We start from the raw sequence: 135,718 nt of genomic DNA, 5'->3' as shown, positions 1-135,718 counted from the left end.
ACAATTCATTTACTTAATTAAATTTATTCTAAACTTAGCCAATCCTGACCTTGCACAAAACTCTTTTCTCGGGGTCCCTTTCCACGAACTTTCCATAACTTTCTGTATGAGTATTAGTTTGTCTCTTATTTTTTCCCATGCAGAAACAACCATTTCTAGGACAAAATTACTTTCTTTTCCCTTAACAAAATGCAATTCTATTCTTCATACCTTCTTTTACTGAAAACCCACATCCTATTTCGCTACTGTATACTGAAATATTTCCCTAATTATTTCTGGTAGCTTTAATTACATATTTAAACTAGAATACTCAACTCTTCAAAACCTTAATTTCTAGTGAAAACTAAGGATCAAGCAAATATGAACTGTCTTTTATGTTAGTATTCTGTAGATTGGCAAACATAAATACCAATAATAATTTCTAAAAATACGTGCTTTCTTATAGAAAATCTCATTGTGGCACCAAACATATTTATCAATAGTCTTAAATATCTTTAGTTTCCCTGTAAATAGAAGCCAATGTTTAGTAATTAGTGTTTCAGTACCTCATTTTATTTGGGAATGACCTAGCTATTCAATAAACTTTCCTCATTTAAATTAGCACAACTCTAAAATTTCAAGCGACCAAATATCTGGAGAGATTATTTTTAAGTAGACATTCCTAAAACATAATTACTCCCAAGACATTTACCCAAAATCTCTTACTTCATTTACATTTTTTTAATAAAAATCATACCAAGTTTTTTCTTGCTGACAAATCTGCAACATATATAAGATCTTATTTGACTTCTATTAAACCTAGATACAGTAAAAGTATTATACTTAATATTGATGATTCTAAAGACATGTCTATACTAATTAAATTGACAAACTTTAACTTTAATACCAGGTATTAACAATGAATATTTCCCAGTTCATGTGAACCTGAAATTCATTCTGGCAGTTTCCTTTTATATTTCAGAAAATTCATAAAAGCACTTAATTTCCTTTAAGCCAATTAAGTAGAGCTCATTTACAAATTTTGATAATACCATCCAAGGGTAAAGACATGTTTATAATGCACGCATAGACATATAGAAAGACATGAACAGAGGTCTCAACTTCACTTTAAAATTTAGTCATGAATTAGGCATTACAATATGAAACTCATTAGTTTATAAATAACATTTGGAATAAGTTAAATTTGAAAAGGCCTCTTCTCCCCCACCCTGTTGTTTCCCTCAGTCTCAGGAATTATAGTAGTCTAAGTGAGTATTCCTGCGAACCCTGGTAGAACATTTACATCTCAAGGCACTGGGAGAGAAAAGCAAGTTTTCCTAGAAGGACTTGTTCCCTCAGGGTCAGAATTCTGGAAAGGTGTTTTATCATGCCAGCTTTCACTAACAACTGTGTCTACTATAAAGAGTCCACTTTGGCCATTTTCCGGGCAAGACTCTCCTTTAATGCCCAATTAGGTAGGTGCTTGTAAGAGGAAGTTTTGCTTATAAACTTGACTTGGGTGTTGGTCAGAGGCTGGTTTTCTGACACCCCTTGTTCCTCTGTTTGAGAGCTCTATTTCCCATCTTAAAGTTGAATTTGTTGGGGATAAAATCTACTAATGAGATTCTATGTGGGCCAGTGTGCTGCTTGCAAACTTAACTCCTCTAGGCGTCGCTCTAGCGTCATCGCAGCCCTCTTAGGTGTCTCAGTTTCTCCCTCTGGTCGTCTAGACCACCGTTGGTACTTGGATCATTGAATGGCCAATTCTTATACATGATCCCTGGATGAACACGTCTTTTAATTAATAGACAGGTTGCCCTGTGGGACCACTGCACAGTGTGAGGATTCTGCCTCCACCACTCCCATAAATTTCTCAGTTTCCTGAGAAAGTCTTAACCGACTGGAAGCAGTCTTATCCTCCTTCTTCAGAGCAAAGATCTCATGTAACATCTTCACTTTTATCCCAACAAATTCAGTAAGGCAGCCAAATTGAGGAGAGGTGTCAGATCAGCCTTCTACCTAACCACTCAGCCCAGACAGCTCAGTGTCTTTCAACGGGGTGGGCATCTTCCCTAGTATCTTTCAGCTGAGTGGGCACACCCCTCAACAGTGTCTTTCACCTGAGGGGCCAAGTACTGTTAAAACTCAGGACATCAACCAATATGGGAGAGCCAAGAGCCAGGGAAGAGAGACTCACCCAAATTCATCTAGACTCTCTGAGGGAGGTGAATGGGCACAAGAGGCCTCTGCTGGTTCCAAAGTCTGGTTCCTTGTAGAGTTCAGGCAAAGGAGAGAAGACTGCTCTGGGTCCCTTCATTAGTTGCCAAAGTGTTGACTGAAAAAAAAAAAAAGCACAACATGAGTTTAAGTTTTATTTGGACAAAATGAGGACTACAGCCCAGGAGACAACCCCTCAGAAGAGATGGGAGCATGGTCAGTATATAATTTTAGTGCGGGGGGATACGTGCAATCAAGCACACATTTTGGTAGAATGTTGCTAGTCACAAGAAGCTTGCTGCTAGTCACAAGGGGCAGAAGTCTGTTAATGATTTTAGCGTTCTTCTAGACATGAGAAGATGCAAGAATTTGGGCTCATCAAATCTTCTGCTGAAAGTATTTAACTATCAAAAGCCCTGTTCTGCCAGTATTTCTCAGAGCACAGAGTGCCTCATTCCTTATTTCCCTGAACTCCTTTCAGGGTGTGCCGAAAGTCAGCAACTGCAGTGGCTAGTGACTTGATTCTAACAGAACCAGAGTGCAGGTGGAAATGTTTAGCTGTCAGCATCTTTAAGGTAGACTAGGCTAAGCTATGATGTTTAGTAGGTGTGTGAAATGCATTTTCAACTCGGGAAATTTTTGATTTACAATGAGTTCATTGGGATATAACCCCACCATAAGTCAAGGAAAATCCGTATTTTCTTTTAGACCAGTATCAGAAATATAACTCACTGACTTGTAGATAACTCCTTACAAACAAGGAATTTCAGTTTTGATAAACATAGTACCCTTGCTAGAGTCAGAAAATCCATTTTTAGCCTGTTAATATTGTTGGGAAGGGAAACTTTTCCATTCTACCCTTCTAGGTTCTGTGGCTGGCTTAAGAACTAAATTGGCATAACAGATAAACAGGAGAAAAACATTATTTTAATTATGTACTTACACACAGGAGCATTCCAAAGATGTGAGGCTCAAAAGGCAGCCAGAGAATTGAGGCTTATATAACATCCTGACCTAATGAAAGTGATAAAGGTCTGCGTTTCAAAGGGAGAGAAGGCAATTCACGGGAAGGTGAAAAGAGGAAATGAAATATTTGTCAAACAAATGTTGCCTTGCCTTGTAGGTAAGCACCTCAGGTGACTGTTATCTCTGGTAATAACTCTGTTCCTAAGTACAGGCCCCCTTTCTAATGTAAATTACTCTTACAAAAGCGTAACTTCTACTGGTTTTAGAGCTTCTCCTGTGTCTGCAGTTTCTCAAAATAATCAGCTCAAAATAATCCTTATGCCAAAGAAGCATAATTTGTGGTGGCATATTCTGCTACACTTCAATGTTTTACTTCCTTTAATAGAGCTGCAGGGAGAAACTAGTTTTTCTAAAATAGAGCAAGCGGAACAAAAAGAATAGAATGTATTTTCCTAAAAACAATTCTTTCAATGGTGTGACAAAATTAGGTGGTCTTCTCATTGGCATGCTGTAGCATTTTGAGATTGAGCATTCAAGTAATTTAACATAATTGCATAAAATTAGGTTTTAAAATTCAGTTGAAAAATAGCATGAAGTCTCCGGTTGGGTTCTGCAGGATGCAAAGTTTAGCATGCAGAGTATTTATTAGGGAGTGCCCTAGGGACCAACATCTGTGGCAGGGAGGAGAAGGAAGCAGGAGTAGGCAGAACAAGAAGTGAAGATTCAATGCAGGCCAAGAAAGCCTCGTCCCCCCACCCCCATCCCCAGAGAGTTACAGAATATTCAAGATCATCCTGAACTGTCCTAAGATGTCCAGGCCTTCGTACCCCTGATCAGTTAGGTGAGAGTATAAACTACCATAGCCATCCTAGAGATCAATTCAGCAGTATTTAGTGGAACTGGGTAGGCACACGCCCTGCGACTTGCCAGTATTACTTGTGTGTTCTTCAGAGAAACTCTTGTATAGGTTTATAAGGGAGAAATGGTATAACAGAGAATTGGAGTCTGTTGTCCATCATCAAGGAACTACATAAACCAAATGGGGTGAAGGCATATGACAATCCTTATTCAGTGGTCAGAAACAATGAACGAGATGATGATAGCAAATATTTAGTTAACTACTAGGGAATGATAATACTAGCTAATATTGACTGATAACACTAGCTAACATCACTTACTGCTTGCCATGCCCTTTGTTTATCTGCACCACCTTTTTTCAACCCAATGCTCCATTATCATATTCCTAAATGTAAACACTGAGGTATGGAGAGGTGAAGTAATTTGTTCAAGATCACATAGCTAAAAAGTGGCAGAATCAGGGTTTAAATGGAGAAATCCTAGTTTTGAGAGGTCATGCTTTTAACCACTACCTCAAGTGTAGATTTTGGGGATAAAATGTTGAATGGGAATAAGAGAAACAAAACAAGAACTAGCACATAATACTCTATGTAAATGTAAGGCACACCTAACACATAAATTACACCATATCTTTGAATGATACATACTTTGCCAAGGATTTATGTTAATCACTTTAGAGTAGCAGCCTTTGATGGAAGAAGGGAAATAGAAGCAGGAAGATGAAGGGGAAAAGATATAAAAAGAGGAAAAGGGCCTAGCATGCATCACTGATGCTGTGCTATAAACTGATTATGACTAAGACAACTCCCTTCACTTGGGGCCCAAAGCAAGCAAAAAAGTTACAGTAAAACTTCAGATCTGATCAGGTCTCAACTTACCTGATAAAAACATTTGTCATTTCTTCTGTGATAACTTACAAAATCCTGTAAAAAGGATACAAGACGTGGGTCACTTCCAACTTACTCTCAATGTTCAGCCATATAGCATTTCTCTGTTCCTTGAACACCTTGTGCCTTCCCGGGGCCACCTTCCTTCAGCCTGAATGTCTGATCCTCCCCTCTGCAGCTTGGCTACATTCTGCTCATTCTTCAGATCTCAGCTGAAACATGCTTTTTACAGGAAGTTCTTTCCTTGAGCCCCAGACAAGGTTAGCTCTTCACAGCACTTACTTTTATTGTGTAGTTATTTGTGCCATTCTGTTTTTATGTCTTTCTCCCACCTAATGAGGGTATGTGTTTTATTTCCTATGTTCACTATCCCTAAGCCCAGCAGGGTATTCAGCATGTATTACACACTCAATATTAAATGAAAAAATTCAAGTTGTAGTTTATAAAAATGTCCACAAATTTTTTGATGCTTACCCCTTTAAGAGGTAGAAATCTATTTCCATGCTTTGAATCTGGTGGGTTTGTGACTGCTTCAACCAATAGTATGTGCTAGAAGTGATACTGTATGGTTTTGAACACTAAGTCACAAAAGGTGATACAGCTCTTCTGGGACACTCCTTTTGGAAAAGCCCACTACCACATAAGAGCTCTGACAACACTGAGACCACCATGCAGGAGACATCATGTGTAGGCACTCTAGACAATAGTACCAGCTAAGGCCAGCCTCCCAGCCACCACTGTCAGGAAGCCAGAAGAGCAGGGACATCATCTTTTGCCCTGCACACCAGCCTATCCAACAGTTGGGTACCATGGAATGACTTCAAATGAAGATACAAGAAGCAAAAGAATTGCTCGGCCAATCCCTGTCCAAATTTCTGATCTACTGATTATGTGAGCTATACTAAAAGGGTTGGTGTGAGTATCACTAAGTTTGGGGGTAGTTTGTTTTGCAGCAATAGCAACTGGACCATCCAGAAACTGGAGAAGAGAGATATAAAGAAACCCTGAATATTGAGTTAGCATGTATACGCCAGGGGAACAGTACAACAGGGTTATACATACACAGTACAGCTGCACACATTCTGGTAATATTTTTTAAAAACAAAGAATCCTACAGTTATCCAGGATTTCAGGTATACATCTGTCCCCTGCATTATAGGATGTACCTTTGGTTTCCAGGTCTTCAGTCATTGTGAAAACCCAAAAACATCCTTACACATTTGAACAATGCACAAATAAGACTGATTTCTCACAGACTCATCACGAATTAAAGTACATTCCTTCTATAACCACAAACATTTGAAAAAGAAATTACAAGAGCATCACAGGATAGAGTTTTTAGGCCACATTAATCAAAAGCTTTATTCTAGTTTTTGAAACTTTTAAACTTTGTTTTAAAAACTTAGAATTTAAAAATTGTACCAGTGAAGTTGGGTTTAATCAGTGTATGGGTTCAGAATTACAGGCTCGGGGGCTCCCTCTGGAAGATGAAGAGGGAGGGAAAAAAAAAGTCTCCACCATCATTAAGGATTTTTTATGTTTCTGGAGGTCTCAAATCCTGGTAATTTTCCTCTCAACTCAAACTTAGGAAAATATTGTTACTACATAGCTTGGTATTCTAAACTTGTGAGATTACAGAGCCATCAGAAGGTTCTGTAAAGAAAATCTCATTGCCATCACAATGAGTATGGGATTACAGAATTCAAACTTTATACCCCAAATTGAGGAAGTCAGCAATTCTGATAGAGTTCTCTACATAGTATTATGCATAGCATAATACTTTACATTACCACAGCTTTTATCAGGACTCTTTGGAAGATAATCTGTCTCTGCTATATTCTAGTTATCTACCTATAAAATATAGCTATATCTAGCTATATTTTAGTTATTTGAGCCTTATTTAAGGATATTTTCTAATTAACTTTTAATTTTGCTTGATAATTTCAAAAGTTATAATGGATTAGATCTCTAAAGATGTGACTGAAAATGGTGGAAGTCAAAAGGATAAGTATCGGGCTTCCGTGGTGGCGCAGTGGTTGAGAATCCACCTGCCGATGCAGGGGACACGGGTTCGTGCCCCAATCCGGGAGGGTCCCACATGCCGCGGAGCGGCTGGGCCTGTGAGCCATGGCCGCTGAGCCTGCGCGTCCGGAGCCTGTGTTCCGCAACGGGAGAGGCTGCGGCAGTGAGAGGCCCGCGTATCGCATAAAAAAAAAAAAAAAAGGATAAGTATCTTGGTTTATTACTGTCTTACTACGCAGAATGGAGGCCCCCCAAATCCACCCCCATCAGAGAATTTTAATGGCTGATTTGCTGATGTTCCCTATATCAAATAATGGCATCAGCAAATATGATCATCTAAGTTACAAAATATCTAAGCCCCAAATGTCCACTCTGACTTCCAGATACCCATTCCATCACCAAATTCCACCACCAAAATTCAACTTCTACAAAAGGGAACACTCCTACACTCTTACTGGAAATGTAGATTGGTACAGCCACTATTGAAAACAGTATGAAGATTCCTCAAAAAGCTAAAAAATAGGAATACCATATGATCCAGCAATTCTACTCCTGGGTATATATCTGAAGATGAAAACACTAACTCAAAAAGATACATACACCCCAGTGTTCATAGCAGCATTTACTATAGCCAAGACAGGGAAGCAACCTAAGTATCCATCAACAGATGAATAAAGATGTGATATATATACACAATGGAGTATTACTCAGCCATAAAGAACAAAGTTTTGCCATTTACAATATGTCTAGTCATAGAGGGTATTATGCTTAGTGAAATAAGTCAGAGAAAGACAAAAATACTACATGTTATCACTTGTACGTGAACTCAGAATGAGCGTATATAATGAAACAGAAACGGACTCACAGATCTAGCAAACAAACTAGTGGTTGCCAGTAGGGAGAGGGGAGAGGCAAGATAGGGGTAGGGGATTAAGAGGTACAAACTACTATACATAAAATAGGCTACAAAGATACACTGCAGCACAGGGAATATGGCCAACATTTTATAATAACTTTAACTAGAACATAACCTAAGAATTTGAGTCACTGTGTTGTATAACTAATATTGTAAGTCAACTATACTTCAAGTAAAAAAATGAAAAATAATTCAACTTCTACATATCCCTTATTTTTTTTTTTTTTGAAGAGTTCAGACTTTTATTGTCTGATTTCCCAACTTCAACTTCTTCCATAAGTTTTGGCCTCACCAGAATTATCTTTCTAGAACATAGGTATGATCATGCCAATCCTTTGGGATCCACATGTCTTAACCAAAATAACTGTTATGTTCCTTAGCCTGATATTCAAAGCTCATCACAAACTTGTCCCGGACTCTAGACTGTTGCAGAGTTTCAGGTTAGGCATTTCTAATTCTTATCTCAATCTAGAGCCAACCCTTAATCAAAACTGAGTTTTAACTTCGGAAGACTGATGGCCCATGTGGATTTTATTTTTAATGAATTGACTCGGTGGTCTCACCCGCCTTGTGTGCCAACTCTCCCTGACTCCATCAAATCTAACCAACAGAAAGCATCAGGGGAGGAGGCTTGGCTCTAAACAAAGAAATTTGGACTAACTAAATTCACTGGTATCCTTCTGAATAGCTCGCTGACAGACACAGTATTTTCTGAGCTCGTTTTAAAGTATTGTTTGCACTGTTCTATGGCTATAAAACTGATTGTGACAAAGCCCAAGAGGGAAACTGGAAGATGCTTGCGTTCCTCCCAGGAGATTGTGCAATGCTTGGAGACGTCACCAGGGGGCGCTGCGCCTCCCTCCCTCCCTCCACCTCTGCATCTGAAGCATTCCCAGCACACAGCTACAGACCCTAAACTTTCAAGACAAAAGAAGAGGAGCTAGATGGGCTTCCCTGGTGGCGCAGAAGTTAAGAGTCTGCCTGCCAATGCAGGGGACACGGGTTTGTGCCCCGGTCCGGGAGGATCCTACATGCCGCGGAGCGGGTGGGCCCGTGAGCCATGGCCGCTGAGTCTTCGCGTCTGCAACGGGAAAAGCCACAACAGTGAGAGGCCCGTGTACAGCAAAAAAAAAAAAAAAAAAAAAAAAAAGGTAAAAATCCAGGGGGCAAGAATGCGGGAGTGGAAGGCAAGCCAGCTGCATGGGTGTGTGACCTGTGTACAAGCACAGGGCTCCACATACAGAAAGGTCTGTCCTTGGTTTAATGCTCTTTTCTGCCTTGAAATTTAGTTTTTGTGCAAAGGCTCCACAATTTATGTAGGCAGTTCTGATCTGAGTGTTTGGAGACTGGCACTTCAAGCCATATCTAACCTTCCCTAAGGAAGGATTTGATGTTGGATTTTCTTCAACTTTTTACAACCCAGGTCCAGTCATAAAAATCTTTCAATGCCATTTCCCCCTAAAATTGGTTATATGGTATTGTTGGGCTGCACCCCACAGGCCTATCAAGCCTTGTTGCCCAGCCTCAAGACCAAGGAAAGAGCCTGGAAACAGCAACAGAGACTATCAACAGTTTATTGGATAGAGAATCTTACCAAGTCTGAAGCAGAAGCTCCTGGAGTATGGCAGACACCAGGAAGGACACAGCAGCAATCTTCGCTAATCGGGGAGAAGGAGGCTACCATTTACAGGTGAAATTGAAGTCAGTTTGGCTCATCAATTACCAAGGAAACCAGCGGCTAGGACAGTGGGCAAGCACCTGGGCAGTTACTGAATAAGCCCTATAATTAAGAGGATTGGATAGTCTTGTGAGGAATTTATAGAGAGCAAGAGAACAGTCATCTTGAGTGCCTGAGGATACACTCCACCCCTACGTTCCCTGCACAACCCTTACAATTTGGCCTGCCCCTCTTCCACGATATCCCTGGGGTCAGGTATGTAGAGTTACACAGCAACAACATACCACAAATGCAATACAAACAACAGCAGCTACAGAGTATCAAGGGTAAGATACCTAGTATGCTAAAACAGTGATTCTCCGAGAGGTGGGAAAATTCTGGAGCCAGGCGCCTGGCATGCAGGACAGGAAAGAGGTGAGTCTTCAGTCGTCCCCACGTAGTCACGTTAGCCGGGTCGATTTTTCATGGCGTCTCACTGCTCATCCAGCAATCAGACTCACTTTGCAGTGAGACCACCGTTGTCACCTAGTCCTCAGACAGACTAGGGATGAAATGTGAGTTGCTGGACAGGCACAATACAGGGGAGATCATGACCATTAAGCCAATTACAAGCAGTAACAGCATTCTGAGAAAATACCACCCCTGCCTGTGGTTTTGTCCTGGCCTGCAGTGCCACACCGCCTGTCCACCCTCAGTCTCCACAGCCGGTGCCGAGGACCAGAGACCACATATGTAAACAGACCACAGTGTTAATGTGACGGTACCTCTCTCCAGTAAATGGCTCAGATTACTATAGTAGTTTTGGGTGTGGCCAGGTAGAAGACAAGTGAGATCTGTAAGTCCCTTTCTAGTCCTATTCAGCAAACCCAAACCACCGGGGCTTTACCTGCCAGTCCCAGGGCCATTGTATAGTGTGTTCCTCTGGTGGGGGGCTGTGGGAGGGATGGGGAGTGGTGTAGATCCTGCAGCAAGGGTGAAAGTGAGTTATTATCCTGACCGATAGTTGACCATTGCCTTGTTGCCTCTGGGTTAACATGGCGTAGCCACTGTCTTCTTCAGTTATAGCTCACAGGGCTTGAATTAACTTCCCTGTCCACACATGGAGACAGCAGGTTTCCATCTCAATGGTTGTTTAAGTAGCCCACTCACCCTTTCTGCTAGCCCGGCAGCAGTGGGGTTTTAGGGCAGGTGGAAAGGCCAGTGTGTCATTTCTATCGTTCCATGCCTGAACTTCATGGCTGGTAAAGTGTGTTCCTTGGTGGCTATTGAAGTCCATGGGGATCCCATACATCACGCACAGCTGCTATAGATCCCCAACTAGTGGTTTAATTGAGTTGCTGGATGACTTGGGTGGGCCTTTTGTAATGTCTTCCACCTGTTGTAACACTGTAGCCCACATGCAGCTGCTGCTCCATCACACAATCCTTACTCTTCCCCCTTCCACAGCTCAGAGCAGAAGCCCAAGGATACTCTTTCATCACTTTGCCATTGCCACAGCCCCAAACCAAACCTTTCTGGTTAACTGGCCACATCCAATTCACAAGCCTGTCCCTGGGTTAATATCCCTAATGCCTGTGTCTGTAATTGTTTACGCTTGTCTTACCCGACCAGATAACACCCAAGTATTTGATAGATAATCCAGGTCCTTGCATTTTGTCTGTATTCACCAGCCAGCCTCGTGCAGTCAGACGAGCCACAAGTGCAGGGCTGCTTTTTTTTTTTTTTTTTTTTTCTTTTTCTTTGTGATACACGGGCCTCTCACTGCAGTGGCCTCTCCCACCACGGAGCACAGGCTCTGGACGCCCAGGCTCAGCGGCCATGGCTCACAGGCCCAGCCGTTCCGAGGCATGTGGGATTTTCCCGGACCGGGGCACGAACCTGTGTCCCCTGCATCGGCAGGCAGACTCTCAACCACTGCGCCACCAGGGAAGCCCGAGGGCTGCTACTTTTAAAACTAGAAAGAAACTCTAAGGTTAAGAGGATATCATCAATATGGTGGAAGAGAAAGACATCTCTCACGGTAGTCAGCTGCCTCTGCTCTGAAGGGAGCTGTTCATCTCTATCCTGTGATATAAGGACCTTTATGACCTCATCCCAATCTTCCTCTTCTTCAGAGCTCTCAGTAGGTCCCACACCTTGGGAGACCAATTTGGATGGGCCAGGACCATCTGGACTCTCTTGTCAACACCCCTTCCTCCAGGACAGCCACCACAGGGCCCTACTTACTAGTGAACAGCCATACCGGGTTTCCCCCTGCAACTTTCCATTCCCTGTTCTTATTTCCTGACATCTTGGTGCTCATGGGGGTCTCTTTGGCCTCCTGGCTGGCTTATCAATTGTTGGGCTGCACCTCACAGAACTACAAGCCTTGTAATTGCCAAACTTGAGACCTAAGAGCGAGCCTGGAAATAACAACAAAAACATCAACAGTTTACTGGATAGGGAATCTTACCAGTTTGAAGCAAAAGGTCAGGGAACTACACTGTGAAGTACCGATGACTGCAAGAACCTTTACTACTGCAGGGGGGAGGAGGAGGCTACCATTTATAGGGGCAAGTGACGTCAGGTTGGCTCATCAGTTACCAGGGAAACCAGCAGCTGGTGCGGGGGCAAGCACGTAGGCAGTTACCGATTAAGCCCTATAATTAAGAAGACTGGATAGTCATGTGAGGGAAGGAGGGTCTGGTCGAGCAGGGGATGCATGGAGAGTAAGAAAAGAGTCATCTTAAATGGCCTGACCATACAGCTATTTTGCCAGTGTTCATTTTATTGTACCACTTGCTAACCCTGGGCAGCTGGTTTTCTGTGATTCCTTCAGTGAGCAAAAGGATCCAGGTGGAATTTACCTCCTTTTGTTTCCCATGTGGTTATTTTCCCATTCTTTTCTTTTTTTGGCAATATTACTTTTTAATATTTCTCAGCAGTGATGATGGAATAGGCTTTATTGTTGGGAGCTGGTTTTGAGTGTTTTGGCCTAAAGATTCAGATGAAGAGGTTGGTGCCTTCAGCCCAGAAGCTTAGAGGTGCTTAACCCTTCAGCTGAGTCTGTGAGCCCATTCTAACTTAGGTTTCTGAGTATTTCTGGTTCCTAAAGCTGAAATGAGTCTTTTTGGTTCTCAGTGGTATTTTATTTCCCACTGTTGTCTTATTTGGGACAAATAAGACAACTTTCTCAAAGCACAAGGCTTTGAGAAAGTTCAACATATTTTGGCAAATAAACAATGCAGCTCCTGATGGAGACCTGATTGCAAAGTGAAATCACACCGTGGAATCCAGAGCAGCCGATAAAGGGGTCAAGGCACAGGTTGTCACTTCTTCCTGTTTGACCTAGATTCTCTCTTTAAAATCCTAATATAAACTCTGTAGGGATTACGATATCAGCTTAAATGGAACTGGAAATCACCCTTCTGCAGCAATGTCATTAAGAAGTGGACACGAAGTGTTCTTAATTCATGCCATGTAGCTGAGGAGACAGTGACACGAAGCAAACTGAGGATCATGCAGTGTCATAGGAAGCCAATAGATAAATTATTTTGTAGGAGTTATAATGATATTAAACTACTATACCCCTTAAATCATTTCAAACTATATGCACAATTGCTTTACAATCAAATTGTTATTGATGCTTCTTGGTAAAGATGGGAGATAATAAATAGATCACAGAAACTCACCATATTATAAGCTAGTAAGATGAACAAAAAAAAAAAATAGATGAAAGCAGTCAAAAAGTTCACAACAAGAATGAGACAAGAGAAAAGCCATGACCTTATGTCATAAATTTAGAAGATGACAACCAAGAAAAGAAACAGAGGAGGGTTAGTGAGGGCTCTTCTCCCGCCCTCCCCTCCTGCAAGCATCACTGTTGAGTCGGAAAAGTCCTGAGACTTCTGCTTCTACCTTCTAACTATGGAGAGAAATAGACTAATTAAATATTGTTACTGTCTTGTGACTAGGGAAGGGTGGGGGAGTAGGAAAAGCTACTGGGTAGATGGAGGAAATGGGAAAACCTGGACTGACTCTCTGGTAGAACACAGGTTCCCAGAGCTCCAGGCCAAGCTTGAGAAAGAATCTATGTCATAAAAATATCTACCATGAAGTAGAAGAAGCTCTTATTAAAGGGGTAAATGCCATTTGTGAAGATTTAACACAATCTCAGAGGAGATAGCAGAGTATTTTTCCAGGAACAGCTGCAAACAGATTTATCTGAGTTGTTCTCACATTCAAGATACAAGAAAGTGGCTAGATCTCAATTTCCAGTCTTCAAATAGAATTCAGAGGCAGGGTAGATTAATGAACTAATTTAAGGTACAATATGAAACTTATATTTGAATTTAGATATAATAGAAATTACATCTCTTCAGCCTCCATAGAGCCAAAAGCCTCTCTCTTAACCTAGCCATGAAATTCAAAGAGTGAAAAGAGCCCTAAAACCCAGGAAGATGAGAACCAACTCCCTTCTCAGTGGTGAGTGCCATGAGGCATTCTGATGGGAGATCCAGAGATCACTAAGAGAGATTAGTGGGAAAAAAAAAAAATGTAAGAACACGACAGTGGATCAGGGAGAGCGAGCATTAAGAAGAAAGTGGGCAGAGAAGGAAGGAAGGGAGTGAAATCTCCAAGGAGCCCCATCAAAGGTACGGCAGGGTCTGCCTGGACCACCACAGCACAGCCAAGTTAAGGGGCACCACCTGGGGCAGAGTTTGAGTGCCAATCTATCAGGAACTATAACAAGATGAAGAAAACCACCCAGAACTCCTCTTCCAGACAAACATGTATGGTTGGAAGAAACGTTTTGATAACTTGTGTTAAAAGATAAACTGAGGCATATTTAAAAGTTTAAGGGTTTATTTGCGCAGAAATAGATTCCAATCAAGCATCACCAAACCACAGTGATTAGGAGCGCTCCACCGATAGGAGCCAGGAGAAAGACTTATATAGACAAAGCGTGGAAGCAAGAGAAACTAATTATTTGATTGCCTGTAGCTTAAAGCCTAGTCAGCTGTTTGTGATTGATTGTCCTAAGCGTTTTGATTTTGTAACCTTGAGGCATTTACAAGCTTAAATTTTGGTTTGCTTACATAAGCCCCCAGTACATTAGTGCCACATCAGTCTAAGAGCTTCCTCGTTTAATTATTTTAACGCTTGTTTGGGGTGGGGATTGAGAACTCCTAAAAGATGGTCCCAAAGGAGAGGAGGTCAGGTTAAGAGAGTGACTGAATATTTGGGTCCAGGCTGGGAGTGCTCAGGACATGGAGGAAAGACAGTGAACTTTTAAGCTAAGAAGTGGCTTTTCACTTTCTCAGCTTAAAAATGAGATTCAAAAGCTTCAGCTGAAATTGCAAATACTTCCTGAACTTCACCAAGAACCTGAAATGCAACTTTGCAGAAAATTAGTAGAGGAGGGTATTTACCACTTGCAAATAAAGAAAAAAATAACTTCCCAAACTGTATGAAAACATCAGCTGAATACTTATCCAGGGGGATGGCTGAAGACCTGGAAAAAGAATGAGAAAGAGTGACTTCCTTCTATCAAGGGCAGATTATCTCCAGTGAGAAAAACCTCAAGAAAGATGGTTGGCAGCTCTGTCAACTGAGAGAAAGCTCAAAGAGCTAAGTGGGGGAGGGGTGAGGTGAGGGAGATCATAATAGACAAAATTGGTGGAAATAGAGTTTAAATTCCAGCTTTTTCCAAGTGGCCCTTTTGCCCCTGCAGTTCACGTATAGTCCTGGGCAGAGGCCTGAGAGGATCAGGGGAACCACTGGATAATCAAATCGTCGAGAAAAAGGGTAACAGTGTGAGGACCCAAGGAGGCAGGGGACATCCAGGGTTTTTGTTTGTTTTGTTCTGTTTTGTTTTGTTTATCACCTAGTCTTTATTCTTTTTTTAAACATCTTTATTGGAGTATAATTGCTTTACAATGGTGTGTTAGTTTCTGCTGTATAACAAAGTGAATCAGCTATATGTATACATATATCCCCATATCTCCTCCCTCTTGCGTCTCCCTCCCACCCTCCCTATCCCACCCCTCGAGGTGGACACAAAGCACCGAGCTGATCTCCCTGTGCTATGCGGCTGCTTCCCACTAGCTATCTATCTGACATTTGGTAGTGTATGTAGGACATGCAGGTTTGATTCAGCTTTCACAGCAGGGACTCCTGAACATCCACAGCCACAGCAGGGCATCTAACTGTTTTCTCTTTTTAAAAATAATTTTATTTCTTCTTAGTTTAACTGCAGTTATTTAACTGATGCTAGTTTTGCTCTTATCGAGGTTTGATAGAATTATATTTCCCCCCCACAAAATGTTTTGTGAGTAACTAATGCTTATGAACATCTTATTTCAACTACCCTGAACACTCTAGAATTTGTTAAATATAAGTATAGGGACTTCCCTGGTGGTCCAGTGGTAAAGAATCTGCCTTCCAATGTAGGGGACGCAGGTTTGATCCCTGGTCGGGGAACTAGGATCCCACATGTCGCAGGGCAACTAAGCCTGAGCACCACAACTACTGAGCTCAGGCGGCTTAACTAGAGCCTGCATGCCACAAACTACAGAGCCCACGTGCCCTGGAGCCTGCACGCCACAACTAGAGAAGAGAAAACCCCACGCCACAACTAGAGAGAAGCCCGTGCACCACAACAAAAGATCCCGCATACCTCAACGAAGATCCCGCATGCCACAACTAAGACCCGACACAGCCAAAAATAAATAAATAATAAATAAATTTTTTTAAAAAAATTGTAAGTATAATTATGGCATTTTGATTGAATAATCCAAAATTGAAGTTTTATGTGACCAGGTGGAGTCATTTTAAATAATAAAGACCATTTTTATAGGTTATGAGGATGTTATTTAAAATACATAAAAGTCATTTAATTTACCTCAATAAGTTTCATTGGTTTTAAAAGCAATATGCACAACCATCACAATACTGGAGCTAAACTTTTTATGTTGTTTTTGGATGGAATGCCCTATAAATATCAGTTATGTCTACCTTGTTTAATGTGTCATTTAAAGCTTGTGTTTTGTATTTATTTTCATTTTGGATGATCTGTCCATTGGTGAAAGTGGGGTGTTAAAGTCCCCTACTATGATTGTGTTACTGTCAATTTCCCCTTTTATGGCTGTTAGCATTTGCCTTATGTATTGAGTTGCTCCTAGGTTGGGTGCATAAATATTTACAATTGTTATATCTTCTTCTTGGATTGATCCCTTGATCATTATGTAGTGTCCTTTGTCTCTTCTAATAGTCATTATTTTAAAGTCTATTTTGTCTGATATGAGAATTGCTACTTCAGCTTTCTTTTGATTTCCCTTTGCATGGAATATCTTTTTCCATTCCCTCACTTTCAGTCTGTATGTGTCGCTAGGTCTGAAGTGGGTCTCCTGTAGACAGCATATATATGGGTCTTGTTTCTGTATGCATTCAGCCAGTCTACGTCTTTTGGTTGGAGCATTTAATCCATTTACATTTAAGGTAATTATCGATATGTATGTTCCTATTACCATTTTCTTAATTGTTTTAGGTTTGTTTTTGTAGATCTTTTCCTTCTCTTGCACTTCCTGCTTAGAGAAGTTCCTTTAGCATTCGTTGTAAATCTGGTTTGGTGGTGCTGAATTCTCTTAACTTTTGCTTATCTGTAAAGGTTTTAATTTCTCCATTAAATCTGAATGAGATCCTTGCTGGGTAGAGTAATCTTGATTGTAGGTTTTTCCCTTTCATCACTTTAAATATGTCCTGCCACTCCCTTCTGGCTTGCAGAGTTTCTGCTGAAAAATCATCTCTTAACTTTGTGGGGATTCCCTTTTATGTTATTTGTTGCTTTTCCCTTGCTGCTTTTAACATTTTTTCTTTGTATTTAATTTTTGATAGCTTGATTAATATGTGTCTTGGCATGTTTCTCCTTGGATTTATCCTGTATGGGACTCTCTGCCCTTCCTGGACTTGATTGACTATTTCCTTTCCCATGTTAGGGAAGTTTTCAACTATAATCTCTTTGAATATTTTCTCGGACCCTTTCTTTTTCTCTTCTTCTGGGACCTGTATAATTTGAATGTTGGTGCATTTATTGTTGTCCCAGAAGTCTCTGAGACTGTCCTCAATTCTTTTCATTCTTTTCTTATTCTGCTCTGTGGTAGTTATTTCCACTATCTTATCTTCCAGGTCACTTAGCCCTTCTTCTGCCTCAGTTATTCTGCTATTGATTCCTTCTAGAGAATTTTTAATTTCATTTATTGTGTTGTTCATCATTGTTTGTTTGCTCTTTAATTCTTCTAGGTCCTTGTTCAATGTTTCTTGTATTTTCTCCATTCTATTTCCAAGATTTTGGATCATCTTTACTATCATTACTCTGAATTCTTTTTCAGGTATACTCCATTTTTTCTCCTCATTTGTTTGGTCTGGTGTGTTTTTACCTTGCTCCTTTATTGGCTGCATATTTCTGTCTTCTCATTTTGTTTAACTTACTGTGTTTAGGGTCTCCTCTTCGCAGCCTGCAGGTTCGTAGTTCACGTTGTTTTTGGTGTCTGCCCCTAGTGGGTGAGTTTGGTTCAGTGGCTTGTGTAGGCTTCCTGGTGGAGGGGACTGATGCCTGTGTTCTGGTGAGTGGGGCTGGAAATTATCTTTCTGATGGGTAGGGCCACATCCAGTAGTGTGTTTTGGGGTGTCTGTGGACTTAGCATGATTTTAGGCAGTCTCTCTGCTAATGGGTGTGGTTGTGTTCCTGTCTTGCTAGTTGTTTGGCATGGGGCATCCAGCACTGGAGTTTGTTGGCTGTTGGGTGGAGCTGGGTCTTAACACTGAGAGGGAGATCCCTGGGAAAGCTCTCACTGATTGATATTATGTGGGGCCGGGAGGTCTCTGGTGGTCCAATGACCTGAACTCGGCTCTCCCACCTGAGGCTCAGGCCTGACACCAGGCCGGAGCACAATGACCCTGTCAGCCACACGGGTGTATCCACATCAGAAGAGCAAGGAATAGAAAGGGATTCCTCAGAGCTAAAAGCCTCACTGTTGGCCTCCTGGCTGGGTCTCTGCAACACTTAATCCCTTACATCATAAGCTGATGGCAAGTCCAAAGCATTGCTCTCCTCTGACTGGCTATGCCCCTTTACATGGATGATTTAAACTAGGAGTTGCCTCAAAAGACATTTCATTCTGCTATCTAACCACTATTAGAACTAATGACCAAATTTCAATTTTTCTTACACAAAAATCATTTGGCAGATATCTTCCAAGTTTAGATTTAAACTTGGACTTAAACTTAACTACTATGTGCATCAGGCCATGTATCCCCTTTACTTAAGTATGCATTCTACAAATATTTTATTTGGACAGGTATACCTAAAGATAGTTATTGGTAATTTTTTTTTTTTTGCAAAATGGCTGCAATTATTGCCTTTCCTGTATCCACCCTGTTTGCAATTCCTTCCATCAAGAGGTGGAGCCTGCCCCTTCACCTCTTGAATCTGGGTGGTCTTGTAATGCACTTTTCCCAACAAAACAGTGAGGAAGTGGTTGGGGGCAGTGTTGAGCCTCTCCCACTAGAGAGCCTTGCATGCCTCTGCCTCCTCTCTTGAAATCCTGACACTCCCTGAGAACAAGCCTGGTCAAGCCTGCTTGAGGATGAGAGACCAAGTGACAGAGTGAAAAGCCATCCCAACTCACATCCCAAGATGTGAGAGCTCAATCAAGACCAGCAAAGCCACTTTCACCACTTACTGGATCCACAGTTGAACACAGGTACATAAGGGAACCCAGGCAAGACTAGAAAAATTACTCACTGAGCCCAGTCTAAATTTCTGACCAGAAATAGCATTAGCTAAATAAATGGTTGTTTCAAACCACTAAGTTTTAGAGTAGTTTATTACACTACAATAACTTATTGATTCAGGAACTAACACTGTTCATTGGTTCATTCATCCATTCAACAAATACTTCTGGCATACTCTAAGCCTGCCCTGATAAGATATAATATCTCATTTTAGCTCTTCCACAATCTTCAGAAGTTTGTTCCCATTTGAAAATTATGCAACTAAGGGGAAGAGAGATAAACTGAGTTGCCTAGGATCACACAGCTCATAGGTGTGGAGCCAGGATTGAAGCTAGGTATGCCTAAAAGTCTATTTATTCCCTCTACCCGCAACCGAGTTATCGCTAAGAAGGTATGTTATGAACAAGTTGATTTCTCTGGAAGCAAAGGAATATTTTAGACCCAAATCATTAAACTCATGCTACATTATGACATCAGAGTAATCATGGATCTTTTGTTTATGTACTTGTACAGACTTAAAACTGTATTTTGAGAAAAAATCTGACTTCTCCTGAGAGTACCCCACAGTCACCTCCAAGTAACTATGGAAGACCAAGCCACTAAGAGGTGGCTAGATTCCTTAATTTTCACAAAAATATGTCACCCTTACCATAAGCTCACTGTCTAAAGTATATTGATTTCTTCTTAATAAATTAAATAGAATACTTGTACTTTCTGTCCTCAACCAAAAATAGAAATTCTGCTCAGTTAGCTATATGATTCTACTTTTAACAGAAGCCTGTTTAGAGATGGAATATTTACATATATAAGGCTGATTGTTTCAAGAAAAGTAGTCCAAGTATTCCATGGTTTAGGATTTATCCTGGGATTGTGTCCAAATTCCTCTCTCTACACGAGGATGGATGGAGGTGAGTCCAACCAACATAGTTTCATAGGGTCATAGACCTGGTGCCCAGGGTGTCTTTTACCCAATTACTGCAGGCAATGCTGAGAACCAGGAAGCCACAGAACTGGGACCTGAAGTTGCAACTGAAGCCAGGACAATGTGGTTCAATAGCAGATACTGAAATAAGGGAACCAGATAAACACAGAGATAAGAGCAGGGAGAAGTGTGCCAAGAGAGTAAGCAGGAGGTTTAAAAAAAGAAGAAGAAGAAAAAAAGAAACCCTAGTATTTATCTGTTGCCCACAGCTAACTTTTTTTTCTTTTTGCGGTACGTGGGCCGTGGGCCTCACACTGTTGTGGCCTCTCCCGTTGCGGAGCACAGGCTCCAGACACGCTGGCTCAGCGACCATGGCTCATGGGCCCAGCCTCTCCTTGGCATGTGGGATCTTCCCGGACCGGGGCACGAACCTGTGTCCTCTGCATCGGCCGGCGGACTCTCAACCACTGTACCACCAGGAAAGCCAAGCCCCTCACACCTAACATTTTGATGTACCACTGAGGTCTCGCTTTCACCTTATCTGCTCTGAGACACTTCCTGACCACTATACCTAAAGCAACTCCTGTTCACTTTTTTTTGCGGTACGCGGGCCTCTCACTGTTGTGGCCTCTCCCGTTGCGGAGCACAGGCTCCGGACGTGCAGGCTCAGCGGCCAAGGCTCACGGGCCTAGCCGTTCCGCTGCATGTGGGATCTTCCCGGACCGGGGCACGAACTCGTGTCCCCTGAATCGGCAGGCGGACTCTCAACCACTGCGCCACCAGGGAAGCCCCCTGTTCACTTTTTAAATCAACATCATGGATTTTTGTTTCTTTCCTTGCACTTATTATAATTTTTATTTATCCTTTATTTATTTGTTGATTATCTATCTCCGTCTCTACACTGTATGTCCTCTGGGGTCAGGGACCATGTCTGTTTTATTCATTTCTAGTGTTCTCACAGATCCCCAAACATGGTTGGTGCTCAACATGTATTTTTTTAATAAATAGATGGGTAAGTGCTGATGGTCTTAAAAAAGCAGTCCTGTGAGACTATAAGCTCCAAATCAGAAGGAGAATGTCTTATTTGTCTTGCTCGCCTTAGCACCTAGACCCTCAGTAGCTGGTACCTTGCAAGTACTTAAATATTTAGGAACGAATTAATAAATGCTGTTGTTTGTAACCTGGAAACACATCAATGTATCATTCATCTTAAGATACTTACATACATAAATCAGTGGCTTCTAATTTTTTTCAGTTGTGTGGGTGCATATGCATCTACTTTTCCAAATCAAGGTACTTTTTAATGGATTCTAACATTACTTTCTTTACACTCCCTTTGTTAGTACGGCATAGTAACATAAGTTATTTCTCTCTTATGGTTTTCCAGGCAGTTTCTGAGCAAATGTTCAATGAGTCTATTCTGTTTCTCAATCAGATGGTATTTGATGAATAAAACTGTGAATACAACTGTGAAGACATTCCCTTTTTAAAGACGAAATCATGGGAAGCTCATATAGTTTCTCATTGACAGATATATCTCGAATTCACTAGGATTCTTTCCAAAAAATGCTAACACCTATAAATTGGAAGAGACGCTTATGACTCATTTCAAACTAGAAAAATCAAGCTAAATTTTCATGATTTATTTCTGGTATGTTGATTCATTTATTTATTCTGACTATGCTGGCACTATGGAGAAATACACACATGCACACACACACGCGCGCACACACACACACACACACACACACACACTAGATTTCTTTCTCCAAGAAGCAGATAATGCAACAGGAGAGAAGGGGAGATAAGATATCAATTCAAACAGCCCTAAGAAATGCCAAAGAAGTCCAGCATGGTCCAAAGTGTAATAAAAGCATAGAGCAAGGAAAAGTAGGTCATGTTGATTGATATGATCAGTGAATGCACCATGGAGAAGGCAGCATTTTAGGTGGATCTTAAAATGAGCTTGTTTAAATAACCTATTATGATACAAGTGACACAGAACATGATTAGATATAGACGTAGGTATAGCTATAGATATAGATATAGATACACTAATTGGATAAAACCAGCAATTTGAAAGGCCATTTTCAATATCCCTATGTGTTGTTACTAATGTCAAGGAAAGCATCCTTGGGTAGCCAGAAGTTTCATCTCTTGAAAGATCTTTAAAAATTAAATTATGTGTGTGTGTACATGTGAATTTTGTGAAATTAATGAGGAATAAACATGAGAAAATGACATTTTCAAAATGTTTTGATGAGCAATATCTTATCATAAGGCTAGTTTAAAAATCTTAAAATTTTATCTCTGTTATTTAGTCTACCTCTCTTATTTTTAAATGAAAAACAAAAAAAGACTTGGGAAGTCCAACCTTCCCAAATTACTAATAGGTTAGCAACATAAAGAGGATTTCCCCCCTTCCCCCTGCCACATTTCCCACTTTCATCTAGTTATCTTGCCACCATGCTATAATACCTTTCAAATAATAAAGTACGAATTATTCTATTACAGTTTACATTTTTCTGCATGCCAAACTTTGGGTTTCATAGAAAAACCAAATTAAGAAAAATAAATCTCCCATCTCCTACTCAAAAAAAAAAAACAGAAGTAGATAAGGCAAAGTTGGCAGTGGATATACTTTCAAACAGTCTTTGAAAAATATTTTTTAATTATAATAATTAATATTTTTAACACTTACCTTATGCCAGGAGGTACATTATGCACTTTTAAAATGCATCATTTCATTTAAACATTGCAACAGCCCTATGAGGTAGACATTAATAAATTAATGTCTATTTTACAGGCATAGAAGCTGAAGCAGGTATAATTTACAACTTGCCCATGATCACCCAGTAGGTAAATAAAAGAGTTGCGGGTTGGATCCACGCAGAACCCATGCCCTTAACCACTAAGCTACCAAGACAAAACTCTGTAGAAGAGAGATAATATCCATTAACTGACTCTGGACTGCACAGAATGCGTTGTATCCACGTTTTCATCTCCGTCACCAAGCATAGTGTCTGGTTCTTTATAAGCCTACTTTATGTTGTTAGAATAAATATGGATTATTATTTATTCAATAGTGCTGACTCATAAATCAAAACTTAACCCAATGTGATTTATTCTTTGCTCAGGAAATAATTATTTATCTGACAGTCATTAAGTGTTGAATCATATTCTAGAAACTACATGAAAATACCTAAGAAGACCAAGGAAGTAAGGCTGAAGGAGGTAAGGCTGGAGGAGAGGCCCTAGGGCAGAGCACAGGTGGGACCAGGAGAAGGGCGGGACCAGGAGAAGGGCGGGCCCATTGTTGGGGGAACCCGCTTCCTGGGGAAGGGACCGCAGTCAGGGGCGGACCAGCACCAGGAGGAAGCCGCGGGGGGGCGGAGCCTGAGGGAACTGTGGGAGACAGCAGGTACGCTCCAGACCTTTCGTGGGCGGGTTCGGAATTCCCTTTTCCGTGGATATTCTCTATTTAACACCTCCTCACAGCCTCCTGAGTCAGAACAGAGTTCCGACCCAGCCATTTCTCCCACGCCTGAGGCTGCTGGTCCTGCTATAGAGTTGGACTGCTAAAAACAGCAGGATGCGAGTGGAGGAAACTGGAATCCCCGGGCCTCACGACTGAGGGTGAATTCATGCAGGGTGGCAAGGAGCGGAGGTGGGGAGATAACGCAAGCCTGTCGTTGGGCTGCCGCGGGCCGGCCTGAGCAGGGTAGGGGCGAGGGCAAGGCGGCGACACAGGAGAAGGGCACGGAAGGAAATGGGGCTGCCACCCACTGTGCGGATGGTTGAATCTGGGGCTGTGGAGGTCACAAGTCAGTCCCTTGCTTCTCACCAAGAATTTGACGATCCCTGAATCACCAGCTTGTCACCTAGTTCACTGGGCAAGAAGACCATACAGGCCGAAAAGATCTTGACCTTGTCCTTCGTACATCGGAGGAGGGGCAATGAAGACACTTAGAAACAATCAGATGGCTTGGCCAGTGTGACAAAAGGAATAGCATGTGATAACAGCCAGCGGAATGTTAATGATGATTTTATAAGGATGGTTTTATAATATTAGTGATGGTTTAAAAACACCTCAAGGGTCTCATTAGCGGGGAGGAGTTGGGAGAAAATCAAGCTCAAATTAAAATGAGTTTAGTTCAGGAGCCGCGTTCTGAGACAAAACCCTAGTAAAACCTTTTTCATTTAAAATGTTAGGAACTACAGGACTTCCCTGGTGGCGCAGTGGTTAAGAATCCGCCTGCTAATGCAGGGGACACTGATTCGAGCCCTGTTCCGGGAAGATCCCACATGCAGCGGAGCAATTAAGCCCGTGCGTCACAACTACTGAAGCCTGTGTGCCTAGAGCCCCAGCTGCGCAAGGGAAGCCCCCGCTCGCCGCAAGTGTGCAACAAAGACCCAACACAGCCAAAAATAAATAATTTAAATAAATTAAAAAATAATAATAATAGTACAATGTTAGGAACTACACAGAGAGCGGCTAGGCCCGTGAGCCATGGCCGCTGAGCCTGCGCGTCCGGAGCCTATGCTCCGCAACGGGAGAGGCCACAGCAGTGAGAGGCCCATGTACCGCAAAAAAAAAAAAAAAAAAAAAAGTCTACAAGTAACAAATACTGAAGAGGATGTGGAGAAAAGGGAACCCTCCTACACTGTTGGAGGGAATGTAAGTTGGTGCAGCCACTATGGAAAACAGTGTGGAGGTTCCTCAGAAAACTAAAAACAGAATTACCATATGATCCAGCAATCCCACTCCTGGGCATATACCCAGACAAAACTATAATTCAAAAACACACAGGCACCCCTATGTTCATTGCAGCACTATTTACAATAGCCAAAACATGGAAACAAACTAAATGTCCATCAACAGATGAATGGATAAAGAAGATGTGGAACATATATGCAATGGAATACTACTCAGCCATACAAAAGAACCAAATAATGCCATTTGCAGCAACATGGATGCAACTAGAGATTATCATACTAAGTGAAGGAAGTCAGAAAGAGAAAGATAAATACCATATGATATCACTTGTATGTGGAATCTAAAATATAGCATAAATGAACCTATCTAGAAAACAAAAACAGACTCACAGACATAGAGAACAGATTTGTGGTTGCCAAGGGCAGTGTCGACGGGGGGTAAAATAAAATAAAATAAAATGTTAAGAACTAAAAAAAAAAGTTGAGAGGGAGGATTTTGCATCATTAACTACCTCAGATTATCCTATAGATCAAAACAGTATACAGTTCAAAAACAGTATATCAAATCATAATGATTTCTAAACTTTACCCCAAAAGGAATTTTACTGCATTTATCATGGGTTACTATTACAGTTACTCTCCTGTCTTTAAGGATCAAGTTTTAACTATTGAAGAGTTTTACTAGTATATGTGATACAGAGGATAATAATTCAATAAACTGAAAATACACGGCTAAAATTCAGATTGAAAACCACTAATAGTTGTTAATGCAATATAAAAAGAGGAAGGAAATTGGATTTCTTTATGAAGTAACAAATTGTCAAGCAATATCTAGGTTTTGGTGTACCTCATTTTAAACACTATATCCCCAAAATTACTTTGAGTAATTACTTTAGGAATTTTACTTACCTTTACTTTGGACTACTTGTCACTGCCACTTTCACACACCAGGCATTGGCACATGCCCTTTCCTTAGTCTAGATTACCTAAATTTCAAATTTGTATTTTCTCCTTCCTCTTTGCTAGAGAAAAGTCTAAAGACAAGTATTTCATACTTTTACATTATATTAATCCTGATTCTTCTAGACACTCTCCCACCCTCAAATGTAAATGCTTACTGTTTTTCAAAAGTCAATTTCTCCATCCTAACTAAATGAGTTTACCTCTGGAATTCTGCAGAATTTCTTGTGATTGGTTCCATAGAACTAAAACTGAAACTCATTCTTCACTTCAACAGTTAGTTGGCTATATCCCAAAGTATTCTTATACAAAATAAGAGAATAGAAATACTTAGCAATTCCTTTGAGCATATTAATTTCCTTATGTCCTTTATTTACCAAACAGCTTACCATACAAAATATGAAAAATATTCAATAATTGTATTGTCTACCCAGGCTGCTATAACAAAATACTATAGGCTGAGTGGCTTAAACAAGAGAAATTTATTTTCTCATAGTTCTGGAAGCTGGGAAGTCCAAAATTAAGGTGCCAGCAGGCTTGATATCTCACGAGGGCTCTCTCCTTGGGTTTCAGACAACCACCATCTCACTGTGTGCTCACAAGACCTATCCTCAGTGTGAACATGTGGAGAAAGAACAAGAGCACTCTCTCTCTTCCTCTTCTTATAAGGCCACTGTCCTATTAGATTAGGGCCCCACCTTTATGACTTCATTCCTTAATTATCCTTAATTAATCTTAATTATCTCCTGAAGATTCTATCTCCAAATACAGTCACACTGGAGTTTAGAGCGTCAACATAAGAATTTGGAGGCGCCACAGTTCAATTCCTAGCAACAGGCAGACTACCAAGAAATGCAGCAAAAAATATTTGTGGCATGATAATTAAATATTATAAACATCTTAAATTGAGAATACCTATATTTAAAAGTCATGCATCAGATTTAGTAATGCATCAGATTTTAAGTACAGCCGTACTGATGGCAAAGAGATGAGTGTTGAACAGTGGCATAATTTGATTTTTGTGTAATAGGGACAAATAATTTCTACATATGCACATATCATTGCACTAATTTTAGATTGGTTTAGAGAAAACTTGGCTGGTGTGGGTGTGGAGAGGAGTGAAGAAGCCTTAATTCATTTGACCATGGTCAATACTGGGGGTATAATAAAAATTCTCTGAGTGCAATGGAGCTCAAGTAAGTACTCCATGAGTGGAGTACAGAAACTTTAGTATTTGAGCTATTACCACTATTATATGCTTTGTATATTGTTTGTTTGTTTTAACACTATCTACTCTTCATTAGTTTAGATATGAATCAAAGCAGTGAAGGATGTATGAAAAAGATTAGCAATGTGAATATTGACAAACTTATAAATGACTTCTCACAGATAGAAAAGGTACGTAATGATATCAAACAGTTGTAGAATATAAGGAAAAGTGGAACAGATTTTGCCAATGGAGGGAGTTGGGAAGAAAAAAATGTACAAAAAATAAGCAAGGTAAAAATAATGGAAATGCATTTTGCTAAGCCCCTCTCTCTCATTTTTAAAATCTGTATTTAAAACATGTGGTTTTGGCTCGTTTATACTAATACATCAAAATGTTTTGGGGGCAAGGGAATAAATAATTGATACACTTTTGCTAAACTTAAAGGGGAAATACATGTGTAAGTACCCAGGATGTCCATAAATTCAAGAATGGTTTAGTAAGAATTGAAGTAGACTCAATCTTCAATCTCTTGCCATTATGACTAACTCTTAATTTTTTAGTCTTTCCTATTTTATTTGTTCCGTTTTCTTCTTTTTTGCCTAAAAGCAGACTTGTTTAAAGTCCCCCTCCCCAACTCTGGACAAATTACATGGTAGACCACCCCCACAAGTATATATTAGGGTTTTTCTCTCCTTCTCTGTCTGGGAGAAGAGTAGGAATAGCTGTTGAGAAATGTAGATGGATAAATTAAAGACTTGGGAGGTGGATTTGTGAAACAGGAATAGGAGCGGGAATAATACCTACTTCTATTTTCTCTCCTTTTCTTATCATCCTTCTCTATTCCTTCTTTTCCTCTGTACAATGTAGTATTGCCATAATGAAAGAATTTTCGTGACGATGGGTATTTTGAGATAACATGAGCTTTTTTTTTCAACGATGAACTTTGGTTTTCTTAACCAAGTGATTCTGACCAAAGTAAGAGAGAAAGAGAAGGAAATAAGCACTTTGGTGGGAGAGGAATTTGTACAAAGTATTTGAAGATTAATTTGGAATTAGCTCTTATATTCTTAGACATTTTAAATAAGAAATATTGTTCATTTTTTGATGTTATAATGGTATTGTGATTGTATTTTTGAGTCATCTCTTAGAGATGCATATAAATGATAATATTTATGGATGGAATAATATAATGTCAAGGAGTTGCTTTGAGATAAATTCAAAAGTGATGAGACTAGGGATTGGGTAGAGGTATAGATGATACAGAACAGGTCATGAATTGATGATTTTTGAAGGTGTTTGAAGGATACGTGGCAGCTATTACACTATTCACAAAGATATCAAAGAGATATGTTCAAGAATATTTATTCATTGTCTATAATAGCAAAATAGTGGGAACAGCACAAAGTTTCCTCAATAGGGAACTATTTAAATAAATTATATTCATAAATGAAACAATGCAGCTGTTAAAAAGAATGAGGTAGACCTTTATGTGCTTATGTGACATCATCTCCAAGAAAATAGTACTAAGTGGAACATCCAAGGTACAGAACAGAGTAAATATGACCCTTTCCTACAGTTGTATAGTCATAAAACATTTTGGAAATATTTATAAGGAATTGTTAATCGAAGGACTGGAGGTTGAATAGTTGGAAAGAAGGAGGTTCAAATTATATCATATTTTTACTTTTTATAACTTTTCATAAGTGTTCATCTGTTTTAACTTTTTACCATGTTACTCTTTAAACTAAAGATAAATTAGAAAGTTGGCTTATTTAAAAATATATGCCAGGCTTAATTATTAGACTCTCAGGTATTAAATGGTTTGTATTTTCATTAGTCTTCATATCCTTAGGTAAAAAAAAAAAATCAAAATAGCAGCATTGATTTAGTGATAATATGTATTCTGTTTCTTCTATAGAGGATGATAGAAAACAGTGGAAAGAACAATATACTGGATATGCAGTTGGAAAAAGCTAACTCTTTATTGAAAGTAATGCAAACAAAGGAGGTTGCAATTAAAGAAGGTTAGTTCTTTGCTGCCTACAGAAATAGTAATTCTAATGAGTGTGCTTTTTGCTGTAACAGTGATTTTACACTTGTAAAATATTTTAAATTCACATAGAACTTTCCAGACTATCATTTCATTTTATCCTTAATATAAACCTGAAAGACAGCTAGGACTGTTATTACTATTCCACCTCGGTAATGAAGAAACATGAACAAAAGAAGGTAATCTGTCTGAGTCCAGTCAGCTAAGAAATGTCGAATCCAGCAACTTCCCTGGATTTGGCAGTCCAGTGGTTAAGACTTCGCCTTCCAACACAGGGGATTCAGGTTCAGTCCCCGGTCGGGGAGCTAAGATCCCACATGCCTCGCAGCCAAAAAACCAAAAATATAAAACAGAAGCAATATTGTAACAAATTCAATAGACTTAAAAAAAAAAATGGTCTACATCAAAAAAATCTTAAAAAAAAAAAAAAAGAAATGGCAAATCCAAGGCTCAGTCCAGGTCTTCAAACACATGGAAAAAGTACAGTTGAATCCCTGCCTCATAATTACACCAGAAGAAATGTCAGATGGGTCAAAAATTTTAGTGTTAAAAATGGGCTGTCCTAGTCTGAAGCTCTCCCCTCGCTTCTTGGACATCCACGCTATGCGCTCGGCTCAGCTCCCAGCAGCCGCCATCCCCACTGCCTCTCCTGCTCTACACCCTCTCTGTGCACCCGTTAGCCCTCAGGGAGCCTGGGAGCCTGGGCACCCAGCCTGGCACGGTGCTACTCATTGAGAAAGCGGCATTGCTCTGTGGCACAAAGGTCTGAGACTGCACTCAGATGAACCAGCTGCAGTGGCAACTTTGCCCCAGGCCTGGTAGTGCTGGGCTTTCCATGCAACCAGTTCCAGGCATCAGGAGAACACCAAGTACCAAGATAGCCTGAATTCCCTCAAGCCCATCAGAGATGGTCACGCTTTTCCAGAAGTGTGTGATGAATGGCATGCAGATGCACCTGCTCTGTGCCTTCCTGTGGAAGGCCTTGCCCTAGCCCACGACAACCGCTATTTTCAACAGATTCCAAGCTCATCACCTGGGCTCTGTGTGCTGCAATGATGTTGCCTGAAAGTTAGAGAAGTTCCCCAAAGGTGCGTCTGTGCCCAGCATGGAAGCCCTGCTGTCCCAGGCTGTCCCCTCCTACCTCTGCTGCTTGCCAGTCACAGTGCTGCCCTCTGTGGGGGTCTCATCCATAACGTATTTCCTCTACACCTGAGTGCAGAAGCCACCTGATAACCAGCAAGATCCCCCTAGACAGATGCTAGTCCTGTCCATCCCAGCCTTCCCTTTGCCAGACCGAGGGTCCTTACTAATAAAGAGTTGGGCATCAGAAAAAGAAAAAAAGAAGAAGAAGAAGCTGTATACATATAATTCCTCACTACGTCAACTGAGAGGGCATAAAATCAGTAGAAACAAACGAACCTAGCACCAAGATCTTGGTTTCTAATACCGTCTTATAATAAAAGGAACCAGGGCTCCTTGAAGAAATGGTTGATTCTAAGACTGGCACAAGAAATATATAAGATGAGCCCAAAGCATCTTGTAGTACCAAAAAATAAGAAAATGCTCAAAAAGAAAAAAAACTCCACAATGATAGGGGTATGTTAAAGGGATAAAGGACCCAAGCGAAAAAGTTCTCAATGACCAAAGCTGGAACAATTTGAGCAACAAAATAGATAAAGTAGTATTGGATTATAACCCAAAGTATATAATAAATATCCATGAGTACATACTGATAAAAATAAATGATTAAATAAATAAATAAATGGGGGTGAAGAGATAAATCTCTGCAGAATTCCAAATAACTTATGTAAGTGACTTGGCCTCAAGGAAGTATATCATAACACCCCACTCATCAGGTGTGGGCTGTGTATAGTGACTTTCTTCACTATAGGGAAACATACAGAATGGAAAAGGAGGTGGTGGAGAGTAACTATATAGTGGAAAAATCTGACATACACGACCTAAGGCAAGTAATCAAGGTCAACTTGGTGTAATGTTGATAGTATGTACCTTTGCTATGATGTGATGAAACTGGCACTTTACCTCTATGTTCTTCCCCCCCATAACCTCATCTAATCATGAGATAAGCATCAGACAGATTCACATAGAGGGACATGCTACAAAATACCTGGCCAGTACTCTGCAAAACTGTTAAGGTCATCAAAAACAAGAAAACTCTGAGAAACTATCACAGCAAAGAGGACCCAAGGAAGACATGACATCTAAATGTAATGTAGTATTGTGGATGGAATCGTAGAACAGAAAAAGGACATTAGGTAAAAATTAAGAAAATCAGAATAAAGCACAGATTTTAGTTAATAATAGTATATCAACATTGGTTCATTAATTATAGCAAACATACTGTACTAAAGTAAGATGTTAATAATAGGGGAAACCAGGTATAGAATATTTGGCAACTCTCTGTAATATATTCCCAATTTTTCTGTACATCTAAAACTGTTCTAAAAAATAAAGTTAATTAAAGGTCAAAAAAGGAAGCCACACACACAAAAATAAAACTGGAAGAGAATATAGGGGGGTTTGGTTTTATGTTTTTAAGAACTGAGAAAGCCTTTCCAAGAGTGACATCTATCAGTGGATATCTGGTTAAATAAATTATGGTATGTTTATTTAATGAAATACTATGTAACTGATAAAAAAATGAAGTACCTTTATATGATATAACATAAACTCCCACATATAGTAAATGAAAACAATGTACACAACAGTATATTATAATTTTTATAAAAATATATCTTAATGCACACACAAACACCCTCTCCCCTACATATTTGTATATCTCTGGAAAGATAAACAATGTCCCAGTAAGAGTGCTTGCTTTGAGGGGAGGGAAACTGGTTAGTTTTGGGGCAGAGATTGGCGAGATAGTCACTTTTCACTAAACTTGTGTTTCATGTGTATGTATTACTTGAAAAACATAATCAAATACTTCTTTAAAATCCAGTTATACTTATTCTAAATCTAATGGCCTTTTTGCTGAATAATACGCAGTAGAAGTGAAAGAACAAGTGAGAATGATATCTTAGAAAGCAAAATGTGTACTAATTCACTTAGAGAGGAAGAACAAACTACATATAATGATTGGACTTGTTCAACAATAAAGAATGATATCTTGATATTTTATTTTCTTCACTTGATACCAGATAAACAATGTCTTTGCCAGCTCAAGATGGTATAATATTGATATTGAGGATCATATACTATTAAAAAAAAACCTTTTCATACATAATTGTATTTAATATTTACAACTGCTTTATGAAATAGATATTAATGCCCAAATTGCTTGTTAATGATAGAGCCTAAATGTGACCTCAAATTAATTACTGATTTACTAAATTATACAGTATGAGCAGTAGCTTAATATTCTGAGCTCTAGTTTTAAAGAATTGGATAGGATAGTATACTTCAAATTACACTGTAAAGTCCAACAGAAATGATAATGCAGGTAAAGATTTGCAAAGAGAATTAAAAGCTATTATTCTAAAATAATGAATGGTATTCTATTGATACCTTTTGAAGAATTCCTTATTGAGCCAGTTTCCTTTGTTTTTTGTTTTTTTTTTAAAAAGTGTGTTGAGAGAGCCACCTTGTGTTCTAAATTTGAAAATACACATTTTGGGAACATTAAGTGTACTTTCAGTTTCAGGGCTCTGTTTTCAATTTGCTGATTACTGAGATACCATATTTCATAAATGCTGGATTCATGCTTTTTTTTTTTTTGCTGTACGCGGGCCTCTCACTGTTGTGGCCTCTCCCGTTGCGGAGCACAGGCTCCGGATGCGCAGGCTCAGCGGCCATAGCTCACGGGCCCAGCCGCTCCGCGGCATATGGGATCCTCCCGGACCGGGGCACGAACCCGCGTCCCCTGCATCGGCAGGCGGACTCTCAATCACTGCGCCACCAGGGAGACCCTGGATTCATGCTTTTAAAGGCACAAAGACAAGTGATGGCAGGATCTATGCCTCCATTTTTAATTGTAGCAGCTAATACAGTACGATACATGAAGCAGGTAATGTCAGTTGTCACTTAACCATCATTCTATTACTGGGAAACTGCAAGAGAAAAAAAAATGGATGATGGTGGGAACTTTGTCTGAGTTGGTTGTGGGGAAATTAGAGGGGGAATGGGGAGGAGTAGAACCTTATACTTGCATAAAGATTTTAACTTCTACAAAATACTTTCATTTCTATTAGTGTAGTTGAAAAAAGTACATGGAGACTGAGTGCAGGACCTCTAACTGAAAGGTGAAGTTTTGAATTCTCCCCTCACAGTACTGGTTCTTTCACTTAGTTAATAAATACAAAAACTATTGAACACCTATGAAATAGTTACCACTTTAGAAGCAAGGAATATCAAAATAAATATCCTTACCTGAAAGAGTTCACTATTTAGTGGGAGAAACCACAAATAACTAAAATGTAATGTGAACAATGGAGAAAAGCAATATATACAAATTGTTATGGGACACAGAGGAGAGAAATAGTAACAACAACAACAATGTTGGATATTTGTGAGTGAATTTAGAAAGTATATTTTTTCATTTGTTTGTTGGAACAGTCTAATATATGAGAATAGTAGCTTACCCAGAGTGTCATAGCTACAAAGTAAAGAAAACTCTAATCTGGTTCCTCTGATTCCAAATTTCATGGTTTCATCAGCATATCCTACAATTCCTGAGGAAGTACTGAATTAAGAGCACAGGATTTGAAATGCGAAAAACCTATGTTCAAAACTAGACCTTCCATATACTGTGGAATCTTTGTTAAGTAACCAGACCTCTATGGGTGACTTCCTCCCTTTGCAAAATCACAATAATTATACCAACTTCTCAGTATCAGATGGAATACTGATTATGATGTTTATAATGTACTTAGTGTAATGCCTGACAGGGTAAACATTCAATAATAGTACTTTATTATACCTAGACAATTTTTATTGTTAGACACAAATGTGGTATTTAATATTTAACCATCAAAACAGATACCCAACTAAAATGGAAACTAGTCAGTGTATCACACTAATGCATAGTGCCTGAATATTGGCCGTGGGCCTCTAAAACAAAAAGAAAGAGCTTAAGGTTCAATATTTATTAGCTGTTAAGCCAAACACATAAGAATGAAATTGCCCTAATCTTTCTCTTTAAAAATATTGTTATTCTTGGGCTTCCCTGGTGGCGCAGTGGTTGAGAGTCCGCCTGCCGATGCAGGGGACGCGGGTTCGTGCCCCGGTCCAGGAAGATCCCACATGCCACGGAGCGGCTGGGCCCGTGAGCCATGGCCACTGAGCCTGCGCGTCCGGAGCCTGTGCTCCGCAACGGGAGAGGCCACAACGGTGAGAGGCCCGCGTACCGCAAAAAAATAAATAAATAAATAAATAAAATAAAAATATTGTTATTCTTTATGAAGTTTTCATCATTATATATTTAGCTAGTATAATTATAAACTTAAACTAGTACAACCTGGGTTTCTCAAATTTATAGTAAAAATGTGATAGCAATAACTATCACAGAGTCTGTCTCTGGCTCTGTTCTTGGCCTCTTTCCAGGGCCTCCCACCTACTCAAATTACTCTGAAGAAGTGGTCTTGCGCTGGTCTTCTTGGTGGTAGTAAAGTAGTTAGAATCATTGACTTTGGTGCTGGACTGCTGGAGTTCATGTTGTAGTTCTACCATCTACTATTTATAACTTTAGATAATTTGCTAAACTTCTGCATATCAATTTCCTCATATGTAAAATGAGGCAAATACTAGGACCAATGTCATAGGGTTAAGAGGGTTAAATGATTTAATATTTGCAAAGCACTTTGAATATCAATACAATATTATTTTCACACCACAGTTTCTCCACTTATTCCTTTCTTACTATGATATTGCCTGTCAATCAATCAATCACTTAACAAATATTTATGGAAAGGCTATTATGGACCACAACTGTTCTAAGTACTAGGGAGAAATAGTAAACAAAAAAGAAAATAGTCCCTGCTATCCTGGAACTTACAGCCAAGTGGACTGATTTAAGTTACAGAAGTTTCCACCACTGTTGCTATCATCAGCTGTTGCTGGTGATAACCAAGGGTATACTGAAAGCTTATATGCACATGTCAGGGCACTAATGCTTGCAAAGGAGGTTCCATCTCCCATTATGCAAGAAGACATTGGCACCAAAGTTGCTGATGCCTTATAACTCAGCACATTAAGTTTTTACTCCTTTTATTGCTACTCCCTTGCTCTAGGACTCAGGCAAAGAGGACAGGTTAGAGGACAGTGAGGAAGAAAAGCATTATCTTCTCCCAAATGACACCTTCTCATCGGCTCTATTTTTGAACAGAACTTAATGTTCCTTGACTCTCTTTCCTTAGAATGTTCTTTTATGGAAAATTCACTTGGATACACAGCTCATAGTTCTCCAGACATGTCCAAATGTGCCTTACTTCTAGGGCAGATGTTGCTAAGTCACATGGTGGGGAATCCCTACATACTGGGTTTATCGTGCCTTAGAAAACTCATTACTAAATCCTGGAGTGCATTTGACTTAAAGAGTTCTTAAAGAGTGATTAAAAAGTATTTATTATATAATTTATTTTGAGATATCTGGTTGCTTTATTAGGTCTTATAATTATCAATTAAATATTATTTTAAGTATCTCAACTTTGAGATAATAATTCCAAAATGAAAGCAAATAATATTCAAATAAATTTATCTTTTATGTTTTAGAATGTGCTACTCTTCATAATATGATAAAAGGGCTACAACAGACCATTGCATATCAACATAATTTGAAAGGTAAGTTAGAAAAAAAAGTAAAATCTAAAAAAATATGATATATTTAGGCATCTTTAAGAATAGAGAGTTTTCATAAACAAAATGAAAAGACAACCCTCAGAATGGGAGGAAATATTTGCAAATGAAGCAACTGACAAAGGATTAATCTCCAAAATTTACAAGCAGCTCGTGCAGCTCAATATCAAAAAAACAAACAAACCAATCCAAAAATGGGCAGAAGACCTAAATAGACATTTCTCCAAAGAAGATATACAGATTGCCAACAAACACATGACAGAATGCTCAACATCGTTAATCATTAGAGAAATGCAAATCAAAACTACAATGAGATATCACCTCACACCAGTCAGAATGGCCATCATTAAAAAATCTAGAAACAATAAATGCTGGAGAGGGTGTGGAGAAAAGGGAACACTCTTGCACTGCTGGTGGGAATGTAAATTGATACAGCCACTATGGAGAACAGTATAGAGCTTCCTCAAAAAACTAAAAACAGAACTACCATACGACCCAGCAATCCCACTATTGGGCATGTACCCTGAGAAAATCATAATTCCCAAAGAGTCATGTACCACAGTGTTCATTGCAGCTCTATTTACAATTGCCAGGACATGGAAGCAATCTAAGTGTCCATCATCAGATGAATGGATAAAGAAGATGTGGCACATATATACAATGGAATATTACTCAGACATAAAAAGAAACAAAATTGAGTTATTTGTAGTGGGGTGATGGACCTAGAGTCTGTCATACAGAGTGAAGTAAGTCAGAAAGAGAAAAACAAATACCATATGCTAACACATACATGTGGAATCTAAGAAAAAATAATGTCATGAAGAACCTAGGGGTAAGACAGGAATAAAGACACAGACCTACTAGAGAATGGACTTGAGGATATGGGGAGGGGGAAAGGTAAGCTGTGACAAAGTGAGAGAGTGGCATGGACATATATACACTACCAAACGTAAAATAGATAGCTAGTGGGAAGCAGCCGCATGGCACAGGGGGATGAGCTCGGTGCTTTGTGACCACCTAGAGGGGTGGGATAGGGAGGGTGGGAGGGAGACACAAGAGGGAGGAGATATGGGGATATATGTATATGTATAGCTGATTCACTTTGTTATGAAGCAGAAACTAACACACCATTGTGAAGCAATTATACTCCAATAAAGATGTTTAAAAAAAAAAGAAAATAGAGAGTTATTACATCTCTGACCATAAATTTCTCTTAATCTGGTCTAGTTAAGTTCATCATCTAAGGGCAGCACTCCTTACTACTTAATAATACTTCCTAAATTATTGTGAAATAAGAAATATCATGCTGAACAGAACAATTCAGTCATATCGTGACAAGGACATCAGGGTTTTATAATTGATTATAGTAATTCTATTACTTTTGAAAGGTTAGATGTATATTTATTCTCAGTAGTATTCTTGGTCTAATAACCCTGTGTTCAGTTTTGAAGGATGGGTATTACTAGTAATCACATGATGAGTATTCTATTCAAACTTCAGTGATAGTTTAGTTTACATTTTAATTTTTGTCATAAACTAAGGTTATGTTTGTGTAAATGAAGCCAACACATTCAGCTTATCTTATTTTTGTTAGTCATGCTAACCCAATCAATAGGCCTACCATTTACAAAATGAAGCAACCTAGTGTTTTGTCCTGTTCTGATTTAGCTACAATGCAGTGTTAGTGGGATTTTCCTCTTCTATATTGGAGTTTAGACTAAATTGCCTCCAACGTCCCTTCCAACATAAAACTCACATCAAACAGGAGTTTTTCATCTTAGTCCTCTGCTTTTATCACAAAGAAACAACTTTACATATGCAGGTGAGATACAGTGGTGATCTTATATGCTATTTATTTGATTTGATGTGTTATTCCTTATAGTCTTTATAATATTCTAATTGAGATGTATCTTTTCTTAAGAATTATTATTAGTTCTTACTTTTTCCCCATTGCTTTCCCTTAAAATATTTCCTCAAGTGTTGATGAAACAAATATAGAAATTGTATAAGAAAACTTCCCACTTACATTGTCAAACAGCATCTGCAGTACATAAAGGACTCATTTCCATATTAATACATCACTAAAGCTGTTCTGGAGATCAAGAAGGGTGATAGATAGGGGACCATACCATCTCCACTATCTTTTCTTTTGGTTAATTCCTGCAGACGTCTGATCGCCATTTGTCCATTAGATTTTCACTTCACTTGGTTCTAGCATTCGGCTCATTTTTTCCCAGCATTCATTCGATCCCCATCCCACACCTGGTTTGGGCTTTCATTTGCCCATCTCAATGCTGATGGCTCAGAACAACTTCTCCCTTCTCTGACTAAATACAATGCCTACCTGCACTTTTTAAAAACTGTGTACGTTCAAAATCCTTTACAGGATTCAAATGGTATTTAACGCTTTCCAGTATTTTGTTCAAATAAAACATCTACCAGAAATTAATGTTAAATACTTTGAAGTCCCAGAAAGTCAATTATAATTCAATAATGAATATGTTAAATGTTATTTCTTTGTAAGAGGAAATCAAATATCAACCAACGGTCAAGAGCACCATCTTTTCACAGATATGGTAGTACAAATTTTTTAATAACCCATTTCTGAAAATAGATATCCTATGGTGTCTCTCAGGAAGAAACAGCAATTCATTGATTTCATTTTTCCAGTGTTTCTACAGGCCTTGGTTTGGGCAAAGTGATAGATGTGAACTACCTGTCTTTCTTCTCTTTCATCCATTTGATTGTCAAGATTGTATGGTTAATTTGCTTATCTAGGCTACAGTGGTTACAAATGTCTGCCTCCCCCGAAAGTATTTCCTCTTCTTAATAAAAACGTGATTTTTTTTTTCTGACATCCATTCTTCATCCACACAATCATATGCCTCAGTGGAAGCTAATTACACCCCAACTCCAACAGAGGGCTTCTGGAGTAATTTTCCTCTCTTCCAAAAAAATGTTTTCTTCTAGTTGTTGATAAGTCTGCATATAATGCCTGAAATTGTTGCAGACTCTTTGCTTTCAGCTTGAAAATTATGACAGCTTGAGGATAGCAGGAAGACAAGACTAAAAAGACATGGTTTCTTGACAGCATTATTGAACTAGTGAATCAATTACCCTCTAGGCTTAAGAGTTTCTTCTACCACTGTAAGAGAAATGATACCTCCCTTTACTCTCATCCATCAATCTTTTCAGTAGGGGCTTATGGGCTGTGTAAAAGATGATCCATTGAGATGCAGAAAGAAAACAATGAAATTCCTATTTACATTTATTTTTATCTAAAAATCAAGGCAAATAATTTGATGAAAATTTAATAGTGGAATGTTATTCCTTACTCTTTCTGTATGTCAGTTATGCATCATTTATAATGCACAAGATTCCTCTTCTCCCAAGGAGAGTGGGAGTTCTAAAACTAAACAGTTGCATCTTTATTTTTTCTCCAGTCTCAGTGTATTGACATGTAGTACGGTTTACATGTACCTGGTTAAGAGGGTTTATATATTATATTAGCTACTTATGATCAAACTAATCCTTTCAAAATAGACAGTAGCTTTAAGAAATAAAACACATTTGACAATAATACTAATAACACAAACACAAGTCAAGAATAAGAAAGTAGCAGAGCTGTTACTTGCTACCCTTGTACAAGTTCATCAGACATATTAAAAAGTTAAAAATTATGAAAATCTATCATACCTGATGAAATGTCAGGCAATGGTGGCCAAGTAACTGCCTTTGGGAGAAAATTAATCTATAGCAAGACTGTTTTCAAATGAATATTTGGAAATGGTTCTATCATTAAGTGATTTGGGAGCTGAAAGTGTGTCAACTTTAAGTATTCTCACCTGCATATTAAATTTGGCATAGAAATGCTAAATTCAATAAAAATTTTTCAATGATTCTCAGTGATTTTGAACCCTTTCGTTAAATGTTTGTTTGTTTGTTTTTAAAAATCTTCAGAGAGGCTTATAAAAACAACACCAAAGAAGATGGATTTTGACAAAATTTCAAAAACAATCACTTTTGCATAATTGGTGTTTGGGATTGAAAAATGAATACAGTAGGTCCTCCGTATCTGCAGGCCCTGCATCCATACGTTCAACAAACCCAGGTAGAAAATACTTGAAAAAAAAATTAAGAAAGTTCCAAAAAAGCAAAACTTGAACTTGCCAAGGGCTAGTAGCTATTTACATAGCATTTACATTGTATTTATAATTATTTACGTAGCATTTACATTGTATTAGGCATTATAAGTAATCTAGAGATAAAAAATATACAGAAGGATATGCATAGGTTATATGCAAATATTATGCCATTTTATATAAGAGATTTGAGTATCCATGAATTTTGGTACCCACAGGGAGTCCTGGAACCAACCCCCCAAGGATACTCAGGGATGACTGTATTGTGATTTAGTAAGTGCAGCCAGTGATGAGTTTGTTCCATTAAAACCAAGTATCAAAACAATCTGCATATGGCTTCCCTGTTGGCGCAGTGGTTGAGAGTCCGCCTGCCGATGCAGGGGACACGGGTTCGTGCCCTGGTCCAGGAAGATCCCACATGCCGCGGAGCGGCTAGGCCCGTGAGCCATGGCCGCTGAGCCTGCACATCCGGAGCCTGTGCTCCGCAATGGGAGAGGCCACAACAGTGAGAGGCCCGCGTACCACAAAAAAAAAAAAAAAAAAAATCTGAATAAGAAAACCAGACTTTGAAGAGTTAAATCAACATTGTAAAAACTATTGATGCATTTTCACTTCCATTGTTTCACTAAAATGTAAACAATAATAATGATTCAATAATTTTAAAGTTTTATAACAGTACTTTAAATAATATTAGAACAAATTAACATTTTTCCTCTTTAGTTCACCTTTTTTACTATTTTATCTGTTTTAAGAATTATATACAATTAGAAAATAGTATATATATATATACACATATATATAAGTTATAAATAACTAAACATGAATTGGGATGTACACGCTCATCTTTTTTTTTATAAATTTATTTATTTGTTTTTGGCTGCATTGGGTCTTCGTTGCTGCACGTGGGCTTTCTCTAGTTGTGGCAAGCGGGGCTACTCTTTGTTGCAGTGCATGAGCTTTTCATTGTGGTGGCTTCTCTTGCTACAGAGCACAGGCTCTAGGTGAGCGGGCTTCGGTAGTTGTGGCACACGGGCTCAGTAGTTGTGGCTTGCGGGCTCTAGAGCACAGGCTCAGTAGTTGTGGTGCACGGGCTTAGTTGCTCCATGGTATGTGGGATCTTCCTGGACCAGGGCTCGAACCTGTGTCCCCTGCATTGGCAGGCGGATTCTTAACCACTGCACCACCAGGGAAGCCCATGCTTGTTATTTTTATTAAAAGGGCATACAATTATAAGAGTTTGGAGACTATTAGTTTAGAACATTTCATCTGTTTGTCACTACTTTTTAGATTTTGTTATTTATGTTGGTCGGTCTATTCCCTCCTAACATCCTACCAGTTATATATGACATAGTGGCTGGTCCCTCTTATCAAGGTATTAAACCTTTATGGCAATACCATTGGAATTTCATAGCTTAAGGGAAAACGTGAGCCTCTCATTCTCATGAGTGATTGGATGATCATGTTAAATATATTGTCTGAGATGTTCTCATTGTCAAGGACCAAAGAAGCTCTTCCTTTTATTACTGCTAACCTGACATCAAGAAGGAAAGTCATGAAACAATATTTAGTGAAGTGCATCTGATATGCTGTCTATCAGAGTGGAGAGAGGCAAGAGCCCATCATGCAGTTTATGCACGTGTGTTGGCAGCCCTTTATACTATGGACTTTTTTTTCTTGTTACTTGATTACCCTATCCTCTACTCTTCAACTTTAGTCTTTACCTCAAAGAATAAATTCATCCTATCTTTGAAGTAATACGTGTTTGGAGTTCAGGATATTAACATAGAAATAGAGTATGATTCATCACAATATATCAAATGATAGGAATATTTCTTGTATTATTGTATATTATTCTATATACTGGTTTAGGAAAGAAACTTCAGTAACTCATTATATGAAAGATGGTGACATTATGCCTTTTGATTTATGACCAGTGACTACTAATACCAGGGCAAAAAAAAAAAAGACTTGGAGTTTTTTCTCCATTAGAGGAGAATTATCACCATATAACTAGTCCCAGATCAATTGAATTTCAAGAATTTAAACACATAGGCAGTAAAAAAAAAAGAGAAAAGAGAGAGACACATGAAATCAACTGCAAATATGGAGCACCTCCAAATTCAGTAGAATTTAAACTTATTTTTGCCAGTTATCTCTAGATAATTTCTTATAACGTAATATTGCTTTTTTCCTATCTAAACTGAGTCTGAATAACTTGAATTTATTTAGGACCTTATACTCTAACAGGGTAAGTTTTAAGGAACACATTGTTATGTACAGTGCAACTTTACTATACAAAATTGTACTAAACAAAATGATTTAGTCAAAACTGATCATTGATCAGAATGTTTAAAAAGGGGCAATAACACATATTTAGTGCTATTCTATAAGAGAATTATCTGAGAAAGTAGGCTAATCCATGATCAGCTACTTCTTAAGAAAAAAGTATTGCTTAAATTAAAAGTAGTTTGAAAAGTGTAGAAATACTTCTTTCAACATAATTGTGAAAAATACATCCTTGGAAAGAATGAAATAGATTCTAGAAATAGACTCCAATATTTGCTAGTGTAATGTATGACACAAGGAATATTTCAATTTATTGGGAAAAGAATGGCATTTTAAAGTACAGTATGGGCCTAACTAGCTTACCATCTGGAAAGCTTTCCCACCACATCAAAAATAAATTCCAGATGGATTAAAAAAAAAACTTTAGTGTAAAAACAACAATAAAAACTTAAAAGAAAATCCAGGAAAAATGTACAACCTGGAGCTGAGGTATATCATCTTAACCAATCTGGGAACCTCAGATACTATATAAAGAAAAAAAAGACCTAACAGACTTTCTTAACATCAATGCAACAAAAGCACAGACAACAATGTAAAAAGAACTTTGCATGTTATTTGTCACACAAAAGTCAAAAAGCCAATAATTTATTTGAAAAAGTGTTTTCAAATACCAATGTAGTTTCTATCTGCAATACAGAGAGCTCTACAGATTGATCAGCAGAGATAAAGAGAATTTTTAAATGGGCAAAAGATATGAATAAAAATATGGAAATGTGTATGTGTGTGCATATGTATGATCCAGAAGTTAAGAACATGGAGAAAAACACAGAAGGTTACACAATTACAGCAGGGGTGTGGAGGCAATGGGAAAAAAAGAGGGAGAAGAAGAAGGCAGAAAGAAAGAGAATGGAAGAGTTCCCTAAAAGTATCTCAGCATGTATGATACGACCCTATTTACATAAAATTATTAAAATGTATGTACAAAAATGCAAAGAAAAATTATAGACTTGATGGAATGTCCATTTTTAAGAAATAAGTTTTTTTGCAAAGTAATATATATGGTACAATTTTATACTGTTAAAAACAAATAAAACCAGTACAAATGTGTGGTATGTTTATATATAATTGTATAAACTGGGAGAAAAATAGAGAAGGGATACAGACCAGGCTGTTAACATTGATAGCTTCAGTGAGGTGAGTGGATAGGGGAGGTATATAGAGATGATTAGCTTCCCTTTACAGTTGCTTCACTTACTAAAAGTAGCAAGTATGCTTTTATAAATTGGAAAACATCGAATACCTTTTCTTTCATTTTTCAGTGATGGATACTTCAGCAATTCCAATAGATACAAGAGATATTTGTTGCCTAGTTAGCACAATCTCTTTATACTGAATGGTGAGGCACTAGAGGCTTTCCCACTAAGATTAGGAACAAGGCAAGGAAATCCTCTCTTACCACTCCTTTTCACCATTGTGTTGGAAGTTCTAGCTAATACACTAAGACAAGAAAAGGAAATAAAAGGCATACAGATTGGGAAGGAAGAAATAAAACTTTTTTTCAAAAATGACATCATTATCTACATGGAAAATCTAAAATATTCAACAAAACAAAACTTCTAGAACTAAGTGATTACAGCAAGGTTGAGCTATACAAGATTAATATACAAAAGTCAATTGTTTTCCTATATACTAGCAATGAACAAGTGGAATTTGAAATTTAAAACACAATATTTGGGGCTTCCCTGGTGGTGCAGTGGTTAAGAATCCGCCTGCCAGTGCAGGGGACATGGGTTCAAGCCCTGGTCTGGAATGATCCCACATACCACGGAGCAACTAAGCCCGTGCACTGCAACTACTGAGCCTGTGCTCTAGAGGCTCTGAGCCACAACTACTGAAGCCTGAGCACCTAGAGCCCATGCTGTGCAACAAGAGAAGCCACCGCAATGAGAAGCCCGCACACCACAACGAAGAGCAGCTCCCACTTGCCACAACTAGAGAAAGCCCATGCACAGCAACGAAGACCCAACACAGCCAAAAATAAATAAAATAAAGAAATTTTTTTAAAAATTAAAAAATAAAAATAAAACATGATACTATTTACATTAGCACCTCCCAAAATGAAATACTTAGGTATAAATCTAACAAAATATGTATAAGATATATATAAGAAAAACTACAAAACTTTGATACAGTAAGTCAAAGAAGAACTAAATAAATAAAGAGGTAGTCCATGTTCATGGATAGGAAGATTCAATATTGTCAAGATGTCAGTTCTTTCCAACTTGTTCTATAGATTCAAAGTGATCCCAATCAATATCCCAGCAAGTTACTTTGTGAATATGACAAACAGAGTATGGATAATATAGAACTTGGAATTGTTGTTATCCAGGTCTAATGTCTCATTCAGTCCTGTCACTGATCCCAGTTGGGCACTGAACTCAAGTCCTGACCTCTATCTCACACTGATTCCCAGTTCCAGTCCTGGCTCCAATCCTACTTCTGGCCTAATTTTAGCTCTGACACCTTTAATGTCTGGCTCAGGTAGAGATCCTGACTCTATTTTGAACTCTCACCACCCACTATACCAGGATTGGCTCTTTCCTGATCTATCTGATTTTCCTAAAAACACCTAGAGGTTAACAAGAGTGAATACAGAAAACTGTGAAGCACCACTCCTTCTCTATCATCCTTCATCAAGAGAAACATTTTGGTTATATACAAAAAATGTCAGTTATGATAGGTGTGAAACAGTAGGATAAACTAAAGATGCAAAACTACATTTTAATTAATTTCATTTTTCTTATTTAAGTTTTACATGGAAAGGCATTATATAAATACAACTGTGGTTCTTAATAATGTTGTTGAAAACTAAAACCTCCCTTTCTTTCTAGCTTAGGATATCACTCATCTTCTCTTTTGACAGTAGTTTTGTTTTCCTCACCCATTCTGCAATACAAACTATACTAATCCTCAAATACAGATCAATCCAACCATACACTGTTTTACTTGCATTGCTACAGCTACTGAAGGCTATTGGTGAAAAATCATACACTGCAGACTCCTTTTAATTTTTGAGTCCCAGTATCACTTATACCCTTAATTTATCTTAGCTTTTAAAATTTTCATCCTTTAAGCCCCCAACTTTAAATGTTTCTTTCTCTTTCAACCTACTTTACTTTCTATATCACAGAAAAAATGAAAGCTGTCAGGTATAAACTACCTCATTTCCTGTCATCTACCACCCCTTCTTCCCACTGCACTTCCTCCAATGTATTCATACACAGGCATATCCTTACTTCCTTCCTTATTGGCTTAGAAAAAAGAAAATCCTTCTTCTTATCCAAAGTTTAATTCTCCACATGGGTTTAACTCTCATCTCTCTTCACCTCTCTCTTCTGGGATGTTGTATCTTCAGTTGTCTCTTCTTTTCTTTCACTTCCCTCTTTCTATTGGCCATTCTTCTCAGCACTTAAACAACTCAGATCTCTCCCATCTTTTCAACAAACAAGACAAAGTTTTCTTGACTTTGGGTTTATTCCCTCAAATTACCCTCACTCTTTCCTTTTACAATCGAATCTCAAGGGAATAGTCTGCACTCACTATCTCCATTTCCTTGCCTTCACCTAGTCTTCAACTTAGAACAATTGAATATCTCCCAAAGTTATCAGAATCAAAGTTCGTTCATTTTATCTTTTTACTGCATTTATCGCCATTGATTATAACCCCCTTAAACTCTCTTTTCTTAGTAACACCCTCACCTGCATCTCTGGACACTTCTTCTTAGTCTTCTTTATAGGATAGTCTTCCTTTGGCCACCTCTAAATGTTTCTCAGCCTACGAGAAATATTCTCCTGGATACCTCAAGCATTTCAAATTTGGTGTGGTAAAGATCTAGATTCATCATTTCACTCCTAAAAATCTTCCCCTTTTAATTTTTCCCAAACCAATGAACAGTTTTCAACCACTCAAATCAGAAACCTAGAAGGCAAACGTTCCCTTTTCTCTTTTGCCTCTGCTATCCAATCAGTCACTAAGTCTCCCGTTAATTCTATCATCTAAATAGTTATCTTTATTTTCCTTTTGTCTCCTACTGCCAGTGACCTAATTTAGGCTCCTGTTATTTCTTACTTGATCTATTGTTATTGATATCCATTCCTCTGGGGTCAACCCCCACCCCCATTCACCCTCTGCACTGCCAGATAATCTTTTTAACATGTAACTAATCATTTCACTTCACTGTTCAAAATTCTTTGACGATTCTGTAACTTATAAAATAAAATTCAAAGCTATTCATATAGAATATGTCTACCTCCTATTAGGCTACATCTCCAACCTATTTAACACATTCTCCTTACAATTTACACTCCAACAATACTGTATTTGAACTGTAATTTTCCCAAATGTGCTATATTCACTCAAGCCCAAAGTCTTCTGTGCAGTTTTCTGTATCTGGAACACATTCCTCCAACTTATCATTTAAGTCTCAGCTCAAGTGGTTCCTCTTCTACAAATCCTTTCCTGACTTCAAGCTGACATAAGCTTTTCTTCCACAGCTCCCCACCATATTTCAGACACACTGCCATTACAGAGCAATTATCATAGCATATCATAACTATTTACACATCTGTCTCACCACTAGGCTGTAAGTTGTTTGAGGAGAAATAATTTTTTTGTTTCAACATTCCCAACGTCATGCACAGAGCCTAGTGTGTAGTTGATGCTGTATGCATGTGTTGAATACATACATGAATGGAAACTTGAAATGTTAAACATATTCCCATATTAATTTAAAAGTTCTATATATTAGGATATTCATTGATGTTTTTTACACAGGTGAAAATGAACAGCTAAAAAGAAATGCTGATCTTATGAAAGAAAAGTTAAAAACTCATGAACAGGTGAGTTTGTGTGTCTTCATATTCAATCAGATCCCTGTGGAGCATTGTCTTCCCAAATTAGAAAAAAAAAAGTAGTTTTTTTCATTAATAAAGACAGCCAAAATTTTTAGAGTAAATATATATGGGAGTGCCAGAATTTTTAATAAATAAAATTTTTTTAGAAAATACAAGTTTTGAGGACTCGGCTTTTTACAGACTATAATGCACTAACATATCACTTGCATTACTTTTTCTTTCTAACAAAAGGGGATGCAATAATTTTGCCATATATTTTAAAATTATTTTAATAGACTTTTTACCATAGAATATACTCAATTAGCACTTTAAAACTTTTTTATAATAAAGTGAATGAGTCTTCAATATTTATGATTTGAGTAATTTATTGCAATTTTATTGTACCATCTAAATGAAAACAGAGTTTTATGTGGATCACCAATTAATTTTCTCCCAAAGGCCAACATACCCTCTGCTACGTTTTCTTCTCTCCTATAAGAACAGTGCCATGATGGCAATTATAGAACATAAAACACAGTACCTAGAACATAAAATGTCCTCAGTAAATGTAAGTTCCCCCCCTCTGCCCTTTGGGAAGTTTATTATGCTAATTTTTTCTCATCTCCTGAGAGCCAATATGTCAAACTCTGGCAGACCTAAGATTTCCAAAACTCAACTTGGATCTGTATCCAGCTTAGAACTTCAACTTGAAGGATCATCTCTATTTCAATCTGGTTCTTCACTTGAGGAGCCTTTGAAGAAATACAGGCTAATTCTGTAACCCTTCCAGGGCTTCTGGGTAATACTCAGGAGTAATGAATAGCATCTGACTGTGCTCTGGAAAATTTAGCTTCTCATCACCAATTTTGAAATAATTTAAATATCTCTGGATTATATCCCATCCTTTATTTTTCCTTTCCTCTGTTTCCTTTATTTTTCCATCATTTTCATATCTTGCCTCTAGAATTCAACAATAAATGTGAAGTCAGGGTGTAACTGGGACAGAGCGAAAGGGGGAAAATTTTTGCCTCTTTTCTCTTTTAAAATGTCAAGTCATAGAATACTGCTTTATCTAGAATACTATGAATTTTCAGAGGGATGGGAATTACAGAGAAAAGGCCGTGATCCAAGATTCTGAACTTACTAATTGCTGTCCAAAGCAAACTAAAGATTACCTCAATCCAATGAAAGTTCTCTAGTACAAAACCTCCAGGCACATCCAAAACGTATGGAGAACCACTCCCTAGAAACAAACTTAGGAGTTACTTAACGGCCATATTTATGGAATATGTTAAGAATTATTAAGTTTTATAAGAACAAAAATATAACCAGAAGCTGTCCCTTGGAATTTAAAGTTCCCAGAAAGCAAATGAAAAGAAGGCAACCAAGAATAACTTGTTGGAACTTTGTCCTCTTAAAAAGAAGAAAGGATTGGACTCCTTGGGGCTGGCACAGGCTAAACTAGGGGAGAAGAACCTAATGAGATACAGCCTGGCCCCAGCCCAGACATTTAGGATAGCCTTATGCCTCGAGGCTGCAGTGAAAATCCTGGGTCTTACCAAATTAATGGCAACATTTCAGGTGGCAAAGTCAATGGGGAAAAGATACATAGATTTGTCTCTTGTGGTTTCCCAGGGCAGCAACTGTTTAATGCAACCATCTGAGTCAGGAGTAGTTTATGAAAGGCACTCTATAGTTGTCCATCTAGAAATCTAGATACAAACATAGAAAAGATAGCAGTTTATGAGATCCACCCCTTTAGTCACCTGCCCAGCTTTAATCAAAGGCAATGGTTGGATATGTTCAGCCATTCATGCAAGTTGCCTGGCAAAAAAAGTAGCCCAAGTAGGACTCCTGACTATATCCTCTTGAATTTCTGATAATCTAGAGGAGCTATTCACTGGGTCTAGGCTAAGAACCTCTGACTTAATTCTTATTTGCACTCTCATTCATTCAAAATATATATATCAAGGGATATATACTAGGAGTTATACTAGGTATATATATACTAGGTATATATACTAGGTATATTCCTAGTATATACTAGGAATACAACAGTGAGTAAAAACAAAGTCCCTGCTTTTATGGTATTTAGAGATTTTTCTGGGCCTCTTGCCTTGATCGTTGTCTCTTTCTTACTATCCCACCTCACTTTTATTCTCCCTGCTTTCCTTTTCTCCTGCGAGTGGTTTCTCTACGTGGAAACATACCTCTGGAAAAATTGTAAATTTTGTCTTTGGAGGATTTCTCTCTCAACACCTCTCTCAATGCCACTCCCCGTATTAGCATAATAAATCACTTCTGTGCTTCAACAACCTAAGACACTAACCTCAGGAGGCTGTTGAGCACTTCTCAAACCCCAAATTCATCCTTCTTTAGTCTCCCCATAAAACTAACCCTTACCATAGGTAATGCTTAACCTCCTTCTGGGAATTAGGAATGTTTATATAATTTTCAGAAACAGAAATTCAGCCCACATTCAAAGGGATTCATCCTACATTAGGGTAAGCTCACAGGCCATTAAACAGTGCCTAAAGTTGGCTTTAAAATATAGCTTTGGGGCTTCCCTGGTGGCGCAGTGGTTGAGAGTCCGCCTGCCAATGCAGGGGACGTGGGTTCATGCCCTGGTCCGGGAGGATCCCACATGCCGCGGAGCGGCTGGGCCCGTGAGCCATGGCTACTGAGCCTGCGCGTCCGGAGCCTGTGCTCCGCAACGGGAGAGGCCACAACAGTGAGAGGCCCGCGTACCGCAAAAAATATATATATATAGATATAGATATATAGATATATAGATATATAGCTTTGGCGCTTTTTTGACATATTTTAATGCTGTCACGGCATTTATTCATACAATTAAACAAAGTATTTTGAGCATCTATGATATGCTGTGAATATAGTGATGAGAATTCAGAGACAAAGATAAAAAATCATTGTCTCTAGATGGTCTCTATCTACTTGGACCAGAAATTGGTCCTTCTCAAAGCTGATCATTCAAACAATGAACAATATCTTTCCCCTCTAGATATGATTATATACCAAAAAATTAATATAAACTTTGAAAATTTCATCTTTCTAATTAATCAAAAGTTGTCTACACATACTCAAATTGAAGGATGAATGTATATTTTAATCTTTAGGAATATAAGAATAGTATTGCCAAACTTATGAGTGAAATGAAAATCAAGGAGGAGGGACATAAGGCAGAAATAACAAAACTTTATCAAGATATGCAGAAAAAAGGTAAGTTATTTATTTTTAATTTACTGAATTCTAAGATACCATAAAACAATTTACACAGATATATAAACTTTTTTCAGTAATTGCCAGTATTCTGAATAAACATTGCCTTGACACATTTGAATTTAGTTTTTGTTCCTTTCTATATATTTATGTGATATAAATTATAACATTTAGAAATTGGACTCATGGAGTTTGCACTTAACATTATTTACTGTGAAATAGTTAATATCATTGTAAAATTAATATAAAATGTATAGTTAACTTTGATATTTATATACTCAGCATATTGAATATAATTTCACTAATGAAATATTCTTCCTTCAGCAAAGTCTCATGAAATTATGTTGAGAGTTAACTGGTTTCATAAAGGTATTAAAAACTTTCTTAATGAGCCTAGATGCACACCATATGCAAAAATTAACTTGAAAAAGGGCTTCCCTGGTGGCGCAGTGGTTGAGAGTCCGCCTGCCGATGCAGGGGACACGGGTTCGTGCCCCTGTCAGGGAAGATCCCACATGCCACAGAGCAGCTAGGCCCGTGAGCCATGGCCGCTGAGCCTGCACATCTGGAGCCTGTGCTCCGAACGGGAGAGGCCACAACAGTGAGAGGCCCGCGTATCGCAAAAAAAAAAAAAAAAAAAAAAAAAAAAATTAACTTGAAATGGATTGTAAGTCTGAATGTAAACCTACATCTATAAGACAAGTAGAAGAAAGCATAGAAGATAACCTTTGTGACCCTGAGTTAGTCACAATTTCTTAGAAAGAAACAAAAAGTACAAAAAATAAAGGAAAAAAGTTCTAAATTGAACTTCTTCAAAACTATTAACTTCTGTTCTTCAACACTGTTAAGAAAATGAAAAGACAGGCCATAGACAGGGAGATAATACTTACAAATGCATAGCTGATAAAGGACTTATGTCCAAAATCTATGAAGAACTCTTATAACTCAATAAGAAGTCAAACAACCCAGTAAGGAAATGGGCAAAATATTTGGACACTTCCCCAGAGAAATACAGATGGAAAGTAAGCACATGAAAACACGTTCAACATAATTGGTTAGTAGGGAAATGCAAATTAAAACCACAATGAGATACCACGTTGCACCTTTTAGAACTGCTAAAATATTCTATAAAACTATCAATGCCAAGTGTTGGTGAGGATGTGGAGCTATTGGAACCCTCATACATTACTAGTGGGACTACAAAATTATACAGTCATTTTAGAAAAGAGTTTTGCAGTTTCTTTGGGTTCTCTGAGAAGCAGATGCCTAGACAGAATTAGACATTCAAGAGGTTTGTTAAGGCAAACATTTGTGAGGGTAGATAGGGAGGGAACTGGGGGAGACGGAGTTAGCCGTGGGTTTATGATACAGGTTTAACCTCTGTGAAGAAGAGAAGAAAGGAAGGTGTGTTGGGCAGGAGAAGTCTTAGACTGTGACACACTTATAAGAAAGTTTCAGCAAAGTTGGGCCAAATTTGCCCATCAACCAAGTTCTACAACTCTCAGGAACAAGTCTGCCTTAGTGTCCCTGCCAAGTTCAGTCACTGGCTAGGAGCAGCTCTTGGGAATCATGACCTCAGCATAAACATGGTCATGAAGACAACGAGCCAATTATGTTCCCTGAAGTTGAAGATCTGAAAGATGCATTTTCATGGCCACAACTGTCCCCTCCTTATACTACACAGACCTACTTCTCCACAGGAGTTCAGATAGCAGGTTCTCCATGGTTCTTGTGGATGTTTCTTCCTCAGGAGAAACCTAGAAGAGGGATTGTTGAAATGTTCTTCCTCCTAGGGACCTAACCGTGTCTTTTCAGCCAGCAGGTTCTAGACCAAAAACGTGGTTCAGACTGGGGAACCGAGCAAAGGATAATAATTTTTAACTGGGGCATGTACCCTCAGCCTCCTGTTCCTCCATTTGGATTCTTTTGTACTAGGTGTTCAGCAGCTTGGCTGCTCATCTATTAACTAACTCTTCAACTCTCGAAAATCAAGCCCCTTTGGCCGCTCTCTGGCCTTCCTGCTCATTATGATAATTGTGGCCTCCTGGTTTTTGGCAGTTAAGCACCATCATCTGGCTTCTACAACTTGGTGGGGGAGGGGGGACACCATCCCCATAGATATTAATGAGCCCAACTTTATACCCACCTCTTCTGTCAGCCCGAGCTTGCAGATGAGAGCGACCATTGATCTTGGTGGTGCTGGTTTTTCTCTCACCAGCACATTCCTTGTGGTCTTGGTTAATAGTGTGTCTTCTGGGCCCTCCTAAGGAACATGATCTTTTGCTGAGTTATCTTGCCTCACATAACATATCCACTCAAGCACGCCAACTTTTGAGAGCCTCCTTATGCCTTTCTCTACTATCTGCCAAGGCATCTCAGGTGTTCCCACTTCACTCAGCTTTAGCCAGTGCTTTCTCTAGAGGTCTAAGGCTGCTCTAACAGAGTTTTCCCATATCCTAGGTCCTTGCTAGGGTATTATGTCCCCTGTCCCTAAAAAGTATCTTCAAGTCAATGAATTCTTGCTTACCTAGTCTTACTTTTAGTCTTCTTCTATCCAGCACCCTCAAAGTCCATTCTCAAGGGTATTCACATGGCTCTTTCCAATACAACCTAGCTAATTCTTGCCGCTCTCTGGGGTATAATCACTTTCCCCCCTTATCAGCCCCAGCACTCCCCCAACCAGGTTATACTGCACTTTAACCCTAGTTATTGGCCTAGCAGCCAAAAGAGGAGGGAAGGGCATCTTCTGAGAGGAGCTTCTGCAGCATCTTTCATCAGCTAGGTTAGTGCTAGTTCTTAATAGGAAAAAGTAGGTCTGCAATTTCCGAGGATTTAGGAGAGTTGTCACAGCCAGCATCCTCACAGGTGTTTATCCAGATGTTCCTGTCCTATTTTTCAGGATCTTAGGTGTTCCCAACTAGGACCCTAATTTAGCATAGCAGACCTGTTTTGGCTGAACATTTCAACATCTCTGGAGTTCTGCAACTTTAATGATTAGATTTTCTGTTGCTCAGCTCTACCTGCTCTTCCACTAGAGTTGGTGAGAGCCTGTTTGTAAGCTACCAAGGAGTCCCTCTGGCTCTCACACCTATTCTTTTTGTTTTGTTTTGTTTTCCTTTTCTTTTTTTTTTCTTTTTTGAATTTAATTTTTTTAATACAGCAGGTTTTTATTAGTTACCTATTTTATACATATTAGTGTATATATGTCAATCCCAATCTCCCAATTCGTCCCACCACCACCATCCCCCCCCACCCTTAGTGTCCATACGTTTGTTCTCTACATATGTGTCTCTATTTCTGCCTTACAAACCCATTCATTTGTACCATTTTTCTAGATTCCACATATATGCATTAATATATGACATTTGTTTTTCTCTTTCTGACTTACTTCACTCTGTATGACAGTCTCTAGGTCCATCCACATCTCTGCAAATGCCCCAATTTCGTTCCTTTTTATGGCTGAGTAATATGCCATTGTATATATGTACCACATCTTCTTTATCCATTCGTCTGTCAGTGGGCATTTAGGTTGTTTCCATGACCTGGCTATTGTAAGTAGTGCTGCAATGAACACTGGGGTGCATGTGTCTTTTTGAATTATGGTTTTCTCTGGGTATATGCCCAGTAGTGCGATTGCTGGGTCATATGGTAATTCTACTTTTCATTTTTTAAGGAACCTCCATACTGTTCTCCATAGTGGCTGTATCAATTTACATTCCCACCAACAGTGCAAGAGGGTTCCCTTTTCTCCACACCCTCTCCAGCATTTGTTGTTTGTAGATTTTCTGATGATGCTCATTCTAACCAGTGTGAGGTGATACCTCATTGTAGTTATGATTTGCATTTCTCTAATAATTAGCCACACCTATTCTTTAAATCTTTAAATTCTTGTTAACAGCTGTTTCTCATTATCCCTCAGTAGGATGTCAATTTAATTTAGCAGTAACTCTCCAACTCTACTGTCTTTGTGGGCATCGTTTCCCTCTATCTTTCAAATGCCTGAACAATTACACCTGCAAGGCATTCACCTCCACCAGGACATTTCCCCCAGATTACTTCTGGTAAAATCTTCAGCAATCAGACCCCCGTTGTGTACTAGGAACTACCAGTACTCCATATACCACTAATGATGGCTTCCTCATTTCTTACAAAGCAGTAAGTGCCCCATCATACCTGTTTTCTTGTGCTAGCTCAGGTCCTCCAAGGAGCTGACAAGATGGGAGTAGACAGTCAAAGAAATTTATTGGACAAAATGCTTATGAAGGGAAATGGTAAGGGAGCCAGAAAAAGCTGATGTAGTTCTAGAGTCATCCTGTAATTTAAGGCCTTCTATAACTAGGAGCCCAGGATTTTTGTCCCTCTTTAACCATTAAATCTCCTATTTATTCTCTAGGCATTTACAGAATATTATTCTCTAGATATTTGAGTACAAATTAGTTTATTCATTCAAAAGCATTCAATGGGCAACCTTTGCGTCGCAAGCATTTTTCAGGAGCTTGTTAAAAATATATAAAAGCGGGCTTCCCTGGTGGCGCAGTGGTTGAGAGTCCACCTGCTGATGCAGCGGACACGGGTTCATGCCCCGATCCACCCCGATCCGGGAAGATCCCACATGCCGCGGAGCGGCTGGGCCCGTGAGCCATGGCCGCTGGGCCTGCGCATCCGGAGCATGTGCTCCGCAACGGGAGAGGCCACAGCAGTGGGCATACCGCAAAAAAAAAATATATATATATATATATATATATATATATATATATATAAAAGCTACCCTGCATGTAGTTTCTAAAATACATGTTTTTATTAATAAATTCCACTTTCTTGTAGATTGTTTAAAATTCAAAAAAAATCTTTTAAGATTTTTGAAATGTTAAGATGAATTTATGTTTTTATGCAGTTGAATTAAGTGAAGAAAAGAATAAAGAACTGATAGAGAAAAAGGAGGTGGAAATTTCAGAGTTAAATGCAAAGTTAAGAACTCAAGAAAAGGAAAAACAAAGTGAAATAATCAAACTACAGCTAGAGGTAAGTGTTTAAGGCTCTGCTAGATTTGAGGATGCACCCCTTAGTCTAGGCCATACTTTGGTTATTTGTCATCAGAGTGAGATAAATTTCAGGATTAGAAACAACCCTGTGAGAGGGCTTCACACATGCTCATTCTTCATCTACCACATGCAATGCTTAAACCTTGTACAGTACAACTGTTAGCTACACTGCCTTTCAGCACTTGGCCTCAAGGTGGGGCTCTTCAGTCATTCAAAAGGTCCTGGTTTCCAGAGGGTATTTTCCTCTGACAGCAGAGACAGATAACTCCTATTACCTGCATTTTACAGCTGAGTCTATGCAGCCTTTTTAGGACTACCATTCCAGCTGTGGGAAGAGTGTTTCTAATCCTTAACATTACTCTCTCCTCAGCAGAAATCGTGGAACCCTGGTGAACTAACTGGAAATTTCTTTTTCTTTATTTAAAATTAAAAGAGACTAATTTGTTCCCAATAAATATGTAGAAATATAGAGGCAGACAAACCAGATTTTTTAAAAGGGACTTTAAATAGGGCATCTCAAAGGCTGAGGTTCCGGTTCTTGGGTCAAAAGCCTTCTCAGTTGGTTGTTTAATCAGATGTCAGAATCTCAAAGACATTGATATTTTGACAATATATTTGCCCTTTACATTTTTGTCTAGATCCTTCTAATCTCCCTTTCCATCATTCTTCCCTCAGCTTGACTCCCACTTTACCTTACATTGTTAGAATTCACCTACTTAGTTAAGATAACCTAATTTTCATGTTCTTTAAAGTTTGGTATCCTGAGGTGCTTGGTGAGATACAGTGTTGAAGATTCTATAATTATTGAGCAAAAGGGGACTGATGTTGACTTTCGAGGCTCTTTGATGCTGTTCCTGCCTTCTGGTCAAGTGTACCCACAAACCACAGTGAGGGATGGATGGCCAACTGAGAGACAATTGACTGTGTTTCAAGATTGGCCATCAACTTCTAATCCACTGATTGGGAATGTGCATTTTGTTTGCCATCCTGGCCCTGTCACTGGCCTAGCCCAAGTTTGTTGTTTGATATACAGAACTCTTTGCTATTTATCTTCATTATAACTATCCATTTCTCTCCCCAAACCAGAACACAATCTCACAGAGTTTATTCTTAGTTCACAGTGAGGCTACATTAAATTCAACCTGAAGGAAAAATTATAATGGAAGATTTTGCAAAAAATATGACTGTAACAACGGCCCATGAGAATTTTTTTAACCCAATTCAGTTTAATGCCAAACCAGCAAGAGTTCAAACTAAATCAATAAAATCATATCCAAATTCTACTATTTAGCTTAAAAGTTTCTGCAGAAGGGTATATGTTTTTCTCCCATGACTGTTGATTATACTACATACTCTTTACAAAGAACACTCATAGTAACATGAAAATATTTTTACCTATCTTTAAGTTAACTAGATTCTCAACCCTAATTAACTAGATTCTTAATCCTCCATGATAGAATCAACTGATGTCTTGAGAAAAAAATATTGCTGACCCCACCCCAGAATTTCTAAGGTAGTGTCCAGGTATTTGGTTCTTTAAAAAATCTCCCCAGGTAATTTTAAAATGCAGCCAGAGTTAATCTTCTTTGGGTATTCCTTGTTCTTTCTTAAAGACTTTTCTATCTTCTGTTATACAGTGAATACACTTGAATTACAGATTATATGTCTAAGGATACAATGGATTATACTTATATTTATAGAAACATTTGTTTCTAATTGTTTAACTAGAATGTTCTCAACTTTCTTTTTAAACTTGATTCAGTTTGACGCCAAACTAGCAAGAGTTCAAACTAAATCAAAATCATATCCAGATTCTACTGTTTCGCCACACAGTATCTACAGAAGGGTATGTGAGTTTTTCTTCCACAGCTGTTGCTTAAAAAAATTAATTCTCTTAGTGTGTTTCCATAAAGGTTATGTTTACTAACAACATACTTAACAGTTTTCCTTAAAATATATCACACAATCAGAAAGATATTAGATTTTTAATAATCTTTATAAGTCTCTTTCAATTTAAACTAGTAAATCTTAGTAGTAAATTAAAACATTAGAGAAGTCCTCTGACTCTTTGGAGCATCTAAGGAATTCTATAATGTACTTTGAACTAAGACTGACTTACTATTCTGAAGTTATTTAGGTACTCAGATAGCAGATTACTTCTTGTTCAACTCCTTTATTTATGGTTTATAATTTCAAGCTATATAGGGAGAAGGGAACAAACTAAAACAAATGGTGCTAATGTGTGTTTTTGTATCCTTGTACCAGTTTTACCCCATTAAATCCCACAAAAGCAAAATTATAGACCTTTCAAAATATGGTATCTTTTTAAATACCTACTTCTACTTAAACCAGAAGCATAGTTTTTGCTGTTGTTTTGTTGTTCCTTGTACTTAATCTTATTATTTATGAACTGCAATAACAAAATTTTTCTGCTCTATTTAGAAGCTTCAGCATCTTCAAGAAGAAAAAAACAAGGAGATTGCAGTTCTTCGTAATACCATTCACGATTTAGAGCAACGCCTCTCTGTTAGCAAAGATTCTCAATTTAAACTTGCTGGCAAAGATTCTTATTTTAAGCGTAGACGGTTTTGAGTATGGAAGTAAATTCATTAGTTGCTATTTAATTTCTTTAAAAGCAATTGAAAATTCACTTCTATTGTCAATATAACATACTACCTAAGTAATTACAATGAAAACAAAAAGACAGCTTTAAACTTCATTGAGTTTATTTAAACATATGCACACTTTTGCCAATCGTGTTCTGCATTTTTGCTTAATAGTATTAACCATAAAAAAGTTCAGGTTTATAGGACTTAATTTACCTATTGAACCATCATTGACTATGGAAATACTTTCTAAGCAATCAAGAGATAGACAACATTCTTTTATCGTTTCCCACCTATCTTTCAAGACTGGCAATCTTAAATTTTAAAGAGTATGATACAATGCTAGACAAAGAAAGCAAGATATAAAGACTTCATTCATATGTGATAGTAAAAATCAAGATATGAGTCTAAATGGATATCTAAAATGTAATCATAGCAAAATATTCATGTATGAGTATTTCTGGATCTGAAAAGACAGAAATCACTTCTTTCTTTAAAGGTTTAATTTGTTAAAAACGTAAGATTAAAAAGACAAAGATAATATTGTTTGAGAAATAAGTAAAGAAAAAAATGGAAAACATGTCTTTGTTGTTCTTCCTCCATTCTAAATTGCCGACTATCAAACAGAAACCCCTAGGTCATAGTTTATGTTTCTGTTCTCATTAATGCAAGTAGAATGCTGGAGAAAGAAAAAGAAAAACATATTAACCAAATGCTGCAACCACCTTTCAGTTGCCCTGTAATAAAAATATGGTTGGGGGTAAAAAATTTTTGACTTAAATTTTAAAATGTGGAAGCCAATTTCTCCATGTTTACACAAATCCAATTCCTATTTTTGGATCACTATTAATTAGGTAGCTTATAAAAATGCTGGAAATGTAATTGTCTAGACTGACTTAGGCAGTATATCCGATTTTAAATATTTAATTTGGAGGTCATTTTCACATTTCTGCCTTCTTTTTTCAGCTTCATTTGGTGCTGGCTTCTGTAGGGTTGAGCTGCTGACTTGCCCAGCAGGCAGCTGGAGGCAAACGTCACTGTCAAGATTCAGTGACGTGCTCCTCTGCCAGAAGGCCCTGTCAGCTACATAAAGAGGGGAGGTTTTCTTTACACTGTCAGGTGACTGCAGACCCTGTTTTTTCAAATATCAGATGTCGGCAGTGTCATCATCAGCTACTCAGAGCTGATTCTGAATCTTTGGGAAATTTTCAGAGTAACTGATTTATGCATCCACTTCGTCAGAGCTTCTTTTGTGGAACAGAAAGTTGTAATGTATCTCAGTTCTCTGAGTGACCCTGTCTTTGGTGACCCCTGTGCCTATGGTGGTGATGAAGATCTGAAGGAGGGGGATGCTCAGGGTTATCTGGTGCTTCTGGTTTTGGATACTCTGAAAGATGACCGTTCTCAAGATGGTGATGATGATGGTGATGGTGATGAGGCTGTGGAGCCTCGGTTGTTTTTTCCTCAGTAGCCAAAGATACATTTTTACAGAAGCCTTCATCTTCCAGTGTCTGGAATAAATTTATAAATCACTTACCAACAAATTTATAGATTTAGCAGGAATGCATGAAAAAATGATTTGTAAAGGTAACATATATGAAATTCAAACACTAAGTGATATGATTTGGTATTTTGAAGGTTTTGAAAACTTATAAATTCCACTGGATTTTAGCATACAACTAATAAATGGTACATTTTCTGGTTGTTTCTGAATTACTTTTGAGAACTTAATAGTGTTTAATTAAAAACATAAACAATTTGATATACGTATTGGTTCCAAAAAACCAATTACTATATTTCATTGATTGTACAATGTATTTTTTTCACATTTTAATATCTTTAAAATTGGAATGCATCCTACTATTGATAGTGTTATAGTATTGTATCCTACTCTGACAGCAGTTTTTAATAACACATAAATAATGTGTCATATAATTGGTGGCATCTAGGATGCAATGAAATAGAAAAACTCCAATCTGATTTGACATATCAGATAATACGATATATTATTTCTATTTACAGATGTTTGTAAACTTTACACATGTTATGAGAATTGTTTCTACCTTTGTTTCAAAATACCTAGGTATATTTACAACTATTAGGCATTTGTGAAAATGCAAAATACTGAAAAAAAGTCCCAAAATATGAGGAATCAATATTGCTAACATTCATTAAGCACTTAGTATAAGTTAGACATTGAGTTAATACTTTATTTGCATTACTTCAGTCTCCTCATCTGTAAAAGCAGTAAAATAACCCTCACGGTATTATTATGAAGATTAAAATGTGAAAAATGACATAACTAGAGTAATTAAACTGTTGAGCTTCTTAACAACTTAAGTGATTCATTAAAATCTGAATGGCTTTCTTTAGAGTTGGGAAAAATATAAAGGAAGCAGAGCTTCCTTTATTTTAGAAATAAAAATTCAAAATTATTTTTAAACCTGAGTTCAAATTTTGCCCACTTGCTCTGTCAAGGAAACACTGTTTGGAATGATTTTCCTTCTCAATTTGAGAGGAAAAGAAGTTTAGTTAATATAAGTTAAAATCAATTCCTTGAGTATCTTTTTTATAAACCACTTGTAAATATAGTGTCTCTCATGACAAGGAATAAATATTCTCATGGTTGTTAAGAGAGAAATATCAGTAATGAGTAAAGAAGTTATTCCATTGTGAAATAAATGCAGTAATTCCAAGTGCACTGTGTAAGGGCTTCACAGAAAAGCTGACAGTTTTACATTCTTGGTAAATTAAGTAGTTATCTGGGCCCTAATTCCACTTCAGGTAATGCCATGGATAATCTTTGCTATCACTATGCTCTTATATGGGCACATTCAGAATATTGCAATAATGTATTTTATGTTGACTGAATTCTTTAAGCACTTATATTCATGCAGTATCATTCAGTGGTAATAGAAATACGTAATCTACGTTGATTTTTTGTTTTCTAAACTTCTTCTAGATAAAAGCAGCAATACGGATCTTGAAAAGATGTTTTAAAGTATATGTTATATAAAAGGAAGCATATGTAATTATATTAATAAAAATTACTGTTGTAGTTTATTTTTAGTACACCAACAGAAACATTGACTAGCTAATTAGTCATGAAACACTAACTTATTTAAATAGTTCTTAAAAGATTTCCTCTTTTCTCCAAGTAAAAATAATTGAGAAAAATACCTTGAGAGAGCAGTTTCCACATTTACTTTCACAGTAAACAGTCTTAATGGAGTCTTCTACATATGAGAAAGTTAGGAAGGAATAAGGCAAACCAAGATGATATACAAGGCGGCCACATCTGAAAAAAATAACAAAGTCATTACAATATTTTCTGTATCATGATCCTACTCATGCACCATCTGGGATAGGTATTGTAGGTTCAATGATCTTATAACTAAGACCTTTTCATAACTTCAGTAAATTTCCTTGAATGGGGTCTCAAACGACCTCCCTGGCACTGCATACCAGGTCAGGTCATGACAAGACTATAGTGAGTCTGATTTTGAAATGTGAAATCGATATGTCACAACAAATAATGTCAAAACTATGCAGTCTAGTTATTGTGACTTGGTCAAATACAATTTTATAATTGATTTGTAAATTCTATCAATGCTCAAACCACTGACATCATAAACTGGGCTCTGCAAATCACACGAGCCTTTCATAACTGCTAAAGCAGCACAAATTCCACACAATAAGAAATCACAGCATAACAAAAAGATCCTCAAGTCTTGGCCAGTAGACCACTGATTTAAAAAAATATCTGATGCAACAAAAATTTCAGTAGAGTGAAAGAAATGGAAATACAACACTTGGCATTTTCAGAAATAGTGGAGTTGAAATGTCCTTCTTACCCCTATTTTACCCTGTATATACAATTTTATATGACTATCAAAGGGTTACACTTTGCAACAGAATAAGAAGTTTTCAATTCTAAAAGAATGACACGTAATATTAAAAATATTTAGAGTAAGACCAAGTAGGTCTTAGGCCTTGGCAGAGTCTGGCTTACCATTCCTGAAGAGCCAAAAAAAAAAAAAAAAAAAAAAAAAAAAAAAAATCCAGCACCAACTAGAAATGTTGGTGATGTCAAATTTATTTATTTATTTATGTATTTTTGGGCTGTATTGGGTCTTTGTTGCTGAGCACGGGCTTTCTCTAGTTGCGACCAGTGGGGGCTACTCTTCCTTGTGGTGCTCAGGCTTCTCATTGCAGTGGCTTCTCTTGTTGCAGAGCACAGGCTCAAGGCACGCAGGCTCAGTAGTTGTGGGTTGTGGGCTCTAGAGCGCAGGCTCAGTAGTTGTGGCACGCGGGCTTAGTTGCTCCACGGCATGTGGGATCTTCCCGGACCAGGGCTCGAACCCATGTCCCCTGCACTGGCAGGCAGATTCTTAACCACTGCACCACCAAGGAAGTCCCAGTGATATCAAATAATGTATGCGTTGAGGTTCCTTGAAAATACAAACGTTTTACTCGTTCATGGAATCAAAAGCAGATTCATGCCGATTATACCTAAATAATTAACATATTTTATAGTTCAGAAATGCAGGCATGTAAACTTAAAATTTAGTAATTAGATTAGAGATAAGCAAGTGGCCTGCAAAGTATGGTTATTCATCTGCAAAATTTTTAAGTTAGAATTGTATGTGAGGTACGAATTGATCCTTCTTTCTATTTAATCAGAATGCTAGTTTACAGGGGAAAAAAGTATAGTCAATTTTCTTTATTTCCCTACTGGAGTGGTGAATTCCCTTGTGTGAAAAGAAGTCATTTCAAAAATACTAAAACCAAACATTTGAACGGGCTCACTTTGAAACTGAGTATTTGGTAATAAAAGCAGACGTGTTATTTTAAATTACTTATTAAATTAAATACAAAGCAGATATCTTTTAATTTGGGGGGGGTGGGTGTGTATGCATATATGTATACATGTGCGTACACACCTGTCATATATGAGGAAGTCATCTTTCGTTCCATTTAAGAGAGTCCAGACATCTGTTTGGTTTTCTTCTTGTTGGTAAACAGGAATATGCTCTGAAACCTTATTTTTAAGATGCACATATTTTAATCGAGAAGAGATTCCTTGATGATTAACAACAACATAAGAGATGTTCGAATATCCTTCTTTCTCCAGTTTTACTCGCAGGTCTTCCAATCTAAAATATTTGGAAAAAATACAAAAAAAGGAATAATTTCATTTAATTTTATTTTAGTGACTTCTCCCTTTTTCCTCACTCTATTTTCCTAAATGAAACTCCTCTGTTATTTTTTACTTAACTCATACCTCTTTTTTGCATTGTTTTAAAAGACTAAAACTTTTGTCTTTCTAATTATCTATTGAGCACTTATGCTCAGTTAAAACAATATGTCAAGCGCTTGCACAAACATCAGCTCATTTAGTCCTCAAATTAATCCTATGAAGTGTATATTTTTAATCCATCTCGCAGTTACAGAGAATTGTACCCAATAAATATTTGGCAAATAACCCAACAAATATATATTTATAAATCTGTTAAATGACTCAAGACCTTTGGTGGCAAGTCTAGTGTTCATTCTACTCTAGCAAAGCTCTCGTCTCTGCTTCCTATATTGAAACAACTAATCCATTTCCAACAGTACAATTTAGAACATTTTCATTACACAAGTAATACATATTTAGTAGGGTACTATAAAATACAGGTACACAAAAAGAAGAAAAAGCTTCCATAGCCCCAGGAAAACAACTGTAAACACCCTCCTAGTTGTCTTTCCTCTAACATGTTCTAGGCAAACTTTTATCGTTTTTCAAAAATGCAATTTAATAAAAATATCTTTTTTATTTTATTTTATGTATGTATGCATTTAATAGCTATCCCCTTAAGAAATGCTAGACCACAGAAAGACTACCTTACCTAGATGCCTGCAGTATGCACAGGTATCAGCTGGCTTGAAGAAGAGCAACCACCGTCACTGAACCATAGGAGTTCAGCATGGGGTCTTGATCCTTTATGCTCCAGACTGGAGGTTGCTTACAAAAGGAGCTTTGCCCCTGGCTCTCTGTTCCTCCTGTGGGGAGGAGACAAAGAGCCAGGGCCAGCCCCAGGCCTTTCCACATTGCTGGGGCTGTCCTGTAAAAGAGAAAACCTTTCTGTCATCTTCACAGTCATAACAAGGAATTTCTATAAACCCAGCAGGTACAATTCTACTTTGTACAAATATCTAGCCAGTGGATTCTGTCACCATGTTGTTGGACTCACTGTGTTGGGCCTCTTAGCCCCAAATCTCCCTGTAAAGGGGAAAAGATCAGCCAGAGTCAGGGAAGATGTCAAAGGACCTCTTAACTATCTGGCTTAGCAAGATACTTTAGTAAGCATGCAATGGAGATCTGCCTGAACAGGCAGCCAAGTACTTCTCTAGTAGAAGATATATGTCTAGGAGAAAATACATGTCTAGGGAAATTTTGAGAATGTGGCCTCTACAACCAAGTAACATTCTGCAAACATGATTTGATTTTTATTTGAGACACACCAAGTTCTGCCTGCTTCTCTCTATCCTCTACCAATCTAAGAAAGGAAAGGGTAAGTAGGGGATTCTCCACAGAAATGAAAAGACAGCATGGAAGGAGAACCCAGGAAAAAAGAAGGTGGCAGTGAGGGCAGTCTACCAACGTGAAGAGATTCAGATGTTACTGCCTGCCAAAATGTTGCTATCACATCCAAGACAAACACCAACCAATGAAAAAGCACCAGACCAGGAAGAAATACTACAAGTCACTGGCCCCTGTACCATTTAAGATTCACTGGAATCTACACTCAATTAGTCTACTTATTGGCTACCACTGCATTCAGGAAGTTCCTGTGACTAGATGGCACATTCTTGGGTAAAAAAGATGACCCCTCTGAGTAGGAAGTACTCAGACAAGAAATGTACAAGTATTAAATACATGACAAGAAATATTCCCAAAACAAGGGCTAGCGCTCTCTGCAGAGAGGTACAAATAAAACACATGATTTGTAGACAGGTGGTGGAAAAAAGAGCAGAGGTGAGCAGAGAAAGAAAAATCCACACATTTATGCAAACATGATTTAAGACACACTAAGTGAATCAGATAAAGTAATCAGGCTCATTTTGATATAAGAGTCTGAGGGAGAGAGATCAGGACAAAATTCCAAAACTAGGAAGTTTGCACATTTTCAGGTACTGATCTGGGATTAAAAAAGTAAAAGTACTTGGGCAGGGGGGAGGGTGGGCAGCTAACGGTAAGTTACCTAGAGTGAGCCCAGGGTTAAGAGGGGAGTAGAAAGGCTAAAATCAGATTGATTTGGGCTCTAATGCACTGGTAGCTATAGACAGAACTTTAAAAAACCTGCTTATCTTTCACATTATTTGACACCACAAAATTCCTAGCTATACAGAATATCTTGATAAGAGCCTAACTAAAGGAAGAGAAATAAAGGGGGGGGGGGGTGTTAAGACAGGATAAATTAAATAATTTATTAAGGCCATCCCAACTATTCTAATATCTTTAAAATTCCAATACTTAAAAAAAGGAGAGGATATATCTGGACTAAATCTAGGGAATTTCTTTAGGATAGTACTTATACTGATGATACAATTATCCTTCTTATAGCTACCATTTATCGAGCATTTATGCAACTATTTGCAGGTGGCACAAAGCACTTTTTTAATATCGTATCAGTTAATCCTTACAACTATGTGACCATTATCTCCTTTTGCAGTTGAGAAAACTATGGCTAAGTGACAGTTTAGGCATCTTGCTCAAGTCCACACAGGTACTAAGTCACAGGGAAACTGGATTCAAACTGGTTCTACTAATTCCAACACATGACCTCTTAGCTACTGCAGTATATTGACCGTTTTTAGCTGGGTCACCTTTAGTAACTATAGTAGCCAGGATCTGGGTTTTTTTAATGCCCTAAGATGACAAAGAAAACATCAGAATTATTCGAGCTATTTTGTTTCTTACTAGAATGGCTAGATCTTCCCTACTTTCTAGAATATAAATTCAGTAGTTATAGACCCCAGCATAAACTCAGTGCTTGGTGCCCTTACTTTGCATAGCATTCCAATTGGCAGAAGAGTGAATACAAATGAAAAGGTTACCTCACCCATTGCTCTCATTTAGTTTTTTGATGAAAAAATAACAGAAGCCATTGGCAGAGTGGATTACAGAGTTCACACTTTCAGATTTTCCTCTGTTACTATAATCAATAGGCTGTTCAACTTTGTTTCCTTAAAATCACTTTTTACATAATAAACTTTTGATTAATTACAGCTGTCAGACAACTATATAAAATAATGTAGATAAATAACAAAACTAGATTTACTGGAAGCTGATGCAATAACCGTTAAAATGTAGTTATGAATTTCACTAATCTCACCACTTTCAATCACAAAACCTAGATGCATTGGCCACATAGAGCTACATTTGTTTAAAATTTCCCATCAAAAGGCAAAACATGCAGAAACTTTTTCCACCCCCTTCCCCTGACCTTCAGACCCGCATCTGAGGGTCCCCTCTCATTCTCCTGAAAGCACCCATCACCACGTAAACTGCAAAGCACTGCGTTTAATCGCAGACCACCCGATTCTGACATGGGTTTTAACTCTTTCAAGGATGATCATTTCCGCACAGTGGACCAAACCTGCTCTCCCTTCTTTTTTTTTTTTTTTTTTTTTTTAACCTTGAAACTGCTCACAATATCCCTGGCCATTTCTACAGCACTGTAGAAAGGCCATAGTTCAGTCTCTGCTCTTCAAACCCACAGGCTGTTTTGCCCCTAGAGCTCTCACTCTGCATTTCGGTAGGAAATATTTAAGCTTGAACATATAATATTGCCTATGTAACATCACAACTTTTTGCAGAGGAAAAGAATTCAATTTCTCCAGCCTCCTCTGCCCCCATCTTCATCCTCAGCTGTGCAGAAAGCACAGCAAAAATCAGCAAGAATTGTTAGTGTCCCCACTGCACCCGGCGTTTAGACTCTTTTGTTCTTTCTTTTGTATTACTTTTCTTTACCCATCTCTTTTCTTCAAATCTATTCTAAGGACAGAAACATTTTATCAAGACTCGAAAATCAAATCATTTACCAAACTCTCAAGGAATCAAGTTTGGAAAACACGAAGTTTCTACTTACACAACCCCTTCCGACTAGCTTGCTTCCTTTCTCTTGCTCAGCTGGGGCAGCTCCACAAAGCCACAGCCAGAAACTCGGGTATTTATAGTCCCTGTTGTCTACCTCACCCCTCAGCTATAGTCCAAAGTTCAATGCCCACTCAGGCTGTGACCTGGCTAGCAGAGACAACCTCTGACTGATTATTACAACCAACTTTTAAAAAGTAGCAAGTGCTGGCATGCACAAAATGGGGGCGGGGAGAGTTTTTGCAATTACTGATTTATTCCCTATCCTTTTTAGTCACCCCAGTAGCTAGGATTTAATGGTACAGTCGGGGGCGGGAGGAAGGTCTAAGGGTAAAGAAGGCCTCCAAGTTATGCTCTTTTCCAAACTATAATAGGGAAAAACATTTGCTGAGCCAGCGAGGTAAGCTGTCTTTTTAAAAAGAGAAAAAAAAATTTTTTCTTTTACTTTGTAGTGGTCAGGTGCTAGCCTAACCCAAATTGTGTGAACTTTGTTAGAAAAGTCACCTGGTGTTTCAAATCTTTCCCGTCTCCTGCTGTTACAGACCTGCTTAGATTATTTTGCAGTGGTTAAAACTTGAATCTCTGTGGGATCTCACAGGACTTCTGCTCTTTTCTTTTTCATTTAAGGAAAGGAATAAGGAAAGAGACCTCCTATCTGAGAGATGCCAGGCCTCATTTTTCTCATCACAGAAGTCCCACTCCCTGGAAGACCTAGGTATCCCACAGAAACTTTTAACAATCTATTGTAAATTCTTTACAAATTTAAGTACCATGCAAATAAGTTAGCTGTGATAGTAGCTGAACATGGAAAAGGATATGGAAATTTCAAAATGTACAAATAAAATGGAAAATTCCTACCCTTTCAGAAAGGGATACATTCTCTCCACTAACTGCTACAAATGAACACACGCATGATGGGTAAGGCAAGCAGCAATTTCAAATGACATCAGCCCTGGATAGTGATGGTTTTCAAGTAAGCCTCGCTTTCACTACCGATGCATTTTGTCCAAACAAACCCCTATTGATTGCTGTGGGCTGAGTACTGCTGTACAAGGTGCAGAAAGTACAAAGAGGCTCTGATGTTATCTTTCCTGTAAAGAAATTATCAAAGTAGAAACTTGGACTTCCCTGGTGGTCCAGTGGTTAAGATTCCACGCTCCCAATGCAGGGGACACGGGTTCATCCCTGGTTGGGGAACTAAGATTCCACATGCCGCGTGGCGCTGACAAAAAAAAAAAAAGAATCCTTCCACACTTGCCTCCATAAAGTGGGTTGGTTCTAAATTCCTCTGCCACTTAAAGCACTGTTGAATAAAGCAGTAACTTTCTTTAAAAACATAAAAGGAAAAGCTTGACATTTGAAAGCCAAATTCTATTTACTCACACCAAGCAGTAGGTAATTAACCTTTTGGGGTCCCAGATCTCTTTGAGAATCTAGTGAAATGCTTGGTTTTTCTGCAGGAAAAGAAAAATGCATATATACATACTTGTTTTTTAAAAGAACTGTGTGAAAAAATTTTGTATGAAGCAGATAATCCCCCTATAGTTCATTTTCTTCACAAATGTAAATAGTCATGTTGGGTCTGTCTGCAGCAGGAAACTGAGTATTTCACCGTCACCACCTTCCTTTACATTTGGTTTAGCAGCTGCCTCCTGTGCCAGAGAATTCCCTCTAAGTGTGCAGCTAGCTCCAAAGCAAAGTGCCTGGGAGTGTTTGTGTCTGGGCCAGTGTATATCTAAAACCCTGAGATGGCAAAAAGAGACGATGGGGAGCTTGCAATATTTGAAGGGAATCCATGGGTTTCTTTTAATTGAAGCATAGTGGATTTACAACATTGTGTTAGTTTCAGATGTACAGCAAAATGATTCAGATATATATTTTTTAGATTATTTTCCATTATAGGTTATTACAAGGTATTGAATACAGTTCCCAATTTTTTTTTTTAATTTTACCTATTTATTTTGTGTCTGCATTGGGTCTTTGTTGCTGCACGCGAGCTTTCTCTAGCTGCGGTGAGCGGGGGCTACTCTTCGTTGCGGTACACGGGCTCTAGGCACATGGCCTTCGGGAGTTGCAGCATATGGGCTCAATAATTGTAGCGAGTAGGCTCAGCAGTTGTGGCGCATTGGCTTAGTTGCTCCCCGGCATGTGGGATCTTCCCGGACAAGGGATCAAACTGGTGTCTCCTGCACTGGCAGGCAGATTCTTAACCACTGCACCACCAGGGAGTCCTACAGTTCCCAGTGTTACACAGTAAATCCTTGTTGCTTATCCACTTATGTACAGTTGTTTGTATCTGTTAATCCCATACTCCTAATTTATCCCTCCCCTTCTTTACCCTTTGGTAAACATGTTTGTTTTCTATGTCTGTGAGTCTGTTCCTGTTTTGTATGTAGATTTATTTGTATTATTTTTTATATTCCACATATAAGTGATATCCTATAATATTTGTCTTTCTCTGTCTGACTTACTTCACTTAGTACGACAAATGGCAGTATTTCATTCTTTTTTATAGTCAAGTAATATTCCATTGTAAATATACACCACATCTTCTTAAACCAATCATCTGCTGATGGACACTTAGGTTGCTTCCATGTCTTGGCTATTATAAATAGTGCTGCTATGAACATTGGGGTGCGTGTATATTTTCAAATTAGTTATATTTTCAATATTTTCAAATTTGCCTTTTCTGGATATATGCCCAGTAGTGGGATTGCTGGATCATATGGTAACTCTATTTTTAGTTTTTTAAGAAACCTCCATACTGTTTTGCATAGTGGCTGCACCAATCTACATTCCCACCAACAGTGGAGGAGGGTTTGAAGGGAATCCATTCTTAACAGCCTCTTCTGTGCTGGACAATCTGGGTCTAGTCAGCCTACTTAAGAAAGCAGAGTTTTCAAACAAACCTGTATTGACTATTAAATCAAATTACATTAAATTGAACAAAATCAAACATTTATTAGGTGCTTATGCTAGGCACAGTGCTGAGTTCCCTGTTCTTAAGGACCTCAAAATCTAATAGAAGAGACAGACACGTAAGCAGTGAAAACACATTGGACAGTGAGACAATGTCTAGGATGGCTGTAAGCCAAGGTTCTGTTGGAACCTTGGAAATGAAAAGAGGAGCGTTTTAACCCAGCCTGGAGATAGGGCCAGCAGGATAGGTTAGCACAAGTTCAACAGGCACTTCATCTTAGGCTTCACACTCTACCTCCAAAGCCCCCAGCAAATCTGTTCATAGCGCTGTCTAGAAAAATATTTTGTTTCAATTTTTATGAATGATTAAGATCTCCTGATAGGTTGTTCCAGGCACCACCATACAATGAACCTTAAGATTACTGACTGTAGGGGGCTTCCCTGGTGGCGCAGTGGTTGAGAGTCTGCCTGCCGATGCAAGGGACACGGGTTCATGCCCCGGTCCGGGAAGATCCCACATGCCGCGGAGCGGCTGGGCCCGTGAGCCATGGCCGCTGAGCCTGCGCGTCCGGAGCCTGTGCTCCGCAACGGGAGAGGCCACAACAGTGAGAGGCCCGCGTACCGCCAAAAAAAAAAAAAAAAAAAGATTACTGACTATATCCTATCAAATTGAACTTTATCCTAATGATCTCATCTCCCACAACTTCCAACTCTGGAGTAAAGAATCTATCTTTCTTCGTACTGTCTCATTCTTCCACATCCTTATCATTTTTCCCCAGAAGGTTTATGCATCTATTTAATCCATGTTTTTAATAAGCATTCTCAGGTTCTTAGGGGTCGTGGTTGACTTCCATGGAGAATAGGGCCCTAAGAATCTGTGAGTTCATTATATACTTAAAAGAGAAAAAGACTATGAACTGTGATTTTAGGAATCAGTCTATTACTACAGCAGGTGATAATATGACATTGATCCATTAACATTTGTAAAACATTGATGTCTCAATTTATTAAAAAGTGTCATTACCATATGAAGGGCCTATATAAAATATTAACCCCCTTAACTTGGTTGTTAGGTGGTGTTTTACATACAAAGGGAAATGAAGACTTTTCCAATATTTTGGGAAATGGACCCTTTGATCTAAATTATTCTTCCTCCCCTTTCATGTCCAAGAAGGTGTCCTAGACCTCACCTTATACATTGTACCCAGTATAAGATTGTTTGAGCATCCATGTTTAAAGGTAAGCCGTTGAGTATGCAAGGGGTACCCAGGAAAAAAATAAGATGTTTTCAAAGTAAGCAAGCAAACTAAGAACAATGGCCAGAGGAAGGCATGGACCAGCAGTTTGGATCAGGTAAGGAGTAATGTGAGCCTCTGAGATTCATATGAAATATGCTTTGAAGGGAGCTCTTCTTCAAGCTCTCAAGTTTACAGATCTGAGAACTGTCTGATATATCAAACAGGAATGCAATTAAGGGGGTAACTACAAAGAGTGCCAAATTTCATGCGGGACTGAGCACATTCAGAGAGTAACAGACATCAGAAGAATTTTTCTTTGAATTAGGATGTTATTAATTTTTTTTTAATTTTAAAAAAAAAGTCTAAACCAGAGCCAGCACCTGCAGCTCCTCACAGGACAGAATTGGCACCAACATACAAGAAGCAAGGGGGCATCAAATAGCCTCCAGACAACATGTAAGGGAGGAAAAATAATTTCCCTCTGCCCTTCTAGGTTCTTGGCTGAGACACCCCCTGTAGTACAAGATAGAGCAACAAGAGGAAAACAAACAGAGGTTTAATAACATGTGTACCTCCTGTATACACAGGAGATACTCAGAAAAACTGAGTAACTCCCAGAAATGGCTCAAGTCTCCACCTTAAATACCACCTCCAGCTAAAGGCAAAAGAAGGTGCTGGGAGCTGGTTATGGGAGCCTACTGGGGAAAGCACAGTAAACGAGGGTAAGGTTATTACACAGATTTAGGTCATTGTCTTCTCCATTGATAAGTTTCTAGAGATTCAGTTATCCTCCTCCTCCTGTTACAGAGAGGGAGATACCCTTACAGAAGGAGTTTTCCCTTATAAATGTAAATATCCCTTACAAAAGAATAACTTCTACTCAGTTTTCAGAGCTTCTCCTGTGTCTGCAGTTTCTCCAAAATACAGCCCAAAGTAATTCTTATTGCCAATGCAGCTCAAGTGATTATTCATTTCCTCACATATCCTAGACATTGAAAACACAGGTCAGTCTGATGAATTCCTTCTCAACACTAATAATGCCTTAGACTAGCTGCTAAAAACCTTTTATGCCCATTTTCCTTAAAACTTAGAGAGCTTTCTGTTGTGCGTCTACCATGTTATCCATTTTGCAAAGAGGTCAGTTTTGTAGAGTTGAAACATTTCAACTATACAAAAAGATAATAAATAAAACATTTCAACTATACAAAAACTGAAATATCTCAGTTAGATGGATATTTCAAGACAACCAATGTTAATTTTCTGGTGGTCTTAATTTGCCACTTCACTTTACATATTACCAAAAAGTCTTCCAGGACTTGTGTTGATGATTTCTCAAATATTAAGAGTTTTATCATAGAATCTTAAAGCAAATATTTTGAATTTTCTGAAAGAACAGTCAAGTAAGTGTAATAATTTCAGACCAGGTAGTTTTGTATAATGCTCATTAAAAATAATTCAACTTTTCGGGCCTCCCTGGTGGCGCAGTGGTTGAGAGTCCGCCTGCCGATGCAGGGGATACGGGCTCGTGCCCCGGTCTGGGAGGATCCCATATGCCGCGGAGCGGCTGGGCCCGTGAGCCATGGCCGCTGAGCCTGCGCATCCGGAGCCTGTGCTCCGCAACGGGAGAGGCCACAACAGTGAGAGGCCCGCGTACCGAAAAAAAATAAAATAAATAAAATAATAATAATAATAATAATAATTCAACTTTTCAAAGAAGGAAACATGGTCTTAATTTGTATCCCATACTGGTAGAAAAGTATGTATGTGCTGGGTATAAATAATTATCGTCATTCTCTACATACTGTTTCACAACTATTTTTAATTTAATAATATATCATGGACATCTTTCCAAGCCATAGACATCTTTCCATGTCAACGTGTACAAAGTTATCACATTCTTTTTAAAAATGGCACATTATTTCACTCTATGAATGGTCCATAATATGTACTCCCTTTTAATGTAGGTTTTGTTTCCAGTTTTCAAAATTTAATTGACCATATTTTTATATGTATCTTTGTGAATGACATATAATTTCTGCTTGAAGTAAAATTGCTGGTGAAAGGGAATGCATATTTCAAATTTTGAATGTTATTACCAAATTGCCCTTCCAAGTATACCAAATTATACTCCCACCCAAAAGTACATGGCAGTACTTATTTCCACTGTCAAATTATTGTTTAATTTGAGTTTATTTCATTATTTGTAAGTTTATTGATTGTGTTAGCTTGCTAGGGCTGCCATCACAAAGTACCACACATTGGGCAGCTTAAATAACAGAAATTTATTTCCTCACAGTTCTGGAGGCTAGAAGTCCAAGATCAAGGTGTCAGCAGGGCTGGTTTCATTTGAAGCCTCCCTCCTTGGCTTGTAGATGGCCATTTTCTCTCTGTGTCTTCATGTGGCCTTCCTCTATATGTGCCTCTTTCCTAATCTCCACTTCTTATGAGGACACCAGTCATATCACACTAGAACCATCCATATGACCTCATTTGACCTTAACTACCTCTTTCAAGGCCCCATCTCCAAATACAGTCACATTCTGAGGTACTGGGGTTAGGACGTCAACATACAAATTTGGGAGAACACAATTCAGCCCCTAGCATTGACCATTTGTACTCTCTTATCTGTGAAATGCCAGTTCATGCCATTTGTCTATTTTACTATTAATCTTTTTCAATTTATTACAAACATTATTTGTATATTAAGGAATGTATTCCTTCTGTTTCTCTTTGCTGTTTTATGTATCAACATACATGAATGCATCTTTTAAATTCTGGTTTGTTAGCAATATAAGGCTAAGTGCAGAAGGGATTTTACTTTTCTCACATCTTTAAATCACCACCTAGAAGCATGACACCTCAGTTTCCCTTGGAATTTTCAGACTAGGTTTTGCTACAACTTATTTTCAATGTAATGCTGATAGCGTGGAACCATCCTAGCTGTTAAAGGCCAGCACTCATATTTAGCGCTAAATTCTCCTCCATTATTGCCCCATTATTAACCCTCTAGTGCTGGTACAAGCAGTCATGTCATTCTAAAAAAATTTTTTATAAAGCAGTTGTTTTCGGAACCAGCTATCTTTGTAGACAGGTAAATAATCATCTATATGGTTTAGTTTGAAGGGCACAAAAATCACTTCCTCTGTGCCTTAAGTCCTCCCAATAAAATCTTCCTTGTCTCCAGAAAGGCCTGGGATAAAGCAAATGGCTATCAGAGAGGGAAGGGGGCCATTCCCAGTTACTCAGTGCTGCAGCAAGGTCGGCGCCTAAGGAAATGAGGCCCGGAGGGTCAGATGATGAAACTTAGCACTGAGAACTGTGGAGAACATAAATAGCCAAGTTGTCATCATCACACATTATTTACCATGTACTTATGGGGTGACGTTTTTCACTGATGAGACATATGGTCCCTGGGCCTGTGGGAATCATCATGTGATGAAGTGAGGAAACTGGGTAGAGAATGTTCCTTCTGGAGGACAGGGAGCAAACAGGAGACAAACCCACTCCTAGTTCTCCCTGGAAACTGGGACTTTATCACCCTCTGTTCCAGCTTTCTGATCTGTATAACAGTATCTATGGTTCTTTACCGCATTCTAGGAGCCTAGAATCACAAACTGTCAGAGAAGGGAGAGATCACCCCTCTCAAAGATAAACAAGTAAGCAGAGGCCCACCTGACTTCTCTACATGGAGAAGGAAGGTGAGGCAGAAACAGAACAAGGTGGGAAAAGGGACGTGTTAGCTCCTTGAAACGCTATTGGCAATTCATCGGGAATTCACAATTACAGCTGGTGATACACTCACTTTCCCTTTTGAAATGAAATACAGGTTGTATAAATGAAACATGTTTCAGTTCTAAGGTCTTTCATGTTTATGTAACTCAAATATATACTCAACAAAGCAGCCAATAGTAGGACACACGCTTTCCTCAATTTGAGGATTAATGGAAAAATGGCAAAATATTTGTTCTTTTTGAAAAATGACTCCATAATAACTTTTAAAGTCAGTTTTGATCTTTCAGTGTATAGCTTAATCCTGAATGCATATTTGTGCAGGGTTATTTAACCATTAAAGCACAGTCTAATCTTTGTAAGAAGCATAAAAAGGTGTGAGTGTGCGTATATGCCTGTGTGTGCACGCATCTGTGTGTGCATGCCCACATGCCCTGGAACCCTGGACACTGGAGTGTGACTCCAGAGTGACAGTAAACAGAAGGCGAGCACGTGAAAGAAGCCTGGGAACATAGAATGAACAGTGGTTTTCCTTTAGTATAAGGGTGTTTTAGTTCTTCTTGTGCTTATGTGCTTTTTTCTAAGAAGTCTATAGTAATGATGGCTAAGAAGTCTACAGTAGTGGTGCCTAAAAAGTCTACAGTAATGATGGCTAAGAAGTCTACAATAATAAAATAGCTATCATTTATTATGTGCCTGTCACTATGCTAAGTCTTTTCTAGGTAATAGCTCATGTAATCCTCGCAACAGCCTACTACCCTTGCTTTATAGTTGAGAAAACTGAAGCAAATGGAGGTTAAGTAACTCTCCCCAGATTCAGATCTGGAAAGCAGAGGAGCTGGGACTCAAACTCAACAGTTCCAGTGTTCAAGGGCTTAACTGCTACAATAAACATGAATTTACTTTTCTCCATAAATGTGTATGGATGTATATATGTGTACACATATACTTTTTTTTTTTTTTTTTTCCAGTACGCGGGCCTCTCACTGCCGTGGCCTCTCCCGTTGCGGAGCACAGGCTCCAGACGTGCAGGCTCAGCGGCCATGGCTCACGGGCCCAGACGCTCCGTGGCATGTGGGATCCTCCTGGGCCGGGGCACGAACCCATGTCCCCTGCATCGGCAGGCGGACTCTCAACCACTGCGCCACCAGGGAAGCCCCATATACATTTTTTTAAGGCTAGGCACATACATGCTGAGGCTTGGTACATTTACATAAATGCATAGCACCTGTAGCTGAATTCCATTCTCTTGTTTGCTGGAGAATAGTCATCATAACTATTTCCCAAAATACTTTAACGGCTAGGTTTTTCAATTGGAGGAAGAATCTTGTACTAGGCAGAAGCCGGCTCTGCAATCCCTCCTTACTGTTTGGTTGCCACCTGACTCAGGACAGAAACGCTCTCAGATTACACGTGGAGCCTAAAAATCAGATTAGTTTCAGAGGAGCACGCTGTGCAGTGATACAAATGCAGATTTGAAATCCTCAAACTCCATCCTCACATTCCATACAAGGAACAATTCTGAAACCTCTCCCCTCAGCAGTCTTCTAGCCTTTTCTCAAACATTCCTAGAATGAAGAGCTCACCCCTCAGAGAGCTCGCCTCTCCACGTCCTCTCACGGAGCCTCCCACATTGTAAGTGAAATCTCCCCACGTGAACCTGAACTCTCGCGGTACAAGCTCTGCACTCAGGAACTGCACAGAAAAGTACACAGTCTAAAGCTGATGAGGTTACCATTTTGCCCAGCTCCCTCCTTCTGAATTCCACCTTTCTCTTTGGGTTCCCACTCCAGTTACCCTGGGAGATAACACAGGTGAAGCTAATATTTGAAAGTAATAAGTTCCAATGGAAAACACTTTCCTCTGTGGCGCTCTGGTGCTGTAATAGTCTGGGGTCATCACACCCTCTTGAATGTTGTGTTTAACTAGAGCTGCTGAAAGCTACTGCTGAGTAACGTGCCAACAATGTTGCAAAGGTGCAGGAATGGACAAATACCACCATAAAATGAATCAGGCCTTAGGTATGTAATACACCAGGGTTCCAGTTCTTCAACCCTCTGACCCCAAACCATCAGACCCAGACCCTGGCCTCCAGCTCCTGTATCTTTAAGACCGTTGAGGCATCTGAACCTTCAGAACATGGCTGGACCTAACCTTGGCTGCAGCTTCTCGGCGTGTTCCAGCTTCAACCTTGGATTTGCCACAAACTGTGGGTTCTGGCTCTGCTCACATTTGGCCTCTCCCAATGTACTGACCCTGGTCATATTCACTGACCTGGATTTTGCCTTCAGGACAAGGTTTTCACTTCTTGCCAACACTTGCCTATTTATGTCATCATTATTTCAATCTCAGGACTGATGAAGCTCATGACCCTGAAGGCTTAACCAGGCAGACGGAATGAAGCCAAAGCACTTCTCTCACCTTATTTGCCACCACTCCTGGGTGCGGCTCCCCTATCCAGCCTTCCGGCTTCACCTGGTCCTGGTCCTCCCCACTTTGTCAGCACCGTCCCCCTGCCCCACAGGCCTTTTCCCTCTACTCCCCAGTTCAAATCCTATCACAGGGTTAAAAATTCAGGCTCTGGAATCAGACTGCCTGGGTTTGGGTCCAGTTTCTCTACTTATTAACTAGGTGGCCTTGGGCAACTGTGACTTAACTCTCAATACTTAGGGTTTTTCCATGTGTAAAATGAGAATTGTAGCAGCACCAGCTATGGAGGCGCCACTAGCTGACGATCCAACATCCAGGTCCTTCCTCCTCCTTCAGGTCTGTCCTTAGGCTGCTGTGTGCTCAGACTGACAGACAGAAACCAAAGAAAGCCTCCATTTCTCTGCCAATCCTGCCACTGGGTTGTCTGTATGACACAGTTCTAACCAATGAGATGGAGGGGAAGTCTGAAGTCGGTTTGGAATCCCTAGGGAAGTTTTTCTTTCCATTTATTAGCATTCATTGTTTTCTTTATCTTTCTGCTGGGATGCCAATGATCAGCTTGCAGTGGATCGTCCCTTTTGTACCATGGGGAAAACCACACCCAGAGCCTGGAGCAAGAAGCTAGAAGGAGCGGGGAAACCTGATGATTTCTCAAACACCCGTATCAGCCCAGACTGCCTACTCCTGGACTTCTTATATGTGAGGAAAAATAAGTCTCCACTTGATTATGCCACTATGGCCAGTTTTCTGTTGCCTAACAACTTTGTAAAAAGAACTAATGACACATAGCCTTCTGTCTTTCTTACCAAATGACACAATATTTTAACAGGTTACCCTCACCTCAGGAATTGGACTATGAATGACCTAAGGCTGGGAGAGAAAATGCACTGTCCACAGTGACCTCTTCATGTCTTGCCTCTTCTTCACGTGCCTAGGCTGGCCTGCGTGACCCCTCCATCCTGGGATAGATGCAGGAATTGGCAGACCAGGAAATCCTTCCCTCCTTAGATCCTTCACAGCACTATTGTGACACCTTCTTCTCTTGGTGTTAAAACGATATTCTGCCTCTACTCCAGCTATTTGTTTATTTTTTGGTCACCCTTCCAGATTATGAACTCCTAAGGGCCAAAAGTGTGTCTTACTCAGTTTGTATCCTCTGCAGCCACTATGCCAATCAATACCTGGCACATAAAAGTTCCTCAGTAAGTATCTACTATGTTTCATTAAGCTAAATTGCTTTGAAACTGACCAGTAAAAAAGACCAGAAATAATTAGCCAGATACCTGGTTTCCTGTCACTTGTTCGTTGGGTGCAATTTGCTTTCTTTATAGCTCTGTTCACCTAAATAAGATTTGTTTCCCTCTACTATCCAGAAATGGCATTTTTTTTTTAAAAGTATGTCAAAAATTCCAGGGAATCCCAAGAAGGGAAGACACCATGTTTGTAGTATCTTGGTCACTGTCCTTACAATGTGTTTTTTGTTCATTCAACAAACAGTTATTGAGCATCCAAGTGCTGACATTGTTCCTATGCACTGGATATACAAGCAAGCAAAAAAGGAAAAAGCAGAAGAAAACCCATTCCTACCCTTATAGAGCTTATAGTCGGATGGAGAACCAATGTCATGTGCTCAGTAGCAGAGAGTAGAAAACAGGGAAAGGAGCTGGTCCGTAGGGCTGGCGAAGGCTTCCCTGAGGAGGCAGCAACTGAGCTGCCGTCCGAACGAGGCACAGGAGTGGAGCAGAAGCAGCTGGAGGAAGACAGAAGAGCAGTGCAAAGACCGTCGATGGGAGGGAGCACGGCTGACGGAAGGAACTGAGTCTGGATAGCCGGAGCGGAGGGTAAGTGATGAAACAGGAGACGCGCACGGGGGCCAGGCCATGCCAGGCTGAGTAGACCTGTGGGAGTTTGTGTGTAACATGATCAGATTTGGATTTTCAAAGATCACTTTAGGGCACAGTGATTGGAAGGCAGCAAGAGGGGCAGTGTGCAGCCTAGACAGCGCAGAAAAGCTTCTCTAAAGGCCAATCTCTGCCTTTTCAACCATCAGCCCTCTTCTTGCAGGAGCCCAAGGGCTCAGCAAGGACCTGGGACAGGCCACTGATCCACGTGGCCAGAAAAGTTTGGAAGTGGAAGATGGGTCAAACTCAACTGAAAATGTTGTAAGGCTGTTGCCAGACTCATAGTTACCCTCCTAGCTTTCAAGGGAGACTTAAAACTCACGCCTTGCCATCTTGGTGACCATAATTACTTACTATGTGTGGTTTGTTGTCTTGAGAAAAGGGAGAGTTGTTTTTCCTAAAGTAATGCAATTTAGGGTCACTATGAAAAGTAAAGAAGTGACTGATAAAAGGAGTCAAGAGTCTTAGCAAGATTCTGTGTTTGTGTCAGGGAAAGGTATTTAAATTAAGGAATCTGTGCGTTGGCGTGACAGCCTGGGGGAAAACAGATATAAAACTGACTTTCTGGCAGGTTCTCAGCAGGCTCCTATCTTTCTGGGTTTCCACTGGCAGAGCCCAGCGCCTCAGGCCCTGAGGCCAGGTAATCATGTGTTTTGATAAAAGTCAACAGAGCATTCCTTAGAGTTGAACAGTTCAGTCAAAATCTTACTTGCATTTACTCCAAGAAAAGCCTGGAGTTTTCTTTTCTTGATCTTAGTCCAAGGACGAGGTTTTCCGGAAAGTCTGAGAAGAAATTTATGCCTAGCAGTTAGAGGCCTATAGGGAAAGAAAACAATACGTTCCTTTTTTTCTGGAGAAAAGTAGAGCAAACAGCCTTGCAATCAATTTCTCTGGCATTCCTAAGCCCTTGGAGGATGCATATTGGCCATTTTGTACCTACACACAAAGTATCATTTAGTCCAATACTGATACCACAAGAGCTGGGTCTATATACAATGGTAAACGTTGCTTAGCAAAAAAACTGGCTGTATTCCTGCATTCACTTATATGTTTCTAAATAATTGAGCATCAATTAAGTAGCCACACACTGCTACATAGTGGGGTTTGCAGTGGTATATCCAGCATCTTTGATTTCACTAGGGTGCCACTAGGGCAAATGTCTCATGAGTTCTGAGATATGAGTCCCCACGAGTGAAGGCCTTGTTGTGAGCAATCAGGTTAGAACTCCCATCCTGCAAACTCCTGCAAAATATGTGTTGTGGGTCACAACAATGTGAATATACTTAACAATACTGAACTGTACATTTAAACATGGTTAAAATGGTAAATTTTATATTATATCCAGACAAAACTATAACTCAAAAAGATACATGCGCCCCTATATTCACAGCAGCATTATTTACAATAGCCAAGACATGGGAACAACCTAAATATCCATTGACAGATGAATGGATAAAGAAGTGGTACATATATACAATGGAATAGTACTCAGCCACAAAAAAGAACAAAATAATGCCATTTGAAGCAACATGGATAGACCTAGAGATTATCATACTAAGTGAAGGAAGTCAGACAGAGAAGGACAAATACCATAGGATATCACTTAAATGTGGAATCTAAAATATGACACAAATGAACTTATCTATGAAACAGAAACACACTCAGACATAGAGAACAGACCTGTGGTTCCCAAAGGCAGGGGGGTTGGAGTGGGAGTTTAGGGTTAGCAGATGTAAGATTTTATATACAGAATGGATAAACAACAAGGTCCTACTGTATAGCACATAGGGAACTATATTCAATATTCTGTGATAAACCATAATGGAAAAAATATAAAAAGGATATATATATACACACATATATATCTGAATATATGTGTGCGGATATATATATATATACACATATATATCTGAATATATGTGTGTGTGTATATATATATATATATGTGAATCACTTTGCTGTACAGCAGAAAATTAACACAACATTGTAAATCAACTATACTTCAATAAAATAAATTTTAAAAATAAACTTAAATATATACAAAAAATAAATAAATAAAATAGCTGTCCAGTTACCCATCACGCCATCTTATTTTAATCCATGGGACAGCACATACTATATTTGGATTTTTCTAGGTATTTATGTGTTTGTTTATTATCTGTCTCCCCACTAAAATCAGGGATCATGGCTGTCTTGTTTACTTCTGTAGCCTCAGTATCTAGGAAAGTGGCTGGCACATAGCAAACACTCAATAAAAATTTGTTCATTAATATTACTAAATTGCATCATTATACAAGGCAATATAGCAAATACATTAAAAGCACATATTTTGAGTCCAAACCAATGTTTGGGTTCCACCCCTTCTACACTGCTATTGTCAAAATGACAATTTAACCTCTTTGTCTGTTTCTACACCCTGAAAATGGGAATAGTAACTACTTCACAAGATTGACATGAGAATTAGATAATGTCTTACCTTTACATGTGTATAATATGTGTTAGCTATTAATATTACAGAAAATTAAAAAGCACAAATGACATACAGCCTAACTATAGCCCCTCCAAATTTACTTCTATTGTTTGCCTAAAGGCTTGCACTCACATATTGTTGTAATTCATATGCACATAAGAAAACTAATTTTTATTGAGAACTTACTATGTACCAGTTACCATTTTACGCACTTTATATCTGACTTATTTAACCTCTATTGATCATATGAGAAAGTTACTATTACTATACCCATTTTACAGGTGAGAAAAATTGAAGCCTAGAGGGGTTGAGTAATTTGCCCAAAGTTATACAACTAGAAAGTTGGCTCAAACTTGAAAGTTGTGCTCTGTAGACTCTGTTCTTAACCATTATTAGCATGGGCCTCTCCATATTTTGATTAACTTTTTCAAAAACTTAACATTATAAACAGCAAGGTCCTACTCTATAGCACAGGGAACTATATATATGTGTGTGTGTGTATAACTGAATCACTTTGCTGTACAGAAGAAATTAACACGTAAATCAACTATAGTTTAATAAAATAAATTTTAAAAATAAACAACATTAGTTCATGCCACTATTTTCATATATCAAAAAAGTCAACATGATTGTCATCTTTTAAAAATAGACTATCCAATTGTGATGACGGAAAGCAGGTTTTTAAACTGCTGGTGGATATAAATTATTTTAGTTGATCTTAAAAAAAATAATGTAAGGTCACTATTACTAGCTTCACTTTATATAGGGACTCCAAGGCAGAAGTTTCAATGATTCTGCTAACATCACACAGCAAGTTTACGAGCCAAGTCTTCAACGTCCAGTTCTAGTACTTTTGGTCCTTTTTGTAACTGTCTACATTAATGGAATATTACATGTTTAATATGGCATACCCTGTTCAGTTTTGAATTAACAACTGGTGGTCGGAATTTGATATTTGGAGCATAAGTATTTCTTACCCCAACTCTAAAAATCCTCTCAACCTAAATTCAAGATTAAGCAATGGTATTCTACAAAATCAAAGTTTTCTCCTTTTGGTTTCTGGATGGACTTTAAAAGTTTGGTCAATTTGAAACCATAATGGCCTTCATAGTGACATGGTGGGAGAAATCCTACAAGGGTAATGTATCAACAAGAAACCCAGAATTATAGTTCGGCCTATAATTCTGTAAAGAGTAAAGAAAGCGAAAAATCCAGGCCAATCACTCAAAATAAAGCCCAGTCAATGCCATGAAAATAAAAGAGGAGCAGGAGCAAACGTCTGGATCTTTCTGAGGCCTTCTTAAATTAAAGGAACAACTGTCATTCAGACTTTGCATTTATAAACCTAGCCCGGAGTTGGGTTCCCCAGAAGCCTTTTTTATGGGGTTAAAACTCACTGCCTAGAGGGAAAAGTACCAAGTGCAGCAAGTAAAAATGCCTGTTGAGAGTGCAACTGGGACAGGCAGCTGCTAAGCAGGCCCCAGTGATCCCTTCCTCCTGAATCTCATGTCCTTGTGTAATTACCTTCCCTTGAGTGCTGGTGGGACAGGGATAAAATATGGCAAAAGTAATGGGATGTTACTTCCAATGTTAGGTTACAAAAAGACTCTGGTTTCCATCTTTCTTCCCTCTCTCACAGGCTCGCTGGCTCTGAGGGAAGCCAGCTGATATGCTGCGAGCTTTCCTATGGAAAAGTCCATGTAGCAAGAAACTGGGGGAGACCCTCAGTGCAATGGCCAGCAAAGAAATGAATCCTGCCAACAACTGCATGAGCCAGCTTGGAACCAGATCCTGCCCCCATTGAACTTTCAGATGAGGCTGCAGCCCCAGCTGTCACTTTGACTGCAACCTTGAGAGAGACCTTGAGGGACAGGTATTCACATAAGCTGTTCCCAGATTCCTAACTCCAGAAACTGAGAAAAAATAAATGTTTGTTATGTTAAGTGACCAAGTTTTGGGGTCATTTGTTATATAGCAATATATTTCTAATACAGAAACTTTGCCAAAAGCAAAGTCCCCATTATCTGAGACTCACTCATTTATTCATTCTCTTAGTACCTATTTATTGAGCATTACTAAGATAAAGTCATATTAGGGACAAGAAGAGTTCCTTGTCTTCAAGGAGCTATGTTCTAGACAAGTCTACAAATATCTAAGAAAGGCAGCAATATTGAAGGTCCAGTCCAGGAAGGCATTCCCAAAGAAGTGAATTCCCAAAGAGGTTCTTGGCCAGTCCTTGCTGGATAGACAGTACTCAACTGGCAGGCAGAGATGGAGATAGGAAAAGCCAGAGAGTGAAGTGGATGGTGGAAGGTAGGAAGCAGGTCTAGACCTCCGAGAGTCTACAAGCTAATGGAAAAGGCATGAGGAAAAGCCACAGGGGAGAAAGAACAAGGTTCATTCAGGGTTTCCTTTCTGGCCAGTCACCACCAGCATCAGGGACTCTGGAGAAAGAGCCCATCCTCTGCCTGGTCCTAATACTGTATACACAATTTGTTGATCTTGTCAAAGATGGGGACAGGGAGTGGAATTTCTTCCCTTCAGTTTGTACCATCTCTGAGGTCATTGCTATACTGTTCCATTGTTCCTAAGCTTGAATGAACCATTCATCACTGCAAACGACTAGGGGAAAACAAAATGCACAAAAGGCATTTTCAGATACAGCAGCCTGAGGATTTATGTCTCATCACTTGGAGGCTAGAAATTGAGCTAAAATGATGCATATGTCTCATGAAATGTGGAAGAGAGAAATTTCGGAGTCACAAATTCAGACCCCTAATAAAGATGATTTAATGATGACTGTTGTAGGAGTTTGAATTCCTATTGTATGACAATTGCACATCTCTATTATCATCATTAGACCTTTCTTTGGCTCTTTTTGGAGTCTTTGGAAAAGTCTTATAAGGTTTACTCTAAAAATATTATTTCACAAATGAAGTATTTGAGTAGAAGACATAGGATACCCTCAAACTTCGGCTAATGTTGTTTTCATCACTGATGTTAATTTAATTTCTTGAGTTATTTAGGTCAAACATTTCTATCATGGAAGTTATTACAAGCTGAACTGTGTAACCCCAAAATTCATATGTTGAAGTCCTAACCTCCAGCACCACAGAATGTGGCTGTGTTGGAAGAAAGGGCTTTTAAAGGGATAGTTAAAGTAAAATGAGGTGATGTGGGTGACGGGTACTAATTCAGTATGACTGGTGTCCTTATAAGAAGAGGAGATTATGACACACGCACACAGGGGAAAGACCGTGTGAAGACACAGGAAGAAGACTGCCATCTGTTAGCCAAAGACAATGACCCTCAGAAGAAACCAACCCTGCCAATACCGTGATCTCAGACTTTTAGCTTCCAGAACTGTGGGAAAATAAATTTCTATTGTTTAAGGCACCCAGCCTGTGTGGTACGTTGTTATGGAAGCCTTAGCAAACTAATAACTAGAAGTCTTTATAGTTTCATGAAAGGAATAAAGAGAGTTCTCCCAAAACTTTTTAATCATCCTTTCACAGTAAATATATTTAACTCATCTATAAACTATTCGGTATTTGGTATAAGTTATTAATTAAAAAAATTTCTGTTAAGAAAAGATGTTTATTGGAGATAGATTAGAAAATATACATAAGCAAAATGAAGAAAATAAAAATCATTCATCCTTTATCAACCAATATTATGATTTATCACCAATGATTTATCCTTGCAGATATATATAGTAATGGTTCAAAATATTCTGATGGAGCATGGACTTTTCCCACAGGACTTTGGTCAAGTTTGGGCAAGCTGGAACCTTCATGAGCTTCCATTTTCTCATCTATAAAATGGGGATAATAAGAACTGCCTTCCTGGGTTTTTGTCAGTTGTACAATATATAATCAAGTACAGTATATAAGCACTTAACAAAGTGCCTGGCACATAGTAAACAAACAATAAATGGTCTGTATATTTTATATAGCCTGTATTTTACTATAACAAGTCATTCTGCACATGCTATTTTTACAGTCTGCTTTTTTTTTTTTTTCATGCTTGGTATAGTTTCATTACTAGCTGTTTATGAAGTTCTGTTTCTGGGTATTTAAGCACCCCACATATAAGAATATTGTTTTCTGGTTTCATGGTGTTTTCACTTGAATAGCCTTTCTTCAGGCCTCTTGGTGTAGAATTTCATGCCGCTTTAAGACTCTTGGTCTTTTAGCGGCCTCCTTGCGTTTAGGAAGACTTCCAAAAGCACAGTTGGGGATTGAGAACTCGTTCAAATTTGAGACGGTGCCAGTGGCAAAGAGAAAACAGAACTGTTCCTGCTGACTCTGCACTGCAGCTGCCAGATGCCTTGGTTAACTTGCAGAAAGGGAAACAAAATGGAATGGCGAAACGAAATGCTTTGGAGACGACATGGTGGTGGCAGAATAGGGGTTTCCTCCGCTGGTGCTCTTAGCAGTGGTGCTAAGGGTCAGGATGCCCCAGGCCCACATGTCTTGAGTCCGAGCCAGGCCACCCCATGATGCGGTCAGCCTATAGCCTACAGGAGGGGACTCCAGCCGGACTGCCAAGGGTACTGGAAGTCACCGCCTCAGTGCCCCTGTACCACCCCTACCCCCAAAAGTGACCTCCTCCACCTGAAGCTTTCCTCACTGAGGTTCTTAAAGTGCAAAAACTCAGGACAGTATTTAAACCCAAAGTTCTTAGAATGAATGAGTTTCAAGCCCCTTCCTAAAGCAGGGGAAAGGTAAACAGCTTGAGAGAATACACAGCATGTGTGGGTAAGAAAGATATCAATTCCAAAGCAGAGGCTGGAGGCTGAAGTTAAGTCCTGTTTATCTCCAACTGTGCAAGGGTCATCGGAAGCTGCGCAGGGGGATAGGATGGCGCCATAGGTACCCAAGGTCTCTTACAAATACTCTACAGCCATCACGAAGAAAAGACTACATCCTAACCTGGCATCAGGATATTTCCTAAGGACATGCAGGCCAAGGCTGCTTCCATATAGAAAAGAACTGCTTTTATCCATAAAGTGGCACTTTATGGAACAGCCTTGGGCTCTACGGAAAACAGGGAGGGAGGGCTGCGAGCTCCCACCTGTCAGCAGCAGTTCTTTCTTCCAGTAGTTCCATTATCACCTCAGGGCAACTCAACAAATATTTGCCAGGCGTCCAGCATGAGCAGGACATTGCATTAAGGCGGATGTACAGAATGAAGGCTGCTCCAGGGAGCTGGAGCTTGTTCGTGCAGCAGCTTTGGCGCTGGAGGCTGTGAGGAACCCACCCCCACCGTACTCCAAGGTCAGCTGCTGGGCTCCCTGCACTGGAAGGGAAGGATCACTATAACACCACCCACTGGGGCTTTCCTGACAACCAGCTTTTCTAAAGACAAAGTGAGAATCTCTCTAATCAAGATAAACAATTTAACATGGATCTTGGAATCACCCTGAGAAACACATGTGACTGTTTATTTCGTAAGAGAGTGATTTTGTGGAAGACAAGATTCAGGACTGTGTGTCAATGGCAATATATTGCTGCAGCTGGCTATATATATATTTTAATGTCTTTTTTTCTGCTGGTTTTTCTACCAGAGTTTGGAAGCACAGAAGGTCACCAACATAAACTTTATGCTATAAAGATGCCTCAGTAGAACCCCTAAAATGACACAATTCCCAGAGTCTTGTTTACAACTAAGCAATTCCACCCATTTTTTTTGGGATGTCTGAAGACACGGGGTCTTCATTTCTTCATGTGAAAAATGAGCACTGTGCTGGCCAGATGAATCACAATGCCTCCCAAGCCTACAGTCACCTTCCAAAGGAAACTCCCACTTGGAGCCCTGTGGAGGAAAATTGCTCCAGGCCATCAGTCCCAGCTCTGGCTGCACATCAGAATCACTGGAGAGCTTTTAAAACATGCCACTATCCAGGCTCACCCCACAGATTCTAATTTCAGGGTTCCGATTAATCCTGGATGGGGTCTAATTTCTAGGTCATCACAGAAGATTCTGTTTTGCAGCCTGGGTTGAGAACCACTGCTTCAGACCATTCCATAAGCTGGAGAGACCAAGCACGACTCCACCCTCCCTCCCCCATATGCAAGTAATGGGACCAATGTCGAACTCTTAACTCAAGGACAGCCAAGACCTAAGTTGGCCTGGGTCCTCTGAGGTGGCCTGTGTTGGGATCCCCAAGGCAATCCCCATATTCAGAGATTTGCTACAGGGACTCATGGGACTCAACACATAGTTGGACTCATGGTTAAGATTTATTACAGTGACGGAGTAAGGATACACAGTCAGATCCTAATGGAAAAAGACAGGCAGAATCTAGAGAAATCCAGGCACAGGCTTCCTATGCTCTCTTTTTATGAAGGGACACACTTGAACACATTACTTTCTCCAGCAATGAAGAATGTAGTAATATGTGTGCAATGTTTCTTCCAGGAAAGCCCAGTAGAGACAGAGCATTCAACATGTTTATTGGGGGCTGGTCACATCTGCACTCTCTGCCTAGCATGCATCAAAATTCCAGACTCCCAGAAGGAAAGCAGGTGCTCAGCATAAATATCCTTGATTGCACAAACAGTCTAGGCACAGAGAACCACCCTTATCAGTTTTGAGAATGGTGAAAACACCCACATACCAGCCAAAGGCCAATCTTGCAAGCAGGCCTTTCCAAAGAGAGCAGTCTCAGGCCTGCTGTGTTAACTCTTTTCTGCACACGGCCCAAAACAAAGATGCTGATTATCAGTTAGATGGGTAAATTCTGTCTCAGGAATTTGACTTGGGAAATAAGAACAGCCTCAGGAAGTTGTTTTGAGAGGAGAAGCGGCCACACACAAAGAGAAGCAAAGATAAGAACATGACCGAGTCACATGATGGCAAGGCTCCAGCGAAGAGCACAAACTCCAGGGCTGAGGGTTCAGCAAGGTAGCTCAGCTGTTAGATCTCTGTTGGCTCTTCTGCCTCCCAAATCCTGTTGTTCTTCTTTCCCTGAAACCTGTCACCCCAGCCGTTCCTGGTTTTCCATGAATATTCTGTGGAGCCACTTTATAAGTTTGTCCTTCCTATATGTAGCTTATCCTTGCTCTAAACCTCCATCTCTCAGCCAGAGTATGTCTTAATATCTTTTAACTAAAAGAGCTCACAAGCTCGCTCATCACATGATACTGACCCAGGACCACCTCAGAGGTAGGCAGAGAAAGAGCAACCAACCACAACCTCAAAAAAAGGAAAAAAGTCTTGTGAGTCATCATCCAGACTAGGCTTCACAAAGCCACAGTTATTCTTAGCCACACACTGCCCTCCACATCAAGTGGACTTTTTTGGCTGAATTGGGTGATACCTTTGCAGAAATGATACAAAGTTTTGGTGATGGAGACCATGAAGATTTGGTCTTTGTGGTCCCGGAATACAAAACAACTAACGGAGGATTGTGGAAAAGTTCCCAGCTCTATGAAACTCATCCAGTTATAACTTGGTCTCACTCATTTAATGTTTAGCTGGACGTGTCTATGGACTTCAAAATCATTTTAAACAGTGAAATAACCACATAAATATTCAGTTCAGATGCTATGAAATTCAAACTTTTAGGTTGAAGGATTAAGACCTGCTTCTATCAAAAGAGCACGAGTTTATTTCTCTCCATTCCACAGCCCATCTTTCCAGTGCTAACACTGTCACCATTACATGCTCTTCCTATCACAATGGTTGTTGATTCAAATAAATCAGAGAATGTTAGAACTGGAAGAGACATTACCAAACACCTGAAATTCAAGCCTCTGGTTTCAGAGATGAGAAGCTATAGGCCCAGCAAGATTTATAGGCTTATCCAAGGTCTCACAGCTGGCTTGAACCAGAGCAGAACTAGAACTCTTAATCTCCTGACTCCCAGGCTAATTTATTGCCACTCTGGGCTCTTCGTGTTGGTCTTTTCCTGTGCAACAGAATTCAGGCTCCAAAACTGTGGATAACTTCTGACTATTTTTGCAGCTGTTATCTTTCCAAAGTCTATTATCATTCCCAGAAAATATTAACATTCACAAGGCTGTGGATTTGTGATTGTGCAATAAGTAAATAATACATCGTTCTCAAATGTGCTAATCTTTGCAAACCAAGATCACGTGTTTGTAAATACCAGGAAGTTACACCCAAAATATGTACTTTTGAGTCTCTAAGAACAAGTCAGCATGATGTGTTTTCTGCTACAGTTACACTTAAAAGAGAATTTAACCTTCACTCACTCATTTACTTTTAAAACTATGTCACATGACAGTATTCAATTCAAAAAAGGTAAATGTTACCTGTATAACAACTTTACTCAGACGTTAGGCATCAGTTAATCTATCAGTGATGAATGAAAAATAACTTAGTTAACCATTGTTAGAATACCAGCTGTTCCAGGATTGGGCATGGTGAAGGGAGACAAAGCAATACAAAGTAAGATACTCTCAGAGCATTTAATGTGCAGAAGACAAAATGCAGAAAGATATTAAAAATGTGCAGAAAAATATTAAAAACAATAAGCACTAGATCATACAGTATATCTTACAATAATACCCCAAGAACTCAAGGACGAAAGAGAATAGCAGAGACAGGAGGGTCCAATTAATAGTTTTCTGACTGGGCATTTGTGATTGGATGTGGTTAAAATAGAGCATTTTTGCTCCAAGGCATAGTAGAAAAGCAGGACAACTTTGATGTCAATCTGATTTTTATTTCTAATTTTTCCATCCACATAATGAGTATTTATTGAGCACATTTTTATGTGCCTAACACTTTGCTGGCCATTGCAAAGGATCCAACTATGGGAGCATTGCTTAAATTCTCAAGGCCTCAGATTCCTTACCACTGAAATATGAAAAGCGTATCAGATAATATTAGGTCCCTTCTAGTTCTTACTTTCTATGAGTCGAACCTCTCCAAGATGAAGAAGGAATTCCTGATAAACTCTTACAATCTGTTTGAAACAACAAAATGTGTGTGCATGGAAACAGGAATACACAATACCCAATTTTCAGGGGTTCTAAAGTTTTTTGTCCTCCTAACACACAGGAGAGTTATAACACATTTCTTTCAGTGGCTCGGTCAGTACACTTGGAGAACATGCCTCATAGAGGGGAGAATCAAAATGGCAGTGGAAAACTAAATAGGTTTGAAAAGTTCTCCCAGGTGATCCAGACATGAGCCCCTCTTCTCAGAAGGGCTCTGCCACCTCTTTGCTCAAGTAAGAATCATTGGATTAAATGTTCAAATGAATGGAATAGTTCTGATGAAATGTGCTGAAATGGTAAAGAATAAAAACTTTCTTCTTTCATTCAAGATAAATTCAAATACCTACTGTGTTCCAGTCATTGTGCTAGGTACTACAAATTAAAAATAAAGAAGCAAACCAGAGACCCGGCCCTTAAGGGACTTAGAGCATGGTAGCCTAGGTCAACTACAGGACACTACAGGCTACAAATATCAGAAAACCTGACAGGCTTAAACACTAAGGACTGTGATTGGATGATGTAGCTGGAATCCTAAAAGTAGGGCAGGCATCACAGTTGGCTTCATCTAGTGATTCAAATTAGTTGGTTTCAAGGAACCTTGGCTTCAAGTCCCAGCTCCTCACTTACTAGCAACATGACTCCAGCGAGTTGTTCAGTTTCTCTAAATCTCAAGTTCAACATCTGTAGAATAGGAATAATAATTGTTCCTGCCTCAAAGTGTTGTTATGAGGATTAAATGGGACAATGGTAATGAAGCACTTAGCCTGATGCCTAGAAAAACGCAAAGGCTCAAAACAGTTATTATCACTATCATCACAATTAAAATGGCTGACTATGTGCAAAAGTGAGACTTAAAAAAAAATGCAGAATTTTACAACCCACAGCTAAGCTTGTGAAAAAAGACAAAAAGTTGGTTGAAAAGTGATTTGGGAAGGATAATTTGCAGAATGTAGCAGAAGTCCTTTTGGAGAAAGGAAGATAAAAGGGTGGTTACTGGAGGGAGATCTCAGGATGGAGACAGAACTCGCTATTTTGGAAGTAAAGAAACCTGGGTATTTTTATAGTCTGAGAGGTGGGATCTAGTAGAGGTGAAGAAGCTGAAAATACTAGAGAAAAAGAGAATATTGCAAATTGCAGAGGAGATGGACACCAAACACAGGTGTAGGCATTTGCCTTGAGCAGATGATATGATGACAATTTTTTAATTATTCCATTTTATTAAATGCTTACTACGCCAGGCACCAGCCTAAGTACTACGCATGTTATCTTATTTTAGCCTCACAACAACGTTGTGAACAACAACGTTAAGAAGTAGGTACTTTTTATCTCCATTGAGCACCTCTGTTCAAATCTAAAACTGAGGTTTGGAAATTGTTAAATAACACCTAGTAAAAATGGAACACAAATATGAACTTGATTTTCACACCAAAACCTGTGTCTTGATACCTAAGTTAAACTGAGGTAAAGAAATGAGAAGAGGTGCATATATTACATATACTAAAACATCTGTAGCTTGGGGATAGCAATTAGTGGGAGTCTGTACTGGATAGAATCCGTATTCTCCAGGAAGTATACAAAATTAACTACTGAGATAGAGGAGTTCAGACAATGTCTAGAAGTCACAAAGGAAGGAAAAGAATTACTGGGGGAGAGGCAATAGTCAATAAGAATTTTCCAGAATCAATGAAAGACTTAAATGTTCAGATTTAAGAATCACAATGAATACTAAGCTAAACAAGTAAAAACTAAGCCACACTTAGATTCACCCAGGTAAGACTGCAGAACACCATTGATAATAAGAAAATTTTAGTACTCAGAACAAAAAAAAAACAGATTACCTACAAAGTAACAATTAGACTAAAGCAGACTTCTCAACAGGAGAAAACAAAGACCACAAAATAACAGAAAGTGCTGAGGGAAAATATCTGCTAATGTCATTGAAGAGGAGAGATAAAGTTTGAGTGTGTGCGTTTTCAAACAGTCCCTGAAAGAACTACTAAAGAATGTACTTTAGAAAGAGGAAATTTAACAGAAAAGGAATGAGTGGAGAGCGAAAACCAATATGGATCAAAGAACTTGGTAAATACTGATACTTTGGTAAATATTCATTCACTATTTGAAATAACAATGATAATAATGACTACTGAAGAGAGGAATTTAAATGAAGTAAAACTAAGGTACTTAAAAAATGGAAGAAGGGGAAGGTGATTTAAATTAAAGAATTCTAAAGTCATTATTTTGTTCAGAAATAGTGGAGACATATCCATTTTTGACTTTTTAGAGTATGTTTCTTTTTAATGTAAGAGTAACTGTTATCAAATTACAATCTCTAATTTTAAAGGGAGGGAACTTCAAAATCTTGGTTTTAGAGTGAACATAGGAATGGGTGTGACTAACTGTAGGTGTAATTAATTTCTATAGAGAAAAGGATCTAAAGGAAATAGGACAAAATGTTAGGATTTGTTAGCATCTATTATTTTCTGTATTTTTGAAATATTTTGCAATTAATTTTTTTTAAAAAAAGAAGAGGCTTCTGGTGCTTTTAACTGACAGGTTTTGCTTGATCACATATCAAGCCACCATCGCTGAACCTTCACTAAATGAAGAAGCTGAACCAGCGAAGCTCATATTTGTCTAGCTAGGGCCTCACCACCTGCAGAAGCAGAAGTAGATGATATGTTCCTTTCTGTTTCTGCAAGCAAAGTGTCCCTGTGAGGCATCTGGACTTTGAGCATGTGAGTCAGGCTCATAGTTATAGCCTGTCTCACCAGGTCACAGTGACCTTTGTGATTTTCACTTAGATGCTTCTGGAAGGATAATCTTAGTAGTCTTTCAAAGTCCTTTCCAAGTCTCTGTCAGTCTATGTTTATCATTTTCATGGTCTAATTGGGCAGTTTTCATAAATTGATACAAAGTGTCTTCTGCACGAGCACAGTCAAGCTTTACAGCTGTTGTAAAGAGAGTATCACTCTAACTCTGCCTGGCTAGAGTTGGTTGGTTTGTTTGTTTTAATGGGATATGAGTCCTTTAATAGCAGTCTAATCCCTTCAATTTACAAAAAAGTGAGGGCTAGAGAAATCAGTCTTCTTGCCCAATATCTTACAACTAATAAATGAGAAAGCTGAAAATCAAATTTTGGACCCATCACTATCATCATTCTCTAAGATAATGCCTACATTCCTAAGCTGTTACAGGAAGTAGTATGTTATCTGTGAAGATCCTGAAAGTATCAACCACGAAGATATCATGATTTATAGCCACCTGATTTAACTCCAGTGGAACAGCAAAGTGCAATGCCTCTGGCATTCGAGGCCACACCCCCGGGCTATCCATGTCTAGGCCTGTGCCTGTCCAATGCAGCCAGGCTCCTGGGATCTTCAGAGGTAAGTCCTCCTGCATGACCCCAAGTTGTGAATCCAAGTTGTGAAGAGTTTGAGGAAGGCGCATTTGCTGACAGCACAACCTTAACAACAGCCATAAGGTTGCTAACATGGTTAGACACACCTCACTGGAATGATCAAAACTGCCCAGGTCACCTGCTGTTGGGTTAAAGAACCATTACCCTGGAGAGGACTCTGAGAAGTCACAAAGGACACCGAGATCTAACCACAGCACTTTTCAAACTCTCTTGTGCACATGAATCATGCAGGTATCTTATGAAAATACAGATTCTGATTGAGTGGGCTGGGGTAGGGCCTGATACTCTGCATTTCTAGCAAACTTCCAGGTGGTACCCATACTGCTAGTCCCACGGGTACCCTTCAAGTAGCCAGGCTTCTCCCCGTGCACAAAATTCTCACAGGGTCTGTGATGAGGAGACTGTGCTTCTCTAAGGCAGGACTTGGGCGGCCAGGGAGGGTTGGAAGCAGGTGGACTGTGTGAGCAGTATGCACAGAACTAGTCATGTGCCGCAAGAGTTACGGGGGTGAACACATGACCATGAATGATTAATGAACCTGAAGGAGATGTTTCCTGAAGCCTTCTGGGAGAGAAAGGTTTCCTTTTTTTGAGAGAGGTTTTGAAAGTGGCTCTTGATGGTTCATTCACCTTCCAGCCAAGATGGAGTAGCCAGCACCAGTACCCTCCTGCTGGAAACTACTAAAACACAGGGTAAAAATATATAAAACAATGATTTTCAGACATTGGACATCAGGTTGTGCAGGACAGTAATCTCTGGGAAAGGGGAAAAACTGAAAAAAATAAAACAGAATGTCAGTGAGCTGTGGAACAACTTCAAGCAACCTAATTTTATGTTATTGGATTAACTGGGGTGGAGTGGTAATAGAAGAAAATATTGGAATAGATAATGGTTGAAATTTTTCCAAATTTGATTTAAAAAAACAGAAACTCAAGACTTAAGAATCTCAATGAGCCCCAAGCACAAGAAAAAAGAAGAAAAGAAAGGAGAGAAAGAAAGGGAGAAAGACCAGATCATTTTAGTAAAGATAATTTGTCAGTGGTGGAAATCGGTAAAATATTTTCCCTTAAAAGAAGTCTGCATGTTAACCAGTTTTGAAGAACCTGTTTTAAATGAATTGCTGTTCTCCTTTAAGTCAGTACTGCAATGATGATAGTTTGATTTCTGTTTCTGCAGAACTCAAAACTAGCTTGGATATGTGAACAGATCTCATTGTTCTGCTAATGTATTATTCATCTTGGTCACATGTTCAGGCCAGACCAGGCTCAAAAGGCAGCCATAAATTCTGTGCCCATGAAGTTATCTGTTTCACCACAGCTACAAATACTATATTCCTTTCATGTGTGTATTTAGGGGCTCGATTTCCATCCCATTCTTCATTTAGATATACTGAAGGCCAGCATGGTCTCTATGACCTCCTGCAAACTACTGTGAGTGAAACTATGATGATGATTTTTTCTTACTTAATTGTTCCAAGCTTCACATACCCTTCATGTCTGGAATGGCCTCTCGAGCACTGCTTGCTCCCCCTCTCACAATTTCACAATACACACCGCTTACTGTCCAAGAGCACAAGGAGCGTCCAAGAACCAATGATGAAAGAGGGAGAGAGGGAACTGGGCGTTGTCATCAGCCGCCTAGCACCACTGTCACTCTTGGCCCTGCTCCAGCTAATGATTGCTTGTCCCTGCTCTGGGTTATAGTTCCAAGGTTTTCGCTCTTCCACCCTTTGATGCTTAGGCATTTTTTCTGAAAAGGCTTGAAACCATGCCAGAGTGAATGTGTCATCTAGGAAGGGCTCCTGCCTTCAACACACTCTGCCCTGAAACCAGCCTTTACCCAAAATCCTTAGACCCCTGCACTGAGTCTTGAATGCCTTGTCCTCCTGGTTAGGTCTGCTTGAGGGTCCATGCTGTCCTTCCCTGTCAGCAGACTCCAGTTCAGCCTAAAGGTTTCTCTAATCTACCTTTAGCAGGTCCAGGGCATTCTCATCTCTTCCTCATAGGAAAGCCTGATCTCTTTATGTAATTGGTCTCCCCTTCTCCGGAACTCTGCATACCAAGCAAAGGGCTTGTATCATCCGATACAAAAGGTTCTGTGCCCTTTCTCAGGATATCAGCTCATTCGAGTCTCATCTTTGATAATTAAGAGGAGGCTACTCATCCTTCTCTTAAGGAGGACTTCATGCATAAAAGTGAAACAAATGTCAATGCTTAGGTGATTTTGTTATCTCTTTCTATAAATATGGAATTTGCTCACACGATATTTTAGAATTCTGCTTCAGCCCCTCACCCCATTATTCAGAATCTCCACCATACTAAGAAAGCTGAAAGAATTCCAAAGGACATATATCTATAGGTGGAAAAGAATCACACTGCTTTTGTTTGTTTATTTTAATACCAATGATCATTTTTAGACATCAAGACCTTCTAACAGAGTCTAATTCCAAGGAATCCCAAGCTCCCTATAAGTCCTCCCGGCTCCTATCTTGCCTATCTTAACATAAATGAGCCCTCTCCTACTGACCTGGGTGCACAAGAATTTCCTTCCCTCCCTGCTCCCAGGCCAGGGCCTCTCTACCAGGGAGTTGTCTCCACTTGTACCACAAAGGGTAAGCTCAGATGCTCATAGTTTGGAACTCTTCCCTTGCCCTTCCTGGGTGTGACTGAGGAACAAAAACTAGGAAGGAGACATCCCAGAGAGTGGATGTTTCTCATTTAGATCTAAAAAATCTCTATCCCAATAAACAAGCCCTTCACAAACGACCAATCAAAAAAACTGTTAGTACCTCTAGCATCTAGCCATTGCCTAGCACATAGTAGGCACCTGTTCAATACTGAATAAATAAATGAACAAATCTATGCCTTTCCATGTGTCTCTGACTGCAGCAAATATCACGAATTTCAATCACTTAATATATTATACTTCTATATTCGCACTTTAACAGGAACCTCCCAAAATCTTAAGGCAAAAGAAATTATTATTGCTCCGAAACACCATGGTTACTCTAATAATAGGATTCCAATATTGGTTATTTTTGCTGTCTGAGGATCATTAGCACTAGCTTCTACAACAACCAACCCTAAAATTTCATCAAGCCACAGCTGTTTTATTTCTAGTCCACTCACATTCTGATGTTGATTGGGCGGCTCTCCCAGGTGGATTTCTTCTAAGCTTTAACTCCGGGATCCAGGCTCCTTCCATCTGTGGCTCTGCCTCCTGGAAAGGAAAAAGAAGCGTAGAAGGTCTAGGAAACCTTAGTGGCTGTATCACTTCTACTAATGTTCTATTGTCCAGAACTAGTCTTGTGGTCCCAGCTAGACGCAAGAGCATCTGGTGGGAAATGTGATTTTCTTGTTTGCTCAGGAATTGAATGTACACAGTTTGGTGAACACATTGCACTATCTTTGCCATAGGGGCTAAAGGAGAATTTCATGCTGGGGGGCCAGGACCTCACTAACATTGTAACCTTTACCCTATTTCTCCTATGCCTTTCTCTTCGGTGCAGATTCATCATGCATATCCCCTCAGTCAGCCAGCCACTTAGAATATAAAAGCTTTCACTATGATCTGAAAAATTATAGTAAACACACTATACAAGTAGGGTTGTTCCATGTAAACAGTTTGGTTTCAAAGTCCATGAGTGAGTTGCTTATGAGACAAAAATTGTCTAGAGATTCAGCAAATATTTGCTATTGATGGTGAAAGTGACAGCAATGATTTCCTCTGCCTGATCTCTGGCCTTAACACTTTCCATCTCAAAACTCTCCCTACAAAGTCCTACTACTCTTCCCAGTTTCACTCTGTTCAGTTCCCAGTTCTACTGGGGGAAGTAAAGTCATTTCTACAGCCTCAGGTCAAGCCAAAACGTGTCTTCTCAAGTCACAATTTTTGGTGCTAATCCTAACCTTCTATAGCTACTCCCTCACTGTCTACTGCTATTCATTATATGTACTTCTCTCTGCATCTAGGTAACTTCTTTCTTACCTATCATCCTCTACAGATCTGTGGGCCTAAGTACCACCTCTGTGTGGCACGGTCAACAGCATACATTGAAGCAAGGGTCCCTTATCACCACATCCTCAATGCTTACTATGGTCTCCTAATCAGCTGTTGTCACTGACCTTCTCACCAGCTTCCAGAAAGGAAAGGATTCTACTGACAAATTCTTCTTCTCCACTTCCCAGTTAGCTGTTTGTACCCAGGATCGCCTCACCCTCAAGCCAGTGATCAAAGGGTCTCGGGGAAATCAGAAGGGCTTAGCAGCAGCAGGAGCCCTGATTTCTATCGGCATTTGCTGAGAACCTACGGTTTTCTACACAGTTCTAAGAGCTTTCAATGGATTGTCTCAAGGAATCCTCAGAATGCCTCAAGACTATTATGACTTCACTTTTACAGAAAGTTACGTAACTTGCCCAAGGCACACACTAATGGTGGAGCAGCATCCAGGCATCATGGATCATGAAGCAGCATCGTGGTGTGGATGTGTGTGGAGGGAAACAGGAAGACGAGGAGGGTATTCCCTCCTCTGTGCTAACGGTGGGGCTACCATGTGAAGAAAATCTGGGCAGGGAGATGCTAGGGCCCTGCTTCTCCCCCTCCCCCTCCCCCAGCTGCTGCACCCAGAGCCAGGGGCTCGCAGCCTTCCTCCCTCTCTGGCAGGCCCAGCTGCAGTTTCAAATGGCTCATTTTTCAACCCTCAGTACCTAAATGGGTCAACTCCATTCAAAGCGGAAAAGAGAAGGAAGCTGTGTTTTGGCATTTAACCCCAAAAGCATCCTTCCAGCCAGTTTTTCCATTAATAAAACCGGCCCTTGAAACCTCCAGTTTTCAGAAAACTTGTACCATTTACACAGTCACGGAAAGACAATCAGCAAGCCTCATACTCTCAGCATGCCGCCTCTGACTACTTGATAAGGAACCTCAGAAGACAAACTGCAGATGGGTTCATTGAACTCCTTCCTTGGAAACACAGAGCACCTCGTTCCTGTCACGTCCCTGGTGACAAGGAGCCACAGCTCTCCTCACACGGGGCAGCCGGGACAGCCGGGACGGAAGCTGAGCAGAGCCTTCATCTGCCCCGAGAACCCACGCTGTCGCCTTCATGCTCCTGGCCGTGCCGGCTCAGCTGCTGAACCGTGTACACTGTTGCCACCTCCTGGGGTTCCTTTCCCCTCCCCTCTCCCAGCCGGGTCACTGTTCTCTTGTGCACATTTAAAAAGCACAGTCAGGGGCTTCCCTGGTGGCGCAGTGGTTGAGAGTCCGCCTGCCGATGCAGGGGACACGGGTTCGTGCCCCGGTCCGGGAAGATCCCACATGCCACGGAGCGGCTGGGCCCGTGAGCCATGGCCGCTGAGCCTGCATGTCCGGAGCCTGTGCTCCGCAACGGGAGAGGCCACAACAGTGAGAGGCCCGCGTACCGCAAAAAAAAAAAAAAAAAAAAAAAAAAAAACACAGTCAGGTGAACAGAAACACAGCAGCTTCTGAGAACAAAGTCAGATTAGCACAGCCTATGTTCCAAACTGAACTTTCTGATCTTTTTGTCTTACTTGCTGTTCAGAAAGGAACTTGCAAACGCCATCCCTGTCTGGTTTTGCTTTGCAAAGGGAGCCAACAAAGTTCATTGAAAACTCCCCACCTTCCCAGGGTCTCAGGCACGGAGGGATGTTGCCAAAATAGGTGTCAGCTCCCTTTTCCTTAAAGAATAGACACTTAGAGAGGGTCAGTTAACCACCTTCCTATCGCAACGAAATGGCTTAGTTTCAAATTCTTACAAAAATCGCATCAGAATCATGGACTCTTGGAGTCTTTTTTGGATACTTTGGCCACATGTTTGCTGGCATTTAAAAAAATCAACAAATCTTTTCTGATCAAAAACAATTCTTTTCATCCCTCTATTTGAGAATTTATTTCAATTTTTCCTAACAATCCCAGTGGAGTTTTTTTTTAACTTTTTATCTTCTATTGGACTATATCCGATTAACAATGTTGTGATAGTTTCAGGTGCACAGCAAAGGGACTCAGCCATACATATCCATGTATCCATTCTCCCCCAGACTCCCCTCCCATCCAGGCTGCCACATAACATTGAGCAGAGTTCCCTGTGCTGTACAGTAGGTCCTTGTTGGTTATCCTTTTTAAATATAGCAGTTGAAACCAGTGGAGTTTCAATTTGAGAATGAGCAACAATATTTAGGATGAAACTTCTTGTCCACTCTTGCTAGGCAGGTGCTCCCACAGGGGGTCAGGGAACTGGCAGATCCCCTGGGCTTCTTGGGATCTGCCTTCTGACAGTCACTGCAGGACAGGGGCAACCAGTGCTTGGGTGGGGTGACAGGAGCCCTACCTCACCCACCTCCACATCTACTCCCATCATGATGGAGACGCACTGAGATGAGAAGGGAATCATCTAATGCAGGAGGGAATCCATACAACCACATAGTTTATCTTCGTTTTCAGTGTTCAAAATCTCATACCACACCACACACACACACACACACACACACACACACACACACGCCCACCCCACGTGTGCCAAACCCACTGAGCTGCGGCTTAGGTTCCACAATTTAAGTAGCAGATGCCATGTACTATCTTGCTTCGTGGTTTATCACGTGTTGCACAGTTGCAGCTGCTCTGCCCCCTCTGAGCCAACAGGACGTCATGAGCTGCTGTGGCACACGGGTGGGGTGCAGTGGGGGGATGCCCCTCCTCCTTACTACTACGTTATTGAGGACACCTTTTAATGCTATTAGTACAACAGTTTTTACTGACAAGGAGACCAGGTTGCTGAGTATCTAAGGATCACTGTCTGCATCTCCCTGAGGGGACCCTGTCAGAAAAAAAAAAAAAAGACAAGAACGGTATCGCATATCAATATCAGGTTTTTGGTTCAGAGGCTACTGTTGCGTAGAAGCCATATTATGTGTAAGGATTCCCACTTCTAGACTCTTTTTTTTTTTTTTTTTTTTTTAACGCGGGCCTCTCGTTGTGGCCTCTCCCATTGCAGAGCACAGGCTCCGGACACTCAGGCTCAGCGGCCATGGTTCACGGGCCCAGCCACTCCGCGGCATGTGGGATCTTCCCAGACCGGGGTATGAACCCGTGTCCCCTGCATCGGCAGGCGGACTCTCAACCACTGCACCACCAGGGAAGCCCTTAGACTCTTTTTGAGCTGTCATTTGATCTTCATCTAGACCGTGATTCTAAGCCAGCACCAGTCTTCATCACGCTCCCCTGGAGTTACTGACTTGCATTCTAGAACGGGGCTGCGGCTCGCCTGTTTCGTATCTGCAGCACCTCGCACACGCAGGGCACACCACAGGGCACTGTCACAGGTGTTGTCCGTTTGCCCCGCCCTGCTCTGTGCCTGCATCAGGAGGGGTTCCTTGCCTCCAGCTTCTGGATGGATTCCACCCGTGGAGCGCATTGGCAGGAGACTGGACGGAGGGACGATGCAGCGATAGAGCCCCTTCCGACCAGGCTTCAGTCTGGCAGCAGCTACATCCCTCTGCTGAAGCCACAATGGCCACGGGCAGCCTTTCCTTTGGCTGCGGCTCTCGCTAGCTCTCACCGATGATTACTCCCTCCCTTTGCCCTGCAGGCCCAGGATAAAGGCTCCCTCTGCTGCTCATCTTAGCCCACAGGGGGTCTGGGTGGACCTACCCACACTGTATTTGCCAAATCAGGAGTCACTGCGTTCTCACATGCTAAGTGCGTGTGAAGAAATTTCTAGAAGTAGTTCTCAAACAGTGCTCCCAAAGTTCACTGGAAACTGGGGCTGGAGGAAGTCCCTGCTCTTAATTCCTTTTTATTTATTTTACATAGTGGATTTCCAGGTATGATTATAATTGCACCTAACTTTTAAATTTTTTTTAAAAAATACTGAAAACCACAGATGCATTATGGAATGTAAGTGGTTTGACATCAGAGTCCTCGTCTATCTTGTTCACTGAGAACCCCCAAACTCTGGAGGAGGGTGGGCACAGAGTAGGCTTTTGATAAATATCTGTTGAAAAAAACCATAAATGAACAATCTGTTAACCCACTGAATCCTCACAACAGCTGTATGTGAAAGATGAGGCGGGTATTTTCTCCCACACTTTCCTAGGAGGAAACTCAGCTTCAGAGACTTGACCAAAGGCAAAGTCGCCTGTGCCCATGAGTTTGGTCTCGGTGGTTTATTATGAATAAATATGCCTGTGCATGGGGGCTGTGATGTGTTCACACCCTTTCTCCCAACCATGTTAAAAGGTGCCCAGAAATGAACAAACAGCAAAGATGACAGAAAATTCGAGTATTTTGTGCAGTGGAAGATTAACAAATCTAAAGTTAGTAACTTGGTATAAAATAAAAAGTCTTTCATCTGACGTGAGGGCACCCTCATCGTCACCCTCCTCACCCCCTTCACTAGGTCTGGGACACTGGTCCCCTAATTGCAGTGCTGGGACCTCTTTTACCAGATCCTATTGGTCTGATGGATTTCTTCTTTTCTCCCGTACCCTTTCTTCTACCCTCTGATTTCCAAATATTTAAGATCCAGAATCTACCCTCAGAATGTCCACTCCCTACCTCAGTGAGAACTGCTGAGCCAATCACCTAAGCCCCTAGACTCTGCAGAGCTTCTGTTTCCTCCAGGGCATCACCCTTCCTTTTCCCACGCTTCCTCTTCCTCAGGCCACAGAGCAGAGGCAGGAGCCCAGGGGTCAGAGCTGAACATGGGAAGTGGAGGGGCACAGGTCTCAGTCTGCAGCAGTAAGAGACCAGGAGTCAGTCCAGGGACGGCAGTCTTGGTGAGCAGACCATCAGGCTATTACTTTAAGACGCCTCAGGGCCTGGGCCACCTGCCTCAGGTATAAACCAAAAGATAACTGAGTGGGGGTGGAGAGGTCTCAGCATCCCTGGGTCTATCATCTCCTCCCCATCTGGGAAGCTCACCGGCTCTCCTTAAGCCCAAGACTCACTTTACTCACTCCTGGAGCAGGTGTATGCCCACCTGGTGTGTGATTTCAGAGGAATCAGAAAACCCTCTCAGCCAGAAACCCCACCAACTCGAGGTTCCTTTCGGGTTAATCACCTTCCTTTACAGAGTCTATTATTAAAGAGGAGAAAGAAGTTAACAGGCAACCACATGGTGCTGTACTAACAAGAGTGCAGACAGGGCTTCCTTGGTGGTGCAGTGGTTGAGAGTCCGCCTGCCGATGCAGTGGACACGGGTTCGTGCCCCGGTCCGGGAAGATCCCACATGCCGCGGAGCGGCTGGGCCCGTGAGCCATGGCCGCTGAGCCTGCGCGTCCGGAGCCTGTGCTCTGCAACGGGAGAGGCCACAACAGTGAGAGGCCCGCGTACCGCAAAAAAAAAAAAGAGTGCAGACAGAGGTAGGCTTTGAATCTGCTGGAAAGTTGGGCCTTTGGGTCCTTGCTCAGGAAGAAAGAGGAAAAGAAAGAGTGTCTGTCAAATTAGCAATCACATATGCTGACATTCCACCTAAAAACAGTAACAGGGGGCTTCCCTGGTGGCGCAGTGGTTGAGAGTCCGCCTGCCGATGCAGGGTATACGGGTTCGTGCCCCGGTCTGGGAAGATCCCACATGCCGCGGAGCGCCTGGGCCCGTGAGCCATGGCCGCTGAGCCCGCGCGTCCGGAGCCTGTGCTCCGCAACGGGAGTGGCCACAACAGTGAGAGGCCCGCGTACCGCAAAAAAAAAAAAAAAAAAACAGTAACAGGAAAACCAAAAAAATTCTCGAGCTACTCCATGATTTGAGACCCTCCCCTGTTCACCCCACAGAGGAAAACAAAACACAACCTACAAAGCAGCCTGACTGGGATGACTTATTTCATCATGTTTCCTTCCTAATGACTGGCTGATACCCACCCACTGAACTGGGGCATGTGGGAGATGGAACAAGAGGTCAGTGTGAAATATGAGTATGAATATGATCATCTCCCAGTTCATTTGGGACAATAATGACCTCAGATATTCTATGAGAGGGTCCCGTTGTACACTATATCTAATCAGAATGTGTGTTTTAACTTTTAGCTAAGAAAGCAAGGTCATGATAAATAGCCTTGGGAAGGCAATGTTTTTCTTTCAATCAGGAAAACCGATTTGCCTTTTACTAGCTGGGTAACTGGGCAACTCAAACACTGAGCAACAGTTTTCTCATAAGCAAATGGGGTAATGCTAGTTGACTCACAGGGTGGTGAGGAATAAATCAAGTTAGATAACGTACCTAAGGCTGCTATTAAAATGCCTGGGACTTAGACCTTCAACAAATGGTAGCTTTGAAATGGAGGGTAATTATCAGTTAGAATCCATTAAACCTGTAACCTGCCTTCACTGACCAAACTCGCTTTAATTGTCACTACAAAAAACTTGCAAAAAACTCCAAGGGTCACATAGCCTAAACAATAAAATGTTTGTTTGCCCAAATTGTTTTTCAGGAACTTGGAATCAACTGTGTCCAATCTGAGCTCGAGCCAGTTAGGACTGGTTAAGACCACCAACCCTCCAACTGGGCATTCACGAGCCTCCATTCCATGACCTTTTGACATCAGAGGGCCCAAAACTCACCCTCAGAAGGTGCTAACACCATCGTTTTCTGAACATGTAGCCCATGAGAAAAGCCTGTGGCTTAGTTGCACCTGCAGAGGACAATGATTACCTCACCTTTTCTAATTTCCAATCACCTTCCCTCACACTCCCCACACCTCAGCTTTATCCCATAAATATCCCAAGCTCCTCGTCTTCGGGGAGGCGGATTTGAGATTTGTTTTCCCGTTTTCCCACTTGGCTGTCTCACGAATAAACCCTTTCTCTGCTGCAAACCTCAGCATCTCAGTGTTTGGCTTGTTGCACATTGGGCAGATGAACCTAGTTTGGTAACAGTTTTATTGTTACTTGGGTGTTCAGAGAGTAACCTGTAGGCATGGGACACAGGCTTTGGGAAAAAGTTCTTTTTGGTGAGTTATATGGATGGATGCAGAAAGCTTAGGTACAGGACTTCCTGGTGGCGCAGTGGTTAAGAATCTGCCTGCCAATGCAGGGGACATGGGTTCGAGCCCTGGGCCGGGAAGATCCCACATGCCGCGGAGCAACTAAGCCTGTGCGCCACAACTACTGAGCCTGCGCTCTAGAGCCCGTGCTCCACAACAAGAGAAGCCACTGCAATGAGAAGCCCATGCACCGCAACAAAGAGTATCTCCCACTCGTTGCAACTAGAGAAAGCCCACGCCCAGCAACAAAGACCCAGCGCAGCCAAAAATAAAAATAAATTAATTTAAAAAAAGAAAGCTCAGGTACAGCTAAGTCCCTTGCACTGCCGTGGGAAGAGGACCTTGTTAGCACAGAAACATGAGTTTCCAGGTAGCAGAAGGCTCTGGCTCCCAATGGCAAGTAGGGGAATCCATTTGGGTGGAGCCCAGATCCCAATCAGTTCCTTCCTTCCCCACCTACACCCTGCCCCTGGCATTGTCGACTCCCACATGAGGGGTACAGAGGCCTCTGGGGACCTCAGGTGAAGGCCAGATGCACTAAAGGGGAAGAGAAGGACATGGGGAGGGAGTGCCCTGAGGGCTCAGAACAGGGCCTCCAGCTCTCACTCCACCAACTGGAGCCCAAAGGACAACGATCCCTGGAGATTCGCTCAGACTTGTGCCCAGGCTGCGTCAGGCACACACCATTCATCTACACGAGTAGGTTATCCGAGTCCAGCCTGCATCCAAGCCTTCAAGAATGCAGGAAAACCTGGTCAGCCTTCCCTCCACTACTTAATCCTCTCCCTGCCCAGGAGCTTACTGATGCAATGCCTCCTTCCTTCCTGTGTCTAGACTTGGGGGACACCAGAACCTTGGCACAGCAGGGGCCTGAGATGTGGCTGAACCCCTCACCTTGTAGAGGAGGACGCTGGTGTTCTAAGAGTTAGGAGACTTGCCCAGTCACACACCTAAGTGACGGCACAGCCTGGATCGAAGGCAGTATCTCAGTCGACTCTTAATTATGCTGCGTGCGGGTACTTGTCCTGCAGCCCCCGAGAAATGTCATAATTCTCACAGGGTCCTGCAGGGAACACACTTCAAAGTCTGGAGTCAAATCCAGGCTCTAATCGCTGAACGATCTTAGACAAGCCACTGAACCTCACAGATCTTCAGCCTCATCATCCGTAAATCAACGTAATAATCTGCACTGGTTTCCTTGAGGATTAAATGAGACAGTATCTAACATAGCGGGTGCGTGCGCGCAACACCAGAGATACTCAGTGCTGCTTACTACTCTCATTAATTAAGCTGTGATCAGTCACTGAACTTCAGATTCCTGGAGAAAGCTAGAGGGTCAGGAATCTGGGGAAAGAAGACTCTTCTGAGAAGGACAAAGCAAAGGCCGGTTAGCTTCACCGTCTTTGGTAATTCTGAGGCCCGCTAAACTCAAGATCCTACAGGGGAACTGGGTCCAAGGCCAGAGAACAGAGAGCTCAAAACTTTGTTTCTCTTGGCTGTTTTATCACGTTCTTTCTCAAGCATTTGACCTTGTAACATAGGGGACTCAGGGTCAGTAGGAAGAGCACCGAAAGTGACAGGCACAGTGCAGCAGAGCTGTCCTTGGGATGGAAGCAGAATCCCTGGGACGGCGGCGTCCTCCCTGGGTTGATGTGTCTAATAATCCTCCTACAATGACTTCAAACTTAAAAAAAAAAAAAAAATGAGAGACAAGAGGAAGAAAATTAACCCTGAAAATTATTCAATATCAAATTACAGCAACTGATTCTTTGTCAACAGCCATAGAGCTAACAAAACAAAACAAAAGCTGCTGAAACAAGATGGTGTCTGCCCCACTGACAAGTTTTATGCTGGAATTCCAGCTGCTGCCCTATTGACCAAGATACATTCACACGTTTTTTGAATTATTACTGTCCTAAACTTAACTACCCAAAATGCAAAAAAAAATCTTTCTTATGGATATTTTTTAAAGGGAGGATTGGAAGGAAAAAAAACTCAAATTTTAAGGACTGAGGCTAACTACTTAAAAATCTGAGTGTTTGATCTAGAGAAAGATAACCTGGCTTCACTCTAAAAATTGTGTTTCCCACTTAGAGTTTCTTTAGGGTTTGTTGTAAAGCTGGTTTGGTGGTGCTGAATTCTCTTAGCTTTTGCTTGTCTGAAAAGCTTTTGATTTCTCCATCGAATCTGAGTGAGATCCTTGCTGGCTAGAGTAATCTTGGTTGTAGGTTTTTCTCTTTCATCACTTTAAGTATATCCTGCCACTCCCTTCTGGCCTGCAGAGTTTGTGCTTTGCGATGACCTAGAGGGGTGGGATAGGGAGGATGGGAGGGAGGCTCAAGAGGGAGGGGATATGAGGACATGTGTATGCATATGGCTGAATCGCTTTGTTGTGCAACAGAAACTAACACAGTATTGTGACGCAATTATACTCCAATTAATATCTATTAAAAAAATAAAAAATAATAAAAATTGTGAATTCAACGTTTAGCCCTTTCAATGAGAAAGAAAAGATCAGAGAAAGGAAGGGAGCACGTTTGTTCTAGTATTTAGCTCCTCTCAAGGTATAACCCACATCTGGAATCATCAGATGTCAAAAATGAGAAAGCGCTTTGTAGACATGGGCTTAGCAAACCATGTCCTCGGTCCATTCCTGCTCCTAAGTACAAACAGCGTGAGTGTGTGTGTGTTGAGAGAGAAAGAAGCTGAGGACTGCATTCAGGGCTCTTCTGATGTCTTACTTCCCTCTACTGGAGAGAGGCCCGAATATGTGTGTGGTGTGTACATGGCGGGGCTGGAGGTGCGGGTGGGAGCATGGGAAGATGGGGGAAGGGAGAGTGTAAAAGCAGAAAGACTAAAACTTATCGTCTCAGGCTTGAAGTAAAGCTTCCTTATGATCTACTGCCGGCTTATGATCAGGCCCCAGCATAGGCAGGAGCAGCAGACAGGCCAACTCTGACCTCACAAAGGGGAACTTCAGTCTAAAAATGCTAATCAAACATTTTCTCTGCAGAATCCACTGGTAAAGAGTTACCTCCAGCATGGACTCAACTATGAACTCATCTCCCAATGGTCAAGGCCCTCTCTCTGAGACTATTTTATGATCTTAGGTTACAAGATAGGCAGGCATTGGAAGGGTGATAATTTTGAATTACCAGGGCCCTAGCCTTCATTGGCACCAAATGACCCAGAGAGACTTCCAAGAAATAGAAAAGTGATCTAAACCAGTGAGCCTTAATCTGGGGTCTTCAGATACTAAAGACTCCTTGAAAGTAGTAAAAAAAAGTCTGAGAAATTTCTTTAAGACTGTACTTCAAAAAAAATGTATCTTTGGATTCCATATATATGTGTTGGCATACAGTATTTGTTTTTCTCTTTCAGACTTACTTTACTCTGTATGACAGACTCTAGGGGCAGGGCAGGAATAAAGATGCAGACATAGAGAATGGACTTGAGGACACGGGGAGGGGGAAGGGGAAGCTGGGACAAAGTGAGAGAGTGGCATGGACTTATATATACTACCAAATGTAAAATAGATAGCTAGTGGGAAGCAGCCACTTAGCACAGGGAGATCAGCTCGGTGCTTTGTGACCACTTAGAGGGGTGGGATAGGGAGGGTGGGAGGGAGGCTCAAGAGGGAGGGGATATGGGGATATATGTGTACGTATAGCTGATTCACTCTGTTATACAGCAGGAACTGACACATTATAAAACAATTATACTCCAATGAAGATGTTAAAAAACACACACACACACAAAAATAAATTTTGATCACCCGTGCAAAAAAAAAAAAAAGTATCTTTGGGACTTCCCTGGTGGTCCAGCGGTACGACTCCACACTCCTAATGCAGGGGGTGTAGGTTCGACCCCTAGTCAAGGATCTAGATCCCGCATGCTGCAACTGAAAGATCCTGCACACCACAACAAAGATCCCGCGTGTGGCAACGAAGATCCCTCGTGCAGCAACTAAGACCCAGCACAGTCAAATAAATAAATAAATATATATTTTTTAAAAACTGTATCTTCCCTTGCCTACTGTAATGCTACACGTACTAGACTCCCAAGGTTTTTTTGCTTTTAGCTAAAATTATGTGAATTCATTTCAGTAATAGAGGTACTAACAGTGACTCACCATGTAATCCAATATTTTAAAAATCCAAGCAGAAATTAGAGGGCTTCCTTACATGATAGATTTCTCACTTCACCAAAATATTCAGCACTTAAAAATTAGCGTTTGTATATGCATTTCACCTTAACCTTTCAACATACATTGAGTCACAGTAAATTTCTAATTACAGTTCTACCAAGTCCCTTGGGAATTGTATTTTCAGTTTAGTTCTGCCACAAATATTTTAACTGACAGCTGTTCTGGGAGACTGGCTAGCATTCTTTCCAAATGCTGAGAATTTTAATGAGGATAAAATCTAAATCTGAAACTATCCCATCTCTGCATGAGTAAATAGACATCCTCCTCCTCCTCCATTTTTATAGGGATTTAAAAAAAAATTTTACATACAAAAACCTGTGCATAATTAATGTGTACAATTTGCGTTTAGAGATAAGCATTGTGACTTTAAACAATGATAACATGTTGATGAACTCAGAATTTTTTCATGTAGATTTCTATTGCATAAAGTAAGGTACAGCCATAATTTGTAAAGACACACACAAAGAGGACAAAGGGCATTGATGGAACAGATGTCTTCCCTCCCCTTCTCCCATATGCCCAGGGTAACTGAGATTTGTTTTAAAGTCACTCCTCAAGCAACTGGATTCTACATAAAGTTGTAAGGGTTGGTACATGGTCAGCCCAGGAGACGTCAGATTGTTCTTTGTACTTTGTTGACACATCAGCAAGCTGGAAATTGTCCTGAGTAGTAGCTTTGGCATGCTCTAGGTCTGGGCCAATGAGGACCGCAGCCAGGGTAAACCCTTCTTGTTTAAATGGCGGTATCTCATGCCCTAATGACCTTGCCTGCCAAAGGAGCTAGAGGCCTTGATTTCTCAAGAGAGAAGATGCTACATATGGCGGATCTAAGCTACTTTCTTTTTCTTGGAGGAAAACCCTTGTGAATTTTGAAACAGATAGCTTAGAAAACTCCTATCTGGGAGGTAATGTTTTCTATTAGCATCTATTACATAGCCTGTTGTAATGTGTTAAGTAAAGGAAATAAGGAAATGATGGTTCTTAATCCAAAAGCATAAGACAAAGAATGTATACAATGTCCCACATATTTCATAGAATAGCAAAGAATCCTTGGTCTTTTCTGGGACTTCACAGTTAATTCAACAGGATGATTGCTATATAATTATAAAACTCTGCTGATGTATTTAGTATTCTCTTGAAATCAGACCTTGAGTTAAGCACTTGGTGCAAGGAGTTCATCTGAGAGGTGATGCCAGAAAGCAGCAACCAGTGATCTGGGAGAGTGAGATAGAGAAGGAGGGAGAGTTCAGGTAAGGGTGCGTTATCTGTCTCCCTGTCTCTGTCTCTCTGTCTCTCTCCCCTCCCCTCTTTTCTCTCTCCTCTTTTAGATCACTCTACAAACGATGGCCATGTGAGTGAGCTTGGAAGAGGAGTCTCCGATCCCAGTCAAGTTTTCAAGAGCTGCAGCTCCAGCTGATAGCTTGACTGCAACCTCATGACAGACCCTGGGCCAGAACTACCCAGCTAAGCCACTCAAAGGTTCCTGAGATTCAGACACTGTGTGAGATAATAAATTTGTTGTTTTAAGCTGCTAAATCCTGAGGTAATTTGTATTGCGGCAATAGATAACTAATACAGTGTTAGTGTTAAATAGAATATTAAGTGGTAATCAAATATCAGATTTTCAAAGAATACTTGATGACATGGAAAAGTGATGAGTATATATGAGGTGGAAGCAGCAGGAAGCAGAACCTGTGTAGTGTAGTGTGTGGTGTGCTGCATAAATGTTGTTTTTGTCTGATTAGCCCATGTCCATCCCCTCCTTCTTCCACTAACAGAATTTCCCTTTCTCATAGGAAAACAACTCCAGGTGTTTCCAGTGGTGCTGACTCCAAACCACGTAGGCCAAACAAGTGAATCAGACCAAATTTAAGTTCCTCATTCCCTTGACACCTGGACTTTTTCTTCCTAGAGTCGTTAAGGGAGAGAAGGGCCTTAACTTCCAAAAAAATTAAAGATGGCAAAGGTAGCAGATGCCCTGGATTGAGTAGTTCTCCAAGTCAGAACCAACCTTAGAATTTTCAGTTAGGAGCCAGTAAACTCTTTTTGCTTAACTGGGATTGGGGTTCTATTGTAATATACAATATTAGCCCAAATTTTTATAAAAATAAATAAAATTACTTGCAAACAGAGAAAGTGGTAGAATCTACAAAATCAATGAACTTGCTGCACCAGAATTTCTAAAACACAGATTCTCAGGCTTCACACTTGGGAACTTCGACTCAGTAGTTCTGGATTAGAGACCAGAAGTGTGGATTCTTAACAAGCTCTCCATATAATAATGATCAACAACCAGCAGTGGAAACAACTGAGCCTACAGGACTAGATTGTAAGTGAATATTTCTTTTCCTCTACACGTATTTTCCAATTTTATAACAAACAAGTATTATTTGTGTAATGAGTACATTTCTTAAAAGGACAACTGTAACTTAATAATGTTTAATTTTTGACCTGAAACTTTTATTGTGAGGAATCAAATACCCCATTGGTTAGTAGATCAGCAGACATAAAATACTCAGACATGTATTCATTGTGATAGTAAACATTTTCTTGTCTCTGATAAAGAGTACGGTCCAGCTATTGGGGCAAAGTATACAGCAGAAGGGAGAGAGAACCCAGCTCCCCAGGGCCTTTCTTATCTCTCAAAACGTGGATGAGGGTCACACCAGATCAAGGAGTCTTGAATCTCCTCCCACTCAGGCTTCTATTTCCTGCTAATGCCAGAAGCACATCATTAATATCCTAACTCCAGCCCCTTCCCTACAAGACAAAGAAACTTCCCCATGACTGTCACATAGACTTACTATCCGTCCTGGTCAGATTTCTTCTTTTTAAGAACCCACAAGAGTTCTGCTGCTGCCCAAGGGACTTCTTGCTAAGGGCTGACCAAGGCAGCAGACCTAACCAACGCCCATCTCCACGATGTTTAAATCTGTGTTTTGTCTACATGTTGATTTTAAAAATTGAAAACAAATAAGGAACACTTATATTGTTATGTCTAAGTAATATTGATCACTACAGGGCCAAGCAATGTCCTGGGATTGCAATTCCTTCTCTCACATCCAAATGGTCCCGAAGTTTAGATCTAATGGCTTCTCCCTTCTTACAGGCTATTCATTCCTCAAAAATCATCAGCATTTTTGTTTGTTTGTTTGCTTCAAATTTGGACCTTGGCTTTAGGATGTAGATTTTTTTTTTCCCCAGAGAGTTTCTAAATACTCTCTTGGTTGATCCAGAGTTCCAGTCTCCCTTATATCCCACATATTCTGCCTACATGCTTCTCATATCCATTTCCTTCTAGGACATCCTCAAGTAACTTCTCCAGAAATAATGCATGAGAAAAATCTCTGAGCCACTGAATGTATGAAAAGTCTTCGTTTCTGTTGACAATGATTCATATTTTGTCTGGCTATAAGAGTATAACTTCAAAATAATTTTACCACTAGTTTTCTCTTGAATAGGAGGACTGAGTAAAAGTTCTGTGTATATATAGCAGAGTTTATCCATTAAGATTTTAGAAGGAAGGATGAAAAACATAACTGATTACTCAGCCATAACAAGGAACGAAATTGGGTCATTTGTAGAGATGTGGATGGACCTAGAGACTGTCACGAAATGTGAAGTTAAGTCAGAGAAAGACAAATATCGTGTATTAACGCATATATGTGGAATCTAGAAAAATGGTACAGATGAACCAGTTTGCAAGGCAGAAATAAAGACACAGAGGTAGAGAACAAATGTATCAACACCAAGGGGGGAAAGCAGGGCAGGGGGATGAATTGGGAGATGGGATTGACATATATACATTACTGATACTATGTATAAAATAGATAACTCATGAGAACCTACAGTATAGCACAAGGAACTCTACTCAATGCTCTGTGGTGACCTAAATGAGAATGAAACCCAAAAACGAGGGGATATATGTATACATATAGCTGATTCACTTTGCTGTACAGTAGGAACTAACACAGTATTGTAAAGCAACTATACTCCAATAAAAATTTTTTAAAAAGAAGAAAAACATAACTGAAAAGCATTTACACACATGTTAGTAACCCCCCAGTTTTCCTTGCATGCTCAAATTCTTTAGGGAAAAAACCTCCCAGTTTTTATTCAGGATGTAAATTACAGCTACCTGTTCTCAAATGGAGACATAAGAGAGGGAATGGGAAGCCAGTGGGCACAGGCTTTTATAGGCAGACTTTTAAGTAAACACTGTGCTTCAGCACCCCCTTCTCTACCTGCTAACAAGGTCACAACTTTTGGGGGTTTGCCATGGCAGAAAACTCCCTCTGTCACTGCATTTTCCCACCTTAGGTTGCAAATTCCTCCTCTCTTATCTTTCCCAACTTGCAATAGTAATTGAAATATCTCATCTATTGATACCTCCATCACATTATCTTTACTCTTTTTTTTTACATATGCTTGTTGCTTATCTGTTTTTTAAATTTTATTTATTTATTTATTTATTTATTTATTTATTTATTTATTTATTTATGGCTGTGTTGGGTCTTCATTGCTGGGCACGAGCTTTCTCCAGTTGCGGCGAGTGGCGGTTACTCTTCGTTGTGGTGCACGGGTTTCTCATTGCGGCAGCTTCTCTTGTTGTGGAGCACGGGCTCTAGACATGTGGGCTTCACTAGTTGTGGCACATAGGCTCAGAGGTTGTGACTCACAGGCTCTAGAGTGCAGACTCAGTAGTTGTGGTGCACGGGCTTAGTTGCTCCACAGCATGTGGGATCTTCCCGGACCAGGGCTTGAACGTGTCTCCCCTGCATTGGCAGGTGGATTCTTAACCACTGCACCACCAGGGAAGTCCCTTTACTTTTATTTATTTGATTTTTTAAATTATTTGTTGGCTATTAGTTTAATGAAGCAATGAAAAGAGACAAACATATATCCTCAGTTTGCCATCTTGAATAAGAATCTGCCTTCTTTAGGAAGAGCTTTTAAGGTTGGCAAGAAATGGAGCAACTACTGTATAGACTCTGGTGACACATCTTTTAATCAAGGGCAAAACTCACATGATTTGGAGCAAAGATGAGACATCCTTTTTAAGATGAAGATGGAGATGAAGACCAGTGATTAGCTAATATCTAGGCTCATACATATCTGCTCAAGAGGTATTAGACAGTTCCAGCTATCCTGGTCTATCTGAGAGCCTGGGGCCTCCCAATTCCAGCTTGGATGACCAACCAGCCATCACACAGACCTCTTTGACTCCTTTAAGAAGGAAGAGGGGGAATTTAAGGTATTTGAGGATTTTCTCTACAGTTTATAAATTATTTCTACTAAAAAATAAACATTATCAGCTTTAAAAAGACTGTTATAACTATAAGATGTTTTAGATAAGCTTCATGGAAATCACAAAGGGAAAACCTGTAGTATTTGAACAAAAGATAGAGAAAGGAATAAAAGCATACCACCAGAAAAAAAAATCATCAAATCACAAAGGAAGACAGCAAGAGAGGAAGAAAGGAACAAATGAACTATCAAATAGTCAGAAAATAATTAATAAAATGACAATAGTAAGTCTTACCTATCAACAGTTACTTTAAATGCAAATGGATTAAATTCTCCAACCATAAGAATAGAATGGCTGAATTGATTTTAAAAACAAGATCCAACTATATGTGCCTATAAGGGACTGACTTTAGCTTTAAGGACACACATAGGCTGAAAGCAAAGAAATGGATAAAGATATTCTACACAAACGGTAACCAGAAGAGAGGAGGGGTGGCTATACTTATAGCAGACAAAATAGACTTTAAGTCAAAAACTGTCACAGGAGACAAAGAAGGTCATTATATAATGATAAAGGGGTCAATTCATCAAGAGGGCATAACAATCGTAACTCTATATGTACCCAACATAGGAGCACCTAAATGTATGGAGCAAATATTAACAGAAATTAAGAGAGAAATACACAGCAATACAATAATAGTAAGGAACTTCAATACCCCACTTTCAACAATGGATAAATCATCTGGACAGAGAATCAATAAGGCAACAGTGGACCTGAACAACACTACAGACCGAATGGACCTGACAGACACATAAAGAACATTTTACCCAACAGCAGCAGAATACACATTCTTCTCAAGTGCAACACAGTACATTCTCTAAGCTAGATCATATGTGTTAGGCCACAAAACAAGTCTTAACAAATTTAAGATTGAAATCATATCAAGTATCTTCTCTCAACACCATGCTGAGAAGCTAGAAATCAATCACAGGAGGAAAACTGGAAAATTCACAAATTTGTGAAAATTAAACAACATACCCCTGAACAACATATCGATCAAAGAAGACATCAAAAGAAAAGTAAAAAAATATCTTGAAACAAACAAAAATGGAAGCACAACACATGAAAACTCATGGAATGCAGCAAAAGCAGTTCTAAAAGACAAGTTTATAGCAATGGAAAACAGAATGAAGGTTCCACAAAAAATTAAAAATAGAAGTATTATATGATCCAGCAATCCCACTTCTAGGTATTTATGTAAAGAAATTCAGATTAGAATATTGAAGAGACACATACACTCCCATGTTCATTGCAGCATTATTCAAAATAACCAAGATATGGATACAACCTAAATGTCCATCAACAGATGAATAAAGAAAATGTGGTATATATTATACATATGTGGAACATTATTCAGCCTTAAAAAAAAAAAAAGAAATCCTGCCATCTGTGACAACATGGATGGACATGGAGGACATTATGTTAAGTGAAACAAGCTAGACACAGAAAGACAAATGCTCTATGATCTCACTTACTTGTGGAATCCAAAATAGTCAAATTCATAGAAGCAGAGAGTAAAATGATGGTTGCCGGGGGGGTGGGGGTGGGGAGGGGAAATGAGGTGATGGTCAAAGGGTACAGAGTTCCAGTTATATGAGATAAATAAGTTCTTGAGACCCACTAAACAGCATAGTACCTACAGCTAACAATACTATATGGTATGCTTAAAATTTGCTAAGAAGGTAAATCTTAAATTATTCTCACCCCCCAAAATAATGATGATGATGATGATGATGATGATGATAATAATAATAATAATAATAATAATAATAAACAGGGCAAGAGAAAACTTTGGGAAGTGATACATATGTTTATAGACTTGATCTTGATGGTTCCACAAATGTACACTTATCCCCAAACACATCAAGTTGTATATATTAAATGTTTGGATTTTTACATGTTAATCATACCTTAATAAAAAATGTTAATACATAAATAGGTAATAAACAAGAGTTTTTTGGGGATTCATCTGTTATGGTTACTGGATCGTCTAAAACAAAGGGGATAACTCTAACCCTGAGGAAGGAGGGTGCAGGGGGTTACATTCCTAAATGAAGTTTTAAAGAGACGTCTGTCTTCAAAAGTCCACCCACTATTCCCTACTTCTGTGAGCATGTCCAGATTTTAATAATTCTTAACTCGGCATTCTATTCAGTTAAATCACTCTGGATAAAACCAAATGAAGTCCTACTGACTTTGTTTTAGAAAGAAAACTATAACCCAACAAACTGATCTGGGAATAATTCTAGACCTCTAGATGGGAAGCATTTAAGTGTAATTTGTCCTGATGAGATTATCACATCTTAGAGTTGAATTTCCCTCTCATTTTGATGCCTAAGTTTAATCTTCTTTGGCTGTAATACTGAGTGGTAAACATTAAACACTGTTTACTCATTCAGTATTTTTAGATCACATAACCGAGTGATAATCGCTGATTTTATGCATATGTATTTTATATTCACAAATCAGAGGAAGCTACTTCATGGCTCCATTGTTAGGCAAATTAGTGAAGTATTAGAAGAACATTCCCTTTTTCTAAAATTTTCTTTAATATTTTAATTTGAAAGTAAAGTTTAAAGTTATATATGGAAAATAAAACAAAAATTCTAAAATACGACATCTGAACTATAAATGGATGCTGTAGATTTTATAGAAAATGAGGATTATAACATTTACATTGTAGGGTTGTTGTAACCTTTAGAATAATTATAGACGTAAACATGCTTCTTCAATCGTAAAATGTGACACAAATGGAAAACACTGTTAACTGCACAGTGATTGGGCTTCTATGGAAGGAAAATTTTGGTAACTGACTGCAGTGTACCAAGAATCTGGGTTCAGATGGAGGTAAGAAAGCCAGGGAGAGGCTGAGCAGAGAGGCAGCACCCTAGTTTTGGAGACGAAACCCATTTACCCCTCACTTTTCCCTGGTCTACTCACCTTTGCAAGTAAAACTCATCAAACTCAAAGCCAATGGGATGGGAAACCACAATCAGGTATCAGAAGGGCTTCCACTGGTTTAATCCATTTCTTGGAGGGGTCAGTCAGGTGGAGGGGTGAAGCAGAGGCTACCTATCAATATACAGTAAGAGCCTTCAACAGACTGTTCTCACAAAGGCCAGTTAAGGCTGTGGGCAATGTAAGGACAAAAGCAAATTAAAAATAAGAGGCTTACAATGAGGTATCTCCTCACACCAGTCAGAATGGCCATCATCAAAAAATCTACAAACAGTAAATGCTGGAGAGGGTGTGGAGAAAAGGGAACCCTCCTTCACTGTTGGTGGGAATGTAAATTGATACAGCCACTATGGGGAACAGTATGGAGGTTCCTTAAAAAACTAAAACTAGAACTACCATATGACCCAGCAATCCCACTACTGGGCATATATCCTGAGAAAACCATAATTCAAAAAGAGTCATGTACCACAATGTTCACTGCAGCACTATTTACAATAGCCAGGTCATGGAAGCAACCTAAGTGGCCATCAACAGATGAATGGATAAAGAAGACGTGGCACATATATATACAATGGAATATTACTCAGCCATAAAAAAGAATGAAAATGTCATTTGCAGCAATATGGATGGACCTAAGTGAAGTAAGTCAGACAAAGAAAGACAAATATATGATATCACTTACGGGTGAAATCTTAAAAAGTGATACAAATTAACTTATTTACAAAACAGAAATAGACTCACAGATATAGAAAACAAACCTACGGTTACCAAAGGGGGTGGAGAGGAGATAAATTAGGAGACTGGGATAAACATATACACACTACTATATATAAAAATAGGTAAATGACAAGGACCTACTGTATAGCACAGGGAACTACACTCAATATCTTGTAATAACCTATAATGGAAAAGAATCTAAGTAAGAATATATATGTGTGCATATATATATATATATATATATAAACTGAATCACTTTGCTGTACACTTGAAACCAACATGACATTGTAAATTAACTATACTTCAATAAAAAAAATAACAAGAAGCTTAATTTTCCCAGTTGAAAAGAAGGCAAGAGACATCTTCTCCTTCCCTTCTCTTAGAACACTTACCTTAGAAAACTTATCATTGTAAGTTCTTTCTCTGTCTCTTTGTAATGTGTACAAATTTTTAAAAGCTAAATAAGCTTCTTGTCAGTTTTCCGACCCAGGAATGTCTTTCTCAAGGACCTCTTGGAAATGGAAATATCAAGGAAGATAGGGCCCCAGTCCCTGTGAGAGGCTAGGAGCCCAACTTGAGTGGGTGCCTTGCTTTAAATTATAAAACTTCATGTCATAAAGTTTGTTTCTCCTTTAGGTAAAGCCAGTTAGCTAACACAGATAGTCATCCCAATTACCAGGTAAATTTAGGATGGACTGTGTGTGGCAAATGGTGTTAATTCCTCTTTCTGAGGACTAGTGTTATTTTTTTTTAATTTAACATCTTTATTGGAGTATAATTGCTTTACAATGTTGGGTTAGTTACTGCTATATAACAAAGTGAATCAGGACTAGTTATTGTTTAGCTAGAAAACATTTATGTAACAGGTTGTATCCACTTGACTATATAAGAGGGTAAGATTTCCTTCTGTCTTTGCAATCTCTTAGTGGACTGCCTGGGATGCTCACTGAATTCTGGTTTAATGCTTATTCAATAATAAAACTGTTTTCTTTCTCTTCTACCTTTGTGGAGAGGTTTTCTAGCTTGAGAGAAGATTTTGTTTTTAATTACATTTCCTCAACAGCAATTACATCTGTACACGTGAGCAGTAATTACTTAGCCTGCCTCAGAGAATCACATAACACAAGATAGCCATTACTATGAACCGCTGAGGCAGAAATTGATCTGGAGAGAATTCAAATGGTGGCATGAGTCTCACAGAGCCACATAAACAAGCTGAAAATGTTATCATGTAGCCATCATGTTATATGATTGTGTTTTCCTCTATCAGATTTCTATGAAATTTAAGGATAAGGGGCAGGAGATTAAAATGTTTTAGGTAAGTGTGCTGTGGACAATTCATGAAGACCAGAGTGCAGGAGGTTTTCTTTTAAAGTTACAAATTCTGGGTTGTTCAAGGGGGTGGGTTAAATTATAAAAGAACATATTTATTTTAGAAACATTTTGAAAATAGAAAAGTGTCTACTACTCATGGAAAACTGTTGTTAACATTTAGATGCATATCTTTTCAGTCTTTTCTCCTTGCATAGTTTTGAGCTTGTTTTTGTTTTGTTTTTGTTGTATAGTTGCCATCAGACTGTGTATACAAGTATATACCTTGCTCTTCATTTTTCTTAACTAAACATTTGACATGGGTCTTCTTTCATGTTTCTAAAACTTCATTGTACCTGCTTGAAAATCAACTGAGTGAATGTAGTAATAATTTATTTAACCATTCCCCCATTGGGAACACTCGAGTTTTTTTTTTTTGTTTTTTTTTTTGTTTGTTTGTTTGTTTTTTTTGCGGTACGTGGGCCTCTCACTGTTGTGGCCTCTCCCATTGCGGAGCACAGGCTCCGGACACACAGGCTCAGCGGCCATGGCTCACGGGCTCAGCTGCTCTGCAGCATGTGGGATCTTCCCGGACAGGGGCACGAACCCGTGTCCCCTGCATCGGCAGGCGGACTCTCAACCACTGCGCCACCAGGGAAGCCCATTTGAGTTATTTTTAAGTCTGGTATTTTTCAATACCAGAAATTAAACTGGAAAGAAAATCTGCATGCAGAAAGCTAAATCTTAGAATATATTTACAGAAGTCAGGTGCTTTCACCAGCAATTTTCATTCTTTTCTAGTAAAAGGAATGAGTTTAGTATGTTTCTTGTAGTCACGATTTACTCATAAGGGAATGATTATGCATTTCTTAGGTATTGTTCTCTGGGTTCACAAAGCTGGTTCTTCACAAATTTGACTTACTAGAGTGACATCTGGCGTTTTGATTTAACAATTCATTCCAGGGAAATCTTAAAATTTGCTGTCTCCAGTGGATGTCAGCAAAGCCCTAAAGCAGCCTCTCCAACCCTCCAGTGCATGCAAATCACGTGGGAATCCTGATAAAATGCAAATTCTAATTCAGTAGGTCCAAGTGCCTAACCAGCTGCCAAGTGATGCCCGTGTTGGTGATCCTGGCTCTGAAGTGGTCCTGCTACCTTGCCTGCTGCACACTGGGATCACCGGGGAGGCTTAGGAATTTTTAAAGCTCCCCTGGATGATTCTAATGTGCAGCCAAGGTTGAGAACCACAGCTCTACTCACATGGCAACCGCAAAATGTATACATCACAGAGCTCCAGCCTGATAAGCAAATGAGACTTTAGATACTGTCTTGTCCTCCCCAAAATTTCATTTGGTAGGTGAAGAAACAGCCCAAAGATGATAACACACTTGATCAAGGTCATACCATGGTTTTAGTTTAGTACAATTTCCACTAAAACATAAGATAACTGGGATAGTCTATTCTCATCCATATGCTTTAATCACACTCTCTAATGGGATTCTTATGGCTAGTGCCTCAGCTGAGGTCAGTCCATGTTAATTTACTTTTCTTGTGGAATGCAGATGCAGAGGGTGTGCTTGAGACTCTCCTTCACAAACAGGGCAGAGAAGGTAGAGAGAGAGAGAGAGAATAACTCCAGTAGATCCTCCCTTGTTAACCCCACCTTGAGAAGGAAGCATGTGGATGTGTCCTTTGCCCTTGAACTCTCACGCAGAACACAGCCCCACTACCTGTAATAGTCCATAGATCTCAAAAACGACACATCAGCTGCTTAGATTCAGTTTCACCAATAACTGGTGAACACATGTGGAGCTCCTGAAGGCTGCATGATCAGGCCACCCAATTAGAAGTTCACAGTGAAACTTCAGGACAAAATGGGGATCTGAAGACCAGCCCAATCTGCCCAGCAGAGTTGTTATGCTGGACCCAGTCAATGGGCTCCATTGCTTCTATCCAAGCGAAGTTCTCAGGCAAAAGTCAGTCCCTTCTGAGTGCCCCTGCTGGGAGCAGGGAGCAAGCTCTGTCCTCCAAGCCCTGTATCTTTGCTCTTAAAAATGAATTCTGGGGCTTCCCTGGTGGCGCAGTGGTTGAGAGTCTGCCTGCTGATGCAGGGGACACGGGTTCGTGTCCTGGTCCAGGAAGATCCCACATGCCGCGGAGCGGCTGGGCCCGTGAGCCATGGCCGCTGAGCCTGCGCGTCCGGAGCCTGTGCTCCGCAACGGGAGAGGCCACAACAGTGAGAGGCCCGCGTACCACACACACAAAAAAAAGAATTCTGAAAGCAGAACCATTCTGCAATATCTCTCAACGTTAGCAAGCGAAGATGCCTCCTTAGGCCCTTCATCCCCCTCCAAGGGCTGCTTCATTTCTCAGCTCAATAGAGTTGTCTACACTTGTATCTTCATTTCTTTACTTCTCATTGTGGTTTCAACCCACACTGATTGTTCACCCCTACCACTTCCCTGAACTTGATCTTGTCCAGAAACCAGTGGTCTCGGTCTTAATTGACCTATTGAAGCATTGCTGAAGCAGATAATCACCCCCCTTCTCTTGAAAACTCTTCATATATGACCCCTCCTCCTTCTTCCAACATCTCAGGGCTCAGCCTTCAGCTCTATTATGTATATACTTTTCTCCCCTTGGATGGTCTCACTCACATCCAGGACTTTAAATACATCTAGACACTCAAGAATCTCAAATCCACACCTTTATCCCCGGTCTTTCCCCTAAATTCCCGGCCATATCTCTAGCTGTCTATGTTTGGTGAGTGCCTCACCCTCATCAGCCCTCCCTCCAGCCTTCCTCATTTCAATAAACATTCCCCTGCTTTGTCAGACTCAAAATATAGGAGACTCTTTTTCTCTTTCCGCCCACATCCAATTCATCAAATTGGATTCAAACTTTCAAACCCACCACCTTTCACCACTTCCACTGCCACCATCACATTCGCAGAATAGTTGTCAAAAACGGTGGGGATGTACTCTCCAGGGAAGGCGTTGGTCGTGTAACTGATCAGCAAGCAGGTCTTGTCTGAGCTGGGTTCCCCTTTATGTTTGAAACCAGAAGAAACTTGAGGAGTGTGTGCTGAGTGACTTGCCCAGAAACAACTAGTTTTGAAATATTTAAAATTTTCCTAAGTAAGAGAGGGGGGAAAGCAACCAAAGCAACCACCACTGTCCACCTACGTCACCGCAATAGTCCTACACCTGGACTCCCTGATTCCTTTTTCACTCCTCAGTGGTCAGGTCTCCAGAAAGCAGCCAGAATGCTCTTCCTAAAACATAAATCAGATCTGTCTCACCCCTGCTTCGATGGCCTCTCATAATACTTTAAACAAACCCCAAACACCTTATCACATCCCATAAGGTCTAAAACATCTGGCTCTTGCCTATTTCTCCAGCTGCAACTCCTTTCCTTCTCCACCTCATTCCCTTCAGTTTGGCCAAACTATCCTGCTTGCTTTTCCTAGAACGAGCCAAGGGACTTCCCTGGTGGCGCAGTGGTTAAGAATCCACCTGCCAATGCAGGGGACACAGGTTCGAGCCCTGGTCCAGGAAGATCTCACATGCCGCGGAGCAACTAAGCCCATGCGCCACAACTACTGAAGCCCACATGCCACAACTACTGAAGCCCGCATGCCTAGGGCCCATGCTCCGCAACAAGAGAAGCCACTGCAATGAGAAGCCTGTGCACCACAACAAAGAGTAGCCCCCGTTCACTGCAACTAGAAAAAGCCCGTGCGCAGCAATGAAGACCCAAAGCAGCCAAAAATAAATAAGTTAATAATTTTTTTTTTAAAAAAGGCAAAAAAAAAAAAAAAAAAAAAAAGAAAAGAACGAGCCAAGCTGACTCTTGTGTTGGTTGGCCTTTCTGTCTAGAACATGCTTCTCCCTAGACATTCACAGGTTTCATAGTCTCCCACGGTCCCAATCTGCTCAAATGTCACCTTCCCAAAGAGACTGTCCCTAACTCCTCTCTTAAATCACCACCCACTCTGTCTCCTTACTCTCCATCCCACTTACATGTTTTTATATTCCTTCTTACATATATAATATGTCAGGAAAAGTATTTATTTATTGCTCTTTCTCCATTACTAGAATGCAAGCTCCATGAGGGCACAGAGATATTGAATTATGAAATTCTATATGCCCAGCACCTAGAACTGGGCCTGGCACCTAGTATGTGCTCAGTAAGTGTGAGGTGAATGAATATATGGAGGGCAGGTGACTGACTGGAAGACTGTCAGCAGGTGAAGGTGGGGACTTGGAAGGTAGGTCCCACGAGAAATGAACTCCCAGGCGACAAGGCTCCATCTCAGGAACTGACCTCCCCCTCTGATTTTCAGACATATTAAGTCCTTTTCCTGAAATTTCACTTGGGGATTTCCAGTAACATGTGCATTAAACCAGTCTCTGAATAACAGCCGAAAGCCAAGATTTCACATACCGTTTTCAGAGAAAAACAGGAAGTAGAAGAAGCAGTCAGGCAACCAGCTCAGTAGCAAGGGGCATGCAGGAAAGGGGACCTGGTATGTTTCAACTTGAGTTCATCCACGCTCTTAACAAAGCAAAGCAATCTGCACCGGAAACTAGCAACAGATCACAAAGAGAAAACAAAAGCCCACTCAACACGGAGGGACTGTCCCAGAGAGTAATAAATAAAAACAAACCCAAGTCTAATTTTTTTAAATTTTGGTTTAAGTTTTTAAACTTACATTAATATTTTAAGTAGTAAGGCTGACGACTTTGGGCATCCACATTATATGCTGTTGTATGTTATCCACGTGGGGAGTAAGTCAGATTGTTACTGAGCAAAATATGAGGGCACAGAATGGTGTCTCTGCTGCTGAACAGTCACAGGTGACATGCTGGCTGCTGTCAATGAGGATGCAAGAGACAGGTCTGCCGTCAGAGTGTCTCTGCACAGCCAAGGTGTGAACTAACCCGAATGGAGACCAGACCGTTATGAGGCACTGACGTGACTCCCGACGCTGGATCGGACGCCTCACCTCCAACTCCAGTGACCCCTCCTCACCACGTCCCCTGCCTCTCCCTGCCAGGACCCTCTGCCTTCTGATGTAATATCTAGCCCGTATCTTCCTTCCAATTACCCTGACTTCTTCAATGCCCTGATTCCCCACACAAAGGCACAAAAGTCTCTTTGCTGATTTTTCTAATAAGATATCTCTTCCATAAAGTAATAAATACCTCCTGGTCTAGATCTGGGCTGCCCAATATAGTAACCACTAGCCACATGTGGCTATTTAAATCTGACTTAAATAGAATTTAAAGCGTAGTTCCTCTCGGGGAGTTCCCTGGCAGTCCAGTGGTTAGGACTCAGCGCTTTCACTGAGGTGGCCCAGGTTCAATTCCTTGTTGGGGAACTAAGATCTCTCTAGCTGCGCAGCACGGCCAAAAAATAATATAAAAATTTTTTTAAAATATATAGTTCCTTTGTCACACTACCCACATTTCAAGTGCTCACTCTCCATGTATGGCTGGTGGCTACTGTCCTGCACAGACACAGAATACCTCCACCATCTCAGAAAATTCCATTAGACAGCCCTGGTCTGGATTAAATGGCAGTAAATATATGGAGTAAAAAGGAGAAAAAAATAATCTTATTTAAAAAATGTTATTCTGCTACAGTGAGGGATTAAAAAGAACTGAAGGCATTATCCTGAAGAATGCCAGAATTTAAGGAGTAGACCAGAAACCCGACATGAGTGAATGACAAAGGATAGCTAGTGGGGCAGAAAGAAAAGCATGACAATGTGATATCACAGACACTAGGGAAAGAAGACATTTCCAGAAAGACAGAGAGTGCTCAATAGTTCCAATGCTGTTGCAAGCAAGATAATGACTGAAAAGTAGACGCTGGATACAGTGACTAGGAAAGGATTTTGGTGGCACTGGAAATAGAACTTTCTGAGAAGTTTGGGGGGGTGTAAGCCAGACTGAAATGGGTAGAAATGTGACTAGGAAAGGGAGAAAAAAGATGAGGGCAAATATAGACAACTGTTTAAAAAAACTGGTTATGAATTACAGGAGAGACGGGAAAGTTAGAGGGTGATATGCAGTCCAGGGTAATTTTTTAAGGAAAGAATGTGAGTATGTTACAAGTTAATGGGAGAACTCTGCTTCTAAGCAGAGCATGGTAAATCTTGCAGGCCAATGTTTCCACCATAAGAATTGGAAAAAGCTGGAAATATAAAAATATTTGCAGGGGGTTCACAGAGCTGGAGAACCGAAGAAAACGACATGAGCTCAAATTCCAGGGAAAAAAGAAGTGTTCTGAGATGAGCTTATAAGCGTCAGCCACAACCCTCAAAACACACACACACTCACACCCCACAGGGAAATTTATCAATTCCAGGTGGAGCAAACAGACTCAATCTTGGCTCAGGCCAAGGGCCTCTGCAGGGAAAATAGGAGGACTAAAATGACAAATGGAAAATTTGATGTGCCTCAAATACATAGGCTTTTCTTTCGAGGTGACAGTTGCCAAGTTCTGGGGCTGAACGAGAGGCTGGGGAGTCGGCCAGAAAGCTTCTAAAGGGCAGAATGACTTATGCCATTTAGGCAACGAGACCCGTGAGCAGGGAAGCCCATTCTCAAGCCCATGGCTACTCTCTCCCTCAGGACATCTGACAGGAGCTGCACAGAGCAGGGGGCGCTGGAGCAGGGGTGGGAACTTCTGAAGAACAGACCTGGGTCTCCCTCAGTCTTTAGGGCTGCAAATGGAGACGAGCATGGCTCTTAATGTAAAGGACAGAATGGCCTCTTCTGAGAACACGGAGACAGACAGACTGCAGCCCAGCTTCAGTTTTCTTCAAACCCTGATAAGCCCTCATTCCCTCTGCCTGAGAGAGGAGAAGGGGAACCCTCTCTGGTGGAGGCTCTACTTACCTTTTTTTTTTTTCCCGTGCTATTTGGTACACAATCAACTGATATGTAATAAGGCAAGAAAATATCTATAATTAAGTGGAAAAAAACAGATAATAGAACTAAACCCACAGATGACCTAGATATTGATGGTAATAGAAAAAAGCAAAACAGTAAAATCAATATATATCATATTAAATAAATAAGTCCAGTTTGTTTTCATCCCTAGTGTAATCACTAAAAATATATAAATAACGTATGTAATAACCAATATACAATATAATATATAACCAATAATCTGTAATAACCAAAATATAATATAATATATAACCAATAAGTCAATAAAGAAAATAATGGAAAAATCAAAATATTTGGATATTCCAAAGGAATATAAGAAATGAAGAGATATGGAACATAAAACCTATGGGCCAGGGCTTCCCTGGCACAGTGGTTGGGAGTCTGCCTGCCAATGCAGGGGACACGGGTTCAAGCCCTGGGGGGACCCCACATGCTGCGGAGCAGCTGGGCCCGTGCACCAAAACTGCTGAACCTGTGCTCTGGAGCCCGCAAGCCACAACTGCTGAGCCCATGCACCACATCTGCTAAGGCCTGCACACCTGGAGCCCGTGCTCTGCAACGGGGGAGGCCACCACTGTGACAGGACAGCACGCTGCGGCAAGGAGTGGCCCCTGCTCACAGCAACTGGAGGGGGCCCACGTGCAGCAACGAAGACCCAACACAGCCAAAACTAATAAATAAATAAAAATAATAAATAAGATAAATAAATTAATTTTAAAAAACCCTATGGGCCAAATAAAAAACAAACAGTAAGCTGGTAGATATAAACCCAATTATATCAAATTATGTCAGTTCATCACCAAGGCCTGAATATTTTATGTGCTATATACGCCTGTGGCTTCTTCTCTACTCTCACCACTATTGCCCAAATTCCAATCTGCATAACCAGTCCCCTAGACTATTTCGATAAGCCCCTAACAATTGTCCATGCTTCTCCTATGGCCTCTTCCAATACACCCTCCTTAGAAACACCACCATGTTAATGTGACCATGTCCCCCTTCTGCTTAAAATGTTTCCGTGGTTCCCATCAACTAAAGGACGACATCACAAACTGAAGAGTACCTGAATATTCTGCCTTTCTGGAAAAAATAAAAGGGTCCAAGAATACTTGTGTTAAATTATTCTGTGACGACAATTTCCCAAAGAACTGTGCTTTTAGAGCAGGGGGTTTCCAGTTTGCTCTTCCCCATTAGTCCCCGTTTCCTGCCTGGCTCCAGAGCCAGATATCAGTTGCTTTTTAGCATCACCCTCATACAGCTTTTTAGGGCCTATGAATGAGGGGAGAAATATTGCTCTGGATTTCTGTTCCTAATAAAAGTGATAAAAAGAGAGATAGGGCAGTGTGTTTTGAGAACAAAGGGAAGAGAACCTATTCCTTCAAAGACCCCTTTCCTGCAGGTGTAATGTGTAAACTGTCAGCCTGCTTTCCTCCTTGGAAACATTGTCCGCCTGCCCCTATGGGCACAGCTCCTTAATAGAGCACACAAGGCTCTTAGCAACTGGACTTCCACCTCAGTCCCCATCTTTGTCCTCTGCCACTCCCAGCCTGGGTCCTTATGCTCCCTAAAATGATGAACTTATCATAGGAGGTCACCTACCCATCCACGTTGCTCTGTTACTTTGTGCCTTTCCCACGCTGTTCTCCTTAATTAAATGATAATCAGTTCAGATGTCATCTGCTCCGAGAATCTTCCTTGAGTGTTCTCCCTGAAGCTGGGTCCTTCTCCATCTTCCCCAACATCTATTTAACATCTTTGTCTTTATATTTAGCAGAATATACTGTAATCGCCTTTGTGTTTTCTTCCCTGCTGGTTTATGAGTGCCTTGATATCTGTCTTGTCTTTGTAGCTCCAAGGCCCAGCACAAGGAAGGGCACTTAATCTTCTAATAAATGTTGTTGAAATGACATGAAATCATTTGTACTCAAAATGTTTTGTCCCTGTCTCACCCCACCACAAAACCTAAAGATTTTGAAAGTAGATACTGTCTTAATAACACTTTACTAATTAGTATACTTTTTTTTTTTTTTTTTTTTTTTTTTTTTTTTGCGGTTCACAGGCCTCTCACTGTTGTGGCCCGGACGCGCAGGCTCAGCGGCCATGGGTCACGGGCCCAGCCGTTCCGCGGCACGTGGGATCTTCCCGGACCGGGGAACGAACCCGTGTGCCCTTCATCGGCAGACGGACTCTCAACCACTGCGCCACCGGTGAAGCCCGGGGAAGCCCGGGGAAGCCCTAATTAGTATACTTTCAATTGGAAACATTTTCCAAAGTTTCCTTATACCAGTTATCTCGTAACGTACACTTGCTATGTATCCACCATCCTAACTCAGGGCATTAGGAATCCGACCTGGTCCAATGACGCCACCTGGTGGCAACATCGAGGAACTGTTCAACTGCCTTGAAAGCAGCCACAGAACTGGGGAATGGTTACTTGATTTCCTTCCTCTTCTAGCAAACCATGATCAGCTGCCTTGAAGAAGAATCTGTGGCAAGTTGGACCCGAACCTCTCCTTACAGGCAAAGAGTGAGGACATCTTTGTTCCCAAGGAAGAAAAGGGAATCCCCATATTGTGGTTTGGGAGCTGGATATATTGGGAAGGTGTGAGTGGATCTTAAGTGGGAAAAATTTTAAGACAAACTTAAGCATTTTCTTAGATGCCCTCAACTACCCTCCTTTCTCCTTCTTGGTTGGCATGCCACTTTGGGTCTTGGGTGAAACACAAGCCCACCAAGTATGGAATCTAACATCCTAAAAAGCCTGGAAGACTGGGACGAAACAACCCCAGTGCAAGAGAGTTAGCTTCCTGAAAGGGAAAATTTGACCAATGAGAACTGGAGACATCATTCTTTCTTCGGCAGACCATCCAAGGTGTTGTTTCTCCCCACAGTCCAGCCGGAGAAGTCCTAAGCCAAGTCCCCCAACCTGCTGGGTCATCTGCTGTGTGTCTTCCCCACTCCTGGTGAAGGCAGAGGCAGCAATGGTAACGTCCCATCACCTTGCTTATTGTCTTCCCTTTCCTCTCTTTCTTTCTTCTCTCATAATCACCAGAGCTTGCACAACCCAAATGAACTGTTGGCATCTTAATTCTTGCTTCAGCCTCTACTTTCTAGAGAACCCAGGTTAAGACAGTCAGTGTGTTTCTTAACTCTCTGTATCCCTCTCTTTAAATCTGTAACAGCTTTTTTCTCTTTTACATTGATATTTACTAAAGAAGTTCCATTATAATTTCCTGTGAAATACTCCACATTCTTCATTTAACTAATTGCATTCCCAGGGTGCCACTTTCTAAATCAGTAGTTAGATCTGAAGTTGGATTCGACTCAGGTTTGAGTTTGAGTTTTTTGGCAAGACTGCCTAATAAATGGTGCTGCATACACCTATTGTATTACTTCAAGAGGTACATGTTGTCCGGTTGTCCCCTTTGGGTAAAGTTAAAATTAATTAGCAGTTTCAGGCCAACCCATTTATTCCAAAGTTCCCCATTAGACTTTCACCTAATGGCTTTAGGAGCTGTTGATTGACATTGTCTAGATCCGTTATTGAAAATTACAAAGTGGCAATATTGTAATTTTAACATTCCACCTTTACTAGTTGGACTTCTTATAAAAGAAGGAACACTTCCTTATCACCTATATGTTTACCCTGAAATTTGGCTTGTGAAGAAAAATCAGGATAAACATTTATTTACCGGTTTCCTAATAATTATTTAGTGTGTTTAAAAACTTCCAATTTTGTGCAATGAGTTATTTTGTAATATCATTATGAATTTTCACATATTTGATATGTTTCAACCCATTGGCAGGTAGATAAAGAGGAATCAGTGGAGGATATTGAATTGAAGAGCCATCAGAAAGGTCAGGGAAAGCTGGTATACAAATGTTCAGTCAATTGAAAATATTTCAAGGAGGAAAAAGTAAACAGCTGGGTCAAATGCTACAGAGAGGCCAAGTAAGATGAGAACTTGAAGTTGGTAATCATGAATTTAAAGGTTGGTAATCATGAATTTAAAGTTAGGTCAGTGAGCATGGTGGTGTGTTTTTCTTCAGGCATTTTTGGCTGTGAAGATACAGGCATGATTAGAGCGATGAACTTAACCAGGGTCATAGTTTCACCAAGTACAAGATGGTAAAGGGGCAAAGATGTTGAGGGTTTACACAAGTGCAGATATAATAATTAAACATGGAATTTAAGTTGGGTAAAGAGAAGACATGAGGGGAGAAAGTAAAAAGGTGGAGAATTAAGAAATTAAAGGCCCTTGTGGGGTCGAAACTGTAGGAGTTCAGGTACTTGAGAAAAACGAGCTGGAAAAACAGTAGGAGATGGCCAGAGGGTGAGATGTTAAAAGTGAGAGTATGGAAGCGTTTAAGTTATCGAGAGTCTTAGAAACAGCCAAAGGTACGACTGATATACAATTATGAGAGAAGAGGACGTCAAGGAACAGACCAGGTAGATTAGTTTCCAGTTGCTGCTGTGACAAAAAAATACCACAAACTTCGTGGCTTAAAACAACACAAATTTATCACCTTACGGTTCTAGAGATCAGAAGTCTTAAATCCAGGTGTCAATAGGGCTGCATTTCTCCTGGAGGCTCTAGGGGAGAATCCGTTTATTTGTTTTTTCCAGTTTCTAGAGGTCACCTGCATTCCTTAGCTCATGACCACTTCCCCCATTGTCAAGGCCAACAGCAAGCATCTTCAGATCTCTCTGATCCTTTCAACTTCCTCTTATAAGGACTCTTGTGATTACATTGAGCCTACCAGATAATCCAGGATGTTCTATTCTCAAGATCCTTAATATAATCATATGTACAAAGTCCCTTTTTGCCATGTAAGGTAACATTCACAGGCCCTGAGGATCAGGACATGGACATCTTTGGAGGCCATTATTCTGTCTACCACACGGGGTGTCACAGCTCATGACACATTAATACAGATAAGACTGCTACACTAGTACTTGTGGAGATAATTCTCTCTCCTGCCCTCCTCCCAAAAGATGCTGGCTGGGTCTAGAATTCTAAATGAAATAAGTTCTATTAATATGGTCACTGAAATTTCATTTCTGTCCGTACAAGTATATACATTTTAAACTACTGATATGGAAAGTTTTTAGACTAGTGAATGTAACTTTTTAAAAAAACATTTAATTGAGGTATGATTGACATACAAAAACCAACACATATTTAATATATGCAACTTGATCAGTTTGGAGATAAGTGTACATTGGTAAAACCACAATCTATGCCACAAATATATCACCTCCAAAAGTTTCCTCTCACTCCCTTATTTTTTGCATGTGACAAAGACACAAAGTAAGATCTTGCTTAGCAAAATTTTAAGTATAAACCAGTATTGTTAACTACAAGCACGAGGGAGGACCGGAAGCAGGGATGAGAGAGAAAGGAAAGCGGAAGACACGGGGGCTTCTCAGGGTCACCCTGAGCTTTGCGTTTTAGTCTAAAACCACTCCCTTCCCCATCAGGGCATTCTACTTCCTTGTCTCTTTCTCTCTCCCCAGCGCCTCTTTTACAGCCGCATCTTTTGAAATCCTCCTTCATATACACTCTTAGCTCCAAAGACTCCAGCCAAAGGCGCATCAAGATTTTGTGGAGCAGAACGCTTATATAACGGTGGGGGGAGGGGTCCTTTAAGAAAGGGGGAAAAAAATCTCAATTTTGCAAATTTTACCCTCCCTGAAAGTTAAAGTCTCATTAGCTTCAAGGTGAAACTTCCTCACACTCCAACCTATGAATGTTAAAGGATCTGAATGTTCCATTCCCGCGGCATCCTTTTCGGGGGAGGATGGAAAACGCCAGTGTGGGCGATCCGAGAAAGGAACATGCACTGGAAGAGAATAAAGGAGACGGTGGGGAAGGAAGAAGGTGAGTATTCCAACCTCTCGCTGAGCTTAATTTCTGCCGAAAGCCGCCCCCACGAGGAGCTGCCCCTTTCTAGAGAAGCTTCTGCCCTCCGGCTTCACCCGCTCACCCCAGCTCAGGCCCGCCGGTGCTCCGACGCCCGCTGTCCACTAGGTGGCCGCTCGTGGCCGCCAATCCCCGGCGACTTTCGGGAATAGCTCGGAGCCCACCCCGTGCCCACCCTCGCCCCCCGCACCCTGAGCCAGCGCAGCCCCCGGGCAGCGCCAAAGCGACAGGAACCCTCGCTGTCTTCCTGCGGCACTGCTAATGCTTCCGTGGGCCCCTGGAGGAGAGAGGCCAGCGGCTCCAGCCATCTGGGTGGGTGGTAAACGGAAGGGACCGGGGACGGACGAAGAGCGGGAGAAACCAGGAGACGCGCTGCCCTGGGGCGCCGAGTGCGCAGGGGCTGGAGCGGCGGAGACCCAGCCCGCTTCGCGACCCGCGCGCCCTGGGCGTGCCCAATCCTGAGCGTGGCCCGGTCACCTCCCGGTTCCAGCTGCTCGTGGCTAGAGCCCTCTGGGAGGAGGAACTTTTCCGGCCCTTATAGGCCTCTTAGCGTCGGGCCCCCCCACCGACCCCGAGGCTTCCTGCTCCAGTCCAGGGCAGCCCACCCCGCGCCCCCAGCCCACGCCCTGCATGCCTTCCCCGCCACCCCGGGAGCGTGGAGGGCGCCATCCGCCTCCCAGTTACCCGCTGAGGAACCCGGTCTCCCCTCTGTACCCACCGAGAACTCGTGGAGCCTGGGGAAGAGACTGCACCTCATCCTTCCGAGGCCGGCGGGGAGAAAGCATCACCCCAACAACCAAGGTGCAGAAGCGAAAGGAGGCAGCGGCACAGGCCGGCGCAGGAGCAGCCGCCGGGGCCCCACGCCCGCCCCCTCTCCAGCGCGGAAGGCGCGGTTACAGCAACACAGCCTTAGATTAAGGGTTGCACTCCTAGGTCGGTTCGCTAACGAAAGAAAGAATCATTATTGAATGTGCCTGAGTCCCTACAGGTGGTATCATTTAATCCTCACTAGGAAGAAATTTATTATCCATGTGTATCAAGTAAGAAAACCTGCTAGGAGAGGTTAGATTATTTTAATTTACCCAAAGTCCTACAGCTGGTGAGAGGCAGAGTTGGAATCTGCAGGTCTATTTCCAGAAGTTATTTGTTATATTTAATGCATATTAATCCCTGTGGTAACCCTTTTTAGTATTACAAAAATAATATGTACTCATTGTGAAAAACATGGAAAATGAAAACAGACTAAAGAAAAAAGTAAATGACCTATCATTTCAACAGGTACTAACACCACTGTTGGTTGACATTTTCATATATTTGTCTCATATATATGAATATTTGTGGAAATGCGTGTAATACATACATATTTAAAACAAGCTCATTCTCTATATTTTGTACCATTAGCACTTAACATTAAAGGGTCAGTTTTGATATTTTTCAAGGAATTTTTTATTTCAAATCTACTGACAGTAAATTTATTTCAAATTTAAAAACAGTTGAGACAGACACAAATTCAGTATTCTTTAAAATGTTGATAACAATAGTCAATGAAAACTGCTCAGTAAGCTAAAGGATTAAAAGAAGCAAGTAAATATGGTAAATTGGCTTCCAGCAAGCTATTTAGCAGATTCATTATTTAATGATTTGCCTTTCATTATGCAAATTGAGCTAGAGGAAAAGAATAAGTAGAAGATGGATAGTTTTAAATGAGTGTTTTTCAGCTGTATAAAGGGGTACTGGAGACAAATCTTGGACAGTGTAACCCACATTTTGATTTTTAATTTTCTACTTGTGGTTTTCCCTATGAAAGCAACTCCAGGAACTGCAACTAGTAAGAATGATTCCATAATGGAATGGCCCAATTACCCCCTCAATTCCATCAATTCTGCCTTTTTTTTTTTTGCGGTACGCGGGTCTCTCACTGCTGTGGCCTCTCCCGTTGCGGAGCACAGGCTCCGGACGCACAGGCTCAGTGGCCATGGCTCACAGGCCCAGCCGCTCCGCGGCATGTGGGATCTTCCCGGACCGGGGCACGAACCCGTGTCCCCTGCATCGGCAGGCAGACTCTCAACCACTGCGCCACCAGGGAAGCCCTCTGGCATTTTTAAATCAATGTCACCAAAGGGCAGTGTCAACACCCACCATGACAGCCCACAAAAACAGTGGAGTATGTCCAAGAAGAATTCGGGGCTGTGGCTGAAGGGGATCACCCAGCTTGGGGTAATAAGGCAGTGCCCACTGGCCCAGAAGATTCCTGGGATAGGGCTAATGACGCCTGAGGCTCTGCCTCCTCAACTGCAGAATTCCAAGCCTGGTTTCCACAGGAAAAGCACAGCTGTGCCATAGCTTTGTCTCCAGGCCTAAAGAAGCAGTGTGTCTGGACTAAGAGATAAAATGAAGTTTGTTCCAGGCCTCTTAAAAGTGTCAGAAATCAGAAAAGGGCAGAATGGTGGGAAATTGGACCATCCTAGATGATATTTTTCAAAGTTGAATTGACTGTAGTATGGGCTGGAACAGAAGCAGAGTTGGAAAAAACTTCAGTAGAGGGCCTGGTAAAAAGAAAGGTCATTTGGGGGCAGTTATTCACAGCTTCTAATCATGCTGTAAAGTCTGCGCCAGACTATTCATGGTGTCTGCTTCTCATGGCATCTCTTCAGGTAGCACTTGTCTGATTTTTTTGCACGAAGTTCAGTTCACAGTACTAGTTAATGCTGGGGCAACAGTGGAATTCAAGTCTCCAAGCAGCCTTATTCTAGGAAGAGGGAGCAGCCTGGTACTTAGGTTGGGCAGTGGGGAGAGGTAAGAGAAAGGCAGGTGGTAAAACACTAACCCCTCTCTCTCTAAGATGGACTTACATCTACCTATTTTCATTTTCTACTTTTGAACATCCCAGTAAAAGGGCACAGATTTTTTTTTTTTAAGTGCAAGTAAGCAAAATTACAA

General features: G+C 40.2%; 2 protein-coding genes across 2 annotated transcripts; one reads left to right on the top strand and one right to left on the bottom strand.

Annotated features, from left to right (window-relative positions):
- Positions 1 to 27,206: 27,206 nt before the first annotated feature.
- Positions 27,207 to 58,165, top strand: CCDC152 (coiled-coil domain containing 152; the record flags this gene model as incomplete). Its single annotated transcript, XM_079703676.1, has 8 exons — positions 27,207 to 27,293; positions 29,024 to 29,129; positions 35,888 to 35,956; positions 47,233 to 47,297; positions 50,429 to 50,531; positions 55,426 to 55,553; positions 57,336 to 57,419; positions 58,016 to 58,165. 8 exons carry the CDS (start codon positions 27,207 to 27,209, stop codon positions 58,163 to 58,165), a joined length of 792 nt encoding a protein of 263 aa, XP_079559802.1.
- Positions 58,166 to 58,287: 122 nt separating this feature from the next.
- Positions 58,288 to 64,273, bottom strand: SELENOP (selenoprotein P; the record flags this gene model as incomplete). Its single annotated transcript, XM_079701848.1, is given in 6 exon segments — positions 58,288 to 59,342; positions 59,344 to 59,351; positions 59,354 to 59,690; positions 61,360 to 61,477; positions 63,123 to 63,335; positions 64,071 to 64,273. Coding segments are annotated over 6 exon segments (1,074 nt in total). The 3' UTR covers positions 58,288 to 59,147.
- Positions 64,274 to 135,718: the final 71,445 nt, after the last annotated feature.

The sequence above is a fragment of the Hyperoodon ampullatus genome, assembly GCF_949752795.1.
Source record: "Hyperoodon ampullatus genome assembly, chromosome: 4".
Classification (NCBI taxonomy): Eukaryota; Metazoa; Chordata; class Mammalia; order Artiodactyla; family Ziphiidae; genus Hyperoodon; species Hyperoodon ampullatus.
This window is presented reverse-complemented; position numbering and strand designations above follow the sequence as displayed.